Raw genomic sequence first — 144,179 nt, forward strand, 5'->3', positions numbered from 1 at the left:
TTACATTAACAAAATATTAAGAATCATTTTGTATTTTAACTTTTGGTGTTATGTTCTAATATACTTAGGACATAAGATTCCCTTAATAAGTAGATCTGTGTAAAGGTTGATTTTCATTAAAAATAGACAAACATGCAATGTTTCAAATAATTCCTATACCTTACATATTAATTTTAGGATACTCTCTTGTGTTAAATATGACGATGTTAAAATTTTACTTCACAGACCCAATCATTAAAATATTTTATCCCAGAAAGACTGTGTGTGTGTGTGTGTTTGAAATATACCATACAGAGGTGTACAGTGCTGCCATAAGGTCAACCTGCACCTGTGGGGCAAGAACATCAGCCTGATGATGCCTTCAGGCTTCATAATACCCCAAAATTGCTTCTGTGCCTCTAATCAAACACCAATAACTCAAGACCAAGAGTCCCAAGATTTTAAATGCCCAAAAGTTAGGTATGCATGGGAACCGTGCCCACAAACCACTTCCGGCTCAGATATACAAGCTCATTTATCAGCCTTTCTTCAGAGGCCCATAAATAAATCTCAAAAGAGATAAAAATAAATTGCAGATAATCTCGGACTCTCACAAAGCTGAACAGACCTAGATAAATCAGAGGGGGGCGGGTTAGCCTGATTCCCACCCAAGCAGAATCCTAGGCAGTCACTGGCTTCCACAATCCAAAGTTCTGTCACACCCCTGACCTTACCACTGAGATATAATTTGTTAAAAAATCGGGTATGTGGGTTTTGTGACTGAAACCTCCAGGCTTTCTCGGGGTCAGGATGAGTTACCTCCCGTCATCTCCATATACTTCTGGAAGCCTCCACTCCACAGTCACATCCACATGCCAAAGTTAAAAAGCTACTCCAGTTTTATTGCCCTGATAAAAAATACTGAATGTCCTGAACAAATCCAATGACCTCTTACTTACCTAACTTGCAAACCATAAAGCACAAAAGGAAAAGGAAAGAGAGAAAGAATAAAAATGCATGCCATAGAGGAAAGTTGGGAAAGAGGAGTGGGATGTTGGGGGATGGGGGGAAAGTGAGAGGGGGGAAGGAGGACATTAGTTGTGGTAAATGTACACTGGTGGAGGCATCACTCTTGGATCACTGTGTGACTTGAACTCAATATGAACAGCTTTGTAATGGTCTATCTCACCAATATTCAATTAAAAAGATTTTTTAAAGTAATGCTTTCAAAAAGAAGAAGAAATGTACCATAGAAAAGTCCTAATTTTAAGCTAAAATCAGAATCTAAAGGTATAGCTTTGCACATCTTTTTTTGATCCAAAATGGTTATGCATGTGTGATTCATCATTTGCCAAGCTCTCAGTCCATCATGCTCAATTGTACTTAGTTCTAATACTCCAGATAGATAGGCATAGTTATTTAATGCTAGAACACTGTGAATATTCAAACAAATTTCTTTATGTTGTAGTTTTATTATGCTTTTGGCAGTATCTGGAGGTTCTCAGGGTTTACTCTTGGCTCTGTTCTAATGGATGGCTCCTTGTAGTGCTGAGAGACCATATATGATGCTAGGAATCTAAACTGTTGTAGACCAGGTGCAAGGAAGGACCTTACCTCCTATAGTATTTCTCTGGATTCCCTAAAATCAAGTTTTGCCTCTGGGCCATGCCCAGCAGTGCTCAGGGCTCACTCTTCTCAGGAATCATTCCTGGAGAATTAAGGGAACCATATAGGGTCCCGGGTATTGAACCTGAGTCAACTGCTTCCAAGGCAATCACCCTATCCACTGAACTATTGCTCCATCCCCTCAAATAAAATTTTAACTATGTTTGTTAATACTTTGATTTGATATTATTAGTGGTAAGGACAAAGCCTTTTCATATGAAGTACAGTTTCTTTTCAAATATTTTCCAGAGCTCTATTTTCTGGTTTAATTGTACTTTTCAGATTTGATCTTTCAAAACAGATAAACAGTATTTATACTACTGTTACTTTGATCTGTATTGAATTTTTAATTTGAGACTTTCCAAAATTTTTAAACAAAACTGAGAGAACAGTTAATAATTCTAATAGCTTCTTCCATTTATAGTCTGATATAGCTATACATTAGTGTTTATGAATTATAACAATGAAGATAAAGAAAGTAGTTTGCAACATGAGAGGATGGAGATATTGTCAAGAAATTGCTCTTTTCTTTTAGGATTCCTGACAAGAGGATATTATCTACAATTGCTTTATTTAGGCACTATAATATTTTAACTTGATATGATACAAATACACGGCAGTTGGAGGGTGTAATTGTCTAGTACTGACAGGCCCAGTCCCAAACCGTGCAGGCTTGGAGATCTCAGCCCCGGGTCCCACACACCTGGGTTCCTCTGCCAGTTTTGTTATGTCTTAGGCTTATCCAAGTGTGTGGAGAGTGGCCCCAGTAAGGCTTTGGTTGGGGCCTGCAGGTCTTCAGCTGTTGGGCCCTGGCGAGGATAGTCAGACACAGGGTAGGAGACTCTGCCTTGTGCTCTCCCGGGAGCTTGTTGTGATAATCTCTGGATCCTGGCCTTTGTTGGGGTTACACGGCAGTCTGCCTTACTGGGGCCACTCTCCACACACTTGGATAAGCCTCAGACATAACAAAACTGGCAGAGGAACCCAGGTGTGTGGGACCCGGGGCTGAGATCTCCAAGCCTGCACGGTTTGGGACTGGACCTGTCAGTAACTAGACAATTACACCCTCCAACTGCCGTGTAACCCCAACAAAGGCCAGGATCCAGAGATTATCACAACAAGCTCCCGGGAGAGCACAAGGCAGAGTCTCCTACCCTGTGTCTGACTATCCTCGCCAGGGCCCAACAGCTGAAGACCTGCAGGCCCCAACCAAAGCCTTACTGGGGCCACTCTCCACACACTTGGATAAGCCTCAGACATAACAAAACTGGCAGAAGAACCCAGGTGTGTGGGACCCGGGGCTGAGCTCTCCAAGCCTGCACGATTTGGGACTAGACCTGTCAGTAATTAGACAGTTACACCCTCCAACTGCCGTGTAACCCCAACAAAGGCCAGGATCCAGAGATTATCACAACAAGCTCCTGGGAGCGCGCGGCCATAGGCCGCGCGACTATTCATTTACTTTTCTCTAAATTTTCAGGGTACCTTAATATCCTTAAATATTCAACCCGCACGGCAGAGCCTGGCAAGCTATCCGTGGTCTATGCCAAATAGACCAAATTGATATGCCAAATCCAGTAATAAATGGATCTCATTTCCCTAACCCTGAATATGCAGAGTCGAGAAGGATATGGAAGGAGAGGCTGATAAAACACCAAGGCAGACATAGGCTACCAAAACGCAGAAAAACAAAAATGATTGTCTGTACTTTTAATGCTCGTACCCTGGCATCTGCTGCATCCATTGAAGACCTTATGGTACAAGCACAAAAGATCAAGTACGACATCATTGGTCTGACCGAAACGAGAAGACATCAATTCCATCATGCTGTTTTCGACACTGGAGAAGAACTGTTCCTTGGAACATGTGATAAAAGAGGCGTCGGTGGTGTCGGTATCCTTGTCAACACAAACTTAGTCACGAGCATTGATTCATTTGAATGCCTAACAACCCGAATCGGATGATTACACTTGAATAAATGTGGCTCACTACCAGCAGTTTCTATCTTTGTTGTCTATGCACCAACATCCAGTTATGGTGAAAGAGAAACTGAGAAATTCTACATGGAGCTGGAAAAATTCTATAAAGAAGATCACACCTTCTACAAGATCATTGTCGGTGATTTTAATGCCAAGATAGGACCAAGAAGATCAGTCGATGAACTCCACATTGGAACCCATGGCCTGGAATGGAACGAACAGGGTGACAGACTGTCTGAGTTCATCATGTCAACCAAAACCTTCCATGGTAACTCACAATTCCAAAAGGCTGAATCTAAACGTTGGACATGGGAGTCTCCCGATGGACGGTTCCACAATGAAATAGACCACATCATATTCAATCGGCGGTTTTGCCTAACCGATGTTGCTGTTGTCCCAAAATTCCAAACGGGATCAGACCACCGTCTTCTTCGTGCAAAATTCTACCTCACAGAACGAGGAGAAAAGAATGCAAGGTTTAAGAAGAGGACTCCCAGAACAACCACCAACTGGGAACTCTTTGGCTCTGTTGCGGCAACATGGGAAGATGCCGTCATTGACAACATTGATGAGGAATACGATCGAATGATTCAGCACCTCCATGATTGTGCAAGGAATGCCAAGAGAGAGATAACCACAAAAAACCGTCTTTCTTCGAACACTCTTGAACTTATTCGCCAACGTGGCTTGGCACGTGCCTCAGGCAACCACAAGCAAACGTCCGAACTGGCAAAACAGTGCAGAGAAGCCATCAAGGATGACCTCAAAAACAGGAGAGCAGCAGTACTGGTAGATGCAGCAGAAGCTGGAAAAAACATTCGTAATGCCCGCCTGTCCTTCACCAACTACAAAACCAAGATGACTGCCCTCCGACATCATGATGGATCTATCACATCTTCCAGAAGGGCAATGGAGAAGATTATTCATGACTTCTACTCAGATCTCTTTAATAGCCACATCCACTTGCCCACATACCACATACCACATGATGGATATGTCGTTCCCAATGTTCTCCCTTCCGAAATCCAACATGCCATCTCGTCTGTAAAGAAACAAAGAGCACCTGGCCCAGACAAGATCAGACCTGAACACCTGAAGAACTTACCATCAGTACTCATCAATACATTGGCTCGACTCTTCACACGCTACCTGTCTGAATGCAAGGTTCCATCCCAATGGAAAACCAGCAAGAGTGTACTACTATACAAGAAAGGAGACATCCACGACATTGGCAACTATCGCCCAATCTGCCTATTGTCTGTCATCTACAAACTATTCACTCGAGTCATCTTGAATAGGATTAGCAGAACACTAGATGAAGGACAACCATGTGAACAAGCTGGATTCCGAAAAGGATTCAGTACCATCGACCATATCCACACAGTAACCAAGCTCATTGAGGTATCTCGGGAGTTCAAGATGCCACTCTGTCTAACGTTCATTGATTTAAAGAAGGCCTTTGATTCTGTTGAGACGGAAGCAGTCATAGAAGCCCTAGCCAATCAGGGCGTACAAACTCAATACATCAGGATCCTTCATGAGCTCTATTGCGGATTCACTACCAAGATCTCACCATTCTACAAAGAAGTAATCATCCATATCAAGAGAGGGGTTCGGCAGGGTGATACCATTTCACCAAAACTCTTCAGTGCCACCCTTGAGAACATCATGCGACGGCTGGAATGGGAAAACATGGGAGTGAAGATAGATGGTCGGCAACTACACCACCTCCGCTTTGCTGATGACATCGTTCTAATAACACCAAACATCAACCAAGCGGCACAAATGCTGAACGATTTGACCGTGAATGTGGAAAGGTCGGACTACAGCTGAATCTTGCAAAGACAATGTTTATGAGAAACAGCCTTGTTCCTGACGCTCCATTCGCTCTCAACGGAACCACCATCTCCGAATGCAACAGTTATATATACCTAGGTCGAGAAATCAACATGATGAATGACCTGGCACCTGAGTTACGCAGGAGGAAGAGAGCGGCTTGGAATGCCTTCAAGAGCATTGAAGAAATAACTAAAAGGAGAAAGAACCTCCAGCTACGAGCACATCTCTTTGATTCCACTATTCTTCCTGCATTAACATATGCCTCAGAGACCTGGACCCTACGAAAACAGGATGAGAACACTATTCGGGTCTCTCAAAGAGGAATCGAAAAAACTATGCTTGGAATATCACGATTCACTCAAATGAGAGATAGAATCCGGAGTTCTGATCTTCGTCAATGCTCAAGAATCAGGGACGCTGTCTCATTTGATCAAAAATCAGATGGGCTGGACACGTAATGAGGTTTACAGACAACTGCTGGACTAGAGCCATTACTGATTGGATTCCACGAGACATCAAAAGATCACGTGGACGCCCACCTATAAGATGGTCAGACTTCTTCGTCAAGACCCTAAATGATCGGTTTGAGGCTCTACATGTTCCTAAAACGAACAGATACCATTGGGCTACGCTAGCACGCAACCGGGATGAATGGAGACGTTACTGGCACCCGCTCGAATAAATCGATGAATAACGGGGATTAAGTGATTAAGTGATAAGTGATGATACAAATAGCAAAACTTAGAGACATTCCACTTAGAATCCATATAAAAATGAGTTTTATAACCAAACATGTATAGTAACCAAACATACTTGTCACATGTCATCCCATTGCTCATAAATCTGTTCAAGTGGGAACCAGTAATGTCTCCATTCATCCCTGTCTCAAACTAGTGTAGCCCAATGGCATCTGCTCACTCAGAGAACACGAATAGCCTCAAACCATTCATTCAAGGTCTTGATAAAGAAATCTGACCATTTTGTAGGTGGGCAGCCACACATTCTTTTGACGTCCTGTGGAATCCAGTCGGTAACAGCTCTAGTCCAGCAGTCGTCTCTAAATCACATTACATGTCCAGCCCATCTGATTTTCGACGCCTTGGCGTGACACAGTGTCCCTGATTCTCAATTGTTGATGGAGGTCAGAACTCTGTATTCCTTCTCTCACTTGAGTGAATATTGTGATATTGAGATAGCTCTTTCAATTCCTCTTTGGGAGACCTGAATAGCATCCTTATCATGTTTTCGTAAGGCCCAAGTCTCTGAGGCGTATGTTAGTGCAGAAGAAACAGTGGAGTCCAGCACCCAAAAGGAGAGAGAGAACAAAAGGGAATGCCCTGCCACAGAGGCAGGGTGTGATTGGGGGGGAGGGGGGGGAGGGATACTGGGATCAATGGTGGTGGAAAATGGGCACTGGTGGAGGGATGGGTACTCGATCATTGTATAATTGAAACCCAAGCACAAAAATTTGTAAGTCTACAACTGTACCTCATGGTGTTTCACTAATAAAAATTAAAGAAAGAAAGAAAGAAAGAAAGAAAGAAAGAAAGAAAGAAAGAAAGAAAACAGTGGAGTCAAAAAGATGTGCCCAGAGCTGGAGATTCTTCGTCCTCTTAACAACTTCTTTGAGGCTCTTGAAGGCTTTCCATGATGCTCTCTTCCTCCTGCACAGCTCAGGTAACAGGTCATTCATCATCTTGAGTTCTCGACCTAGAACTGCATTCAGAGATGTTTGTTCCACTGAGAGCAAATGGAACATCAGGGACTAGTCTATTTCTCATGAACATTGTCTTTGTGAGATTCAGCTGCAGTCCGACCTTTCCACATTCATGGTAGAAGTCGGCCAGCACTCGTGCCTCTTGGCTAATGTTTGGTGTTATTAGAACGATGTCACCAGTGAAGTGGAGGTGGTGCAGTTGCCGACTGTCTATCTTCACTCCCATTTCTTCCCTCTTCAGATGTCATATGACATTCTCGAGGGTGGCACTGAAGAGTTTCAGTGAATTAGTATCACCCTGCTGAACCTCTCTCTTTATGTTGATGATCAATTCCTTATAGAATGGTGAGATCCTGGTGATGAATCAGTAATACAGCTCATGGAGGATCCTGATGTACTGAGTTTGAATGCCCTGCCTGGCTAGGGCTTCAATGACTGCTTCAGCCTCAGCAGAATCAAAGGCATTTTTTAAATCAATGAGCATTAGACAGAGTGGCATATTAAACTCTCACGAAACCTCAATGTGCTTAGTCGCCATGTGAATATGGTAGATCGTACTGAATCCTTTTCGGAACCCAGCTTGCTCACATGGTTGTCATTCATCTTGTGTTCTGCCAATCCTTTTCAGGATGACTCGAGAATGAACAACTTGTAGATGACAGACAATGGACGACAGACTCGGGATGAATAACTTGTAAATGACAGACAACAGGCAGATTGGGCGATAGTTGCCAATGTCATGGATGTCTCCCTTCTTGTACAACTGAACAGTCCTGCTGGTTTTCCATTGGACAGAACTTTGCATTTAGGCAGGTAGTTTGTGAAGAGTCAAGCCAGTATATTGACGAGTACTGGCAGCAGATTCTTCAGATGTTCGGGTCTGACCTTGTCTGGACCAAGTGCTGTACACTTCTTTACTGATGAAACGGTGTGTCAGATTTCGGAAGGGAGAATGCTGGGAACAGCATATCCATCCTGTGGAATTTGGTATGTGGGCAGGTGGACGTGGCTATCAAAGAGATCTGAGTAGAAGTCATGGATAACCTTTTCCATTGCACTTCTGGAAGATGTGATAGATCCATCAGGATGTTGCAGAGTAGGCACCTTGGTCCTAGAGTTGAAGGATAGGAGGGCGTTGCAAATACTTTGCCTGGCTTCTTCTGTATCAGCCAACACTGCTGCTCTTCTCTCATTGAAATCTTCCTTTATCGCTTCTCTGCACAGCTTTTCAAGCTCAGACGTTAGGTTGTGATTGCCTGAGACTTGCACCAAACCACGTTGGCAAATGAGCTTGAGAGTTTCCAAAGACAGGCATCTTTTTGTGGCTTTCTCTCGGTGTTCCTCGCACAATCATGGAGATGCTGAATCAGTCAATCGTAATCCTTGTCAATGTTGTCAACAATAGCATCTTCCCATGTTGCCGCAATAGTGCCAAAGAGCTCCCAGTTGGTGGTCATTCTGGGAGTTCTCTTAAACTTCGCAGCTCTTTCTCCCGCTCTGTGAAGTAGAATTTCGCACAAATGAGATGGTGGTCTGATCCCATTTGGAATTTTGGGACAACAGCAACATCGGTCAGGCAAAACCATCGATTGAATATGATGTGGTCAATTTCATTGTGGAACTGTCTGCTGGGAGACTCCCATATCCAACGTTTAGATTTGGCCTTCTGGAACTGCGAGTTACCTTGGACGGTCTTGGTCAACATGATGAAATCAGACAGTCTCTCACCCTGTTCGGTTCATCCTAGGCCATGTGTCCTGATGTGGAGTTCTACTGGTGACCTTTTTGGTCCTATCTTAGTGTAAAAATTACCAACAATGACCTTTTAGAAGGTGTGGTCTTCTTTATAGATCTTCTCCAGCTCCATGTAGAGCTCAATTCCTTCTTTGTTGTAGTTGGATGTTGGTACATAGGCGACAAAGATAGAAACTTCTGGCAATGTGCCACATCTATTCAAATGTAAGATCTGCTTTGGGTTGTTAGGTATTCGAACAAATCAATGCTCATGTCGAAGTGCATGTTGACAAGAACACCGACACCACCAATAACTCTTTGTCGCGTGTTCCGAGGAACAGTTCTTCTCCAATGTCAAAAATGGCATGATGCCTTCTCGTTTCGGTCAATCCAATGATGTTGTACTTGCTCTTCTGCTCTTGCACCATCAGGTCTTGGATGGATGCTTCTGTTGCCAGCATAAGTGTGTTAAAATTGCAGACAGTCATTTTAGTCCTCCTTCGTTTTGGAAGCCTAGTTCAGCCCTGAGATTTTAGCAGTCTCTCCTTGCTCATCCCTTTCAATGCTGCCATATTGGGGTCTCTTCCAGGATCAGGGGAAAGAGGCTCATTTTTGTTACTGTTTTTGACATATCGAATACACCACGGGTAGCTTGCCAGGCTCTGCTGTGCAGGTGGCATATTGGCTCATTCTTCACTGGCTGGCACCACTGCCACCCCCTTGCAAACCAAACATACACATCCCCCAAATCCAAAACAAATTAGGTCACCACTGGAATGAGTTACTGTGTATCACTTCAGCATTGTAAGAATTTCTTCCTTCCACAACATTTTTTTTTATTTATTGAATCACTGTGGGAAAGGTTACAAAGCTTTCAGGTTTAGGTCTCAGTCATGCAAATATCAAACACATTTCCCTTTACCAATACTTATTTTTTACCATGAAGAACCCAAATAAAACCCCACCCCCCACCCCTCCCAGTCCCTGTGAGGCAGATGAATTCTAGTTAACACTCTATCTGCTTTGATTAGATTCACTGTTTCAATAAAAGATTCACCACTATTATTTAGAGTTAACCCCCCCCCAAATCAGACATGCTGAAAAAGCATTGTGAAGTGATTTGCTTTCTACAGCTGGGTTCAAGAATTAAATGTTGGTTTTGGATTTCTGCTATTTTACCTATTGACCCTGGAAGTATTTCTACTGAAAGTCAGATAGTTAAGAAATTGGTTTCTGTGTTCTGGAGTCGTGGCCGTGCTGGAGAGCCGCTCGTGGGGGACAACTGGTGGCCTCGGTAGGGCGTGAAGGGCGGACCGAAACGCCCCCCTTCCCATGAAGTTTTAGTCGCCCCCACACCCCGGGCTCATACCTGCTGTCCACAAGGCTCCCATGCAGCCGCCATCCTTCTTTCCAGAGAAGAGAGGGTGAATGGGGCAACACCTTGTTACTGTGTCTGGCATATCGAATACTCTCGGTAGCTTGCCGGGCTCTCCGAGAGGGGCGGAGAAATCGAACTCGGGTAGGCCATGTTGGCCGCTTGTAAGGCAAACGCCCTACCCGCTGTGCTATCACTCCAGTCCAATAAAACTGTATTCTAATGAAAATTGATAGATTGGTTTGTGATTTCCCATCTCAAAATAATCTATATTTCCTTAGGTTTTCATTGGGTTTTTTGTTCTTAGAATTTTATCTCCAAGATGAAGGGGGAAAAAAACATTATAGCAGCAACATTTTTATTTGTCTGAAAAGAATAGAGGGGAAAAAGGAAAAAGAAATAATTGAAATAGTCTAGGTGTGTCTTTTAATGGGTTCTAGGAATAATATGCATACATTAGTTTTTTTACCTCTGATACATAAGTTAACTGAGTAAGATTAAAACCCCAATGTTTCCAAAGTTGTACTATTTTCTAAAACCAGCTCTTAAAAAAAACAAAATGGAAAATATTCTTAGTCATTTTTTCAAATCTTCTAAGAAACCAGTTAATCTTTTAAACTGAGAAATCTTACCAAGTATTTATCCTGATTATGGGCTTGGGGGAATCCAGAAAAGAGAGGGATGGAGAGAGAGAGAGCAATGACAACAGCTTAAGTGAACCAGGAAATTAAATCATTGAAAGACTAAATTTTATCTTTATAGGAATAAAACAACTTCTAACTGAAGGACAAATAATAGAACTTAAATAATCACTATACTGGAACAAGTAAGAATTAATGAAACTAGACAATGATCATTAATAAAAAGCAACGTGGCAGGAATTGAATATTCAGGCCTTTTTATGAAAGTACAAAAAATCATCAATGAAATATAGTCATTTCTTAAAAATCAGTATCTTAGGGGCTGGTGAAATGCTACAATAGCCTACATAGGGCACTTGCATTCAGCTTACCTTGGTTTGATACCAGGAACCCCATATTATGATCAATGATGCTGTCAGGAATGATCCCTGAGTGCAGTCAGTTTTTAACCCGAGCACCATTGGATGTGACCTCAAAAATTAACAAACAAAAAAAATAGGATCTTAATTAGATTTAATTATAAGTAATAAATTATAAGAAATATAGAGATTAGGAGAAAAATTAAATAATGGCATGGTATTTAACTATGAAATAATACTTAAAACAAAAATCTTAAAAGTAAAAATGTTCACAATATCAGGAACATTTCACAGAGCAAGAGTATATTGGGTAGGACGTTTGCCTTGTAAGCAGACGTTGCGGGTTCAATATCTGGCATCCCCAGTGGTCCCCCAAGTCCTGCCAGGAGAGATTTCTGAGTAAAGAACCAGAAATGACCCCTGAGCACCACCAAGTGTGGCCACCAAAAAATCAAACCAAAGCAAAAATATAGAAAATTTTATTTTTTGTATTTTTGTATACAAAAATATTGTTCACAACACAATATGTATCTTGTGATTTAAAAGTATAGTTAAAACTGACATGAGGATCATAGAAAAAATTCCCAATATATCTGTATTTATTTCTTTATTTCAAACATCAGAGTCCAATGCTTCCTGTCACCTACGCAAATTATATATGAAATGTCATGTGGTTTGGGGAACATATTTATTGTGAGGTCAGAGCCATCATGCTCAAAGGCTCAGAGTCTCACTGTGCTAGGATTGAATTTGGAGTCCTGTACATGAATCATACACCAGTTCTGTACCATACACTTTTTTCCAGTTTTCTAGTTTCTAGTTTCAAATAGCTGAGAATAATCCTAGATAGATCTTGATAGACTCAAGATTGTGATATGAACCACTCCATTTTATTCTTAACTTGATCTTTAATATTCTGAAACAGTTATTTGATAAATCAAAATCTAGGAATCTCTAACTGCAGAGCACAAACATCTAAGCATTAATTTAAGGAAAGATATCTAGTAGACAAAAGGAAAAAATACTGTTTTTATAATAAAAATGTTGAAATGTTTTCCATGATATGATGCCATGGATTCAGCAGGAAGGAAGACTTTGTTGAGATGTTCCTCTGTGATCTTAGTATCAGTACTAATTGTGCTTCTAAATAACATGCTTTTTGTTGTCTTTTGGATTTTACATCCTACCATGCTATGCTCAGAGATTACTCCTGGCTCTGTGCTCAGAGAATCATAGATGGTGTTCAGAATCAAACCCAAATTGGCCATGTGCAAAGTAAATGCCCTACCTGCTATCCAGTCTCCCAGTTCCGAATAGCACTATTCTGTCCTCCTGTTGTTCATCGATTTGCTCAAGCGGGCACCAGCAATGTCTCCATTATGAGACTTCTTATTACTGTTTTTGGCATATCGAATATGTCACGGGGAGCTTGCCAGACTTTGCCATGTGGGCAAAATACTCTCGGTAACTTGCCAGGCTCTCCGAGAGGAGCAGAGGAATCGAACCCAGGTTGGTCGCCTGCAAGGCAAACGCCCTACCCGCTATGCTATCGCTCCAGCTCCCTGTCCCTCATATGACATATTTCATGTCGTGGTCACTTTAAGACTCAAACTGCCTCTTTTCCACATTTTAGCATTATGATCTTAAAATCTTAAACCAGTACTCACCATATAGGAGCTATCAGGCAACAGTTTTACATCTTATTTCATAAATACAACTCCATGTTACTTTTCCTACTTTCTTGTCCCTTTGACTCATTTCTTTTATGATTTATCTTCCATCACATTGTTTGCATAACCCTAAATGTCTAAGTAGTTCTATCAAAGTGTTTTAATTTGTCCTACCTTGAATAGATGCAAAGTTTTCTTTCACAATAAAAATCAAACCTCATTGTTGAAGTTTTTCAGTATCCACTTGTATCCACTTGCTTTATAATGGTTCTGGGTTATCAAGGAGGAATGTTTCTTAAAAATATATATACTGAATCAACAGTTACATTTTAATTGAAACCAGCACTTCATAGGTAAACACTGACTTGGTAATTAAAAGTATAGTTGTCTGGAATTTTGGCAAAGCTGCTTCCCCAACACAATCGCACTTTTTCACTCTCTCCGTTCTTTTTCTCCTTTGCCAGGTCTCTAGTTTATAAAAGCAAGAAAAAAAACATTGCAGTATATATTTCTATGTTTTCTAATTCTGCTTACCTGTGAATTTTCTTCCTCTGTCACCTATTTCTTAGGCTTCCTGCATATCTTTTCTTTTCTTCCTCTTCTTTCTTCTATTGGTTTTCTTTGGGTTTTTTTTTTAATACTTTGCTTAGACTGTGTGTTCTGTTCTTTTTTTTTTTTTTTATTGAATCACTGTGGGAAAGGTTACAAAGCTTTCAGGTTTATGTCTCAGTCATGCAAATATCAGACACATTTCCCTTTACCAATACTTATTTTTTACCATGAAGAACCCCAATAAAACCCCAGTGTGTTCTGTTCTTGAGTGGATATTATTTTGTATAGATAGAAGAAGATGCTCTTAAATTTCGAGAGGAAGTTTAGGATTGGTAGGGTGAGGAACCAGGTATTCTTTTGATTTGTATACTATTAACATTGTAAAATACTATCACCAATAACTGCATTAGGTTATTGTGTATAGATAAATTTATAATAAGGAAAACGGCAAGTAGGTAAGTATATCAACAAAATAGTTTTAAAGTATGATTACTATTATCATTACATTGGAGAAAATTAGGTTCTACCTGATGTTAAAAAATTACTATGGCTTAAAAATATAAATTTTCTTTTGATTTTCTATAAATCCAGACTACTGTGATAATTTAATGAAATAACTAGGAATACAAGCTCCTTCAAAACTTAACCTCATATCAGAGAAGATAGTATAAAGGGTAAGGTGCTTGTCTTGCACATGGCTGACCTAAATTCAATACATCACCCAATATGATTTCTGAGCCCCTCAAGGAATGATTCCTAATCATACAGGCAGGAGTAAGCACAGTCTGATGTGACCCAAATCTCCCCTCCCCCAATATTTTTCCGTCAACAAATTTTATGTGCCCTTTACCTGCATGTTTTTAAATATTACTGGTGCTTCTCCAGTATGTCAATGTCTCAGTACTCAGTAAAGAGGGAAATATTATAATGCACAATTACTTCCATATGAACAGCTGCTACTACATTTATTTATACCCTTTGGTCAGGAAGTGACAATGTTGCCAAACTATTCTAAGAAGGTGAAAATAGTCTATAATCTGAGTGACTGAACATTTTTTATGTGAATCAGTTCTCAAGAAACCAATGATTCTTGAGTATTGGCTCAGTGGCAAGTGCCTTCCTTGCAAATTTTATGCTGTGAATTTGATCCCAGGCACTGCCCAACATCACAGACATAGTCTGGGGGCACTGCTGTCATCATCACCTGTATAACAATTGTGCAATTTCCAGTGTACCATAACCAACTGTGTGGTTGAGTGTGCTGCAATCAAACATAGAACCCTATTCAGCACAAAAACAATAACAACAAAGGGAAGGGGGTAATGAAATAAAAATAATACAGTATTTTTCAAATCAGTAATTCTGCATCATGAAATCAGACAGACAAATAATGGAATAAATTTGCAAGCTCAGTCACATTTATTATAGAATTGTTTATCTAGAATATTGTATATACTAAAGGAGAAAATAATACTAGACAGAGGCCGGAGTGATAGCACAGCGGGTAGGGCATTTGCCTTGTACGTAGCCGACCCGCGTTGGATCCCCAGCATCCCATATGGTCCCCCAAGCACCACCAGGAGTAATTTCTGAGTGCAAAGCCAGGAGGAACCCCTGGGCATTGCTGGATGTGACCAAAAAAAAAAAAAAGAAAATGATACTAGACAGAGTAGAAATTAAGATTTTTCTTTAAAAAAGTAATAATGACACCATCTAAACTAAAGATAACATATGAAGGGGCCAAGTGAAAGTAAAAGTAAGTAAAGGCCCTCCCGTTGATCATCGATTTGCTCGAGCGGGCCCAGTACCGTCTCCACTGGAGACCTTGTTATTACTGTGTTTGGCATATTGAATACGTCACGGGGAGCTTGCCAGGCTCTGCCGTGCAGGCGAGATACTCTCGGTAGCTTGCCGGGCTCTCCGAGAGGGGCAGAGGAATTGAACTCGGGTTGGCCATGTTGGCTGCGTGCAAGGCAAACGCCCTACCGCTGTGCTATAACTGAAAGTCCAGTATCTAACTCAATATATGTGAAACCTCTTAAATGCCTTTTTTGGTTAAGATTTGGTCTTTTTAACAGGAGATAAATATAAAGTGGTGAATACCTCAAATTATCATTGACAAACACTTACTTAAAATAGAATATGATTATGATAGGTGGAAACACCTACCTGCAGGAAATAGATATACTGATAGATTTCACCTGCAATTTTCTAAAAAGAAAGATAAATTTGGCTTCAGAAGTGTTTAGGGTTGATGGAAACATGTTGTTCATTGCGAAGATAGTCCTATGGAGGCATCCATTCAATAATTCGACTTGTACACGTGAGGAATATGAGATTCAAGATGATATGACTTACTCAGGGTTGCAAATCTCAGAAGATTTATTGCTAATATTACACATAGAAGGATTCTGGTTCTCATTATATGGCTTCATAAATAATACAGTTTAGAATTCTTTTGGCAGCACCTACTTATTTATCAAAATTCCTCAATCTTACAAGGTCTCATCACATCAACCTAGAGTTCTTGTTTTAGGTCTATGTAGCACCAACTCAAAAAGTCAGTTTAACTAAAAGTTATTTCATAAAATTATCCCAATTCTTCATTATAAATACATTTTTCAATCTGTCTTATGATCACACTGATATAGCTCTTTAGACATCTTCTAATAAGTCTTAAAGAATAAGAAAGTATGACTTTTCCATTTCCTATTCATAATAGTCACAATTTAAGGAATTATTCCATATCTATCACATAAACTTTAGGAAGCAAAATTCACATAGTCATCTATGTTAATATTTTGCATCATCTACTAGATGATAGAGAGTGAGGAAAAATATGTAAGAAATGTTCATAAAGGTAACTACTGACTCTGTTTATACTTGAGGAATGAGACATGCATCAAACAAGTACATTAATGACATATCACTTTGAACTTAAAAACATTCTATGACTCAATGAAAGCACATAATAAAGACTTTCAACAAATATTTCTAAGAGAATTTTATAGGGCCTATTGGAACTAGTGCAAAGATGATAAAATTATGATTTACAAAATTGTCAACAACCCTAAATGGTATACTAACTGTTCATACTTTCATAATAAAATTTATAAAGTGATGCATTATAGGCTGTAAAATAGAAGAATGACCTTATTTTATTATGGTCTGCATGAAATAGATATAGAGTATGACTGAAATTTGCTAAAAAGAAGGAGAAAAGAAGGAGAAACACTTCAGAAGTGTTTAGGATTGACGGGAAATACTTCTGGGAAGATATATTTGAAAATATGAGAGAATGAGATGGTTGGCTATAAAACCACGATCAGAAAAATCAGTTTGCTGGCAATTTCAATGTTTTTAGTAAGATTTAATATGGACCTGAATTTAGGTATAAGACAAGAACAGGAATGCATTTGAAATATGTTCCAAGTATTATAATAGTACCATAATAGAAACTGGTGACTAATAATTCTTTGAAAGTCAGGGATTAAAGTTAACCAAATGTTTGCTATTATTACGACTAAGGTCAGGATACTAAGCAAAAGAGAACAAAAAGAAAATATTACAAAAAAGGTTACAGAAGGGAAAAGCAGCATCTGATATTGGGGACTTATTGTTAACCATGAAAGCAAGCCTCAGTATTTATGTCAGTTTGATGTTCATATTCAGGCATTGTTTTTGCTCCTGGATAAAAACTATCTCATCAAACATCAAAATCAAACAATGCAACTCTGAGACAAAACTAAATTTGACAAAAAGATGATTTTTATGCAACCTACAAAACACCTAACATTCACTTCCCCAAAATGAATAACTTCTTTATTAATTATAGATTTATCTTCACTCCTGTCACACTTATACAAAAAAGTCATTGGCACCTAATCAGAGGTTTTTCCTCTTCTAATAGATCCCAATATAAACCTAACTCTAGCTTCCTTTGATTCTTTACAGAAATGCTCATACTAATCCCAAATCTCAAAAATTCTTTCATTTATTGTGAATAGCAAGGCTCTTTCACTACTAAAACATCCACTTTAGCAAAAAGTTGTTTCTGTTACTTAAAAATGAACAAGGTTCAATATTTGATTTTGTGACTTTTAACTTCTATCTACTTATTAATATAAATAAAAATACCAACCAGTAGTTCAGAATTGGATAATATTCATCCATAAAGTGAAATCATGGTTTGCCCAAGGACAGAAGAGTTCAACCAAAATCAGTGAAAACATTCTGTGAAAATCACCTGACTTTATGACAATACAATTTGACTGAATTAAATATTTTAGTAAATATTAAAATCATGGGCCATAAATTTTCATGTGCTATAATCGTGTGCTATAAATTTTCCATACCAATAAAACTTATAATAAATATATATAAATATGAATATAACACAGTTCTTTTTACAGAGATCAGACTAATAAGAATTTACCAGCATATATTAATACACAATCTCATGAAAAATACTGTTATAAAAATCCATAAGCAAGCATGAGGCTATTCAGTACTGGATTATTTATAATGACAGAGACATTATCAAAAATTCTCTGTCATCAATCATTTCATTTCATTTCATTTCATTTCATTTCATCATCCTGTTATTCGTCGATTGCCTCGAGCAGGCCCCAGTAACGTGTCTTTCATCCTAACCCTGAGATTATATTCAAGGCTCTTTAGGAGAATGAGACCCATCATTGTTACTGGTATTTGGCATATTTGGTATGCCACGGGGAGTTTGCCAGACTCTGCCCTGTGGGCAGGCTACATTCGATAGCCTGCCAGTTTGTCCAAAGTAGGAATGAGATAGTAAGATGTCATAAAAGATGTTCTGAGAAGATGCATTCGCAGACGCGCGGTTCCGGGAGCTGGATTTTATAGTCTCTGAGTCTTGGCCGTTGATGGGATTACATGGCGCCAGGGGGCCAGGTGGTGGGTGTAACCCCCACCTACTGGAATTTGGAGGATCTGGGTGGAGGATGCTCGACTCCAATCCGAGTAGGCTGGGAGATCTCGGCCCCAGAACCCGCGTGGATTTGTCCCTCTGCCAGTACCTTCAGGTGTGCGGAGAGTGGTCTCAGCATGGTGGTGGCTGGTCCTGGAGGTCTTCGGCTGCTGAAGCCCTGGTCGGGGCGGGGAGGAAAGCTCAACCCGCTCCCCTCCAACGGGCTCCGGCGAGGAACAGCCAGGCGCGGGGGCAGACTGCACTGTTCTCGTCCAGGAGCTGGATTTTATAGTCTCTGAGTCTTGGCCGTTGATGGGATTACACGGCGCCAGGGGGCCAGGTATTAGAATAGACATAACTAGACATAAACTAGAACTGCACACTACGCATGAATGATCTTGGTCGACATTGGACATGGAAGTTTTCTGGTGGACATGAAATTGACCACATCATATTCAATCGACAGTTTTGCCTGACCGATGTTGCTATTCATTGGTCTGACCGAGACAAGAAGGCATCAATCACACCGTTTTTGACACAGGGGAAGAACTGTTCCTTGGAACATAGGACAAAAGAGGTGTCGGTGGTGTCAGTGTCCTTGTCAACACGAAAATGGCCATAGGCATTGATTCATTCGAATCCCTAACAACCTGAACCAGACGATCACACTTGAATAGATGTGGCTCACTGCCAGCAGTTTCTATCTTCGTTGTATATGCATCCAATTATGATAAAGGAGAAATTGAGAAGTTCTACATGGAGCTGGAGAAGTACTATAAAGAAGACCACACCTTCTACAAGATCATTGTTGGTGATTTTAATGTCAAGATAGGACCGAGAAGATCAGCCGAAGAACTTGACATCGGAACCCCTTGCCTAAAATGGAATGAACAGGATGAGAGACTGAGTTCATCATGTCGACCAAGATCATTCATGGTAACTCACAGTTCCAGAAGGCTAAATCTAAACGTTGGACATGGGATTCTCCCAGTGGACGGTTTCACAACGAAACTGACCAGATCATATTCAATCGACGGTTTTGCGTAACTGATGTTGCTGTTATCCCAAAATTCCAAACGGGATCAGACCACCATCTCCTTCGTGCAAAATTCTACTTTATGGAGCAGGGAGAAAGGGCTGCAAAGTTTAAGAAGAGAACTCCTAGAACAACCACCAACTGGGAGTTCTTTGGCACAATTGCGGCAACATGGGAAGATGCCGTCATTGACAACATTTACAAGGAATACAATCAATTGGTTCAGAACCTCCATGATTGTGTGAAGAACGCCAAAAGAGAGATAGCCACAAAAAGACACCTGTCTTCAAAAACTTTTGAGCTCATTCACCAACATGCCTTGGCGCAAGCCTCAGGCAACCGCAAGTCCGAGCTCGCAAAGCAGTGCAGAGAAACGATAAAGGAAGATCTCAAAGAGAAAAGAGCAGCAGTGCTGGAAAATGAGGCAGAAGCTGGGAAATGCATTTGCAACGTCTGCCTGTCCTTTGCCAACTACAAGAACAAGAAGACTGCCCTCCGATGTCCTGATGGACCTATCACACCTTCCAGAAGGGCAATGGAGAAGATTATCCATGACTTCTACTCGGATCTCTTCTATAGCCACATCTACCTGCCAACATACCAAATTCCTCAGGATGGATATGTCATTCCCAACATTCTCCCTTCCAAAATCTGACACACTATTTCGTGGGTAAAGAAGCGAACAGCACTCGGCCCAGACAATGTCAGACCCAAACACCTGAAGAACCTGCCGTCAGTACTCATCAATACACTGGTTCAGCTCTTTGCTCGCTCCCTGTCTGAATGCAAGTTTTAGTCCCAATGGAAAACCAGCAGGACTGTACTACTGTACAAAAAGGGAGACATCCACGACATTGGCAAATATTGCCAAATCTGCATGGTGTCTGTCGTCTACAAGCTCTTCACTCAAGTCATCCTGAATAGGATTGGCAGAACACTAGAAGGACAACCATGCGAGCAAACCAGGTTCTACAAAGGATTCAGCATGATCGACCATATGCACACAATAACCAAGCTCATTGAGGTTTCTTGGGAGTTCAAGATACCGCTCTGTCTAACATTCATTGATTTAAAGAAGGCCTTTGATTCTTTTGAGACTGAAGCGGGTCATCAAAGCCCTAGCCAAACAGGGCATTCAAACTCAATACATCAGGATCCTCTGCAAGTTGTATTATGGATCTCACCATTCTACAAGGAAATAATCATCCATGTCAAGAGAGAGGTTTGGCAATGTGATACCATTTCACCAAAACTCTCCAGTGCCACCCTCGAGAATGTCATGTGATGACTGGAATGGGAAGGAATGGGAGTGAAGATAGATGGTCGGCAACTACACCACCCCTGCTTTGCTGATGATATCATTTAAAAATACCAAACATTAACCAAGTGGCACAAATGCTGGCCGACTTCGACCGTGAGTGTGGAAACGTCGGACTCTAGCTGAATCTCATGAAGACAATGTTTCACGGTCACGGTCACGGTCACGGTCCTCCCATTGTTCATCGATTTGCCCTAGCGGGCCCAGTAATGTCTCCATCGTGAGACTTGTTGTTACTGTGTTTGGCATATTGAATACGTCACGGGTAGCTTGCCAGGCTCTGCCGTGCGGGTGAGATACTCTCAGTAGTTTGTTGGGCTCTCCAAGAGGGGCGGAGGAATCGAACTCAGGTCGGCCATATTGGCTACATGCAAGGCAAACGCCCTACTGCTGTGCACGTTTATGAGAAAGGTTCTCATTCCTGATGTTCTATTCGCTCTCAACGGAACGAACATCTCTGAATGCAACAGTTATGTGTGCCTAGGTCAAGAAGTCAACATGATGAATGACCTGGCACCTGAGTTGCACAGGAGGAAGAGAGCAGCCTGGAATGCCTTCAAGAGTGTCGAAGAAATAGCTAAGAGGACAAAAAACCTCCAGCTTCAGGCACATCTCTTCGATTCCACTGTTCTTCCTGCATTAATATACGCCGCTGAGACCTGGGCCCTATGAAAACAAGATGAGAACGCTATCTGGGTCTCCAAAAGAGAAATCGAAAGAGCTATGCTTGGAGTCACTCAAGTGAAAGAATCTGGAGTTCCAACCTCTGTCAACAATCAAGAATCAGGGACACTATCTCGTTTGCCTATGCAACAAAAATCAAATGGGCTGGACACATAATGCGATTTGGAGACAACCACTGGACTAGAGCCATTACTGACTGGATTCCACGGGAAGTCAAAAGGTCACATGGCCACCCACCAATGAGATGGTCAGACTTCTTCGTCAAGACCCTGAACAAGCGGTTTAGGTTCTTTGTGTTCCTAGAACAAGCAAACACCCCTAGGTTACACTAGCACATGACAGGGATGAATGGAGACATAACTAGTGCCCGCTCGAGCAAATCTATGAGTAATGGGATGTCAAGTAATCAAATGATCAAGAAGATGAATATTAAATCAATAAAATAGAATAGCTACCTAATAAGATCCAAAATGGGAAATAGGAGTCAATAGTGGAACTACACTAAAATAAGAAAAGCAAATCTGCACTGACCAATGTGCTATGAAGAGAGGACTTTGATTAACTATACTTTGACACCACCTCAATTTTGTTTGTTTTAGGGCCATACTCAGCTATGATCAAGGGTTACTCCTGACTCTGCACTTAGGAATTATTCCTGGAGGTGCCTGAGGGAACCTTAGGGAATGCCAGGGATCAAATCCCGGTTGGCCATGTGCAAGGAAAATATCCTACCCGATGTACCATCACTCCAGTCCCCAAATTCTAAGGGTAAATATAGCATCTGAGTTAAGTAACCAAAGCTAAGACTAGAAATTAGCATTATGGCACTGTCCTCCCCTTGTTCACTGATTTGCTTGAGCAGGCACTAATAATGTCTCCATTATGAGACTTGCAGCCATGCAACATCTTATTATGACATCTCATTCCTACTTTGACAAACTTGCAGGCTACCGAATGTAGCCTGCCCACACGGCAGAGTCTGGCAAACTCCCCGTGGCGTACCCAATATGCCAAATACCAGTAACAATGATGGGTCTCATTCTCCTAAAGAGCCTTGAATATAACCTCAGGGCCAGGATGAAGGAGACGTTACTGGGGCCTGCTCGAGGCAATCGATGAATAACAGGATGATTTGTGATTTGTGATTGTGATGAGACTTGTTGCTACTGTTTTTGGCATATTGAATACATACGGGGAGCTTGCCAGGCTCTGCAGTGTGGGTGGGATACTGTTGGTAGATTGCCGGGCTCTCCCAGAGGAATGGAGAAAGCAAATCCGGGTCAGCCACGTGCAAGGCCAACACCCTACCCACAGTGCTATCACTACAGCCCATTTATATGGTAAACAGTAAAATAGAAAAAAAATTTTAATTAATGAACATGTGCCAAGTATTGAGAGACACAAATAAGAAAAAGAAATCTTAATAATTTCAAGTTTCTATAACTTAACGTGTCAAAACTAACTTCATGGAAATCCTACTGCCTCAGGATCATAAAGGCCACAATCTACCAGAGAGCTCTTAGTGTATGCAGAAATGGTCCTACTAGGAAGATCCAACCAAACTGTGCAAGAAATCCCCTAACCTTACAATATGATTTAAAGATTTACAAGTCTTACTTTAAAAAAAAATGACATTTATGGTATCAGCACTCTACTGAGATAAAGACTATCTTACTCAAATTGCCATATAGGTTATCACAATCATCTGTGAAAATTTTCAACAAGAGTACTTCCTTTTATGGGGCTGAAGAGATGGCACAGCAGGTAGGGTGTTTGCCTTGCACGCTGCTGACCCGGGTTCAATTTCAGCATCCCATATGGTTCCCTGAGCATCGCCAGGAGTAACTCCTGAGTACAGAGCCAGGAGTAGTAACCCCTGTCCCATCATCAGGTGTGACCCATATAGCAAAGATAGATAAATAAATAAATATTTCCTTTTCTCCAAGGAAAGGAGAAACATTAGTCAACTTCAATTTTCCAAGCTGCTTAAAAAAATGTTAATAAGCATTTTTTTAAAATACAAAGGAAAATTCCCTCCAATAAAGATAGGCTAGAGGTAGAAATTTAAAGCAGCAAACATTGTTTTAGCTCCAACTACTGGGAAACAAAATTGGTGTTAAAATGAAATTAATGGTGCTGCTCACAAAAAGGAAGACATAGATCATGGGTAGTAATTTTTTCCTGAATTTCATGTTCAAAATTTCCCCGCATTAATACTACCATGACTGGTTTTTAATTGTTCTAACAACAACCAAAAAAAAAGTGCTAGCTTTTGTGATTCAGGCAATCTAAGGAAAAGACAACATTGTAAACATCTCACCGACAAACTGTATTAATTGAAATCATACCTTTTCTAAGGGGCAGATTTTATTCTTATTTCCCCAGTTTCCTAGCAGTACCTTTATCAAAGGCTTTTAGAGATTAAAGCTGGTAAACGGATCTCGTGGCAAATGTGAAGCAAAGAGTATTAAATAAGTATTTCATATTAAGAATCCAAAATCATTATGACATATTTAACAGGAAATTTCAAAAGAAAAGCATAATTTCTTTGAGTTTACAAATCATAAGTCATAGCAGGAAGTATACCTAGAGGCATCGGGAGGAACAGATCAGAGTATACTAATCTATTATTAAGGAGTTTGCTGTTTGTCCTGAAAACAATAAAAATCCAGTAGCAGATTTTACCTTAAAATCATCCCTGGCAATTGTAAAGAATAGGTGAACAATACAAAGTGTAAAGACAGAAAGATAATTTGGAAAACTTCTACACAATCCTGGAAAGAACTAAGAGGAGACTTATTGAATGTTGCAATTGTGGGAACAGAAATGTTCATATAATTTTGCTAAAGTGGTTTTAATTAAGTTATTCACGCCCTTAAAAGTATCCCTACATCATAAATTTGATCATAAATTTCTATAATACTGGTAACAATTGTAAAATTTTTCTTCTGCAAAATCAGAGAAAAACAAACAAATGATAATAAATATAAACATTATTTGATGTATATTTTTGAACATCTTTCTTTGTGAAAAAATTATTGAGGCAGACTATCAAAATCATGATCATCCTGTTGTTCGTCGATTGTCTCGAGCAGGCACCAGTAACGTCTCCTTCTACATAGCCCTGAGATTTTAAAAGAGCCATTTCAATGCTCTTGCAGGATTAGGAGGATGAGACCCATCATTGTTACTGGTATTTGGCATATTGAGTACGACACGGGAAGTTTGCCAGACTCTGCCATGAGGGCAGGATACATTTTGTAGCCTGACAGGTTCCACAAAGGAAAGATAATAAGATGTCATGCGACCGAAAATGCGGCCGTGCACTTCCGGGAGCTGGGTTTTATAGTCTCTGCGTCTTGGCCATTGAGGGGACCAACATGGCGCTGTCGGCAGCTCGTGGGTGTGACGCCTACCTACTGGAAGATGGTGGGTCTGGGTGGAGTAGGCTTGGAGACCTCAACCCCGGGACCCGCATGCCTGGGTTCCTCTGCCAGTTCTTTCATGCATGAGTCAGAATATAAATAAATGAAAACAAAAAAAAAAACCCTTAATTTGTGAAGAACTGAATTAATCAGTCCATTAGTCAGGAAGTGGGGTGGCACAGCAAAATTAGAGGTGGGGTTCAATGGACTAAGTGTTCCGGTGGGTCTTCAATTACATCTCATGAAGTGTGAACCTTCACTACAAAACGCATGCAGTGTTGTAAACCAACCTTTCTTCAATAAGAAAAAAAGATGAAGGAAGAAAAGAAGGGAGAGTGGTAAGAAGGAAGAAAAATAAAAGGATACATTCAAATATTGTTTCTGGGTTTTTTTCCCAGTAATGTAATACATAACAGAACTGGCAGAGGAACCCAGGTGTGTGGGACCCGGGGCTGAGATCTCCAAGCCTGCACGGTTTGAGACTGGACCTGTCAGTAGCTAGACAGTTACACCCTCCAACTGCTGTGTAACCCCAACAACGGCCAGGATCCAGAGATTATCACAACAAGCTCCCGGGAGAACACAAGGCAGAGTCTCCTACCCTGTGTCTGACTATCCTCGCCAGGGCCCAACAGCTGAAGACCTCCAGGCCCCAACCAAGGCCTTACTGGGGCCACTCTCCACACACTTGGATAAGCCTCAGACATAACAGAACTGGCAGAGGAACCCAGGTGTGTGGGACCCGGGGCTGAGATCTCCAAGCCTGCACGGTCTGGGACTGGACCTGTCAGTAGCTAGACAATTACACCCTCCAACTGCCGTGTAACCCCAACAACGGCCAGGATCCAGAGATTATCACAACAAGCTCCCGGGAGTGCGCGGCCGCATTTGCGGCCGCGCGACTATTTATTTACTTTTCTCAAAGTTTTCAGGGTACTTAAATATCCAACCCGCACGGCAGAGCCTGGCAAGCTATCCGTGGTCTATGCCAAATAGACCAAATTGATATGCCAAATCCAGTAATAAATGGATCTCATTTCCCTAACCCTGAATATGCAGAGTCGAGAAGGATATGGAAGGAGAAGCTGATAAAACACCAAGGCAGACATAGGCTGCCAAAACGCAGAAAAACAAAAATGATTGTCTGTACTTTTAATGCTCGTACCCTGGCATCTGCTGCATCCATTGAAGACCTTATGGTACAAGCGCGAAAGATCAAGTATGACATCATTGGTCTGACCGAAACGAGAAGACATCAATCCCATCATGCTCTTTTCGACACTGGAGAAGAACTGTTCCTTGGAACATGTGATAAAAGAGGCGTCGGTGGTGTCGGTATCCTTGTCAACACAAACTTAGTCATGAGCATTGATTCATTTGAATGCCTAACAACCCGAATCGGACGATTACACTTGAATAAATGTGGCTCACTACCGGCAGTTTCTATTTTTGTTGTCTATGCACCAACATCCAGTTATGGTGAAAGAGAAACTGAGAAATTCTACACCGAGCTGGAGAAGTTCTATAAAGAAGATCACACCTTCTACAAGATGATTGTCGGTGATTTTAATGCCAAGATAGGACCAAGAAGATCAGTTGATAAACTACACATCGAAACCCATGGCCTGGAATGGAATGAACAGACTGTCTGAGTTCATCATGTCAACCAAAACCTTCCATGGTAACTCACAATTCCAAAAGGCTGAATCTAAACGTTGGACATGGGAGTCTCCCGATGGACGGTTCCACAATGAAATAGACCACATCATATTCAATCGGTGGATTTGCCTAACCGATGTTGCTGTTGTCCCAAAATTCCAAACGGGATCAGACCACCGTCTTCTTCGTGCAAAATTCTACCTCACAGAACGAGGTGAAAAGAATGCAAGGTTTAAGAAGAGGACTCCCAGAACAACCACCAACTGGGAGCTCTTTGGCTCTATTGCGACAACATGGGAAGATGCCGTCATTGACAACATTGATGAGTAATACGATCGAATGATTCAGCACCTCCATGATTGTGCAAGGAATGCCAAGAGAGAGATAACCACAAAAAACCGTCTTTCTTCGAACACTCTTGAACTTATTCGCCAACGTGGCTTGGCACATGCCTCAGGCAACCACAAGCGAACATCTGAACTGGCAAAACAGTGCAGAGAAGCCATCAAGGATGACCTCAAAAACAAGAGAGCAGCAGTACTGGTAGATGCAGCAGAAGCTGGGAAAAACATTCGTAATGCCCGCCTGTCCTTCACCAACTACAAAACCAAGATGACTGCCCTCCGACATCATGATGGATCTATCACATCTTCCAGAAGGGCAATGGAGAAGATTATTCATGACTTCTACTCAGATCTCTTTAATAGCCACATCCACTTGCCCACATACCACATACCACATGATGGATATGTCGTTCCCAATGTTCTCCCTTCTGAAATCCAACATGCCATCTCGTCGGTAAAGAAACAAAGAGCACCTGGCCCAGACAAGATCAGACCTGAACACCTGAAGAACTTACCATCAGTACTCATCAATACATTGGCTCGACTCTTCACACGCTACCTGTCTGAATGCAAGGTTCCATCCCAATGGAAAACCAGCAGGACTGTACTACTATACAAGAAAGGAGACATCCAAGACATTGGCAACTATCGCCCAATCTGCTTATTGTCTGTCATCTACAAACTATTCACTCGAGTCATCCTGAATAGGATTAGCAGAACTCTAGGATGTGAACAAGCTGGATTCCGAAAAGGATTCAGTACCATCGACCATATCCACACAATAACCAAGTTCATTGAGGTATCTCGGGAGTTCAAGATGCCGCTCTGTCTAACGTTCATTGATTTAAAGAAGGCCTTTGATTCTGTTGAGACAGAAGCGGTCATGGAAGCCCTAGCCAATCAGGGTGTACAAACTCAATACATCAGGATCCCTCGTGAGCTCTATTGTGGATTCACTACCAAGATCTCACCATTCTACAAAGAAGTAATCATCCATATAAAGAGAGGGGTTCGACAGGGTGATACCATTTCACCAAAACTCTTCAGTGCCACCCTCGAGAACATCATGCAACGACTGGAATGGGAAAACATGGGAGTGAAGATAGATGGTCGGCAACTACACCACCTCCGCTTTGCTGATGACATCGTTCTAATAACACCAAACATCAGCCAAGCGGCACAAATGCTGAACGACTTTGACCGTGAATGTGGAAAGGTCGGACTACAGCTGAATCTTACGAAGACAATGTTTATGAGAAACAGCCTTGTTCCTGACGCTCCATTCGATCTCAATGGAACCACAATCTCCAAAAGCAACAGTTATATATACCTAGGTCGAGAAATCAACATGATGAATGACCTGACACCTGAGTTGCGCAGGAGGAAGAGAGCAGCTTGGAATGCCGTCAAGAGCATTGAAGAAATAACTAAAAGGACAAAGAACCTCCAGCTACGAGCACATCTCTTTGATTCCACTATTCTTCCTGCATTAACATATGCCTCAGAGACCTGGACCCTACGAAAACAGGATGAGAACGCTATTCGGGTCTCTCAAAGAGGAATCGAAAGAACTATGCTTGGAATATCACGATTCACTCAAATGAGAGATAGAATCCGGAGTTCTGATCTTCGTCAACGCTCAAGAAACAGGGACTCTGTCTCATTTGCCAAGACATCAAAAATCAGATGGGCTGGACACGTAATGAGGTTTACAGACAACCGCTGGACTAGAGCCATTACTGATTGGATTCCACGGGACATCAAAAGATCACGTGGACGCCCACCTATAAGATGGTCAGACTTCTTCGTCAAGACCCTAAATGATCGGTTTGCGGCTCTGCATGTTCCTAGAACGAACAGATACCATTGGGCTATGCTAGCACGCAACCGGGATGAATGGAGATGTTACTGGCACCCGCTCGAATAAATCGATGAATAACGGGGATTAAGTGATTAAGTGATTAAGTGAATGTAATACCAACATCCTCTCTTGTGTCTCTTGGCATTTTTTCCTTGAAATTTTTTGTTGTTGTTGTTTATGTGAATGTTCATTTACTTAATCTATTTTGATGGTTACATAGTTAATACCCTTTACCACATTTACTTTATGCCAGTCTTCAAAATATGATTTTAAAACTTGTTGTTTCAGGACCAAATATACAGTATAAGGGGAAAAGGGGCTTTCCTGGTATGCCAAACCATAGCACTGCCTATGATCGATCCTCCAAGCATCACCACGAATGATCCTTAAGCAAAGAGTCAGAAGTAATCCTAAGCACCTCTGAGTATAGCCCAAAATGGGGGGAAAATACCTTGTTGTCTCAATGTTGAAATTAGGGCTATTTGTAATTTTTGTTTTGCTCTGCTTTAACCACATCTAAAACTTCACACTGGAAAAACAAAACATAATAATCATATATAAATATTGCTTATTTTGTGTCTACTGTTAAATTCAAGAATATGTTCTATCACATAATTAGCAAAATAACATTTCAAAAAGTGAATTCTTTTCACTCTAAACATTTCTCGAGGGATCTGTTAACATTTTAAAATATATGTAAAAATCAGTAAAATTGGGGCTGGAGCAACAGCACAGCGGGTAGGGCATTTGCCTTGCACACAGCCAACCCGGGTTCGATTTCCAGCATCCCATATGGTCCCCAGAGCACCACCAGGAGTAATTTCTGAGTGTAGTGCCAGAAGCAACCCCTGTGCATGGCCGGGTGTGACCCAAATAGCAAAAAAACAAAAATCAGTAAAACTGAGTCAATTATTTAGAACTTAACCTGACAACATGTTTAAGGTCAAGGAGATTTTTGTTGCTGATTTTGAATGACTTTCTAGTTCCTGGTAATAACAAAAGGTAAAAGGTAATGCCATTTAGTCAGGATTATAATTGGTTTTAATTTATATACATATTTATTCTTCTCTCTCATTTCCTGCCTGAAAGCTGGTCAGCCCCAAAGCTTAATTCACAGATTTCAAAGCAATGTAAACTGTTTTGTTACAAAAATAAACATGTCTCATAAATTTTCAATCTCAGATTTATTAACATTTAGACTAGATAATTCTTCGCTGAATCAACAGTGTTTGTGTGACTAGTATCAGTTTTGAAAAAGTCTGGTATAGGGGGTGTGGTGCTGCCAGCTGATAAACTGTAAGCACAGGGAAAGTGCACAGCAGCCTGATGGTGCTTTCAGTCTTCCTGATACCCCAAAACTGCCACTGTGCCTCTGGCTATCCCCAATCACTCAGGATCAAATTTCCTGGAAAATTAAATGGCCAAAAGTTAGGTAGGTGGGAGCCACAGCCACAAACCACTCCAGCTCCGCTATACAATCTCATTTATTAACCTTGTTTCAGAGACCCATAAATAAATCTCCAAAGATATCAAAAGCCACATTCATCTCAGAGCCACACAAGGCTGAACAGATTGAGGTAAATTTGAGGGGGCGGGGGGCAGGTCAGTTTGGTGCCACCCAAAGAGGCCCCTGGCAGCCACTTGCTCCCCCAAACTAAAATCAGATCACCATGCCCCCAGCAGGACTCCACCAGTTTGGGATGGACCTCACAACGATATAATCTGCTGAAAATTTGGGTGTGCGGGTTTTTTGACAAAAATCTTCAAGTTTTCTCTGGATCAGGATGGGCTACCTCCCCCCAACCTCTCTGTACTTCTGGAAGGCTCAGCAGTCACACCAACACCCAAAGCTGCCAAAGCTTGTTAAAAAAGCTACTCCAGCCTTACTTTCTGAATAATAATACTGAATGCCTTGAAAAAAATGAAAAAAAAGAACAAAAAAGAAAAAATCTGGCATAAAGTCATCACTACATATAGAAAATGTATGTGATAAGATATCTGACTGAAAAAATGACACAATAGAGGAGAAAAAAGAGGGGTTTACTGGTGCAATCAACACACCTAGGCAGGTCATTCAGTGCTGACAAAGAAAATGAGTATAATCTTGAACTCACTAAGAATAATCTTGTACTGACAAATGAGTGAGGAACTTGCCTTACACAAGATGAGCCAAGGCTGAATCACAGGCAACTGGGAATGTCCATCCCCACATCCTCTCTAGGAGTGATCCCTGAGCACAGAGCTAAGAGTAAGCCCATTTCTAGTTTCTGCTTCTGTGGACAAATGACCTAAAAGATTTGCTACAAATCCCTTCTGCCTTTATATTTATGTTAAAATATAAATGTTTTCTCTGAACATACTTTTATAACATCTACTCAATTCTATCCCAGTTTTTCATCTTAACACTGAAATATAATTGAAGCAAAATTTTCTTTAAAGATAATTCAGGCTTTTACAAATATGCTCATTCTCAGATATTTCAAAACCTGCTTCTCTCAGTCTAGTAAGATTCATGAAGTTTGAATTTTGCCTCTAGAGACTTTGCTCCACTTTTTAAAAATTAAATAACTCAAGAGAATTATTATTTAAATCTGTAAATATATAAAATTTTACATTTTTTACTTTTACCTAACAATGTTAGAAATGATAAGTCTATTAAAAAATTCCTTAGAATTTTTACTTTGAATATGAGAACAGAGTATATCTTACCATCATGCTTTATTTAACTAATTTCTTCCAGAAATTTGCTCCCTATATCAGAGTTACTTATTGAAGTTCCTTCTTCTAAAATAGAACTCAAAACCTATCTCCTTTCAAATGCTTCCCATTCAAATTGCTCTCCTACTTACATATAATATTATTTTTTATGAAAAAATAATTATGAAACTTAATGTAGTAAGCCTTGACTACTGTGTAAGTTCACGATGACTATGGACAAGTAAAATGTCTTAATCATATTTTTAATCTCCTGCAAATCTTGCTCAAAAATATTTATTAAAATAAAATAAAACACTACTAAAAATGAATCTGAATTGAGTTCTATTCATGCTATATGGACTTCAGTTTTCAATTATTATTGCCTTTGTTGCATAATCTTAAATCTATCTTGGAAAATTTGGGAAGTAATTGAAAGAAATAAATCATATATAAAGGAACTTATGGTTGACAGAGAGCATTACCTCACTAATAACTGAACAATCAATAAATAACTAGGTGAATAATAAAGAATGGCATAATAGTCATAAATTATTAATCTAATTTACATACACATACATAGTGGTTATAAAACTAGTACTAATGATTTTATGTCAAAGAACTTGAATTGACCTCTAATTGTACGTATTATACCAAGCATATTTGTCATTCATAAGATATGAATCCCTCATATTTATCACATACCTATATTACAAAGTCCCTGTTAAGTCAAATGAGATTTTAGAAAGTAATAGAAGATAACTCTAGAAATGTTTAGAATTAAAAGAACTCACTTTTTGAAATGTTATTTTCCTATTCATGATAAACATATTCTTAAATTTAACAGTGAACTCAAAATTAGCAATATTTGTATATGATTATTATGTTATTTTGTTTTACCACTGTGAAGTTTTAGATGTGGTTAATCAGATCAAAACAAAAATTGCAAGTAGCACTGATTATCTTTCAACATTGCATACTGAAACACTATTGAGAAGTAAGTATTCATCAAGAACTCTACTCTGTGTTTTCACTTAATCATCAAAACAACCCTATGAGGTTGATTATCATTGTTTTATAAATGGGCTGGAGCGATAGCACAGCAGGTAGGGCGTTTGCCTTGCATGCAGCCAGCCCAGCCAAGCCGAGTTTGATTCCTCCACCCCTCTCTAAGAGCCCAGCAAGCTACCGAGAGTATCTTGCCCGCACGGCAAAGACTGGCAAGCTATCTGTGACGAATTTGATATGCCAAACACAGTAACAACAAAGTCTTACAATGGAGATGTTACTGGGCCCGCTCGAGCAAATCGATGAACAACGGGAGGACAGTGTTCTATTTTATAAATAAAGAAACCTTTGGGCTATATCATTTACCCAAGGTCATGTAGCTAATAAAGGATAAAATAACAATTTGATGTCCTGAAGCTTGACACCAAAGCCAAAGCTCTTAGACAAGATTCTGAATCCCTAAGTGTCAATTCCATCAGTCTAGATTTTATAAAACTTCACCATGTCACATAGCTATTTCAAATGTTTAAGTTCTAAAATTTCTAGAATATAAACATTTCTTTAGATTTCAGACACAAATCAAGTCAAAACACTACATAAAAATTAAAATGAGGGGCTGGAGCAATAGCACAGTGGGTAGGGTGTTTGCCTTGCACGGCGGCCAACCCGGGTTCAATTCCCAGCATCCCATATGGTCTCCTGAGCGCAGAAGTAACCCCTGTGCATTGCCGAGTGTGACCCAAAAAGAAAAAAAAAGTAAATGAAACTAGGTCAATAAATTATATTTTAGAGGATTGATTTAGCTAATGGTTAATCATGGTCTAATGATTAATATTGTATTCTAGATACAATAACTAGTTAGACTCTTTAGTATAATAAATATGCATGTATGTATCATATACTTAAATCCATTAGTGGCTCACCTAAAAGGTTTATTTTTGTTTAGTAGTTTACCTCAAATTGAAATCTAAGGGCTTAGATATAAAAGAAATGTAAGAACTCATAGAAGTTCCTTCTAATTCACAAAATGCCCCCCATATGCCATACTTTGAGGTTACTTTCTTTACAATTCCAAGTTTCAAATGTAATGTGAAATTTGGAGAACAACACTGCCATCAGGGGACAGAGAGTTGAAACTGCAGAGTCAGAATAACAAAAGCAAATGTAGTGCTTCTCAGCTGGAACTGAAATTGTACTACGATCTGTTATGAAGAACTAATAATAACACCCAAGTTCCACCACAGCTTCTATGTAAGTTCATCTACTTACCCTGCTCCAGAGACACATAATTAAATCTCAAAGAGATCTACTAGCTGCAAAAATTTCTCCTATACCCTGGTCCCTGACTCAGACCTCTCCAGTAATCTCTGGATGGGGTAGGCCAAATTCCTGTCCTGCCAAAGCCCTGACAGCTGCACTCACACTCCAAGGGCTGCCACCATGCCAATGGCCAGTCTACACCGCAACACAGAACCTAGTGTTTGTTGTCAATAGATATTGTCTATATTCTTGTCTAAATAGTACAAATGAGTGAGATCATCTGGTACTTGTCATTCTCTCTGGCATATTTCACTTGGCATTATACCTTCCTGTTCTAAGTTGTAGCAAAACACATGATTTATTCTTTTGTGGCTACATAGTATTGAACATTTAGGTTGTTACTATATTCTGACTATTATACAAAGCACTGCAATGAACACAAGTGTGCAAAAATACTTTTTGGACTTGTGATTTTGTATTTTGAGAATAGATGCCAAAAGTGGAATCACTAGGACAACTAGTCTTAGTTTATTATGAAATATCTGTACTGTTTTCTATAATGAATCAGAATCAAATACTAAGCAATCAACCTAAAAAGCAGTTTTAAAAAAACTATAGTTAAAAAATTACAAATTATTTATGAAAGAAATAGAAAAAGACTCCAGGAAATGGAAAAACATTCCATGTTAATGAATTGGAAGAATTAACACTGTTAAGTGACATTTAATCCACCAGAGTATTATACAAACTCAGTGAAATTCCCATCAAAATTCCAAGGACATTCTTCAAGGAGTCAGAATAAGCACTAATAAAATTTGTATGAAGCAGGAAATTCCCAAAGAGCCAAAGTCATTCTGAGAAAAACATAAATTGAATAGTATTCTATTTCTTGACTCTAAGTTTTATAATAAAATCATAGTAATCAGAACAGTATGGTTTTATTGTAAACAATGCTTCAGTGAACACTGAGAGAAAATATGTCTTCAAGATCCTTATTTCAGTTCCTCAAGCTATATACCAGAAATGGGATTGATAGATCATTTAACATTTTGATATTAGCTTTTGGAAATACTCATACTTTTTCCACTGTGGCTACATCAGTTTAATTATCTACCACGTACAAAATTTCTCTTTATTCCAAATCACCAGCAATATTGTTTATTTTGATTCCAATAATCCTAGTAGATGTAAAGTGGTATTTCATTGAGGTTTTAGATTTGTTTCATGAATGGTTATTGATAAAAATGCATTTTCATATAGCTGCTGGTTATTTGGAGCTATTTCTACTCAGAAATTTTGTTCTTTTTAACTTTGGTTATTTTTCTTTTGCTATTGAATTATGAGCCCTTTATTATATGTATTAACCCTCTTTTAGGTATGGGATTTGGAAATACATATATATATATATATACACATACATACATACATTACCCAGGTTCGATTCCTCTGCCCCTTTCAGAGAGCCCAGCAAGCTATCGAGAGTATCTTGCCCTCACGGTAAAGACTGGCAAACTACCCGTGACGTATTTGATATGCCAAACAAAATAACAAGTCTTATAATGGAGACATTACTGGGCCTGCTCTAGCAAATCAATGAACAACGGGAGGACAGTGACAGTGACAGTGACTTTACATATATATAGAAAGTTTTATATATAAAACTTTTATATATAAAACTATAACTATTCAGTAGGTTGCCATTTCATTTTGTTAATGGCTTCCTGTTTGTATGGAGGAGGGAGAAGCAAAGGGCCAATTTCATTTATTAGTAACACTATATTATCTTTCCTCTGTTGTGTACTTTTTGCATACTTGTAATAAATCAGTTGACTTTCTATTGTGGGTTTACATCTGGACTCTATTCTGTTCCATTGGCATATGTGTCTATTTTCATTCCATTATTACACTACTAGGATTTATGTAGATTTGTCATATATTTGGCAATCAGGATGCTTGTGAATTGCAGTATTGTCTTGTTCAAAATTTTTTTAGTAATTTAGGAGTATTTGAGATTTCAGATATATTTTACAGTTGTTTTTCCTAGTTGAGCTTAAAATGTTATTGAGATTTTGACTAGGACTGTGTTAAATTTGTAAAATGCTTTGGATTTTTAAGGGACATTTTAACAATGTTAATTTTTCTGATTCACAAAATATAGGATGTTGATCTGTTTCTGGTTAAATTTCTTTTGTCAGCATTTTACTCTTGCCAGTGTACAAGCTTTTTATCTCCTTGACTACATTACTTTTAAGCATTTTATTCTCTTTGATGCTATTGTCAATGGATTATCTTCTTTATTTTGGCTAGTTTAAGTGTAAAGAAACAACTAATTTTTGTTTATTGAACAGCGCAGAGTCTCCTGCCCCCGCGCCTGGCTGTCCTCGCTGGGGTCCCTTGGAGGGGAGCAGATTGAGTTTCCCTCCCCGCCCCGACCAGGGTTCCGGCAGCCAAAGACCTCCAGAACCAGCCACCACCATGCTGAGACCACTCTCCACATGCATGAAGGTACCAAGGTACCGGCAGAGGAACAAAGGCATGCGGGTCCCGGGGCTGAGATCTCCAAGCCTGCTCCGATCGGGGCTGAGCATCCTCCACCCAGATCCTCCACCTTCCAGTAGGCAGAGGTCACACCCACCAACTGACCCCCTGGTGCCGTGTAATCCCATCAACAGCCAAGACCCAGAGACTATAAAACCCAGATCCTGAGATCTTATTATCTCATCCTTACTTTGGACAAATTGGCAGGCTACCGAATGTAACCTGCCCACATGGCAGAGTCTGGCAAACTCCCCGTGGTGTACCCAATATGCCAAATACCAGTAACAATGATGGGTCTCATTCTCCTAATCCTGAAAGAGCCTTGAATATGGCACATTTTAAAAAATCTCAGGGCTAGGACGAAGGAGATGTTACTGGGGCCTGCTCGAGGTAATCGACAAACAACAGGATGGTCCTGATCGTGATCGATTTTTTTTTAAATCATTCAACTTGACTGGATTTGTGTATTAGTCCTCACAGTTTTTGTGTGGTCTTTTGAGTTCTTTATATATAGGATCATATCACCACAGAGATAGCTATGCTTCATTTCCAACTTAAATACCTTTTATTTTATTTTCTTGCCAATCACTTTCCCTAGGACTTCAAGAACTATGTTAAATAGAGTGATGAATGAGGGTGTCCTTCTTTCTTTCCTAACACTAAAGAAGGAACTTACAACTTTTTACCACTAAGTATCATGGTAGTCGGCTTGTCATGTCCTTCATTACTTTAAAGGTACATAGTTTCTATGTTAATTTAAGGATTTTTTTAATGATTAAAATGTATTTTTAATTTCTCTTTTTAGTAAGGATTATCTTTCTGATTCCATTAGGCTTTATATTTCTGGCCTTTTATCACTGAGCTTATAAAGATTATTTTTTAAAGTCTCTGTCAGGCAATTCATATTAATTCATTTCTCAAAAGTCACTTACTATAGTGTTTTATTTTGGTCATATACCAGTTTCATATTTTCCTAGGGTTTTTTTTTTCTTTTTTGGTGATCCTACTACTACTGTATTCTATCTGTAAATCCGTGTTATGTCACTGAAGTCCAGTGGGACAATAGAACCTCCGTTAAGATTAGAACCTACATCGAGAAGAGAACCTAAGTCTGGGTCAGTTGTGGGCCTGCCCCCACATCCTCCCCAGCTGGGCTTCTAGCTACCCACCATCTACCCCTGCCACTGCTGTCCTCTTGCGCCAACACATACACCCTTCCCTTAGTCTGGGATGCATGTCCCAGGCTGCTCTGAGAGTCCCTCGTGCTTGAGGGAGCACCATCTAAAACCTCAAGTGAAAAACGTCACGTGGGAGGGTTACCGCGGAATAAAGAAACGTTTTACCGTTTTTCCGAATGTGTGGGAAGGGGGCTTCTAGAATTTTCCTTTTCCTGGGCCCTGCAGCTCGTGGACCAGGTGGGCGAGCCGGGTGGCAATGATAGCCCCCGCTGGGTCAACTCGGGGCAAGACACTTCAGGGTCCACTTCTGGAAAAGAAGGGGAGTTCCTAGTTCGTTGGATTTCTGTGAGGATCCTGGAGATACCTCGCACAAGCGTCAGCTCTGGAAGAGGACGTTCTGTCACCGAGACTCACTTCAGCAGCTCAATGGAACCCTTCCTTCGGGGAGCTGGGAAGTAGGACTAGAAAGAGCGTAGTCGGAATAGAAGCCTGAATCTACAGCGGAGAACTTGCTGGAAACCCAGGAGTCCTTACAAACACCTGATTTAAAAAAAAAAAAATGGAGCAAAAACAGCTCACTCCGGGCGACCTCTCACAAAATACTCTTTCATCAATATTAACACTCTATCGAGAGACACACACACCAAACCTAGGTCCCTAACCCGGTTTATACACTAATGAAAAGAATATGGCAATCTGGCAAAAAAGCGCGCGCGGGGCACTCCGAGGGGGCAGCGCCAGTGCCTGGTTTCCATGGAGACCAGCTGGTGGGGTGCGCTGACTCCGCCCAGCAGCTGTTTTTTTTTTTTTTTTTTCCTCAGCTCCTCTCGGGCCTCTTCGGCACCCCGGGTCGCTTTCATTCGCGCATCTGTGGGCGGGGCGGCGGAAGAAATTTGGCCGGAAGAGGCCACCGTTGGAGGCGTGGCCACGCAGCCGAGCTATGGCGGCAGCTCCTCACGTGCCGGCAGCGGTGGAACCTCTACCTACATCTAACGTGGCTCCTCCGGGGACACTGAACCTCAACAATGAGGTGAGCGCTGAGGTCCGGGGACTGTGGGGCGACGTGGAGGGCCCTCTCACCGGCTCCCCGGCGTCCTTGCGACGGGCCGCGTCTGCCAGCCGCGGTGCGGGTTGGGGAGGGCGCTCTGGAGGAGTGACTTGGACGGTCCCGGCGGGCGCACCGGAAGTTGGACCCGGGCTTTGGGGACTCGGTTTCTCGGTTGTTGGAAGCGGGAGGTGTTTCCAGGCCGCTGGCCCGATGGCTGTCATTGGGATCTAGAGAAGATCATTTCATCTTTTCTTCCGTCCTCAGTCTAGTGAATCTCCCGACAGTCCCTTCTCAATGTTACGAGAAATGAACCGCAACCTGCCTGGTCTTTGCTCCCCCGCCACCCCCACTCCGTCGCCCAGACCTTGCATTTAAAGGGCCGAACGTGACGGCTGTCGCTCAAGGAAGTGGCTGATGCGGCTGTCGCTTCTGAGTGGTCGGCGCTCACAGCCTCATTCCTTCGAGCCAGCCGTCCGTTCCTTTGCCTCCCACGTCCCGCAGACCCCGAGCCAGAGGCTCGTCAGACTTGACTCCTCCAGCCCCATGATTCAGTTTCTCTCGAACCCAGCCAGCCCCTGCCCCGGCTTTGGCCCGCCGCGCCTCCGCCTTGACGTTTTAGCATGACGGCCTCTCTTGCCGGTCGTTCAGGAAAAGTCGTGTCCTCTCGTGACTTCAAGCTGGAAATGGGAGGATCCAGTTAGAGCCCCAGAGCCACGGATTTAAGTTGTTCTTTGTCCTCTGTTCTTTTAGTGGGTCAGTGCAGTGCACAAGGCCCTGTTCATTCATTTCACAGGGCTTTGTGAGACAAACCTGGTTGCAAACACCTTGCACTGGGATGCAAACCACGCCCAGGAAAAACGAGTGCAAGTGAAGGATGCTCGACCTTGGCCAGGAAGTGTTTTTTTTTTTTTTAAAAAAAAAAGGGGGGGGATTGCAACCGTGGTTTGGGGTCAGGGGAGGAAGACTGCAGGTATAAGCAGGGAAAGGCCAGTAGTCCGAAACCCCTGGAATAGTATAGTGACAGTTGGCCCCCATTTAGAGGAGAACTTGTCAATAATGTGTGAAAAGAAAACTTAAATAGATTCTTGTCTTAGTGATGTGCTAAGAAGAAGTCTGGTTCTGGGTTTCACTCACCTGTGAAATACAGGATATGTTAAAGAAGGATTTGAAGTTGCTTTCCGTGAACACACATTAAGCTCGTGCTAGTTCCATTAAACATAGTTTTTTTTTTCTATCATAGTACAGTGATATATATAAAAGGCCCTGATGGCCTTGGGAATTCACCAAAAATACGAGTGAATTTTTATTCTAAAAATTTTGAAGCTACTCTGACTACAGATGACTAATACCACTCTTTAAGGCTCTTTTCTTAGTTCATAGTCACTCCTCTTTACAACAGTTTAAAATTCGACTTCAAGAATTCTTTACTGTTCAGGAGAGAGCACAGATGTTAAGGCTCTTGTCTTGCAAAGTGCCTGATCCAGTTAGATCCCCTAGTCCCCTAAGCACCACTATGAGTGCTCTCTGAACATGGAGCAGAAAGTAAGCCCTGACACAGCTGGAAGTGGCCCCAAAACAAAACCAAATAAGTCTTTATTAACTCACCTCCTCTAGGCTATGGGTTTCTCTTTTGTACTGCCACAGTGCTTTCTATGATCAAAACACTTGTTTGCCCCTTTCTTTTTGTGTGTAATTTCTGTTTGCAACATCTGTGTTCAATGAATGTTTGCTGGGTGACTAAAGGAACTTTCAAATGAGAAAGTAAACACATCCCTACTTACATGTTCCAGTGTGAGGAGGGGAATAGGAGGGGGGGAAATGGGGAAGATGAACTGTCTTAAAATTTAAATTGAATGGGAGGAAATCTACAATGGGAAAAGAAATACAGACCTGTCCACCAAAAAATTGGAAAACAGGACAAAGTTTTAAAAAAGAAGTTAGGGGAAAAGTATATGGAACAAATAGAGGACTAATAGAGGGCTGGAGTGATAGCACAGCGGTCGGGCATTTGCCTTGCACGCAGCCAACATGGCCGACCCAAGTTCGATTCCTCCGCCCCTCCCTGAGAGCCCGGCAAGCTACTGAGAGTATCTCGCCCGCATGGCAGAGCCTGGCAAGCTACCCGTGAAGTATTCAATATGCCAAACACAGTAACAACAAAGTCGCCAATGGAGATGTTACTGGGCCCGCTCGAGCAGATGAACAACGGGAGGACAGTGACAGTGACAGAGGACTAATGTCATTTCCACAAAATAACTTACTGAAACAAAGAAACTGTTTCAGAAAACTGGTGAAAATAACTATTGTTCAGGAAGAAACATACCTTAAGTTCAAATTCATTGTTACCTTGAAATGTTAAATAATTCAGACTAGTCAGTGTTATATGTCCCACCATATCTGCTGTAGGGTCCTCCAGTCTATTTTGTCTATTTTCACTTGATTTCCTGCTGCAGCTCAGTTGTGATATTCAAAATCCTGTGCGCAAACTGTTGCTTTTACCTTTATCTATTTCCCTTTTACACCCATCTCATACTTACTTTATTGTCACATTCTAAAAGAAAAACATTGATTTTCATTTTTCCCTGTGTAAGCTCTTGCAGCACTTTTTTAATCTTTTAAATTTGTAAGAATTGCTTCATGTTCTGTGTGCAAATGTGAGAAACAAAAGATTTTTTATTTCCCCCTTACTTACCTGATGCAAGTTCTGTTCACCACATGTATCCTCAGTACTTACCTGTTGAATCAGAAACTTATGGCATATTTTATGATTCATTATAAGTTATCTCTCAACTGGGATTTAGAAGGGTGTTCCAGGGGCCTGTTATTTTCTAAACTTGTGTTAATTGTTATTTGTATTGCTTTGTTGGGAAAGATCTGTAGGTTTCATAATATTCATAAAAGTTTGTAAATCTGTGGTATTATCTTTGGGATATTGGTTCTCATACCAAATTTGACAAATCCATGCTTCATAAATTTTGATTATTTTTCTTTCAAAAAACAATGCAAGGTTCTAGTGATAGGCCCTAGAGATAGTACAGGGTGTTAGGCACTTACCTTGTGTCCCACTAAACCTGAACCAAATTCAAATTTTTCTTGATGGGCTCCTGAGCACCCTAGGTATACCTCATCCCCCCACCAAAAGTTACATAGCTTTCTAGTTTGTATTATATTTGGTTTCCTAGAATGTCTTTAGGGGGGATGTGGGGGAGATCCTGCCTGCAGCACATTCCATTATATCATGCTAAGTTGCACTGTCTTCTACCCTTAATTATTCTGTGCTTTTCAGTTTTTTCAAGGACAAAAACTGACATTTATGAAAGTTTCCAACTCTAGGTTCTTAAAGTCATTTTTTTCCTTTTGAAGTAATATATAATGTTGTATTTTCTTTCTTACTTATTTAGAGGTCTACCCCCAGCTGTGTTGAGGGTTTCCTTCTGGTGGGGCACAGTATAAGGTGCTTAGGGATCAAACCCAGGTCAGCCACTTGCAACCCCAGCATCTTACTCCCTTATCTATCCCGCCTGCTTTTCCTTTCCTGAAAACTAAACTGTCACATTTTTACTTTATGAAATTCCATTTACTTTTTAAAATTCCGTTTTCACTGAGTTACGAGAACATTTAGTTGGCTTTGATTGATTTCCTATAGCAATATCCATAACCATCGCCATACTTAAATGATAAGTATTTACCAGTAAAGTGTGCATAGTGCAGTTTGAGCACCTAATGTGCAAGTGAGGAAGAAAGATCTTTTAAATGTTGACTCTTTTTCTCCCTTTAAGTTAGAAAAACAAAAACACAGTTGAAAACAGCAGTGCCATAGCCTTTAGTGAGTAAAGAAAAAGAATTTACATGATTGGTACTGGTTTTGCTCTAATCTTCTGTTTTCTTTCCATAGCAATCATAGGTATAATCAAAATCAGGAGGTAAATATGTTCAGATACTTTGATTTCATAACAGGTCCATGACCATAATGTGAAACTGTCATCATTGTATTCTTGGTTGGAAATTACCAACAACATTGCAAAACAGAAAATTGTAAATTTTCCATAGGTTGATAGTTTGGGGACTGAAGTGCCAGAGAACAAAATGATTTGCCTCCATCTTTTGTAAAAGATAAGACTGTCAAAAACTACATGTGGAAACTACAAAAGCTCTACTTTAATAACTGAAGTATGATTTTATAATTATATGAAATTGCATTTTATATAATTTTCTTACTCAAGTAGAAAATCCAAATCCACGTCAGAAAAAACATTTTCTGCTTGGTTGTTAAAATATTCTGGGAAGTTTTGCTAGGTGGCAGCATATGCTCAATAAAGATGAAGTTTTAGATTAATGACTGAACCCTCTGGATTTTTTTTTAATTTTTCATCAGAAATTTTAAAAAGTATAATTCAGCAATAAAAAATCGTCCAAAAGCCAAATTGGAAATCCTTCTTATGAAAACATAATTTTAACTGAAATATTTAAAAAGTGGAAAATCATTTAACAAATGTCCTTAAACACATTATTTAGCAAATCTCGGTATTTGGTCACAGTAATGCTTAGTTTGATTGACCTTCTTTTCCACTGCAGAAATAATTTTTATATGTTAGAAGTATGTTTTTCTCACACTTTTTTATAATTTTTCTGATGTCCCCAGAAGATGGTATACTATTACATGTGTGTTCTATGTTTTAAAACACTACTTATATGGTGCTATGTTATGTAAATGCGATATAATATACTACACACATCCTAAAAATTACTGTTCTTTTACCACACGTTTCCAGGGTAATTCATATTAATGTATTTATATATCTACATGGGTGTAAAATACATTGCTTATGCTTTATATATAATATGTAATATCTATTTCATCTCCCAAGTAGTATTCTGTTCTTAGTGATATTCAGGTAACAAAGCCATGGGTTTAGGACCAGAGGATAATGCATCAGGGATGTCAAGGCCACTGGTGCTCAGGGGTCTCCAAGCCACCCCAGGTGATGCTCAGGAGGCCTTTGTGGTCCAGGGTATTGAACCTGGGTTTGGTGCAGCCAAGACATGCACCCTAACTCTGTACTATTTCCATGGCCCCTTGTAATATATCTCCTAAATAATGTTTTATAAGAATGTTGCCATTATTTTGTATGCCTTTTCTGCTGGAGGTATGTCTCTGAGTAGATTTCTGAAAGTAGGATTTAGTTAGAGCCCAAGTTTTCTCATTAGATACCAGTTTGCACTATGACTTAGCAATGTAGGAGCGTGTCTATTTTTTCTTCTCAGCCTCCCAAGCAGTATTATATATGTGTGTGTATAAAGTATATAAATGTATACATATATATATATACGTATATATGTGTATCACTGTCACTGTCCTCCCGTTGTTCATCGATTTGCTCGAGCAGACCCAGTAACATTGTGAGACTTGTTGTCACTGTTTGGCATATTGAATATGTCACGGGTAGCTTGCCAGGCTTTGCCATGAGGACGAGATACTCTCGGTGACTTGCCGGGCTCTTCGAGAGGGGCAGAGGAATTGAACTCAATTGAACTCAGGTTGGCCTGGTTGGCCACATGTAAGGCAAGCGCCCTACCCCCTGTGCTATTGCTCCAGCCGTGTGTGTGTGTGTGTGTGTGTGTGTGTGTGTATGTATAAGTATAACTGAGAGATGGGTAATGAAAAAGTAGAAGTTTTAGTGTTTTTGTAGAACAGTAACACTAAGATCTTTCTTTGGCATGCAAGAACTACCTTAGATTGATACCAGCTCTTGGAATAACTGACTTCTGAGAAGATTGAGCCTTGCAGGTTAATTAAAATCAATAGCAAACCACCACCATTAAGTTAGAGCTAGTCAATAAACAAACAAGCAAACAAACCTTTACCAGAGGAGGTAGGCAGATTGACTGTCTGGCAGGTAGGCAACTAGGATTTTTTTTCCTGATTTTATTTTAATAAAGTAATTCACAATAATTTACCACAGTCAGTGTTCCAACACCAGTCCCATCACCATAACACCTTTCCACCGCCTTTAGTTACCCCACCACCCCAAGCCTTTATTACTCCCACCACCCAAGCTGTCATGTGGAGTGGAGTGTAAAAACTCACGTTGCCACTTTAGCGGCCATGCACTCCAGGGATTCTGAGATTTTGGATAGGATGATACAACTTGTGGCTCTCTTGTGAGATTTATTTGTTAGTCACTGGATCATGGCCATTAATGAGTTTAAAAGGTGCTGGAGGTGGTTCATGGGTGTGGCCACCCAGCAGCAGAAAAACAGGGTTATGGGGTGGAGGTGGATTCATTCTCATGCATGAGGGGCTTGAGTCATCAAGCTCTAGTCAGCTAAGATTTGTTCTTTCCTTTGGACTGAAGTTTGCTATTAGTTTGTAGATCAGAAACTTACTACTATTCTGACTCCCCCAAAGAAGACTTCTCTTCTCAAAAGAAAATCCATTAATACCATAATTTTATAAAACTGTGTAAATGAAAGTACTAGTTAATTTTATCTAGTGTAAAATAATAGTGATCACATTGAAAAAGTGTTTTCTGACTGCTTAGAACGAGAACCACAGAAAGGTTCTAGTTCTGTGTTGGCTGTGGTTGAGTCATTCCGTTGTAAATTGGATTTCTCAAGTTCATGAACTGGAGAACCATTCTTTTAGGTTTTTTTTTAGATACTGCTCTTCGGCTTTTTGTGATTTCTTTTTGCTGTGATTATGTTGACTCCTCCCCATATACTCATGGTGTCTTCCCAGCAGGTATTTTAGCTTCACTTAGTTTTTTTGAACAATCTATGCAAGAGATACTGTAGTATTGTAAATAGTACTGTCCTCCCATTGTTCATGGAGCAGGCACCAGTAACATCTCCATTGTGAGATTTGTTACTGTTTTTGGCATTTGGAATATGCCTTGGGAAACTTGCCAGGCTCTGCTGTGTTTGCAGAATACTCTCTGTTAGCTTGCCAGGCTCTCTGAGAGGGACTGAGGAATCGAACCCCGGTTGGCTGCGTGCAAGGGAAACACCCCTACCCACTGTGATATCACTCCAGTCCATGCAAGAGATAATTCAGATTATTTTACCATATCTAGGGGTTTTGTTTTGTTTTTTGTTTTCTTTTGGGGACACACCCGGTGGTACTCAGATTACTCCTGACTCTACACTCAGGAATCAATTTGAACAGGTTTGAGACCATTGGGATGCTAGGGATCCAACCCAGATTGGCTGAATGCAAAGCAAGCGCCCTACCCATTGTGTTATCCCTCCAACCCTCCCCATGTTCAGATTTTACCAGGTTCATTGATATCTTCTTATGTAGGGTTAGTTGACTCCTCCATTTACCAGCACATTCATTTTGTGATGTGTGTTTGTGTAAGACACTCATTTCATTTTGGACTAATAGATTATATTAAATTTGGGGGGGTTTTTTGCTGCTTTGAGTATATTTACAATAATAATGCTTATGATCTTGATGTACATAATTACCATACTGCAACATAACAAGTTTATTTTTCTACGTGTGTTCTAATCATTTTATATTTAGTAAGCATGCAAGACTGATTTTGTGGTGATGGATTGCCTTAATTTTGGTATATTTATAAAGCTCTTTGATTTTGGTATATTTTAAAAGCTCTTTGTTCCTTTGGTTTTGAGTGAGAGTTTGGCAGGGCAGACTATTCGAGGTTGCAAGTTGTCTTTTAGCACTTACAGTGTATCATGCCGTTATGTTCTCTCCTGCAAGATTTCTGCTGAAAAGTTGACACATACTTTTACAAAGGTTCCTGTCTAAGTGATTTGTTTTCCCCTAGAAATATCTTTAGTTTATACTGTCTTTATTGTATTGTCTTGGAGTGTATCATTTCCAACTCTTGCATTTGGATATTTAGTTTCTTCCCCAAATTAGAGGGATTTCCCCCCCTTTTTTTTCTCCTTTCTCTCACTTCCCTCTTTGGGACTTTTGTCTTGTGGGTATTGTTCTTCCAGATATTTTCCTATACAGCTCAGCATAGCATTCATATATTATTTTATTCTTTTATTGCTTATGCTGATCTAGTTGGGCGTTTTCCATTGCCATGTGTTCAATTTGGTGATTCTATCAGCTGCTACTACTTTACTGTTGGTCCTTTGTTATTTAGTTCAATATTGTATTCTTTAGCACCATTATTTTTATTTGAAAATTCTCTTTCTTGTTTCATTGTCACTTTCTTTTTGTTAATTTTTTGTTTGGGGGTCATGCCCTGTGGTGCTCGGGATTACTTCTGGCTCTGTGCTCAGGGATCACTCCTGGTGTGGTCAGAGGACCATATGTGGTGCTAGGAATTGTGCCCTTGTTGGCCCAGTGCAAAGCAAGTGTCCTGCCTGCTGTACTATCACTTGAGCCCCTTCATAATCATTAACTCTTCTTCAGATAGCTTACATAGTTTCACTGAATTTGAATTTTCCCCCAAATTTTTGTTTTGCTCTATGATTTTTGTGATATATTTCTCTATTTCTTTGGTTTGAAATCAGATGTTATTTGAGCTAAACACTCTGACTTAACTTGATATGTATGCCTAATAATAAAGTTGCAGGTTGGAAAGTAAAAGCCTGGTCTTTTTACTCAGGATGCTGTTGCTTTATATTTTGCCACCATTTGCTTTTGGAGACTGAAGCACAGGGTTGGGGCCATGGCCACAAGAATTCAGAGGATTCCCTGAATTTGAACTTCCGTAGAGATCTGCTGTTGGCTGAGCTAAGAGTGCAGTCTGCATCCACCTTTTTTTCTAGACAGTTCATGATCAGGGCTTTCCCAGCAACTCCAGCCTGTCACTGACCCCTCGGCTGTGGTCTGTACCTAATCTGTAGGTTCTGCAGCCCACATCTTTCCCAAGAGTGCAGACAGGAAAGCAGTGGTTGGAGCTGTGGGGTTGGAGTGCTGTCAAGACACAGTACAACAGCGATCAGGATGGATAAGGGGTGGGTGTTTCTTAGGGTCTCTCTCCAGGAGCTGCATGTTAAAAACTGCCTGCCTTAAGACTGCTCTCAGTTCTCTTTCTGAAATTTAGTCCTCGGAAGGAGGGTGCAGTTTTGAAGAGGAAGGAGCAATAACATCAGTATATGTCCTATAACTTCATACCAGAACTTTCCCCAAAAGTCCAGGCTTCTGCTGTCAGAAGGTGCTTTAGACTTTGAGTAGAGGCAGTCACAGTTTAGGTGAATGTGATGTCAGCAACGGTGCCAGGCAAGGATAAATTCTTTTGTTACATAACACAAAGCTGATGGAGCATGCAGTCGCTCATGAGGAGGCTTTAGGTGGAGTGCCATCATTTCCTAATTAACTCCTATAACCAGAACAACTCCTGCTGCTAACAGTGGATGAGATTGGGCTTTCAGTGGGCTAAGCTTAAGTTGTTATTCATTCACTAGGATGAACACATGTTCTGTGCCTAATCACAAGAGTGGTCCAGGGGCCTTAGACACCGCTAATGGTGAGGGAGCAGTATTTCACCCTTAAGCCCTAACGCCTCGATTCTTTTCTAATGATTGGACGTCTGTCCTTAGAGCCTTTGTCTGTTCCCCTAGCCCTCAGCCATCACTACCCTCCTGACCCACTGCTTGCTTGGAGGAAAGCCTCTTCATTTTCTGCGCCTGACTGTGTGTGCTTTCTTCACTGATCAAGCCTCTGGGTGTCAGAGTATCAATCTCCAAAGCACCACTGCATATGCACCAGTCGCACCAATCAAGTGCCCATATAAGTCTGTTATTTTGGGTTTGCAGAGGAGGTGACTCTAGTATCTTGACTTCCATCATCTTGTTGAACTGTTTTTAACCTATTTAAATGTATAGCTTATCACTTGCTATTTATTTTATGAATGATCCTTTCAGAGAAGTGTATCATGAAACCATTACATTGTTTATGAATGTACAGTTCCCCCTTTTGCTTAAATCTAGTCTCAACTTTTCATTTCACTCATCTAAGATTTTTTTCCCAAAATTGGTCTAACTTCAGAGCAGTTTCAAAAAGGCTACTATATCTAGTGGAAATGAAACTTGGTCTGTACATGTTAAAATGCATTTAAAATCAAGTGGATGTTGCTACCTTTATTTAACATAATTATGAACATTTATTATTTTATCATTCACTATGTTAAGACTCAGTGTTAGGTAAAATGGGATACTTCTATTTTTTTTATAACCTAGTGGAAGAAAGATACATAGACATAAGTTACAAGTAAAATAACAAACTTCCTATAATTATTGTGGTAAGTTCTAGATGAAGTATAAATACTTATAAGGGGAAATGTTGGTCCTCTGAGGGAATCCAGAAAAGAACTGATTGACAAGCCAAAAATAAGATGGATATATAGTTAACTAGCTAGCATGGGAGAAGAACATTACTGCTAGGAAAAACAGTTGGTATAAAAACTTAGTGATAGAGGCGAGGACAAAACTGAAAGGCCCATTAGACTATCCTAAGAACAATTGTAAAACATTGAAAAGAATTAAGCAGTGCTGTATTCTGATGGTTATGGATTCTTGATTGTAGAAGGACAAGAATGGATAAGAAACCAGTAACTCAGCCAAAAGAGTTAGGTTGGGATAGAAAAAAGGTATCTTTTGACAGGTTGGAGATAAGCTAATAGGACTTAATCTCATGTGAAGGATTTATAAAAGAGTTAACTTATAATAAACACCAGGTGTATAATTAGAACCTTTGTTTGAAATAATGAAATAAGAAAAACTAATCAAAAAGAATACATTTGGGGGGTGGAATGATAGTACTGTGGGTAGGGCATTTGCCTTACACGTGACCAACCTGGGTTCCATCCCTGACTTTTCATTTTGTCCCTGGAGCAACACCAGGAGTAATTCCTGAGTGCAAAGCCAGAAATAATCCCTGAGCATCGCTGGATATGATCCAAACACACACACACACACACACACACACACACACACACAAGAATACATTTGGAGTGAAGAACATGGGTTCTTCACTGGAAAGAACAAACAAGAACATGAAGAATAAGTATGAGTTTGAGCTGAATTTAAGTTCATGCAAAAGATGTCAAATGATATTGGGTGCACTTTGGTCTGAATTAAGGAGATGTCTCAGTTAAAGGTGGAATTTTTTCGTCATCTTTGTTTAGTTAACAAACTTTTATTAACACAGAAGCATATGTCTCATTAATAAACTTGCATTCGTGGCAGTGGAAAAATGATAGTTGCCACCTGATATTTTCTCCATGAAAGTGAAAAGGGGAAAATACAATGATGTTCGGACGAGCTCCACGCATGAAGGAGCCGGCAGAGGAACCCAGGTGTGCGGGACCCAGGGCGTAGATCTCCAAGCCTGCTCGGATTGGGACTGGACCTCCTCCACCCAGATCCCCCATCTTCCAGTATGTAGGCGTTAACACCCACCAACTTCCCCCGGCGCCATGTAATCCCATCAACGGCCAAGACCCAGAGACTATAAAACTCGGCTCCCGGAAGCTACCAAAAGTATACTGTCCACAGGGCAGATTCTGGCAAACTCCCCATGGAGTATTTAATATGCCAAAAACCAGTAACAATGATGAGTTTCATTCTCCTGACCCTGAAAGAGCCTCAAATGTGGTATTTTCTAAAATCCTAGGGCTAGGACGAAGGAGACGTTACTGATGCCTGCTCAAAGAAATTGATGAACAGGATGACAGTGATACAGTGACAGTTTCAGGAAAACTAGTCACTGTCACTGTCCTCCCGTTGTTCATCGATTTGCTCGAGCGGGCCAGTAACATCTCCATTTTGAGACTTGTTGTTACTGTTTGGCATATTGAATACGTCATGGGTAGCTTGCCAGGCTGTGCCGTGCAGTAGCTTGCTGGGCTACTAGTAAAAATTTCAAATAATTTTAGAATAAATTGACTGTGCAAAAATTTTAGGATTATTAGATTAGAAAGTTAGAGGCTCATTTGAGGTTAGAATGAACCTTTATTTAAGCATTTGGACTGCAGTGAGTCCTGAGATAGAACCAAGGTCTGCTGCACATAAGACAATCACCTTAATATCTGTACTATCTCCTTGGCTAAGGATGTATAATAGGTAGAATATCACATGTATTTCTCAGCTATTGGGGTTTTATGATAATTCAAAAAAATTTTTTTCAGGATTAAGATTTTCCTAATCAAAGGGATAAAAGACTTTAAGGTATTGACAGGTTTAATCATTTGCTTAAACTAAATAAGGGGAGTAAAGATAGAAGGGATTAACCTTTTGAGAGGAAGTATAAGTCAGTGGTGCAGATGCTAGTGAGGTCAAAGGTGTTTTAGTGGGTGGAATTGAACAAACAAGCCAATAGAAGTTGTGATCTTATTGGGAAATATTTGAATTCATGGTTTTAAAAATAGACTAGTGACAAGGACTAATAGAGGGACCATGAAAGTGGGTGACTGAGATAGATTAGATTAGGTCATTAGAAAAGATAAAATTAAGAAGAGAGGAAAGATATTAGATCATTCAAGTGGTTATCTACATTAATGTTTCTCAACTGGCTCCACATGGTTCCCTATGTACCTCAGGATATTCCAAGGAGCCACAGGTGAAAATTGTGTAAATAGAGAGGAAGGAAACAAGGTTGAAAATGGACCGTGGTCAGAAAAGATTGAGAAACACTGGTCTACATCACCGGAATGATGGCAACACTTAGGGAGGAAATTGCAAATGGGCTTCTTGAAGAAACAGGGTAATATTCATATTATTTTGGAAAGAATTCAAGGGATTGTGTATGCCAAACAGTCTTGCAAGGCACAGAAAAAATGATATGAAAATTGCAAGGCTTCTGTTCTCTAGAAGCTCAGTTTAAAGTAACGGTTATATAAACAGTTGTGTAATTGCTGATAAAGAGGAAAGGAGATTAATACTACCTACTATAATTAATATTACCCTATAATGGGGACCCGAGACATGGGAGTATTTATCTCTAACTGACACAGTCATTGTAGGTATTATAGAAAAGACTAAATCAGTAAATTTTATCTAGTTCCTAATGTAAAGAATGGGAAGAACAATTCAGGATTGTAAAATGTTTGACTCCTGCCCTGTGTTTGATAAATAAACTCAAAATGATAACATCCTATTAAGTACTAGTAAACATGTAGCTCTTCTTAATAGTATTTTTATTTTTTTAGTCCTTTTAATATTGTTCTCAGAGTTCATCATTATTCTTTAATGGGAAAGTTTAGTATTTGTGTGTTCGTTTATCTAATGTCCCCATGTGTTTGTTGAGTTTACTTTTAAGTTTATACTTGAAAAAAAAAGTTTATACTTGAGTCCGTCTACTACTAAAAGTAAATAGAGTGCTTTGAGTAAGTGATATATGATCATGTTCGTTCATTTGTTTTGTTAAAATACAAACACTTCATAGTAGATTAAATTCTTTCCATTATGGGTGAGACTTTTCTAAAGCTAAAGCATATGACTATGAATATAATGATAGTTGATTTTAGAGCACATTCACAGTTCATTATGTTACAAATCCCGTAAGATTTAGTGTATTAAAATACTAATCACTGGAAATGCTTAATTCTTAAAAAGATCAAAAATTGTTTCTTATAACTTCTCAGAGTTTTAAAATACTGATTTATTCTTTACACTGTTTACGGAAAAGGTTTGAGTTTATTAACTTATAAAATAGTTAATCCCAAAGTTTGGTTAAAGTGGTACACTAGTATACCATTGTTATCTGTAACAATAAGATTCAACTTGAAGTATATTTCTTCTTGATTAAAGATGTTGTTTTTGGCTTTTTTTTCCTCAAAGGTCGTGAAGATGAGAAAAGAAGTGAAGAGAATCCGAGTGTTGGTTATCCGGAAACTTGTTAGGAGTGTTGCCAGACTGAAGTCAAAAAAGTTAGTAATTTAAAGTAATAGTCCTATCACTAGTAACACTGTAGCACTGTCCTCCTGTTGTTCATAGATTTTCTCTGAGCAGGCACCAGTAACATCTCCATTGTGAGACTTGTTACTGTTTTTGGCATATCAAATACGCCATGGGTAGCTTGCCAGGCTGTTACTCATTACTTATAGCACAAAGCATTACTGCCAGCTTGCCATGCGGGCAGGTTACTCATTACTTATAGCACAAAGTTGTTTTTATTCAACATTTACGAAATTTGAGGGTGGGAACAATTAAATATCTTATTACTCATACAGAGCATTGATTCATTTGGAGAAAGGAGCTGGGTAATATAAAATTAAGTTGTGTCAGCATATCTTTATAGAACTTGGACCATATTTATTTAAGATACATGATGAATTTGCCTACTAGTCTTTTTTTAACACTTTTTTTTGGTCTTTTATTTTTTAATTTTTTCTGTTGCTGCAGGTTGAACCCAGGACTTTGTTTAATTATGAGCATGTATTGTTACAGCAGAGCCACATCCCTAGCTCAGAAAAACAGTGGGAGATGCCATGGGTTATAGATTCTGTGGTGTTTCTTTTTCTGTTTGTTTTTGCCTTTTCACTGTGACAGAGATGGAGCACAGGGTCTCATATAAAGTTCTTTACCACTGAGCTGCATCCCTGGGCCTTTTCCTTGTGTAAAGATTAAAAAAATGTTTTACACCGTGGGGGATGGGTGACTGTTAAGCCCTGAGCATCACCAGGTGTGTGGCACCAAAATAAGAAAATTTTTAAAAGGAATGGTGTTTTGTTGAATAAAATTCTTACTTTTCCTAACGGCATATTGAAGTTTTGGTTTTTGTTTTGCAGGGGTTCTGAAGATGCCCTATTAAAAAACCAAAGACGGGCTCAGAGATTACATGAAGAAATCCATGCCATGAAGGTAAGAACAGGGAAGGCAGGATATGCCATGGCTCTTCAGACAGCATTTTTTCCTCTTTTTTTAGTGAAACACCATAAGTTACAGTTGTAGACTAATAAACTTTCGTGCTTGGGTTTCAGTTATACAATGATAGAGTACCCATCCCTCCATTAGTGCCCATTCTCTACCACCAATGATCCCAGTAGCCTTCCCACCTCCTCCCCCTACCCCTCCCTGCCTCTGTGGCAGAGCATTCCCTTTTGCTCTCACTTTCCTTTAGGGTGTTGTGGTTTGCAATAGAGGTATTGAGTGGCCATCGTGTTTGGTAGATAGTCTACTTTCAGCACACATTTCGCATCCCGAGTGAATCCTCCAAACATTCTTTACTTGGTGTTCCCTTCTCTATCTGAGCTGCCTCCGCCCCCCTGCAGTGTGCTGCTGGCTTCCAAGCAGACCTGGTACTCATCTCAACTATTCTTGGGTGTTCATCTCACATTCTGTTACTTTATATTCCCCAGATGAGTGCAGTCTTTCTATGTCTGTCTCTCTCTTTCTGTCTCATTTCACTTAGCAGGATACTTTCCATGTAGAACCACTTGTATGTAAATTTCATGACTTCATCTTTTCTAACAGCTGCATAGTATTCCATTATGTAGATGTACCAAAGTTTCTTTAACCTGTCATCTGTTCTCGGGCACTCGGGTTTTTTCCAAATTTCAGCTGTTGTGAGCAGTAGTTGATACAGTGTCTACCTGATTCTGTTATGGTATGCTTTGTGGCCCAGCACATGGTCTATTCTGGCAAATGTTCCATGTGCACTGGAAAAAAATGTATATTCTTTTTGGGGGGTATATAAAGTCCTGTATAGATTGATTAGCCCTCTCCCATTTTTTCCTTCAGAGCCAGTATTTCCTTGCTGAGTTTTAATCTTCTTGATCTATCCAGAGGTGATAAGGCAGTGTTGAATCTCGAGCTACTATTGTGTTGCTCGCAATGTCCTTCTTAAGGTCTGTTAGCAGTTGTAGGTATTTGACTGGTCCCTCGGTGGGTACATATACGTTTAAGAGTGTGATTTCTTCCTGCTTTACATATCCCTTGATTAATAAAAAATGGCCTTCACCGTCCCTTCTAATCTTTTGCAACCTGAAATCTGTGTTGTCCGATACTAGTAAGGCCACCCCAGCTTTTTTGAGGGGATTGTTTGCTTGCAGGATTGTTTTTGATCCTTTGACTTTGAGTCTGTTTGTTTGTTCAACTGTTGAGATGTGTTTCTTGTAGGCAGCAGAATGTTGGGTTCTGTCTCTGAATCCATTTTGCCACTCTGTGTCTCCCTAATTGGTGAATTTAGACCATTGATGTTGAGCGAGATTATTGTTATGGGGTTTTGTGTCATCTTTCTATAAGGGGTTATTGTGCTTTTCGGGGTTTGTTTTGTCTTACAATAGCCCCTTTAGCCCTTCTTTTAGGTTTGGTTTTGAGTCTATGAAGTTTCTGAGCTTTTGTTTATCCACAAAATAGTGTACTGTTCCTTCAAATTTGAGTAAGTATTTAGCCAGATAGATTATTCTTGGTGAAGCGTTCATTTCAGTGAGATTTTTCACTATATCCCACCATTGCCTTTGGGCTTGGAGGGTTTCCTCTGATAGGTCTACTCTAAATCTAAGGGGTGCTCCTTTGTATGTGATTTCCTTCTTTGCCCTTGCTGCTTGCAGTATTGTGTCTCCATCGGCAGCATCGATCATTCTAACTATGATATGTCTTGGAGTGTTTTTGTTAGGGTCTCTTTTAGCTGGCACCCTCTGGGCTCCTTGAATCTGGATGCCTGCATTCTCCAGCTCTGGGAACTTTTCAGCAATGATTTCTTTAACTGTGGCTTTTCATTGGGATTGCTCCCCTGACCTTCTGGTACTCCAATGATTCTAATGGTGCTCCTCTTGAATTCATCCCCTAAGACTCTGATTCTCTCTAGATCTATTTTGAGGTCTCTTCCTAATTTTTGTTGTTGTCTGTGGGCTTCATGCAGCTCATCTTCCAGCTCACTGATTCTGTCTTCGGCTGTAGCCATTCTCCTTTTGAGGGCACACACTGAGTTTTTTATATCATCTACCGAATCCTTTATTTGTGACACTTCTGTGCATAGCTTTTCTATTTCTTCTCTCATTTCTTCCTGTATTTTCTTGATTGTCCTATCCATAATTTCTTTCATATCCTCCTTTAATTTACTGGAAATCTGTCCCACCATTTCTTTGAGTTCATCGAACATCTTCATTTCTTCATCTCTGAATTCTCTGAATTTATTGGAGAGCTCACATTTGTCAGTAACACCTATTGAGGCTTCTGGACTCTTTTCATCGTCCCCTCCTCATGGTGGGGATTTGCGCTGTTTCTTCATGTTGTTGTGGTGGTATGGAGGCTGAGTTGTGACACCAGCTTGCTGGGTATGGGTAATATAACTGCTGCTACGTGAGCAGCAGCTGGCCCCAAAATAGGCCACGCCCACTGCTGCAGAGGCCAGGACACTACAGGTACCTGGGTGGGAGTGGAGTATACAGACCTGGGAGAGGGAGAAAACTGTGCGCGATATTAGGGACGGACAAACAGGAAGGTGCTTGGGGAGGGGAGGGGAGGCCGCCCAGGGTCCGAGAGGACACCTGGGGCTGGGGAGGTGGCGTCCCAGGTTCGATTATTCACTGACCTGGGAGAGGGAGAAAACTAGGTATGACGTTGGGGACAAACAGCCAAATCGCGTTTTGTATGTGTATATGGTTACTTGAATATTATTGAGAGTTTGAATGAGAGCTTGAATATATTTTGAGAATTGACTAAGACTTTATATTTGTATGGGCCAGTTTGGTGAAAAAATGTAGCACATTTAAAACAAATTTAGATGTTTAAGCTTGTGTTTTTCCTTTTTAAAAAATCTGAATTAAAGTTTTAGACTAATTAAATACTTTGCCAGTCTAAACTCATCTCAGCATGCCTCAATGCCTGTGGTCTTATTTTTACTGCAACTTTAGGTATCAAGAATTAAAGTGTTCATCATATTATTTGGTCATGTGGATGGTAATATTGGTGGCTGACATCATGCTTTTGCCATTGCCAGTGCTATAAATTTTTGCATGGTGGTGTCAGCATTTTATTCAGCTCTGTAGTAACTTGAAATAAAATTAGTATTGAACTAAAATGATGTGTATTTTTGTTTCTTTCAGCCAGACTCTTCACTAGAATAATTTTTAGGTCTCCATTGCAGCTCTTACTTTGTGGAAACTTTCATTTACCAAATGACATAGTATTAAATGTCTAGGAGACTGTTTTATTGCAGAACTTAAATACAACATTTGGTACCAGTAATTATTTTAATTGCAGGGTCATTTTGCAAGTAAGTTTGGCTATACATTTTGGTTTAACTTCAAGTTTTCAGATAGATAAAAGAGCAAGAGACTTCTCTAACAATATCTTAATTGAGTTTGATTATCAGAACTCACCATTTTTTTCCTTTTTAAGAACTGCAAAGCGTTTGGTAGGATAGAACTATCATTGTTCATTTGAATAAAGACAGATATAAAGGTTTATTTGTTTTTTGTGGATTCTTTTTATTTGTCCCCCTTTCCCTCTGCAGGCCTGCAAAATTCATGAAATCTGTTTGATTTTTTTTTCTTTTCGAAGTTTTAATCCCCCCCATACACTATTAATCTATTCAGTCAAAATAGTCTGTCAATTATATTTTGTGTGATAATTATTTGGGGGCTTATATATGAATTAAGTTTTTTCATACATATTTTAATTTTTGTATGAAATGCCTAAGAGGAATAAAACCTCTTGAGATTCTTCTTTTTGAGAATACCACTAGGCTAAAAAGTTATGATTTATTTTTCTTTCCTTTTCCCTTAACTTAGGTCCTTACTAAATTACATTCTGTACCTAAATTTTTCCCTGTAATTTCTTTGAATCGTCATTTTTGGAGTCCTAAATTATTCGGAGGTTTTGAGCTGCCATGAAATTGCTGATTTTATTTTACCATTGAAAGAATGCTTTATATGTAATGTACTTACATGTAGTGTATAAAGACTTTAGAACAAAAGATACTCATTCTAAAACACTTCCCTTATAATGATGATCAATCTACTTCTTTAAAAAGAAAATTTGGCCTGTTTGATCTATATGTGAAGCTCATTTTCTCCTTCAGCAACTTAATTGTTGAACCTTCTTAGCTTCACTAGTTATCTGTGACGTGACCATGGTTTTCTGTTATTCCTTTGATTCTAAAGTTTAAGCTGGATTAAATTTATATATATATATGTATATATATATATATATAAAATAGAACAGAAAGCATTAGAAAAGCTACATGTTTATGTAGCTTTTGTGTCAAATTCCATTTGTAATTCATGGTTCTTTTATAGATTAGTCAATTTTTCTAAAACAAATAGGTATGTAAAGCAGTTTTTTTGACAGATTGACAGATCATTTATAGTTTCCTAAGAAGATGTTTATCATGTACATGGGAGTATCAAAGAAATAGTACAAAATAGAAAACACACGGTCACAATTAAAATATGGGAAAAACCTATACTTAATCTTTTTCCAGATGAATTTTTTTCTTGGTTCATATACCACTTTATTTTTAGTCTTGTTCATGACATCCTCTTCTGTACTTGCTCTCTATGATAATAGGGTATTTTGTTGCAAGATTTTCAGTCCCTCAATAAGAGACCCGGAGATAATTTTTAGCAATGAGAGTTTTGGATTTTTTGGACAAGGGGTAAAAAATCCACAAACCTGATTTTTATTAATCTGTAGGTTTTCAGGTTCTGTTTTATAGTCTGTAATATAAAATACAAAAACTTTACAGCTTTTAATAGTACTCATACTTTTACCTTTTATAGTAATAGGAATACTGGCTTCTGAATCTGTTCCTTTATTTTGAAATATTAAAATAATTTAACAGCTTTTTACAAATTCTGAGCTATGGAACTGAAAAGTGGGTGTTAAAAATTGGGGCTGGAGTGATAGCACCACGGGTAGGGCATTTGCCTTGCACGCGGCAGACCCGGGTTTGATTCCCAGCATCCCACATGGTCCCCTGAGCACCACCAGGAGTAATTCCTGAGCGCAGAGCCAGGAATAACCCCTGTGCATCGCTGGGTGTGACCTAAAAAGCAAAAAAAAAAGTAGGTGTTGTCCTGGTCCGAGTGAGCATGGTTTAAGTGAATGCTCTGGATGGAAGGGCATCCTGTTCACAATGATTCCCTTACTCTGATCAGAGATACCTACAGGCCAGGTGTTGGCCAACCAAGACTCTAACTGGAATAAACCGCTCGGAAGAGAAATGAATTTTTTTTAATGGTTAATCTAAGAAGAGTTTTAAATCTTTATTTAGATGCTTCGTGTTGTCTTTGGAGTCAGAAATATTCTGTGGGCATAAACTCTTGCTTATGTCAATTAGCCTATAGTAAATGTACTTTGATTATAAAAAAAAAAAAAAAAGTAGGTGTTAAAATTTAAGGCATACACTGAAATCCGTCAAGTTCAAGTTGTTATTCTTCAACAAAAAGAATAATAGCTAGGTTTTTTTAGCTATTATGTGCAGGTATTATAATGTTTTATTATATTCATTATAATAAAATGTGAACAAGCCAGATTCTGAAAAAGATTCAGTCCATCGACCGTATCTACACGATTACTAAGCTCATTGAGGTTTCTCAGGAGTTCAAGATGCCGCTCTGTCTAACGTTCATTGATTTAAAGAAGGCCTTTGATTCTGTTGAGACGGAAGCGGTCATTGAAGCCCTAGCGAATCAGCGTGTACAAACTCAATACATCAGGATCCTTCGTGAGCTCTATTGCGGATTCACTACTAGGATCTCACCATTCTGCAAAGAAGTAATTGTTGATGTCAAGAGAGGGGTTCGGCAGGGTGATACCATTTCACCAAAACTCTTCAGTGCCACCCTCGAGAACATCATGCAACGACTGGAATGGGAAGGAATGGGAGTGAAGATAGATGGTCGGCAACTACACCACCTCCGCTTTGCTGATGACATCGTTCTAATAACACCAAACATCAGGCAAGCCCCACAAATGCTGACCAACTACAACCATGAGTGTGGAAAGGTCAGACTGCAGCTGAATCTTATGAAGACAATGTTTATGAGAAACAGCCTCGTTCCTGACGCTCCATTCGCTCTCAACAGAACCACCATCTCTGAATGCAACAGTTATATATACCTAGGTCGAGAAATCAACATGATGAATGACCTGGCACCTGAGTTGCGCAGGAGGAAGAGAGTGGCTTGGAATGCCTTCAAGAGCGTTGAAGAAATAACTAAGAGGACAAAGAACCTCCAGCTACGAGCACATCTCTTCGATTCCACTGTTCTTCCTGCATTAACATATGCCTCAGAGACCTGGGCCCTACGAAACAGGATGAGAACGCTATTCGGGTCTCTCAAAGAGGAATCGAAAGAGTTATGCTTGGAATATCACGATTCACTCAGATGAGAGATAGAATCCGGAGTTCTGATCTCCATCAACACTCAAGAATCAGGGACGCTGTCTCATTTGCCAAGGCATCAAAAATCAGATGGGCTGGACACGTAATGAGGTTTACAGACAACCGCTGGACTAGAGCCATTACTGACTGGATTCCACGGGACATCAAAAGATTGCGTGGACGCCCACCAACAAGATGGTCAAGACCCTGAATGATCGGTTCGAGGCTCTGCATGTTCCTAGAACGAACAGACGCCATTGGGCTACGCTAGCACGCAACAGGGATGAATGGAGACGTTACTGGCGCCCGCTCAAGTAAATCGATGAATAACGGGGGATCAAGTGATCAAGTGATTTTATTCATTATCCCATGAAGTAGAGATTATTATCCCTGATGTGCAGACTGGAAAACTAAGGCATAACAGAGAGAGGCAGCTGCTCAAGGTTAAATAGTTGTTATGTAGTATACTTCATAAATGATGAAAATGCTAATGGTGCAGTTAACCACACCGCTGCAGCGAGATAAGACCTTCCTAAAATTTATCTGGACTTTATTTTAAAGACACGTTTTTTCTGTTTGCAATTATTAAGTGATTTCTGATGTGATAAGTTGAGACTTTGATGATCCTATAATCTTTTACTCAGTAACAAATGTTCAGTAGTTGAATTTTTTGTTTGGTGCTGACCACATCTCTCGGAGCTTAAAGTTTACTCTAGGCTCTGTGCTGAGGGATCATTGCTGGCAATACTTAGGGAACCATATGTGGTGCCAGAGATTCAAACCAAAGTTGACCTTGTGCAGGGAAAGTGCCCCAACAACCCCTGTACTGTCTTTCCAGTCCTAGGAGCTAAAATTTAACTCTTAATGTTACTTACTATACTTTCAATATGAAAAGTCATGGTTTTTACTGAAGGCTATGTCTTAACAATAGACTAAAATACTTTAATTGGGGTGATTTATGAACCTTTGCTTTTTTGTTTGACTTCATTTTTTTTTTCACAAATACAAAGTTGTTCATGATTGTATTTCAGTCATATAATGTTCCAACATTGGTCCCTTCACCTGTGTACATTTCCCATCACCAATGTCCCCAGTTTACTCCACACACACCACCAAGCCATAGCAGGCTCCCTCTCTCTCACTTGCCCTTCACACCCCCCCATCTCTGTCTTCCCCCTCACTCTCTTTTTCTCCCCCCCCCCATTCTTCCCCCCTCCCTTTTTGTGCATTATGCAATATAGGTACTGAAAAGTGATGTATATCCCTTTACCTCCTTTCAGCTCTCAGTTCTTGTCCAAAGTGATCTTTTCCAACTATTATTGTCTGATCTTTTCCAACTATTATTGTCATAGTTGAACTTTTGCTTCTGAACCACCTTATATTTGAACTTGCTTACAGGCTTGTAACAGAAATACTGTTGCCATTTACAGGGCCAGTCTACATTATTGGCTCAAGCAGTTCTCAGAAGGCCCTAGGCCCCCCAATAGATTCTCAGCCCATTCAGACTAGCAGTTTAATACAAGGATTCAAGGCTATAGTGATGCTCAGGCCATCATATACTTGGGATTGCCTAGACCACCCCAGTGGGCTCAGGGAGGCTCCAGGATTTGTGCACTGCATCCATCTTAACTGCTGTCCTATCTCCTGGCCCATGCACATTAATTTTTTTATCTTGTTTCGTTTAGGGAGCCATACCTGTGATGTTCAGGCATTACTCCTGGTTCTGTGCTTGGGAATCATTCCTAGCTCAGGATGTAGATGTAGGATATAGGTTGCCAGGGATCGAACCTGATTCGGCTGTGTGCAGGACAAGCAACTTACCCTGCTGTACTATCTCTCCAGCCCCTTGCACACTAATTTTTATTTTTAATTAAAAAATGTATAATAGCTTCAATGCAGATAAGCATGCTTAAAGGCTGGAGTGTGTAAACAGGATTTAGAGGTAGGCATTAAGAAAAACGTTTCCCCACAGGGGGATTTCTTTTTTTTTGCTTTTTGTTTTGATTTTTGGTTTTTTTTTTTTTCATGTTTTGTAATTTTGGAAATTTGAACTTACAACCTTGGCAGAATATTCTTACTAAAAGTATCCAGTGCTCTTTCAACTTAATTCAAAAATGTGGACAACCAATACTACTACCATAATTCCTGTGAAATAGTGTAATGATTGAGAAAAGAGGCAAATATTATGACATAGTTTGTTGAAAACACATGGTGAAAGACAAAGGGCCCTAGGAAGAAATAGCAATAAGAGTAGTACACAGGTTGGCGTTAGGAAATGGGATTTTCTTTTTATTCTACTGGAGTATTTGAATTCATAACTAGCATTCTATTATAATGAAAACCCATTTCTTTTCTTACTTTCCTTTATGTTAGAATAACATTTATGTCAGGTACTCAAAGAATATCTTATGATAAAATAAGCTAATATTTTTAATAACATGAATCTGTTGAATTTTCTTGAATGTTAAGTATTTTATTTTAACATTATGCCCATTAAATTATGTAAACTGAAGTATTCTAAGAAATCAAAATGATTCAAAATAATATGTAGTTCACTTTCATTCTCCATTTTTATGAAAACTTGTCTTCCCATATGTCATATCAATCATCTATATGGGCCTCTCCACCAGTATTTGGGAACCCCCCAGGCTATACTCAGTTATGCTCTGGGCCTTCTTGGGGGTATCATAGGTGCTCGGGGTTCAACTAGGGTCCACTGCATTCAGGGCATGCGTTCTGTACTATCTCTTTGACTCTCCCTGTTTCTCTCTGAAATGGGTAATATTATATGTCCAGTAGTGTTTATGATTCATTGCTCTCCTTTTTCACACTAAAATTTAGCCAGTAGTATCCTTTCTAAGCTAGCTTTTTGAGACAACCCCTTTAGCCCCTCCTTTTCTGTCATAGGACAGATGTTGCAGGACCTAAAACGCTTTTTTTTTTTTAAGGAAATAAGATTTGATATAAGAATTGATTTTGACTGGGGGAAGAGGGTAGAGATTGAGAAAAGTATGCAACTAGTTAGTGATATACCACAACGCAATCCCATTGTTGGGCAGTCTCCCAACAATGCTGAGCTGGGAGAAATGAAAATGTATTTAGAGCATTAGGTCTAAAACTGAATATGTGGCATGTACTATCATACAGAGCGTAAAGATCAGTGAGAAAGGTAAAAAGTGTCAGGCTATAAGTCTTTGATTTCATTCTGTATTCAGAATAGTGAAGTAAAATGCCTTGAGGCATCAAAAACTAAGTGTACTATCATAATTCATGACACTATGAGTAAGATAATGCTCAAAAGTTCCCAAACTTATCTGGCCTACGGCCCTTTCTCACCCCTGCACACCCTCCAAATACTAATTCTTCCCGCCCCTCAAAAATCTACCTAGTTTAAGCAAGAAAACAAAGTGTTGTCCATTTGCATTACGCCTCAGTCTGTTACCTCTGCGAAAATCAAAGTTAACTAACTACAGCAGATAGAACAAAAGGTTGGTTGGCACTAACAAGCATGTGAAGTGTAAGCTAGGTGAAGGAAGAAGAAAGAGCCATTTTATTTGGAAGAATCCTTTACCAGTATGATGTCAGCAGTAACCTTCTGAGGTTCCATCTGGTAGAACTGTATTAGTAAGTGATTGAGCAATATTTATGAACTAGAGATTTTGTTGTCATTGGACAGTAACATGATTTTGGCTCTAAAATTATGAGTTAATGCATTTTGATCTGCATTTAAAGTTATGGAATTTTTTCTTTTTTTTTTTCAATTTTTATTAGTGAAACACCATGAGGTATAGTTGTAGACTTATAAATTTTTGTGCTTGGGTTTCAATTAGACAATGTTCAAGTACCATCCCTCCACCAGTGCCCGTTTTCCACCACCACGGATCCCAGTATCCCTCCCACCCCCCATCCCCCCCATCCCACCCTTCCTCTGTGCCAGGGCATTCCCTTTTGTTCTCTCTCTCATATTAGGTGTTGTGGTTTGCAAAAGAGGCAATGGGTGACAATCATGTTTGGTCTATAGTCTACTTTCAGCATGCTTCTCCCATCCTGGGAGGATCCTCCTAACACCTAAAGTTATGGAATTTTTGAACTTACTCTTCACTTTGGTTTGTTGGTGGTGGTGGTGCTGTTTATGATTGTTTTTGATGGGACCTTCCCAAGGCGTGCCCAGATGTGCATGGGCCATGCATTGCAGTGCTTGGGGAACCCTGTCATTCCCCGAATCAGATCTGGGTCCTCGTGCCCACCAGATGTTCACTCCAGCCCTTTGAGTATCTTCCTAGCCCTCTGTTTATGTTAGAAAAGACCTGTCTTGAAATTTATCAGTACTTATATTCCTGAAAAAAAAAAAAATTTAAATACCAGAATTAGTTGTTGCTTATAAAGAAAGGTAAGTATTGCTGTTTGTTTAGTCATTTCACAATTGAATCTTATATGGTAGAAAAGGCACAGTATAAAATTACCATATAAGCATTAACTGATACCTTTTCTTGCACATATATTTAATTATGGTATATTCTGAAACCATCCTCATTTCCTTGGTAGAAGACACATCAAATGCGAATTCTTTTAAAGGAATACATAGTTGTACAATATCAGTAAAGCCATGTAACATTTTCAGTCATTTTCTTTATGTTTCTCTCAACCTTCCTGGTTTTTAATTTTCTGAAACTCACTATGGATTCTTTACACAATGAAAAAGTATTTTGTGCTTCAGATTTTTTTAATCAAGTATTTTTCTGTGAACCTCTATAGTTCTCTATAATAAACTGATGAATTTGCCAGTGTCTGCATGTCATTAAAATGATTCTCTAAATTTAAATTGTTAATAATTTTAATAATTTATTTCAATGAAATATTTTCATTATCTTTTCTTGTTTTGGGGGGGCCACACCTGGCAGTGCTCAGGGTTTATTTCTGGCTCTGCACTTAATTAACTGGTCACTCCAGGTGATGCTGACCATCTGGAGTGCCACATGTAAGACAAACACCTTTTCCACTCTACTGTTTTGTTAGCTCCATATATTTTTCTTATTTCTTTATTGCTGGGGTTTTACAGCAAATTTAATTTTTTGCCTTACATAGAATCTGCACGGCAAAGCCTGGCAAGCTACCCGTGGTGTATTCGATATGCCAAAAGCAGTAACAAGTCTCACAATGGAAACACTACTGGTGCCACTTGAGCAAATCAATTAACAACAGGAGGACAGTACTACAGTGCTACATATAGAATCTGAAGATTGTCACAAGAGGATTAACTTGTGAATTTATTTTGTTGTGGCTTTTATTGTAGTGTGATTATTTCTTACTGCAATACGGGTTCTTTCAAAAATTAAGGGGTTTCTCTAAAAATTAAGAACTTAATTTTTATTAAGTTCCAGATTTATTAGGAGCAAAATAAGTGAGAGAATTGAACTAGTCATTATCACCGGTTAAAATTAGACTCATAGGGATAGACATAGAAAGATTGCATTCATCTGGGGGATATAAAGTAACAAAGTATGAGATTAATACCCAAGAATAGCTGAGATCAGCACCAGGAGGATTACTCCATAACTTAGAGGCCAGCCAGGTATCCTAGAGGAAAGGGCAGTTCAGATAGAGAAGGGAGCACCAAATAAAGTATGTTTGGAGGATCCTCCCAGGAGGGGAGATGCATGTTGAAAGTAGACTATGGACTGAACATGTTTGCCACTCAATGCCTCTTTTGCAGACCACAACACCCAAAAGGAGAGAGAGAACACAGGAGATTGCCCTGCCACAGAGACAGGGGGGATGGGGGGATGGGGGTGGGAGGGATATTATCCATGGTGGTGGAAAATGGGCACTGGTGGAGGGATGGGTATCTGATCATTGTATAATTGAAACCAAAGCACAAAATATTGTAAATCTACAACTTTAAAAAAAAAATAAAATAACGGGGAAAAAAAAAAAAAAAAAAAACAAAAAAAAAAAATTAGACTCATAAATAAAATTGTTTTTTATTTATAGGAATTGAAGCCTGATATGGTAACTAGATCTGCGCTTGGTGATGATATCAACTTTGAAAAAATCTGCAAAAAGGTAGATCTACAGTAGATTCTTACGTTTTATTAAAGTTTCTTCCTTATTGTTCACATACATTTGTTTTGAAAAGAAGCTTACTAAGAAACCAGTTTCTTAGTAAATATATACTGATTTTCCTTTTTTGGGCTTTTTAGTTTTAACAGTATTTTTATTGCAATCTCTAAATTTGCTTTGTTATGATATCAGACCTTTGTGGTCGTTAAAAATATGTGGAACTTTGGTATTCATGTGTTGGATAATGATTAGTTTGTCAGTCTTCCTAAATAAAATAAGAATCCTTGTTTTCTGTCAAATAAAATTCTAACTGCATTGGCCTTAATTAGACTTACATCTCCTATTTTTATTTTTAATTTTACAAATGAGGAAGCTGAAACTCAGAAATAACAAAATGAACTAAAGAACTTCTATATTCACTGAGTCCCATTAAAGCTTTCTACCCAGATCCTTTGTTCATTAGATTTGTCCCCTCTGCCCACTCCTTATCACTTTACTTTTTACGTTTTCATCTATTGACCAATTACTGTAAGATAGTTCCACAGTCCATAGGTTCTGAATTAATGAGTTTTCTATTTTTTACTTTCAGTAAAAGTTACTTTTAGACATTCGCCCTAATTTCTGTTTATTCTTACATTTTTGTTTACTTTGTTTTTTCCTGGTTTCTTCATTTAAAAGCATAAATTACTGATTTTGAATTTTTCACATATTTGTGAAACTATATGGTACCCTGGGGGCTACACCTGATGATCTTTGGCTCAGTATTGCCGTATAATCAGTGCTTGAACTTGGACTGTCAATGCCTTGCTGTTGGGGCCTGGTGATACTGGAAACCACTACAAAGGCTACTCAAGTAGAGCTGGGGATGAGGAGGCCATGTTACTCCAAGGATCAAACTCAGGGATGACTTGAGTATGAAAGCCATGTATTCCAACTCTTGAACTATCTCAGCAGTCCAGTTAAATTGTAGCTTTTATACCTTTATTCTAATGTAGACATTTAATGCTGTACATTTCCCTTTAAACCGCATTTTAACTGCATCCTATATGTGTGATATGTTCTCTTTTTTTTTTAGTTACAAACGTTTTAAATTTCACTTCAAGCTTTCTTTGACCTATTGTTTAGGTAGAAGTTTACATTTTTAACAGTTTTTTTTGGGGGGTATATGTCTTTTACTACTATTTTATGGCCATAAACATTTTTAATGATTTTTCTTTTAAACTTTGTTAATATTTGTATTATGATCCAGAATATGGCTTATCTTGAGAAATACTTCATATACACTTAATAACATTTATTGGAATCATTGCCCTGTGTCAGTTAGGACAAAGTGGTTGATGGTGCTGTTCAGGTGATTTATATCTTCACCAATTTTTTGTATGCTTCATTGATAAGTGATGTATGTTAGATTCTTCATCTGTTAATTTCAATTTACCGCCAGCCTTCAGGAAAGCATTGCTCTTATTCTGCATTTATATAGATTAACTTCCACTTGTCCTTAGTTAAATTCTGTGCACTTGTCGGGTAGCGGGAGGCTCACCCACTGGTCTTCAGGGGCTATACCTGTCTCTGTCCTCAGGAGTGACACCTGGCCATGCTTGCAGGATCATACATGGTGTAGGTGGGATCTCACACCAGCATCCGCTGCATTGCCAGACAAGCTCCGTAACTACTGCATTATCTCTGTAGCCCAATACACTTAAATTTTTTTTTTAATTTTTATTAGTGAAACACCATGAAATTTTAAAGCATCTTATTGTTAAAAGACCAGAAGTATGAAAGATTTCTGGTTATTTGGAAGGAGAGGATTTTGGGCTGTCTGTGTTCTAATCAGAAATGTACCATCAATGTCATGAGTATGGATTTATAGCAAACTCTTTATTTTAAGTTTTAAATTTGTGGTTTGGTCTATATCTAAGACAAATGATAGAGTGTTAGACATAATAGCGTTAAGTCTGAAAAAACAATGGCAAGGTATTTTTGTTTTCTCTTGAGAGTTTCAAAAATAAAAAAAAATTGAGATTTTTTTAGAAAAAAATTTTTTACTTTCTGGTTGCTAAATTCGAATGGTATTTCATTAATGTTTAATTTGTGGTGAGGGTAAAAAGTAATTTATTTCCAGTTCCCTAATAATATTATGTTTCCATTTAAATTCTGAGAGTAAGACTTAGAAATATTTATTTCTTAACTTGAAGTTGAAAATGTCCAAAGTAAAACATCACATGTCTAGTTTTCTTGTGTTCTTTTTCAATCCCTTCTCAGCCAGATTGTTTTTAGTTTGGATATTTAGAGTGTGTGTGTGTGTGTGTGTGTGTGTGTATGCCCATGTGCATGCGCATGTGCGCGTGCACACACGTACCATATATACATATATTGTGTAACAGCTGTTTTTAGAAAATCTATTTTGCACTTCTTATAAAACTTCAGTCTGGGAAAATGTCATTTATTCTGAAAAATGGGAATGTAAATGGCTATATTATGTTGTTACCATCGTTATTTTGTAGTCGCATACTCATTTGATTTATGATTAGTAATGCGCTAGATTGTTTAGGATCTTGTTGAAATATTGTCAAGTGAAATCTGATTACTTTGATCTTCCTCCAAATTAAAGGAAGGAAAGGAAGATGGAGAGGGAGGAAAGGAAAACAGTTCTGTTTCATGAAAGTTATTGATGCAACCTTTGGATTTAAAGCCAAGAGAAACTGCCCTTCCTATGAATCATTAAACTCTTCTCAAGCTATTTGATTTCAGCTATGTTATTACTGTTTATTTCATTTATGATAACCGTATTAAGTGTATTAATTAACAAAACCTCTAAAGTAAAAATAAGGAAGACAGCTGACTGTCCTGGGGGAAGAACTGGATATTTTTTAGTTTGTTATTAGTGAGAGCTTTGTGGATGATACCCAGATAGGTAATGCATCAGCTGCATAGAGCTATGAGCAGTTGAGCTCTCTGACTATTGAGAATAGAGCAGAATAAAAAATATTTGTGTATCTTCTGAACTATTGGAGGTAAATTTGTGACCCAGTTTGTAGTCCCTCCCAATCCTTTTTGGAACCAACTTACATAGAAACATTCAAAAGAAGCTTCAAAAATAAGTAGACTCCGTTCAAAACTACAGCAGTGTTTGGTTCTTTCTCATTTTAAGATGTCAGTATTTGCCTAAGACAATGGGCTTAAATTCCTGAGAGTAAGTAGAATGGCCTCTTTTGTAAGGCTTCAGTTCCTTTATTGCTTGCTATTAGTCTCCTGTCCATTTTCTTTCCTCATTTCCTTTCTCTCTAGGTTTACTTAGCCCTCCCTATGCGAAAATATGGATTTTTATACAGGAGGGCTCCAACACAATAACTAAATTCAAGGAAAAATATGATCAACTTTATAGGAGAAAGAAAATATTATAAAGGATTTTATTGATGGAATTTATAGATGGAGTTTATAGGTGGCATTTTAAATACAATCATATCTTAAATGTAAGGAAATTCACTTTGAAGCTTACACGGCTAAGTAGTCTCTAGAAACATGGTTTTCACACCTGCATGAAACTGTCTTCAGAATATTGGGGATAAAAAGGTATCCACCACTTTCCTTATTTAAAGCTGACACAGTGTTTGCCATGGAAAATTCTCAGGAAACTGTGGTTTTCACACACCTCCAGTTTCTTCCATTTCAAATAAATTAAATAAAAAAGGAAAAACACCTCATCTTTTAATGGAAAAAATTTATTTTGGCATATGCGTATTTATTGTGAGCACAAGGCTCTTGGTGTTCAATTTTGAAAAGAATTTTGAGAATGTACATGTGAATATAAACAACAGTCTAAAAATGAAAATGCTCAATTAAATGTGATGTTCATTCCTTTGAAATGCTGCCTAAAATGGGCTCCTATGAACCAGCAGCAGAACGTTAGAAGAAATACTTTGTACTAATTGAACTTCCAATTCTAGGTTTTATGCAAATATAAACACATTCCCATTTAGTATTTATTAAAAACCATGAGATATAGGAAACAGTCCATTTAGCTAGACCAGAAGAACTGAGACTTAGAGACAGCATTTGAGAATAGGGCAGTTCTCTGAATTTATTGAACTCTTAAAATTCTTATGATTGCATGATTCTGAAGTGTAGTCAAGAATACTAGACTTATTTAATAACCCTAAGTATTGGTTCTGACTTTTTCTGTGTAATCTTGAAATCAAGACTCCTAGTCTGATAGTTATATGAACAGATTGGGCTGCATTCCCTGTATCTCTTGTTAAAATTTAAATTTTAAAACTTAAAGATTTCAAATTGCTTTTCAGATTTTAATTGTTTTTAGATAAGTCCTAAGTGCTTTTAAATTTAAAAAGTTTAGTAATTGTTGTAATACATATGTTTTTGTATTTTAAATTTTCTATCAAACATTTCAAGAACATATATTAACACTTGGTGTAGGTCTTTTAAAAATTAAAAATTGGGGTTGGCATGATAGTACAGCTGGTACCAGCTCTTGCCTGACATGAAGCTGACCCAGGTTCAATCTCTGACAGTACGTATGGCTCCCACAAGCCCCACTAGGAATGATCCCAAGAGTGCAGAGTCAGGAATAGGCCCTGAGCACTGCTGGGTATAGCCCAAAAATGAACAAAAAATATATGTTTAGTATTTATACTAAGTAGCTACATCAGTTAATGGGGTCAATCCACAATACCACATGGCCCCTGAGAACCTTAAGTGCAACCCAGATGACCACTGAATTCACTGGATATGGCCCTCATCACTCTATTGATCACTGATCCATCAGACCTACACTTTCTGGGAATGGCCTTGCTTTTCCCTAGCACTAGGGATGTCCCTTTTTTAAAAAGATCAAAACCAAAACCAGTTACTACAGCAGTACTGATAGATTTTTTGAAAATTTATGTATTTACTGTATGTGTATATACATGGACTCAAGAGACTGCTCAGTGACTTGAGTGCTTGCAAAACAGATTTGACATGACACTGCATGGTCCTCTTAAGCACAGAACTGGGAGTATTCTTCATGCATTGCTAAGTATGGCTGAAGTGTGTGTGTGTGTGTGTGTGTGTGTGTGTGTGTGTGTGTGTGTGTGTAGGGGCGGAGGTGGGAGTGTTGGGTTCTAAATGTCTGATAAATTACTTAAAACATGTTGTTGGCAGTCTTAAATTATATCAACAGTTTATTGCTGATATTCCTTCATAGTAATCAAGTCTTCTTAAATCCTTCTTTTAAGGTCTTTGAAAGCAGGAGTTACATTACATTTTTAGTTATCACACATAGTATGTGCCACAATTCAGAAAAGATACTAAGTATCCAAAGAATACTATTTATTAATTGATTAAGTGAAAATTTTAATTGTTTAGGAGCATTATATGTTAACATGATTTTTATTTCTCTTTACCAGCTGAATTATCCAACAAGAATAAATTTCTATCCCTAACTGTAATTTTTTAAAAGTTTAAATACCTCCTTTTACTGACTTTTATGTTAATATTGCCATTTTATTTTTATTCCCATGTGTTGTTTCACTTGCAGCCTGATTCTACTGCAACGGAAAGAGCAATTGCCAGATTAGCAGTGCACCCTCTTCTGAAGAAAAAAATAGATGTGCTAAAAGGTATAAATTCAGTAATTTTTAATTTAACAGAGAATGTTTTTCTTTCTACTTATTTATTTATTTTTGGGTTTCATTTGGGGCCATACTTGGTCATGCTTAGGCACTTTTCCTGGTCTTTGGGCAAGACTGATCAAAATTAAGGTCACCATATGTGATGCCAGGGATCTGAACCAGGATCACAGCCATCACATGCAAAGCAAGCACCTGACCTCGTGTACTCAGTCTCTTCCTGGTCCTGAGTTTTAACATGTACTTACGTACATTTGCATGTTTATAGTTTTTTATGTTTATTCATTTTTTTGTTTGAGTATTATTGAGGATATTTTGTTAGTTAATGTAAATTTGTCTTTCAAATATTTCCAAACATGAGAAGGTGCCTGAAAATGTGGAAGCCATCTGATATCTAGAAAAAGAAAAAAAATAATATTTTTTTCTAAATTTCAGTGTAATCATAGTTAATCCCTGTTTATAGAAACATGGCTATAATTGATTTTCCAGGTATCAGTATATTGCATATTCGTTTTTAATGTCACTTAAAGAGATAATTTTCAATTACATATTTAAAGTGCTTTTTTAAAATTGAACTTTTGTCACAAATTGAAAGATACATATGACTCAAAGAATAATATATAGTTCTCTTTAATTGTTGAAATTCATTATTCCTACAGATAAACTTAAATTTTTTGAGTATGATTTTTTTTGGTGTTCATCACAATTCAAAGACATAAATGAATTACTTTCTTGGGTTTGGGTTGGCTATATGCATTTGCCTAGCATACACCCAACCCGAGTTCCATGTCCAGCATAACATATGGTACCCAAGCCCGACCAGGAGTGATCCCCGAATCCAGATCTAGGAGAAAGCCTTGAGCACTGTCTGGTGTGGTACAGAAACCAAAAGGGGGTGGAAGGGGAAAAAGGGAGATGCGATGGGAAAGGTGGGAATGACTTTCTTTTATTTTGATTATTTATATTGGGTATTAGAGTCAAATGATATGTTTTTTGAAGTCATCAGATCCATTATACATACTTGATATAAATTCAGTTTGTCCTAAGTGTTTCTAAATACTTATAAAAACATTAAAACAGTAATGTTTTATATTATTTATTTTGTTGCTGAAAACAGTCGTGTGTCTTTCTCTTGCAGCTGCTGTAAAAGCCTTTAAAGATGCAAGACATAATGAAGTCAAATCATCAAAGAATGCATCAGAAGAGAATCATTCCAAGGACACTTTGTGTTCAGATAATGCCAGTAAGTTACAGCATGAAGGAACTATTACCAGTGAGCAAAAGGAGAAAGAAGCCAAAATTCTGGCAAAGAAACCATTAAATAATTCAAAAGAAAAAATAGTAGCCAAGATAAAACAGGGACCCAAAGCAATAGACATGCCAAAATCACCATCAAATCCATCTGTAAAGAATTCCGCAGTTCCCTCAGGACACCCAAAGATAACTGCAAACCCCAAAATGAAAACATTAAGTCAAACCCCGAAAAAGAATGAGTCTGATAGCTCACTCGATGGTGACAGTGATGGAGAAGAATTAGATGAAGAAGAGAAAGAATATTTTGATGATAGCACAGAAGAAAGGTTTTATAAACAGTCTTCCATGTCTGAGGATAGTGATTCTGGTGATGACTTCTTCATTGGGAAAGTCAGGCGGACAAGAAAGAAAGAAAGTAATTCTCAGTCATCTGTCAAGGAGCCAAAAACGCACCCCAATTTATTACCTGAAGAAAATATACTTGGTACCCATCAGGATTTTAGAAATGACTTAAACAAGTCAAATACAGAAGTAAGGAAGTTCGAATCAGTGTTTTTCCATTCTTTATCTGGAACTGAAAACTCTCGAAGGTAAGAAATTTTTCTATTCTGAAATAGTTGTTCTGAACTTTTTAAAGATAGGGGAAGTATATACTCTAAAAGAAAAGAGGCTGTTACTCTTGTGTGTTTTCAACATTGTAATACATTATAATGCTTGGCCATCTCCATCTTTACATTGGGATAAAATAAACTAATATATGTATGGCAACAGGCAATGCTTATTCGGCTCCATCAGAAAATGGAGATGTTTAATAAATTTAAGGTCATCTTCAGTTGTCAAATGTTAAAGCTTTGCGTTAGCTTTTGATGAAAAATATTTGGAAATATTTCACATCTTTTGGGGTCTTTTTTTGTTAAATTTTCCTTTCATTTTTGTCATTATAATGACAAAGGGGTTGATTGTGGTTCTCACACACTTAGTTTTGGAGCTCATTTGGGTTGCAGACTTTGCTTGTGGTACTTGCACTCACGTGGCTCCAATGTGCCAGGGATCATATACTTTGTTATAGCACAAGGGATCCCAAATGGCAGTGCTGCAGGAATTGCACCTGGCATGTCGGGTGGGGGATCAACTTGTGGACTCATGCCTGCAGCATAGATGATTAAATGCTGTCACACCCCCACATCCCTGTCTCTTTAAACTGAACTTTCTAAAATGAATAAAATGAGGTGGGTTTTTTTTCTTGATAACCCAGTACTATATTGTAAACATCAGTCAATTACAATATGTTTTCCTGTTTAGGTATAGAAGGCTGCTTGCCTTGCCACTGGGTTTCTCCATGCTGCTTTATATTTGATGGTGGTGCTATCTTTTTCCCTGCTATTAATCACCACTTTCCACAGCTGTTCTAAATTTGAATGTATTTGTAATTCTTGTATAATCGGGAATAATCTTCATGATTTAAGATCTTCCATAACAGCTATTTACTTCATTAAACTTTTTCATTTATAGGTCAGATAGGTTATGAATAAGGGAGAAAAGAAAAATGTGATGTTGAAATTTCCGAAGAAGATATAGGAAAAACAGTCATTTGGGGAACCTTGAAAATAATTTGAGTATTAGCTCTACCTCCCCAACCTGCTGCAAAGGGCTACCCTTGTTCGTACTGAAAAATGGTGATACACTAGTGGGACCAGAGATGTGACTTAAGAGGCCATAAATTCAGTCTCTCTGACACCACATGGTACCCCAAGCCAGGTGACCCTGATAATCTAGGCCTTGTAGCCCCTAAAACAATGTATAAGTACTAACAATCACTATTCTTTCTTTCTCCCAGAAAAATATAAGTTAGTTATTGTTATATTTGGCTTATTTAACTTGTGGTAAGACTTAACATTCTTCAGTAGCTAGATCTTAAAAGTAGATACAAGGTAGCTAAAACAAACTTACGACCAAAACCTTCTAGTGAAATGGAAATTTCCCTGTACATATATTCTGTCATATTACTGGGGTATTTGATATAAAGTTTTGGATTTTCATGTTTTTTTTTTTAATGTGTGTTTTTGCTAGTGGTATGAGAGACTATACTGGTTCTTTCAGTAAGTTTTATTACCAGTTTTGTTGCACTGTTGCTTCTTACGGTTGGAGCAATAGCACAGCAGGTAGAGCGTTTGCCTAACATGTGGCTGGCCCGGGTTCGACTCCTCCACCCCTCTCGGAGAGCCCGGCTAGCTACTGAGAGTATCTCGCCTGCACAGCAAAGCCTGGCAGGCTCCCCGTGACGTATTTGATATGCCAAAAACAGTAACAGCAAGTCTCACAATTTGTTGTGAGACGTTACTGGTGCCCACTCAGTAAAATTGATGAACAGTGGGAGGACAGTGCTGCAGTGCTATATTGCTTCTTACAGCCAGGGGATTTATTTCTCTTTTAAAGGTTCTAATGTTATTTTTCTTTTTTAGAAATCACAGAGAACAGGCTCCCAAAAGCACAGCCCCAGGTATGTATTTATTAGTGGTTGCTGACTTCCATATGCTGAGCAATGATTTGTCAGAGTAAAAGGATTAACACTGCTGATCACTTAATATCTTGAATTAATTATGCATTGAGAAGCAGAAACAGCATCTTTATAATTATCAATATTGTTTTTATTTTAATAATTTCCCTGCCTTCCCAATCGTGCCAGGGGAGAGTTATAACAAAAGGTATCAAGAAAAATTGACTTTACTTGTTTGGAACTAAATCAGTGATCTCTTCATATTTTATTATATCTTAGTTAACTCCATGCCATTAAAAATTCAGTCACAGTATATTGATTTCGGACTTAAAAGTATTTACTTAGATCACTTCATAACAAAATTGAGCTTAGATTAATAGAAAAATGTTTCTTGCTCATACCAAAGTGCACTGGGACTTGACAGAGGGGCTCCATTTCACAGTCACTCAAGGATCATGCTTTATTCATCTGTTGATTCTTTGGTCCTCTGGTTCCCAGATATTCTCCAGAAGGAACTGGAGTATAGTAGTCCCTCTGAACTGTTTTGCTTTCCATATTTCAATTTTCTTTGGTCAACGTGATCCAGAATTATTTTGTACCATTAGACCATTTTCGTAGAGATGTTTACAAAACTTATTGCTATTTGTTTTATTTTCTACTGTCATTTAATATCTTATTGTTTGATTTATAAATTAAACTTCATCCTAAGAACATAAGTGTATACAGAAAAAAATGGGTTAAAACTAAAAGGTTACACTGCTCTCACAGTGATTCAATAAATAAAATTATTTAAAAAATAAAAAAAAAGTAAGATGGAGTTCATGCACAATTCAATCAGCTAATCAGTGGCTGAATAAGTAGCAGTACTCCTACATTTAAAAAAAAAACTAAAAGGTTACAGACAGTTTCAGGTATCCATCGAAGATCCTGACGTGTATACCACTGATCAGGGGAGACAACCATATGTGTATAATTTTGAAAGTGGAAAGAAATGAATATTCATATTTAATGTGTCAGATTTTCATTGTATAATCCCATTTTAGCGCAAGAGAGCTAGAAAATACAATCAGATTGTGTTCTTAGGAGGACAAAGAAAGTACGAAGACACATAACTGCTGTAGACCATCCTTTCAGTTACCAGAGTCTCTTTACACTTTTTCCACACAAGACACCCTTGGTCCTTCCCAAAGTGTCTGGTCACTGAATCCATCTCCAAATCCAAGGTCCCAGATCTTTCCATCAAGTCTCAGAAATGTGATTGCTCAAATTTTAGTGTCCTGCACATACAAAAAAAGACAAAACTGCTGTTCCAAAATCATGCCACGTGTTCAGTGGCAGAGCAGAGACTAAGGAACTCCACTTAAAAAAAACCCTCCATCACATAAGAAAAGTGGAAGCCATACCACATGTCTTCTACAGAAGTAATAATTTGAAAGATCTGAGAGGAACGTCCTTATCCAGTGTTTTCTATAGAACCTGGCTGTGTTCTTGCTTCCATGGCCACATTTGGTAAAAGGTCCTCAGGGTTTGTTCCAACCAATTGGCAAAAATACCAGGTTACGAAAACAGAAGCCATAACAGTCACGTTTTGTTTTCTTAGCCTGAGCTTACAATTTCTTTCACAATACAATTCCTTCAGTAATTTAGTGGATTTCTGAGTCTGTTTTCAATTACTACAGCCTGAAAATTCTCTCCTCCATCCATTCTCATCTTGTCTTATGTATATTTGGGGAATGTATTTAGAACTGATCCTCAATAACCTTTATTATTTCTTAGGGGCTGTGGTATAATACAGTGGATAGGGTGCTTGCCTTACACACAACCTACCAGGTTCAGTTCCTGGCACTGCATGTGGTTCCCTTCCCCCCCCCTTCCTCGCAGGCCCCACCAGGAATGGCCTAAAAACAAAACAGAAATCTTAGTCTTTTATTGTTGTGAGTTCAAAGGCTTTTCTGAACCTTTTGTTGCCCCAAATATCTGAATTCTTAGTTCCCCCAAATATATAAATTCTTTGTGCCCTCTACTTTACTTTATAAGCTAATTAATTAGTAATTTCCAAAATACTTGTTTGCCAGAGAGACATTGTGTTGAGCCATTTTTATTCTTTCCAGCCACTTAACTCTAGTGCAACAGACGCCTTACAAATAACCTGCTTCTCAAATTTTACTGGCAGCAGTGTTACGTATTTTAATTCTTCAACCAATAGGGTGCTCACTTTAGTAGCCTCAGATACCCATTTTCTTAACTACTGCTGAAGTCAGTGACAACTTTTGTCATTTTATTGGTTAAGATCACTACTTCGGAGTACCAGTTTCAGTAGTATCCTTGGTAGACTATCCGTTGTAACAAATAACTACCAGATTTTAATGATTTATTTTGAAGTCTCTCTGCTCCTCAGTCTCCTTCCATCTTCCCTATCTGTCCCAGGCCATGAAGGAATTCCCTTTGCTTACTTGGTGGGAGAGAGAAAGCAAATGATTAAATGTGAGGTTATTTTTTATGGATCAGGCCTTTTTCTCACATTCCATTGGTCTCTCCTGAGTGTGGCAGAATGGGAAATACTGTGTGCACAGGGAAAGAAAACAACTGGGTTTAGCAAAATGTGTGGTAACCTACCTCATTTATTGTATGTTCCCAGTGGCTCTCTGTAAGCTTAAGTTACTCCCAATTTCCCCAGTAAGATAACTAAGGAAAAGATGTTTTAGTTTGTTTTTGCTTAGCTTATATATTACATATATGAAATTATTTTTTAGCTATATGATGTATTTTAGTTTGATATATTATTCAGATCTATTTTCTTGAAGTAGTTACAATCTAAGCTTTAGCACAAAAGTCACTTGTTGAATAGTTAACATAGATTTATCCTAGAACCTTTGTGATTTTTTTTTTAATTTATTTATTGAATCACTGTGGGAAAGGCTACAAAGCTCTCAGGTTTATGTCTCAGTCATGCAAATATCAAACACATTTCCCTTTACCAATACTTATTTTTTACCATGAAGAACCCCAATAAAACCCCACGCCCCACCCCTCCCCGTCCCTGTGAGGCAGATGAATTCTAGTTAACACTCTATCTGCTTTGATTAGATTCATTGTTTCAATAAAAGATTCACCACTATTATTTAGAGTTTACCCCCCCCCCCCCCCCCCACAAATCAGACATGCTGAAAAAGCATTGTGAAGTGATTTGCTTTCTACAGCTGGGTTCAAGGATTAAATGTTGGTTTTGGATTTCTGCTATTTTACCTATTGACCCTGGAAGTGTTTCTACTGAAAGTCAGATAGTTAAGAAATTGGTCTCTGTGCACTGGAGACGTGGCCGTGCTGGAGAGCCGCTTGCGGGGGGCAACCGGTGGCCTCGGTAGGGCGTGAAGGGCGGACCGGAATGCCCCCCGACCCATGAGGTTTTAGTCGCCCCCACTCCCCCGGCTCATACCTGCTGTCCACAAGGCTCCCATGTGGCCGCCATCTTTCTTTCCAGAGGGAGGAGGGCGGAAGGGAGCAACACCCTTTCCCCTCTGGGCAGAAATGATTGCCTGGATTAACGCATAGTCCTTTCACTTTTTTGCTCCAAGCTGCTGGGTTCTGCATTAGGTCATTGTGCTTCTGGGGCTGTGGCCGTGCTGGAGAGCCGCTCGTGGGGGCAACTGGTGGCCTCGGTAGGGCGTGAAGGGCGGACCGAAACGCCCCCCTTCCCATGAGGCCCTAGTCGCCCCCACACTCCCGGCTCATACCTGCTGTCCACAAGGCTCCCATGTGGCCGCCATCTTTCTTTCCAGAGAGGAGAGGGCGAATGGGGCAACACCCTTTCCCCTCCGGCAGACTTGATGGCCTGGATCAATGCATAGTCCGTTCACTTTTCTGCTCCAAGCTGCTGGGCTCTGCATCAAGTCCTTGTGCTTCTGGGGCCGTGGCTGTGCTGGAGAGCCGCTCGTGGGGGGCAACTGGTGACCTCGGTAGGGCGTGAAGGACAGACTGGAACGCCCCCCTTCCCATGAGGTTTTAGTCGCCCCCACACCCCCGGCTCATACCTGCTGTCCACAAGGCTCCCATGTGGCCGCCATCTTTCTTTCCAGAGGGAGGAGGGTGGAAGGGAGCAACACCCTTTCCCCTCTGGGCAGAAATGATTGCCTGGATTAACGCATAGTCCTTTCACTTTTCTGCTCCAAGCTGCTGGGTTCTGCATTAAGCCCTTGTGCTTCTGGGGCTGTGGCCGTGCTGGAGAGCCGCTCGTGGGGGGCAACTGGTGACCTCGGTAGGGCGTGAAGGACGGACCAAAACGCCCCCCTTCCCATGAGGTTTTAGTCGCCCCCACATTCCCGGCTCATACCTGCTGTCCACAAGGCTCCCATGTGGCCGCCATCTTTCTTTCCAGAGAGGAGATGGCGAATGGGGCAACACCCTTTCCCCTCCGGCAGACTTGATGGGCTGGATCAACGCATAGTCCGTTCACTTTTCTGCTCCAAGCTGCTGGGTTCTGCATTAAGTCCTTGTGCTTCTGGGGCCGTGGCTGTGCTGGAGAGCCGCTCGTGGGGGGGTGACTGGTGACCTCGGTAGGGCGTGAAGGACGGACTGGAACGCCCCCCTTCCCATGAGGTTTTAGTCACCCCCACACCCCCGGCTCATACCTGCTGTCCACAAGGCTCCCATGTGGCCGCCATCTTTCTTTCCAGAGGGAGGAGGGCGGAAGGGAGCAACACCCTTTCCCCTCTGGGCAGAAATGATTGCCTGGATTAACGCATAGTCCTTTCACTTTTCTGCTCCAAGCTGCTGGGTTCTGCATTAAGCCCTTGTGCTTCTGGGGCTGTGGCCGTGCTGGAGAGCCGCTCGTGGGGGGCAACTGGCGACCTCGGTAGGGCGTGAAGGTCGGACCGGAACGCCCCCCTTCCCATGAGGTCCTAGTCGCCCCCACACCCCCGGCTCATACCTGCTGTCCACAAGGCTCCCATGCAGCCGCCATCCTTCTTTCCAGAGAAGAGAGGGCGAATGGGGCAACACCCTTTCCCCTCTGGGCAGAAATGATGGCCTGGGTTAACTCATCGTCCGTTCACTTTTCTGCTCTAAGCTGCTGGGTTCTGCATTAAGTCCTTGTGTTTCTGGGGCTGTGGCTGTGCTCCAAACTTAACTCTGATTTTCAGGGAGAAAGGTTGGGTGGTTTACTTCCCATTGATCACTTTGTATATAGAGAGATGTTTTGAGAAAAAGTCCTCGTTCCCGCATACTCGAGCTGTGTTTGTAGAGGCTTCTGGTCACCGGGGTTCCATCTGGGGGAGGCGGGATGCGGCACCTACTCCATCTGGAACTTGCCGGTGATCTCGGCTCTTTTTGGAACCTGTTTTTTCCTTTTTTTTTTTTCCTCCGGGATCCCGCACCCTCCATGTGTTCCTTCTCTTATGCTGAACGCTTCAAAGATGGCCCCTTTGTGATTTTTTAATATATATTTAGTAATTCTTTGGAAACGTTATTCCAAACTGCATATACTTGATTATATTTAACATCATGACATTTGTTTTTAAGGAGATACTTAAAAGGCATTTGACAATAATACCATAGCCATGTGGAATATCTAATCTATATTATTTTTGTTTTCTTATTCCCATTTTATTAGCAGACAATTTATATCTTTACAAGCTACTATCTCTCCCCCAAATATTCTCTAAATAATCTTTTGAAGTATTCAATAATAGGTGTTTGCTGTAAAGACTAGCATACAAATTTCTACACTCATAATTAGTAGATAACTTTAAAACTGGAAATGAATGTTATTTTTGTATAGATTTAGTGATTAACCATAAAACAACTTTCTTTGTTCAGTAAAGAAGGGAGTACAATTAAGTAAATAGCCCTTTTTTGTTTTAAGATAAAATTTTAAAGTAAAATTTTTAAAATAAATCTTACCTATCAAGATTGTTAGATCAGTATGAAAGTTATATTTTGATTTTCTGAATACATCTGCTCCAAATACGACAGCATGTTAATAATATCCCATTGAAAATAAAAGGCACTTTTTTCTTTTTTATTAATTTTTTTAATGGAATCAGTGGTTACAAAGTTGTTCACAATTCTGCTTCAGTTAGAAAATGTTCCACAACCTATTCCTTCACCAGCGTACATTTCCCACTACCAGTGTCCCCAGTTTCCACCACCCCCCTCACCTGCCTCTTTGACAGGCACTTCTTTCTCTCTTCTTTCCCTCTCTCTCTCTCTCTCTCTCTCTCTCTCTCTCTCTCTCTCTCTCTCTCCCCCACCCCCTTTTTGGGGTGATACAGTTTGTAGTACAGATACTGAAAGGTTATCATGTGTATTCCTTTACCTACATTCAACACACACTTGTCTAGAGTAATCATTTCCAGCTCTTACTGTGATACTGGACCTTTCTCTATTCTAAATGCCCTCCACTTCCCACACTTGTGGTAGATTCCAGCCATTAATCAATCCTCCTGTCCCTCGTTTTCCTTGGCCTTGGATATTAGTCTCATACTTTTTTATATGTATACCACAAATAAATTCATTCTTTATCTGTCCCTCTCCTTTTGACTCATTTCACTCATCATGATACTCTCCATTTATTAGCAAATTTCATTACTTCATTTTTCCTAACAACTGTGTAGATGTACCGGTTTCTTTCTCAGGCACTCAGGTTATTTCCAGAATCTGGCTATTGGGAATAGTGCTGCATTGAACATTGAAGTGCAGATGGTGTTTCTGCTGTATGTTTTTGTTCCCCTGCGGTATATTCCCATAAGTGGTATTGCTGGGTCAAATGGGAGCTCAATTTCTAGTTTTTCAGGGAATAGCCATATGGTTTTTCAAAAAGGCTGGACCAGTTGGCATTTCCACCAACAGTGAATTAGAGTCTCTTTTTCCCTGCATCCACACCAGCACTGGTTGTTTTGTTCTTTTGGATGTGTGCCAGTCTCTGTAGTGTGAGATCTCTTTTTGTTTTGATTTGTATCTCCCTGATGATTAGTGATGTAGAGCATTTTTTTCATGTGCCTTTTGGTCATTGGAATTTTTGAATTTCTTTTTTGAGGAAGTTTCTGTTCATTTCTCTTTTTTTTTTATGAGGTTGGATATTTTTTCCTTTTAAAGTTCTGCCAATGCCATATATATCTTTGATATAAACCCTTTATCATATGGGTATTGGGTGAATATTTTTTTCCATTCTGTGGGCTGTCTTTGTATCTTAGACACCATTTCTTTTTGCAATGTAATCCCATTTGTTTCTTCAACAAGTGGTACTTGGGAAACTGGGTAAATAATGAACTCAGACCTCTGTCTAATGCCGTGCACAAAATCAGATCAACATGGATTAAAAACCTGAACATCAGACCTGAATCCATGAGGTTCATGGAAGAAAACATGGGCAAGACCCTCCATGACATTGAAGCTAAAGGCATCTATCTTCAAACACCACTGACCAAGCAAACAGAAACAAAGATAAACAAATGCGACTACATTAAATTTTTGTTTGTTTGTTTGTTTGTTTTTGAGGGGTAGTTTGTCTCCTGGTTATCTGGACTGTTAAATTTATTTTTCACTCTTTGTTATAGCTTCACTAAAATGACTGTGAAAGCATTAACTTTCTTGGTTTTGATTTTAAAGTTACTGCACCTTCACCATCATCAAAGTGTCCAAGATTCTGTATCTTGTATCTAATTTTTTCTTTAGCAAAACACTTGTTACTGAAATAAATTTACCTAAAAAAGTGTAAGAAGAGGGGAGTGGGTGAGGGAAGACGAAGGGCAAGAGGGAAAGAGGAAAAAAGAGAGAGAGATGTTTTTAAGAAAGAATGCAGGTTCTCCTGAGTGAAAAAAAATCTCCCTCAGATTTTTGTTGTTGTTGTTTTGTTTTGGGGCCACACTCAGCAATACTAGGGGCATACTTCTGGCTTTGTTCTGGGATCACCCCCGGTGGTACTCACAGGAACATATGGAATGCTGGGGATTAGACCCAGGTTGGCCAAGTGCCCTACCCACTATACTTTTTCTCTGGCCCCAAAGCCTCTATTAATGTCAGTAAAAACTATGACAGCATAAATTCGGTAGGAATCGCGCACTAAATATCTGTTTACAATAGAAGGCATATATAGGTGTACATGCATACATGTATACACATGCCAATTGAACTTAGATTTTAAGTTGTTAGCTGTTTTTTGTTTTATTTATTTTGTATTTGCTTTTGGACCTCACCCAACCATGCTCAGAGCTTACTTTCTCCTGGCTTTGCACTCAAGGATCGAACCCAGGTAAACTGCATGCAGGACAAACACCTCACCCACTATATTATCTCTCCAGCCACATCTGTTTTTAAAACTGTTTTTAAAAACAATTTTTTTCCCTTAAGTACTGATTTGAGAAGATAAAACAATTTTTCTCTTATTTACAATTTGGTATGTAGTGAGTTTTTATTTTTGCTTTCTCCTAGATTTTCAGCAGAATGAAACTCAGATCAAGAATCAAGTTAGTAAGAATGTACAAAGAGGATTTAAAAACATGAAACAGCAATCACAACTGCCTCTTCATCCTTCCTGGGAAGCAAGCAGGAAAAGAAAAGAACAACAGTCAAAAATTGCTGTGTTTCAGGGGAAAAAAATTACATTTGATGACTGATTAATCATTTTGTGAACTTCTCTGTCAAAAATTTAATTTTTCTACTGACCAGCCTATCATTTAATCATCTCATTATTTAAAATTCTGTTTGAGTAAGGTTTTTTTGAAGGTAATAAATATATTTTTAATAGTATGTTAAGCTATATTTATACAAACCTTCCTCTAATCAAGTACATTCAAAATTTATTTTTAATACAGTACCGCAGGATCTTCTCTAAAATAATTTTGAGATTATAGATATCATATTTTCTCATTTGTGCTTATGAAGTATATCCCACTTGTTCAGTGCTTTCTTTGCCTGGAAAAATACATCGTAAGGTATATTTAAAGTAATAATAATAAAAAGGTATGGGTAAGTGTAGCTGTTTTGAGCAGATCACTTTTGCTTTTAATTTTGAACAGATAAGACAGGAAAGATGAAAAAATATTTTTATGCCTACCAAGGTCTAGTCAAATTGCAAGGGTGAGGGTGCTCTCCTCCAGAGTCTGAAGTCTGCCATGACTTTTTATCCCACCAGCAAAGAGTTCAGGTCCACCGCAGTTACAAGGAAGAGTCCTCCCAAGAGCACCTTTGTCTTCTTGGCACCAATTGCAGGTTTGGCAGGGACATGGGGATGTGAAGTTGGGATCCCTAAGACCCCTCAGGTTTAAAAATTTGTTGAAAAATTTGGAGAAGTCACTAAAGACTTTTGGGCTGGAGCGATAGCAAAGCGGTAGGGCTTTTGCCTTGCACACGGCCAACATGGCCGACCCAAGTTCGATTCCTCCGCCCCTCTCGGAGAGCCCGGCAAGCTACCGAGAGTATCTCGCCTGCACGGCAGAGCCTGGCAAGCTCCCCGTGATGTATTCGATATGCCAAACACAGTAACAACAAAATCTCCAATGGAGACGTTACTGGGCCCACTCGAGCAAATCGATGATCAACGGGAGGGCCTTTACCTTTACCTTTACCACTAAAGACTTTTATATTTATAGTTATTGTTTATTATAAAGAAAAAGATATACATTATAATGGGCCAAAGAAAGAGATGCATCGGCCCAGATCTGTGAGGGGTCTGAAGGCAAAAGTTCACATTACCATCAGTATATATACACAGAGTATCACCAGTCTGAAAAACTCACTCAAGTTTTCTTCTCCACAACCGAACTGGGGAAACTTCATATAGATGTGATTAATAAATGTATCTCCCATATATTGATGATAGTTTGATGCCACGTCACCCAAAGTCACCATCCCAATTTGCAAGACTAATTATTTTTTTTATAGTCATCTCCTGCCCTAAACAGAGTTTCTTCTATCAGTTGCTCCAAGAAGCTAAGGACAGGGACCAGTCACAGTACAGTAGTTAGCAAATACACCCAGCTTGGGTTTGATTCCCAGTACCACATGTTCCCCCAAACACTGTGGAGGTGGCCCTGGTTTTCCTGAAATCAGAGGGCTCGAGTAGCATCATTTTCTTGGCCCTTGATTTGAACTGCTGACCTGACTGCCTGAGAATCACCAATGAGGCTCCCTAGCCTACTAGGCACCACTTGGGAGCCCCCAGACCTTGCGCCTCCCAGAAAAGGGAGGGGAAGAAGCTAAGGGCAAAAAAATTATTTGGTCAAGGTCCTGTTCTTTACTGCATAGTACCCGTCACCCAGATCCCCTAAACATTATTTCACTGCTTTGACTGTGGTTGGGATTCATTCTTCCTCCCCTCTCTCGTTCTTCCTCTTCTTCCCTTCTGTCTCCCTCCCTTCTTTTCGCTCCAGTCTCTTTTCTCCCCCATTTTTTCTCTTCTCCCGTCTGCATTCCATAGTTTCTCTATCTTTTATAATACAATAGTACAGTTATCAGATATTCATGTTTCTGTTTGACCCCATGGGTACTGGTATTATATTTACCTATAAATATATATTATATTTACCTATTACCAATTGTAGGTAATAGCAGTAGGTAATCTAGGGCCATGTCTTACATTCCTTGGTCACATTACCTTCAGTTATTTTGTCATAATGGAGAAAGAGATGCTTTTATATTTTATGACTTTGACACTTTTCAAAAACGTAAGCCAGTTTATGTTCCATTGTTCTTTTATTTGAATTCAAATAATATTCCCATTATTTAACTGGATCTGGGCCCGCTTGAGCAACTCGATGAACAACAGGACAGTGCTACAGTTAGACCCCTGGGTCAAGAAAGTAACAAAAGGAATGTTATATTCATCTCTGATGTCCATGTAGCCTAGCACTGGATATTAACTTTGCTTGCTTATTGCATGCAAGTGGTTCTCGGGTGGAAACTACTCTATTTTTCTCTTTGTGTCAAGTAATTAATCTCTCAGGGAGATGATTTGAAACTATATATATTCTAGTCTAAAACTGATTTTAACTTTCATGATTATTAGTAAAACTGTTATTGCTGCCATAGTTGTAAATGGTAATTTTGAAAAAGTTTCATCTTGTGTCTATATTTATTGCCAGCTCTCTGTTAAGAGCATTTCTTTCTCCTTGTTTATTCCTTTTGTACAGTGTTTTCAGTATGATCTCATTCTCTTTTAATATATTTTTATATTTTTTTCATTACTATAGATTCATTTTATCTGTTACTGACTCAGTATTTACCACACACATCTTTATTATATCGCAGTCTAATTTCAGCAGTATTATATATATCACTTTACATATAGCTTGTCATTGATTTTTAATCTTTACCCTTGAACAACAAAACCTGTCATATATATACATATATATCACTTTACATATAGCTTAAGTCATTGATTTTCAATCTTTACCCTTGAACAACGAAACCTGTCCTTGGACTCTGAGCTGAAAACAACTGGTTTAAGGATTTATTTTCTTTTCCCACTTCCCAGTCTTCATACTTTTACTGTTTCCATTAATTTTACTCCTTACCTGTTCATGCTTTTCTCTGCTTCCTTGAAGATAGAAATATTTCTAGCTATTTTAATTATCTACAGTGTTCTCAAATTGTTGAAAATTTTCTCCTAGGTGACATTTGGCAGCAATCTGAGATAATTTGGGTGTTGACAATTGGGAGAAGATGTTACTTTTCTAGTGGCTATAGTCCATGGGTACTGGTATTATACTTAATACCAATATATGTTATGCTGGTATTATATTTAACAAATGTCAACAAGTACTTAGGTTGAGAAATCTTAATTTGGGATTCACTTGGTCCCAGTAAGGCATTGCCTTTCTAAGAACTCCACTTAATGTTTTGCCTGTTAGGAAGTCTTTGAGTTTTGTCTGGTGAAAACACAAACTAGACCTGGTCTTGTGAGTGCCTGGAATTATTCTTACCCCTTCTTGATAGTTTTTTCTGTTGGCATTTATGGATTCTTTACCGACACAAGAGATGTTGATATATTTCTGGACTGTATATTTCTGTTGATATATATATATGACTATATTTCTGTTGATATATTTTTGGACTGTATATTTCTATACACTTTGCCTCACCAGGTCTTAGCACACTACTCTGACTGTGAATGCTGTCTCTTTTCTTGGAACACTATTCTAGGGTTTCTTACCTGTGCACTACATAATCCTTTGGAAACGCTTGAGACAGGGAATTGGTGAACTTAAAGGACTCACATGTTTTCCTTCTCTTACTACTAGCTTGCGTAGCAATTTTTTCATTGCATAAAAAGCATCATTTTGCACTTTTGACTAGTGGGAGCTTCCTCAAGCTATCACTGGTGTCTTGTTGACATGTAAATCTTGTTGATATGTAAGGTCTTGAGTTCTCACAGATGATTTCTGTTATCCACAATTTACTCAATCCTAGAGATACACAGAAGTTTCAGAACTGCCAAATGATTCCTCTACAAAACAATTCCACTAAACAAAGTTCAGTATATGTTTGGACTTCTTTTTACTTCAGCCTCAGGAATACATGGTCTCAAAAACTGAGTTTGAAACTTAGTTGGGGTGAAGACGGCAAAATAGCGGAGTAAGAGTATCCAGATATTCTTTTCATAAAAAATAAGAAAACTCTAAATTGTCACAGGTCAGTGAAGAATGGTGATCTTTAGGAATCCTCATTTCCTAGTTTTGCCTCCTCCTTCCCAAGAACCAGCATACCTGGTAGCCACTGGATAGGACAAGCAGGGTTGTCAATTGTTCAAAATGCAACCCTGGAGAGTTGAGAATTTTCATTTTTTGACCAGTTTGATAGTTCACTGGAAGTTTCACACACAGCTCCACCCCACCCCAACCGAATCTACTCAAACACATTTTGACTAGGAGCTTTTCCGAGATCACTTTTTAAAGAAAATTAGAAACAATTGTTTGGCATTACTTCTGCGTGGGGTTGCAGCAAAAGTAAGTTAGGCAGAAATATTAAAATCTGGAGAATTTAGCATCCTTAGGACTTTGATAAACTGATAAAGTTCTTGGAATTACGAGAATACTAGGCATGCACAAGCTTTTGTAAATTCAGGAGAGACCCAAGAAGGTCCTAAATTCATTGCAGGGGTTGAAAAGTAATTAATAGAAACTAAAAAATCCATCAGATTGGTCCAGCAACAGATTGAAACAAGCAGAAGAAAGATTTGGTAAGCCTGAAGAAAGGTCAATCAAAAATATCTAGTATGAGGAACAAACAAACAAAAAGCAAGTGAGCAAGCCCAAGTGAGGAGACCTTCAACACTTGAGGTACAAGAAAGTGTGTGGGCCTAAAGAGAGACTCGTGACTCAGCATTTCCACTCATAGTTGAACACCACAAGAGAAATAAAAACGTGCGAACGAAAATGTGAAAATTCAGTATAACTGTAATTTAAAAGCAGAAAGAACCCAAATTTCGTCAGATGAGGACTGGATAAACTATAGTCATCTTGGAAAAGTAGAAAGCAATTGATCTTTAAATTGCAGAGGCTAGGGAATAATCTCCCTTCAGCCCCCTGTTCCCATGTAGTTTTTCCCCTCCCTTTCCCTTTGTTGTTGCTACTGATATTGCTGTATCGGGGTACACGTCTGATTGTGTTATTTTCACACACATTTTATTCCTCTGCAGGGCACACTAGGTTTCAGTAAGCCAAGGTTTGCTCACTTGTAGCAGTTGCCGTGTGCAGGGTTAGATGTGGGATCTGAGGTAGCAGTGTGTGGTAGTGCCAGGGATCAAAATTGTGGCCTTGGGACTGGAAAGCTAATAAATGAGTAGTATTAATTGCCAGGAATAAACCCTGAGCACCACCAGGTGTGACCCAAAAGAACAAAAAAGCAGCAAGAAAAACAACAGAAATCTTGACCTTAGGCTTACATGACTGGTATACTCTCGCTGAGTCCATCCCTAAGCCCCCAAATAATAAGCTTTTACTTTTCCCCCAAGTTTACTTTAGTCTGCTGTTGACAAGCTGATAGCAATTCATGTACATATTCTGTGTGTAATGAATATTATATACTCTTATTTTTTAAAAAACAAGCTAAAGAAAACGCTAAGAAAATTCAAAAAAATGTAAAAGACATTCACAGTACTGAGCTGTCTCAGTATCATGAATTTGTATTGTCAGTTTACAAAATAAGGCTGTCAGTTCAAACCCATCCATATTGAAAATCATACTATAGTTAGAGCCTAACAATATTGCATATGTGTGTATATACTATAAACATATGCACATGTATGAAGCTTTGGCTGCAATCATCTTTCACCAAATCTTGCTCTCATAAAGCTCATCTGATGTTGGACAGATTAGGGGCAATGTATTACATACAGTCATGCAGGAAATAGAATATTTAGCTTTAAAATCTGCCTTGCAAAATTGCCCCGTATGGCAACATCCAACTACACAGATTCACCGTTTTAGGCTTTTGGTCCATATTTGTTACAAATGAAGGAGGTTGTGCAGTCTTTTTGGCTTTTAGTTTCTTGTAAGCCAGCAATTTTAGGAGCCCCAGCATACTTTTGATGATCAAACATCTATTTGAATGCTGCTCAAGTTCAGTCTTAAAGTATCCTTGGCATTAAGTATAAGCTGAGGATTTTGTTTTGAAGGGAAAGATATCTATTCCATTTGATAATTATTGTAGTGTCTCCCAAGGTTCCATCTAGAAACAGTCCTCAAAGTTGCCTTATAATTTGTCTGTTAAAGTTGTTATGACTAGAAACGTCACCCCTGGATAGTTCCTATGGAGCTGATGTTCATCAACCTTAATGCAGACTTTTTCACCATTTACAATTACAGGCAGTAGCTTTCGGAGTTTGTTTTCTTTGGTGGACCCTTCCTAGCTGTGCTCAGAGGCTCAGGGTCTACTCCTGGCAATTCTTGACCCAGTGATACTATTTGGCCTGATGGTGCTGCAGATCACCAAAGCCAGACGTAGCAGTATTGGGTGATAGTGTGCACATGAGAAGCATGTATTTTGGCCCTTTGAGCTGTTTCCCTGGCCTTGATTTTGTTTGCCTGCAAAGATCATTACATCCTTTTTACCTGTCATCTTTTTCTCTCTACTTGAAATTTTTCATATCATCATGAAAATAGTGGTAGGGGCCAGAGCAATAGTACATCTAGTAGGGCTTACACCCATATGATATGGTCTCCCAAGAACTGGCAGAAGTTATTTCTGAGTGCAGATCCAGGAGCGCTCTCTGAGCATTGCTGGCCTATTGTGGCGCCCTCCTCTCCCAGCAAAAAAAAAAAAAAAAAAAAAAAAAAGTTTCTGGTCTTGTTCACTTTTCCACTCACCACTCCACATGCTCAAGAGAAAATACAGGCTTCTCCAGAGAGATGGGGAGCCTCATGAAGTAAATGCAATTTACACAGCCCTTGGTGGGATACAAGTGATTCCAGGGTGTAATATGGATTTTATTTATAAGGGACTGAAGAAATAGCTGAGGGGACTAGAACTCATGCTTTTGTATGTGCTAGTTCAGTCCCAACTTCAACCCTGAACTGGAAGGCTTGCACAGCAGCCAAGCTGAGGGTTAGTTACCAGGAAAGGCCACCACGTCCTGTGAGCACTTGGATGGTCCCACCAAAATGGTTTAGGCTGGGAAGGGATATGGCTCCTGTCTTGAACGCATGAAACTGATTTCTGCTCCTGACACTGCTGTTGTGACCCCCAACATGTTGCTGCCATACGTTGACCCCAGTGAGCACACAATCAAGCGCGCAATCACAGCCAAGTTCATGTGATCTTAACTGAGTGGCCTTGGGCACCACAAAAACAGAAGAGGAGAGGGGAAATTTTGTTGGCAAATTAAATTTGGTTACTCAATTTGTAAGATGGAAATATTTGCATTTCAAACATGTCCTTTTTTCTCTGAATAATTGCATAAAACTATGACTGACTTCCTGAAAGGACTTTTGTAGAAATATAATGTGTTACAGAATTGTAGAAGAAATGATAGCTGCAGGAATATGTTCAGTAGCCTCAGGATGATATCAACATGCAGAAATTAAGTAGCCTTAAGTCAGATACTGGAATGTTGTTTGTACTTTGAACATGTGTTTCTCTTCAAGGAAAAACTTGTTTTGAAAGAATCATTCTCCATGTTGTTTTCAGGATAAAATTAAAAGGATGTTTTTCAGTGAAAACAGCCAAGTTTTAGAGGGTCAATGAAAGGAGGAGGGTTATTTGTGTTTATTTTTAAACTAAACAGTATGAATATTCTGCATTCAGCTTAGGTCTGTCTGTCATGGGCATAAGTTCATAACCTTCACTTGTATGGGCAGTTTAGCTTATCTGAGATAGGTATAGAACATTTCATTTGTATTTTAATCAGAGGCCCCACTTGTGATAAGAGATTTTCAGATCTGCTCAAAATATTTAAATATTTGTTCCTACAATATTATATTGAATAGAAGTGGTAAGAGTGGGCAAACTTGTCTTGTGCCTGATCTTAAAAGGAGGAGCAATAGCACAGCGGTAGGGCGTTTGCCTTGCATGCAGCCAACATGGCCGACCCGAGTTCAATTCCTCCGCCCCTCTCGGAGAGCCCGGCGAGCTACCGAGAGTATCTCGCCCGCACGGCAGAGCCTGGCAAGCTCCCCGTGACGTATTCGATATGCCAGACACAGTAACAACAAAGTCTCCAATGGAGATGTTACTGGGCCCGCTCGAGCAAATCGATGATCAATGGGAGGGCCTTTACAGTAGTTTTTCTCCATTGAGGATAATACTTGCCGTGAGCTTGTGGTAGATGGCTTTGACTGTATTGAGGAAGTTCCTTCAACTCCCATTTTGTTGAAAGGGTTTTTTTGGTTTTTTGGTTTTTTTGTTTGTTTTTCTTATCATGAGTGGGTATTGGGTCTTATCAAATGTTTCTTGGCATCTATAGGTATGATCATACGGTTTTTATTTTTCTTTTATTGATATGGTATATTATGTTGATTGATTTGTGAATGTTAAACCATCCTTGCATCCCTGGGATGAGTCCTGTTTGGTTATGGTGTATGATCTCTTTAATGAGTCATTAGATTCTTTTTGCTAGTATTTTATTTCTTTGCACCTATGTTCATCAGAAATATTGACATGTAATTTTCTTTTTGTGGTGTCTCTGCAAATATCAGGGTGATATTTGCCTGAAAGAAAAACTGTTTGGGAGTGTTTCTGTTTCTTCAGTTTCCTAGAAAAGCTTGAAAAGGATTGGTGGTAGGTCCTCTTTCAAGGTTTGAAATAATTTACTAGTGAATCCACCTAGGTCTGGGCTTTCATTTTGGGGAAGACTTTTGGTTACCATTTCAGTTTTCTCAACAGTGATAGGTCTATTGAGGCATTCTAAATCTTGGTTTAGCCAAGAGGGAGTTCAGGAATTTATCCATTTCTTCAAGGTTCTCTTGTTTCTTGGCATAAAGATTCTCAAAATATTCTCTAGTGATCCTTTGATTTTCTGTGGCTTCTGTTGTGATGTTCCCCCTTGCATTTTTGATTCAATTTATTAGGGTTTTCTATGTTTCTTTGTGAGACTTGCTAGTGGTTTGTCGATCTTATTTAATTCCTCAAAGAACCAGCTCTTGGTCTCATTGATCTTTTGAATTTTTTTTTTTGGAATTCCAGCTTGTTAAATTCTGCTCTAAGTTTTCTTATTTCCTTCCTCCTGGCTGGCTTGGGCTCCTTTTATTGGTCATTTTTCAAGATTTGCGCTGTGAAGTTATTTATGTGGGCCCTTTCTTCCTTCCTGATGAATGTTGCAGAGCTATAAACTTTTCCCTTAACACTGCTTTTGCTGTATCCCACAAGTTCTGGTAAATCGTGTCCTCATCCTCATTTGTTTCCAGGAATCTTTTGATTTTCTTTCTAAGCTACTAGTTGTTTAGTATTGAGCTGTTTAATTTCCAGGTTTAATTTGATTCTCCATTTCTGTGTGTGATAAACTTCTGTTTCCAGTGCATCATGGTCTAAAAAGATAGTTGTTAGAATTTCAATCGTCTTGATTTTATAAGGGTATGTTTTGTGGCCCAGCTTGTTGTCTATCTTGGAGAATGTCCGTGTGCATTGGAGAAGAATGTGTATTCAGCGTTTGGAAATGAAAAGCACTATATATTTCTACTAACTTTCTCTCTTCCATTTCTTCCCTAAAAGTATTTCCTTGTTGAGTGTTAGTCTAGTTGATCTATCAAGAGGTGACAAAGCGATCTTGAAATTTTCAGCTATTATTGTGTTGCCATCAATGTCTATCTTCAAGTCTGTTAGGAATTGTTTAATAAAACAAAATATTGCTGGTCCCTCATTAGGTGCATATACTTTTAGGAGAGTGAGTTCTTCCTAATGTACATAGTACATTCCATTGTTCAGTATGAAATGGCTTTAGCTGTCTCTTATGACCTGCTTCAGCCTGAAGTCTGTGTCATCTGATATTAATATGACCACACCAGCCTTTTATGGAGGGGGTTATTTGCTTGAAGAATTGTTTTGAATTTGTCTTTTCTCTGACTGTTCAGATGGGTTTTGTATAGGCAGCAGAGTGTTGGGTTCAATTTTCTAATCCATCCTATACTCTTTATCTCTTAATGGGTGTGTTTAGCCCATTGACACTGAGAGAGATTATTGTTATAGAGTTTTATGTCATCTTTCTGCAGAAGTTTGGTATGTTTGGGGGCTTTCTTATCTTAAAGTAGCCCATTTGGTTCTTCTTATGAAAGTGGTTTTGAGTCTATGAAGTTCCTGAGTTGTTTGTCTGTGAAGCCGTGTTTTCCTTCAAAAATGAATGAGAGTCTGGCTGGGTAAAGTATTCTTGATGAAGCGTTCATTTCATTGACTTTTTTCACTGTATCCCACCACTGGCTTATAAATCGAAGGGCTTCATCTGATAAGTCTACTGTAAATCTTTTTTTTTCATAATGTAGGAGCACTGCTATTTATTCAGCAGTTGATTAAGCTGATTGAATTGGGCATGAATTCCTCGTTGCTTTTTTTAAAATATTTTAATTTTATATGTTAGTTCACAATGTTTGATTGCATTCAGTATTCAAACACCAATCCCACCACCATTACACCTTTCCACCACCAAATTCGGGATGTTTCCACCCCAAATCCCAATCTCTGTCCCAAAACACAACCGAAATAATATATTTTGTATTGTCTGTTATGAACAACTGCTGAACATGCTTACAAAATAGTGTTCATATAGGTAACAGTGGGAAGATTGTTCTGTTTTGGCAGGAGCCATTGAGACATTCAATAGGATATCACTAACATGTTGTTAAGGATTGGGTGATGTGAGCTTTGGTGTATACATATCTGAAAATATGTGTATGTGCACACACACATATATATTTTGTTTTCCTCTCTGATTTGTTGCCTACTATCTGAACCCCATCAAATGTGTTGTGGTAATTATGGAGAATGTGTAGGGAGTGTTTTATGATGCTGCAAAAGCAGCCGCTCAGGTCCAGGAATATGTTTACTCATATGTGAAGCTTGGTCCGAGCGCATGGGGAGCGGCCTTGAGCATGGTGGTTGAGTTGTGGAGGTTTTTCACTGCCGGAGCTGGGTCCCTTGGGGCAGGGAAGGCTCTCACCCGCCCCTCTCTGGGACGTCCTGTGTGAAACAACCTGGCGCGGAGTCTGGTGGCATGGTTATGGGGGCCTCATGTTATGGTCCCTTTCAGGAGAAGCAGCCATGTGATATGGATGGTGGCCAGTGATGAAAGTATCTGGCGCCTGCAGGAAGTGGTTTATGGGCATGACCCTTGGGTCTCCAGAGACTGGGGTAAGCGGGCAGAGGATCTCTGCTCCAAGTCCCATTGAGCCCGGAGTCCAAGGTCACAAAGTTCTGCATTACCTGGGTTCCATAGGACTTCACTCATGCATGACACTCAGCCAGAGCACATGGGGAGCGGCCTTGAGCATGGAGGTGGTTGGGTTGTGGAGGGTTTTGGCTAGTGGAGGATTTTGGCTGCCGGAGCTTGATCCCATGACGCGAGGAGGGCTCTTACCCACCCCACTCTGGGGAGCCCTGGTGAAGACAGCCCAGTGACAGGACATTCTGCAGCACTCTCAGGAGTTTTTGTTTACAGTCCCTGGATCTTGGCCATTGATGAGATTACATGGCACTGGGGCAGTTTGTGGGTGTGACTGCCAGGCTGCTGGAAAACTGGGGACCTGGGGGAGGAGGCCCAGTCCCGATCCAAGCGGACCTGGAGCTCTCAGTCACAGGTTCCTGCCTACCTCTGCACTACAGGCCCTAACTGCATCTTTTGATCTAGTTTGAGATTTATGGGTCTCTGAAACCACCACTCAGAGGTGATTTGTGGGTATCTCCCACATACCTAACTTTTGGCCATTTAATTTTTTGGTAAACTTGGCCCCAAGTTGTTGGGCCAAAGGCACAGCAGCAGTTTGGGGGTATCTGAAAGTCTAAAGGCATCATCAGGCTGCTGGCAGTACCATAGCCCCTTCTATTGTAAATCTTAAGGATGCGCTTTTCTAAGTAATTTCCTTCTTTGATCTTGCTGCTTTCAGTATCCAGTATCTATTATTGGTTTTCATCATTCAGATTAGGATGTCTTGGGGTATTTTTATACTTTTAGCTGATATACCTTTCTGGCCTCCTGTGTCTGGGTGCAAGTACTCTTCAGCTCTGGGAATTTCTCAACAATAATGGCTTATTTTCAGCTCTTGGATTTTTAGTTACTTATTTCTTTTTAATTTTGACCACTTATTATTTGTAAACTATTTTAATCCAAATTGATTTTGTTATTGATGTTTTTGTTGTTGATTGATCTTCATATGTTCCTAATGAACCCTTTGTCTACCATGATTTGCAAAAATTTTTCAATTTTATTTTGACGCTTTTTCCCCCAAAACAGAATGTTAGCTTTTAGCCTTTGAGGTAGTACCACAGATAGGGCGTTTGCTTTGCATATGGCCGACCTGAGTTTGATCCCTGACATCCCATATGGTCCCTCGAGCACCGCCCAAAAGTAAGTCCTAGCTCAGAGCCAGGAGTAATCCCTGAGTACCACAAAGTATGGCCCCAAAATAACAACAACAAAGAGATTTGGGGAATAACTGAAAGAAAAATATCTACCTTTTTTTTTTTTTTGCTTTTTTGGGTCACACCTGGCAATGCACAGGGGTTACTCCTGGCTGTCCACTCAGGAACAACCCCCGGCGGTGCTCAGGGGACCATATGGGATGCTGGGAATTGAATCCAGGTTAGCCGCATGCAAGGCAAATGCCCTATTCGCTGTGCTATTGCTCCAGCCCCTACCTGGTACGTTTTAACAACTTCTTTTTTTTTTTCCATATTAATTTGCTTAGATTTCCATTTGACTTCAGCTCACTTTTTTTTTCTTAAAAAGTAACACTTCACACTGGTGGAGGGATGGGTATTTGATCATTGTTTAATTGAAACTCAAGCACAAAAATTTGTAAGTCTACAACTGTACCTCATGGTGTCTCTCTAATAAAAATTTTTTTAAAAAAGAATAAAATTAATAGCCAAAATTTGAAAAAAAAGTAATACTTCAGGGACAAGGAAATTGTATAGGATTTAGGGCACATTCTTAGAATGCATCTACTAGGGTTCATTTCCTAGCACTTCATGCCCATCTCAATTCTTTACACCTCTGGTTGTAGCCCTGGAAGCCCCCAAGCAGTACCAGGTATGGCCCTGAAGACCCTTCAACATTGCCACGGTGGCCCTGGTGATACCTGGCTTTGTAGGGCCCAAGCAGCACTGCATCCTCGGGCCCTAGCATCAACTGAACTACAGGGAGTGATCCTCCCATTTCATCCGTGACATCCTTTGCAGATTTAAACAATGCACATGTGATTTGTAAAATCCTTTTGTCTTAGGCACTTACAGGTCTTCTTTAAAAAAGGGACAAGGAAAGGCTTATGGATGGCTCAAGGGGCTCAAAGGAACAAATATTTTACATGTGGGGGCCAGGAATTGGATTCCTGGCATCATACAACCAGATGTTTCAGAGCCCCCTCAAAAAAGAAAAAGGGGGGTGGGTGGGATATGAGAACTTGAATACTTTGTGTTAATATATGGACACTAAAATTAGCTAAAACCTTTACTGTAATTCTCAATGGAAAAATCTCTACAGAGATGGTTTTAGTTTGATTTCTTTCTTTCCAGTTAGCAGTGCCTCTTTTTTGTATGGGCAGTCAGGCCACTCCCAGCAGGGCTCAGTGGTCTGATCCATGTCAAATCCCAAGCCTCCCTCATGCAAGGCATGTGCTCTTATCACTGAAACTGCTTTCCCAACCCCTTTTATTTCTAATTGTAAAGGCTTTAATTTTTAGAACAATGTTAAATGAAAGAGTTTTATAGCACTATAACAAATTTTCTCATTTCCAATATTTTCCTATAGCACAGCGGGTAGGGCATTTGCCTTGCACGCAGCCAACATGGCCGACCTGAGTTCGATTCCTCCACCCCTCTCGGAGAGCCCGGCAAGCTACCGAGAGTATTCGATATGCCAGACACAGTAACAACAAAGTCTCCAATGGAGACGTTACTGGGCCCGCTCGAGCAAATCGATGATCAACGGGAGGGCCTTTACTTTACTTTAAATGAAATATTAACTATTAGTCTGATAATAGAGGCAGAGTCTCCTGTCTCCGCACCTGGCTGTCCTCACCAGGGTCCCTTGGAGGAGAGTGGATTGAGTTTCCCTCCCCACCCCAAGCAGAGCCCCCGCAGCTGAAGACCTCTGGCTCCAGCCACAGCCATGCTTAAGACCACTCTCCACACATTCGGACGAGCCTGACGCATGAAGGAACCGGCTGAGGAACCCAGATGTGTGGGACCCAGGGCGTAGATCTCCAAGCCCACTCGGATTGGGACTGGGCCTTCTCCACCCAGATCCCCCATCTTCCAGTATGTAGGTGTTACACACACCAACTGCCCAGTGCTGTGTAATCCCATCAACGGCCAAGACCCAGAGTCTATAAAACTCTGCTCCTGGAAGCACACAGCCACATTCGCTTCCACGCAATATCTTATCATCTAGTTCTTACTCTGGAGAAACTGGCAGGCTACCAAAAGTATCCTGCCCAAATGGCAGAGTCTGGCAAACTCCCCATGGCATATTTAATATGCCAAAAACCAGTGACAATGATGGGTCTCATTCTCCTGACCCTGAAAGAGCCTTGAATGTGGCACTTTTTAAAATCTCAGGGCTAGGATGAAGGGGACGTTACTGGGGCCTGCTCAAGGCAATCGATGACCAACAGGATGACAGTGACAGTCTGATAATGATTTTCATGTTGAGAAATTATCCATTTCCAGACATTTATGTGTTTTGTTTAGAAATGGATTGATTAATAAATACCTTGGTTTCTTATTGGAATGATAAAAGATTTTTTATCAGCCCTACTGGAATCATGTATTTAATGAAGTTTTACCCAGGGGCATGATAGACAACTTTAAAAATTATAGATTAAATTTGCAGTATTATTTGATGTTTTTATATACACATTTATAAATCTTTCAGCTCCTCTCACTCATCACCATAACCTTTATTAGGTTTATTGCCATGGTGGTACAAATTTCAGAAAAATACATATGATGTGATTGTTTAAACAAACTATGTAAGTTCACATTTTCACTTACCTGTTGTGTAATTTTTTTTAATTGAATCACCGTGATAGCTGATTAAAAAGCTATTCATGATTGCATTTTAGCCATATAGTATTCCAACACCCATCCCTCTACCAGTGTACATTTCCTAGCATTAATAGCCAATGTCCCTCCCATCACCCCCAAGCCTGCCTCTGTGACAGGCACTATCCTTCTCTCTCTCTCTCTCTCTCTCTCTCTCTCTCTCTCTCTCTCTCTCTCTCTCTCTCGCTCTCTCTCTCTCTCTCTCTCTCTCTCTCTCTTCCCTTTTGGGCATTATGGTTTGCAGTGCAGATACCGAAAGGTTATAATGTATATCCCCTTATCTACTTTCAATACTCAATTCTTATCCAGCGTGATTTTTCCAACTATTATTATCATACTGGTCCCTTCTCTGTCTTACCTACCCTCTGCCCCCCACACAGTTGTAGTAGATTCCAGGCCTGTTTTCCTTGGTCTTGGATATTAGTCTCCTACTATTTTTTAAATATATATACCATAAATGAGTGCAGTCATTCTTTATCTGTCCCTCTTCTTACTCATTTCACTCAACATATTTTCTTTTTTTTTTAACATTTAAAAATGCTTTATTTTCAAAAATACTTTTCATAAAACATGGTTTTAAAAGACCATAACCCTTTTTTTTTATTGTTCAAATTATTTTTTTTCTTTCTTTTTTAAACTTATTTATTTATTTATTGAATCACTGTGGGAAAGGTTACAAAGCTATCAGGTTTATGTCTCAGTCATGCAAATATCAAACACATTTCCCTTTACCAATACTTATTTTTTACCATGAAGAACCCCAATAAAACCCCACCCCCCACCCCTCCCCGTCCCTGTGAGGCAGATGAATTCTAGTTAACACTCTATCTGCTTTGATTAGATTCATTGTTTCAATAAAAGATTCACCACTATTATTTAGAGTTTGCCCCCCCCCAAATCAGACATGCTGAAAAAGCATTGTGAAGTGATTTGCTTTCTACAGCTGGGTTCAAGAATTAAATGTTGGTTTTGGATTTCTGCTATTTTACCTATTGACCCTGGAAGTATTTCTACTGAAAGTCAGATAGTTAAGAAATTGGTTTCTGTGTTCTGGAGTCGTGGCCGTGCTGGAGAGCCGCTCGTGGGGGCAACTGGTGACCTCGGTAGGGCGTGAAGGGCGGAGCGAAACGCCCCCCTTCCCATGAGGTTTTAGTCGCCCCCACACTCCCGGCTCATACCTGCTGTCCACAAGGCTCCCATGTGGCCGCCATCTTTCTTTCCAGAGAGGAGAGGGCGAATGGGGCAACACCCTTTCCCCTCCGGCAGACTTGATGGCCTGGATCAATGCATAAGTCCGTTCACTTTTCTGCTCCAAGCTGCTGGGTTCTGCATTAAATCCTTGTGCTTCTGGGGCCCTGGCCGTGCTGGAGAGACGCTCGCGGGGGGCGACTGGTGACCTCGGTAGGGCATGAAGGACGGACCGGAACGTCCCCCGACCCCTGAGGTTTTAGTCGCCCCCACTCCCCCGGCTCATACCTGCTGTCCACAAGGCTCCCATGTGGCCGCCATCTTTCTTTCCAGAGGGAGGAGGGCGGAAGGGAGCAACACCCTTTCCCCTCTGGGCAGAAATGATTGCCTGGATTAATGCATAGTCCTTTCACTTTTCTGCTCCAAGCTGCTGGGTTCTGCATTAAGTCCTTGTGCTTCTGGGGCTGTGGCCGTGCTGGAGAGCCGCTCGTGGGGGGCAACTGGTGACCTCGGTAGGGCGTGAAGGACGGACCGGAACGCCCCCCTTCATGAGGTTTTAGTCGCCCCCACACCCCCGGCTCATACCTGCTGTCCACAAGGCTCCCATGTGGCCGCCATCTTTCTTTCCAGGGGGAGGAGGGCGGAAGGGAGCAACACCCTTTCCCCTCTGGGCAGAAATGATTGCCTGGATTAACGCATAGTCCTTTCACTTTTCTGCTCCAAGCTGCTGGTCAACATGATATTTTCCATGTCCATCCATTTATAGACAAATTTCATGATTTTGTTTTTCTTAACAGCTGCATAGTATTCCACTGTGTAGATGTTCATAATTTCTTTATCCATTCATCTGTTCTCATCACTCCGGTTTCTTCCAGATTCTGGCTATTGTGAATAGTGATACAATGAACATAGGAGGGCAGATAGTATTTCTGCTGTGTGGTTTTGGGCTCCCAGGGTATATTCTCAGAAGTGGAATTGCTGGGTCAAATGGGAGCTTATTTTCTAGTTTTTTGAGGAATGTCTATATTGTTTTTCAAAAAGGCTGAACCAGTTGGCATTCCCACCAACAGTGAGAGTTCCTTTCTTCATGAATACATGCCAGCACTTGTTTTTCTTGTTCTTTTGGATATGTGCCCATCTCTGTGGTGTGAGATGATATCTTATTGTTGTTTTGATTTGCATCTTCCTGATGATTAGTGATGTTGAGCTTTTTTTTCATGTGCCTTTTGGCCATTTGAATTTCTTATTTGATGAAGTTTCTGTTCATTTCTTCTCCCCATTTTTTGAAGGGGTTGAATGTTTTTTTTCTTGTAAAGTTATACCAGTACCTTGTATATCTTTGATGTTATGTGATTTTTGACAGGTCTCCTGGCCCACAAAACTTAAGGTGATATGACAGAATGTAAATGCAGTCAGCCTTCATAAGGTAGAAGTTGCAAAACCTGTTATGAAATAGTGTAGAAGACATTCTTATAGTCATGCTCTATAAGCATACCTATAATGATTTATTTGTCTCACTCTTTACAACTAAGGACTAATTTTTTTCTTTTTTTTTTCCCAGTTCCTAAGTGAAAATGATCTGATTGTACAGGAATGACCAGTTGTGCTTAAGAAAGAAGAAAGGGTGGGACAGATAATACAGTGGTAGGGTGCTTGACTTGCACTACATATGGTCCCCCAAATTCCACCAGGACCGATCCCTGAGCACAGAGCCCAACCTTCCCCTACCCTATCTAAAAAAAGAAAAAAAAGAAAAGGGCAGAAATAAAGAAGAGATTGAGATATATCCAGAAAACAAGTAAATGTTTGATCTAGAGATACCATGGTTGTAAATAGAATTCTATACAGAGTGTATTGGATTCTTTAATTAGTGTAAGTAATAGCCACAAATTCTCTTTTCTACTATTATTTTTAAAAATTTTTTAACATTTTTAACTCATTTTTGATACCAATATAAAAATACAGCTTCGAAAGTTTAGAAATCACAATGACAATATCTAGAAAGAAAATTATGTCATATTGCTTTTGAACTTAAAAACCCACCCCTATAAAAATTAAGACAATATGAGTTTTATCATAGCAATGCAAAGTTTCATTCCAGGTAATCAATGATAAAACAATTATATATAACAAAAAGAGACTTATACATTATATATGTATATATATATATATATATATATATATATATATATACAAAAAGAGCCTTCAACAAAATCAGTATCCCCTTAGGGTGCAAACTTAGCAATTTAGGAAGAACTACTCATCTTCAATCTGACAAAGAGCATCTACAAAAAAATATAATATTAATTCAAGAAAAAGGGCACCAACATAGAATTAAAATTGCCACTTTTCATATTGTGCATTCAAAGGCAATTCATGAATTGGAATTATTTCATTTCAATAATAATTATAGGAATTGCACTGAATTTGTATAGTGTTTTGGGTAGAATTGTTGGTTTTCGTTAACTTTATTTTTAATATATATAGTATAAATTGGGCTGGAGCGATAGCACAGCGGGTAGGGCATTTGCCTTTCACGCAGCCAACATGGCTGACCCAAGTTCAATTCCTCCACCCCTCTTGGAGAGCCCGGCAAGCTACTGAGAGTATCTCGCCCGCACGGCAAAGCCTGGCAAGCTACCCATGACATATTCAATATGTCAAACACAGTAACAGCTAGTCCCATGATGGAGATGTTACTGGGCCAGCTCGACCAAATCAATGAACAACTGGAGGACAGTGACAATGATAGTATAAATCACGCTCGAGGCTGCTTTCTGGATGCTCGGGCCGAGCCTCATACATGAGTGAAGTCCCACAGAACCAGGTAATACGGAACTTTGTGACCTTGGACTCCAGGCTCAATGGGACCCTGAAACAGAGATCCTCTGCCTGCTTCCCCCAGTCTCCCGCGACCCAGGGGTCACACCCATAAGACACACCCTGCCGTGCCAGATAAATTCCTCATCATCCTCAGAGACCTGGGCCCTACGAAAACAGGATGAGAATGCTATTGGGTTACCCAAAGAGGAATCAAAAGAGCTATGGTTGCAGTATCACGCTTCACTCAAGTGACAGAAGGAATGTGGAGTTCCGACCTCCCTCAACGATTGAAGATCAGGGACATCATCTTTTTTGCCAAGGTGTTGAAAATCAGATGGGCCGGACATGTAGTGTGATTTGGAGATGATCGCTGAACTAGAGCCATTACCAACTGGATTCCACGGAACGTCAAAAGAACACCTGGCTGCCCACCTATGAGATGGTCGGACTTCCTCATCAAGACCCTGAACAAACAGTTTGATGTTCTTCGTGTTCCTGGATTGAGCAGACACCAGTGGGCTACATTAGCATGTGACAGGGACAAATGGCGATGTTACTGGCGCCCGCTTGAGCAAATTGATGAACAGCGGGATACAAGTGATTACAAGTGATAGTATAAATAATTTAAAAAGCTATGGTTTCCAAAGTCCCCACAAATTGCCTTTTATTTCCCCCTCTTTTTACTTTTCTAATAGGGTTACTAAAATTCTGTGTGTAGGAAACAGAGAGATAGTTTAGGAGGAAGGGTGCTTGCCTTGCATGTTGTAACCTGGGTTCCAGTACCTCAAGCTTCCAGGAGTGATGCCTGAAGAGTCAGGAGTAAGCCCTGGACACAATTGTATGTAGCCTCAAAACCAAGTACTATAAAATTGTATGTGTACTCTTAATGTATAGTTTAGCATCTTATTGAAGTTTGTTTATATGTGTACACTATTCTATTACATTCACACATATGTAACTATGTGTATATATAAAAATATTTGTTTATATTACATGAGACAAATATCACAGAGGGTTGTTGTCATACAGATGGGAAAATAGGTTATGTACACATTCATTCTCTATCACCAGAAAACCAAATGGCAACCATCATTTGAGAAAACAATGCTGTTTTCTCAACTGTCACAGGGGATGAAACTGAAACAACCAATCATGAAACAAATACTTACAAGAAGATAACAGGTTTTTTTTTTCTGTGTTTGGACGGCTGGCAGTGCTTGAGGGCTACACCCAGTAAAGTGTTCTTGGGTCTTTCTCTGCAGTTCTTAGAGGTTTGTGCAGTACAGGAGATTGATTCCTGGTTTCCTTCAGGCTGAGCATGTAGATGTATATAAGACCCTTGTCACTATTAATTCTAAGACACCTGGCTGCCAATTGTTCCTTAGTTTATTAATCTTTTATTAACTTTGCGTATAGTAAAAATTTTAGGGAGAAATCATCATCTGACTTGAGACCTAGAGCCAACTAATTCTTGCTTGGTGTAGGTCACCATAATTAACTCTGTGTGTGTATATATGTGCGGGGGGCGGGGATGAGGTTGATATTCCCCTCCAAAGAAATTGTAAATTTTTTGCAGTGCAAATCATGGTGTCAACCAAGAAATAGTAACTGTCTATTACATATCTAATAAGAGAACATGTATATATGTGAACTTATTTTTTAAAAAAAAGAAAATAAACACCATGAGAGAAGGAGATAGAGCTGCTGCGTGTCCTTTAACTATCCCTGACTCAAATTTCCTACTTGGTTGGTAAAGCATGACATCCATGAAGTTGAGTGGAACCAGATAAAGGTAGACCTTGAATGTCAGTTAGAGATCTTGAAATGTAATTTACAGGAAATTGAGAAACTAAATTTAAAATTGAAAAATCTGAAGATGAGAGCTAGATATCAAAGTTTGTAATCTGACCACCTTACAAGTGTCCTTAGCTTTCTTGAATTTTCAGTAACTAATCTCTTTGAAAATGTTCTAGGTCAACGTTTTCCCATGATATTTCAACTCAATTTGTGTAAGTTTTAAATTACATTTGACAATAATAGAGGCAAGATACACACATGCACATGATGAAAACAGCCCCAAAAATAACACTTTGGCTTTTCTTATTCAAGATAGCACCTTGATTGTCTTTCATAAGGCTCCAAAACCAGCTCATGTAACTTAAAGAAGAAAGTCACTTATGAAGTTTCAAGTTTCTATTCAATTAAACACAAGGCTAAAAATTAGTTTGGTTCAAATGAAATCCCATTAGTTCTTCAGAATTAAAAAAATAATATTTGAAAGGCCAGAGAGAAAGTTCAGGGGTTATGTTGTCTGCATTTGCATGTGGCTGACCTCAGTTTGATCCCTGGCACCACATGTATTCACCTGAGCATCATTAGCAGTGATTCCTGAATATTATGCCAGGTATAGCTCCAAAATATAAACAAAAAGCTACAATTTTTATTTTTATCTATTTATTTTTTGCTTTGGGGGTCACACCCAGTGACACACAGGGGTTACTCCTGGCTCTGCACTCAGGAATTACTCCTGGCGGTACTCAGGGGACCATATGGGATGCTGGGAATCGAACCCGGGTCAGCCGTGTGCAAAGCAAACGCCCTACCCGCTGTGCTATCTCTCCAGCCCCCAAAATACTATAATTTTTAAAAACAGTGGTAATGGCTACTAAAGTGAGTAGGTAAAAATGTGATGGGGAATTTGAATTTGACTAATACTACTTGATCTAGTCATCATTCTTAGCAAAAAGGAGGAATGACTATATTCCTCATATGATGCAAATATGAAGGACATGCCCCATCCAGCGAGTCTTCCCTCCCCCAAGTCAAACCTGGCTTTTATGGTAGCATCTTTTTTTTTTTTTGCTTTTTGGGTCACATCTGGCATTGTATAGGGGTTACTCCTGGTTCTGCACTCAGGAATTACTCCTGATGGTGCTCAGGGAACCATATGGAATGCTGGGAATCGAACCCAGGTTGGCAGCGTGCAAGGCTAATGCCCTACCCGCTGTGCTATTGCTTCAGCCCCTATGGTAGCATCTTTATATCTGACTTATTACAGTAAATGCAAGGAAGAAAAACATACTGATATGCAAAATCCAGAATTTGGGAAATTCTATAAAATAATAGGTACCTATTATACTTTTACAAATACCCATTTTAACAGATATTAATTACAAAATATGAAAAGTATATAAATTATCTGTATATTATTTACATATACTTTACATTTTTAAAAGTGACTGAAAATCTGTAATTGCTATATTAAATTGTGTGGACCTTGTCTGATTTCCAGTCAAACAAACCAGTTTGAAAACATGAGACATTGGGTGAAATTTGAACATAACATAGACCTTAATAGTTACTTCAATAGAATAAGCATTATTTATTGATAACAACCAATTTTTTTATTTCAGTAGAATAAGGATAAAGGTGTTAGTTTTGAGTTAAGATCCAAGATATCCTGAAAGCACAAAGTCCAGTTCTTGAACATTTTCTTTTTTTTTTCTTTCTTTTTTTGTAGGAGTACTGCTATTTATTCAGCCACTGATTAGCTGATTGAATTGTGTATGAACTCCACCTTACTTTTTTTTTCATTTTTTATAATTTTATTTATTGAATCACCGTGAGAGCAGTAACAAAGCTTTGGGGTCTAAGTCTCGGTCATACAATGAAACACCCATAACCTTCAGCAGTGCCCATTCTCCACCACCAAAAACCCTAGTATACCCCCATCCCACACCCTCCCCCCACCTGTGGGGCAGACGATTTCCACATTACTCTCTCTACTTTGATCACATTCAATATTTCGACACCAGACCCACCATTATTATTTGAGATTTTACCCCATCACTCAGATCTGCTGAAAAGGCAACAATAGACAATTTGTGTTCTATTGCTGGTTATGAATAACATATGACATCGTGTGGCTGCAGTAGTGGCTGCACAATTTTGAAATTCCGAAATTTTAACACTTAAATCTGGAGGGATTTCTGCCAAAAGCCACTGGATTTCGAGATTTGCTCCTGAGTCTCTGGGATCATGGCCGTTAAGCAGCTGGATCAGGAGCCAGAGAGGCCATTCGTGGGCGATGACTTGGGGTCTCGTTGGGGTGGGGAGGACAAGCCCGGCTCCACCCCCATCCTGTGAGGCCCTGTGTGTCTCGTCACTAGGGGCCCAAATGTGACTATCCAGTGGCCTCTGAAGGATGGCAGCCACTGGGCCGCCAGGGGGAACAGGCCAAGACACGAAACCTATTCCCACCTGGGTTGGCCCAGCACCGGTAACCTACTGCAGGGACCGGATGCATTTCTACCTAAAGCTGCTGATTTCCAAGATTCGTTTATGAGTCTCTGGGATCATGGCCATTAAGCAGTTCAATCAGGAACCAGAGAGGCATTGCCTCCAATTATATAACTGAGCTGGAGGTGGTTTGTGGGTGTGTTTCCCACATACCTAACTTTTGGCTGTTTACTTTCTTAGTAAACTTTGCCCCAAGTTTTTGGGGTCTGGCCAAAGGCACAGCAGCAATTTTGGGGTATCTGGAAGTCTGAAGGTGCCATGAGGCTGCTGATGCACTTGCCTCACAGGTACACAGTTCTTGAACATTTTCCCTAGTGGATTCAAATAAGACAAGTGCTTGAAGTTAAAGTACATATAGACTCTATATCATCAAAACAGGAACCTAAAGAATCCTGGAGGACCTGCCATAACTACATTGTGAGATCCTGTATGTGATGAGAGAGAAAAAGAGACCATGTAATTCTTTTCCACTCTCTTACTCAGAAGTTGCCTCCTGAGAAAATTAAAGTGTGAGACTTTCGGGAATTGGTGTGCCCAGTTCCCAGTGAGCCTTCTCAAACTCTCAAAGAATAACAGAATAATTCTCTGTGGGTTGAAAGGCATCTGTGGTCAGGCTGGACCCTGGAGAAAATCTCAGCATGGTAGGTCATTTCCAGAGGACAGGGTGCCGGAATCAGTGAAGAAACCACAGCTTGTGTTTTTCATCCCATCCCTCTGACCTCAGCTTCTTGGATCTCTGATCTGCAAAGCAGATTTAACCGTTTCTGATGCTTATGCAGTCAGTCCAGTTCAGAAACTTCTGAGAATTTTTATATCTTTGTACCACTTCTTTCTCACCCCAGCATCTGGGAACTCACTTCCATCCATGCTCGGGGGAGCAGAGAGTACTGGGGAATCAAATTCAGGGCTTCCAGCCATTTGAGCTATCTCTCTGGCCCCTGTAGCTGACCATGTGTCAGCTTGAGAGTTCACCCTGTTTCTCATTGAATTTGTTTCGAAACACTGATAAATTGCTCTGACATTTTTTCAGGATTTTCCTCCCTGCTTACCCAGCTATTGAACTGTATTCACTCCTGAGAGAATTCCAAATTTGTTAAAGGTTCAGTGTAACTAGTTGAAACAAAGAGAACTGTTCCCCTTCCTTAAAGTATTCCTTCAGAGGGAACCTCTCATTGCTGATCAGTGGGGCAGAGGGTTGTGGTTTTTTTTGTTTTGTTTTGTTTGTTTTTTTTTTAATTAGTGAAATACCATGGGGGCTGGAGCGATAGCACAACGGGAGGGCGTTTGCCTTGCACGCAGCCAACATGGCCAACCCGAGTTCAATTCCTCCGCCCCTCTCGGAGAGCCTAGCAAGCTACCGAGAGTATCTCGCCCGCACGGCAGAGCCTGGCAAGCTCCCCGTGACGTATTCGATATGCCAGACACAGTAACAACAAAGTCTCCAATGGAGACGTTACTGGGCCTGCTCGAGCAAATCGACGAACAATGGGAGGGCCTTTACATTTACCTTTACCTTTATTAGTGAAATATCATGAGGTACAGTTGTAGACTTACAAATTTTTGTGCTTGGGTTTCAGTTATACAATGATCGAGTACCCATCCCACCACCAGTGCCCATTCTCCACCCCACCAATCCCAGTATCCCTCCCACCCACCCCCCATCCCCCATCCCACCCTGCCTCTGTGGTAGGGCACTCCCTTTTGTTCTATCTCTCCTTTTGGGTGCTGTGGTCTGCAGAAGAGACATTGGGTGGCAATCATGTTCTGTCTATAGACTACTTTCAGCATGCATCTCCCATCCTGGGCGGATCTTCCCAGCACCCTTTATTTGGTGCTCTCTTCTCTATCTGGGCTGCCTTTGCCCCTACAGTGTGCAGCTGGCTTCTAAGCCATGGAATGAACAACCTGGTATTTATCACAGCTGCTCTTGGGTGTTATTCTCTTATTTTGTTACTTTATGTTACCCAGATGAATGCACTCTTTCTGTTTCTGTCCCTCTCTTTCTGACTCATTTCGCTTAGCATGATATTTTCCATGTAGTACCACTTGTATGTAAATTTCATGACTTCATTTTTTCTAACTGCTACATAGTACTCCATTGTATAGATGTAACAAAGTTTCTTTAACCAGTCATCTGTTCTGGGGCACTCAGGTTTTTTTCCATATTCTAGCTATTGTAAATAGTGCTTCAATGAACAAACAAGTGCAGATGTCACTTGGACTATATTTTTTAGCCTCTCTGGGGTATATTCCCAGGAGTAGTATTGCTGGGTCAAATGGGAGCTCAATTTCTAATTTTTTGAGAATCTTCCATACTGTTTTCCAAAAGGGTTGAACCAGTCGGCATTCCCACCAGCAGTGAAGGAGGGTCCCTTTCTCGCCACATCCACGCCAACACAGGTTGCTTTTGTTCTTTTGAATGTGGGCCAGTTTCTGTGGTGTGAAATGATATCTCGTTGTGGTTTTGATCTGCATCTCCCTGATGATTAATGATGTAGAGCATTTTCTCATGTGCCTTTTAGCCATTCAAATTTCTTCTTTGAGAAAGTCTCTGTTCGTTTCGTTGCCCCACTTTTTGATGGGGTTGGATATTTTCTTCTTGTGGAGTTCAACCAGTACTTTGTATATCCTTGATATCAACCCCTTCTCGGATGTGTATTTGGAGAATATCCTTTCCCATTCTGTAGACTGTCTTTGTATTTTGGTCACTGTTTCTTTTGAGGTGCAGAAGCTTCTTAGTTTAAGATAGTCCCATTTGTCTATCTCTGTTTTCACTTGCTTGGCCAGTGGCATGACATCTTTGAAGATACCGTTAGCTTCAATGTCATGGAGGGTTTTCCAACTTTGTCTTCACTGTACCTTATAGATTCCGGTCTGATGTTGAGGTCTTTGATCCATTTTGAGCTTACTTTTGTACATGGTGTTAGGCAGAGATCTAAGCCCAGTTTTTTGCATGTAGTCATCCAGTTTTGCCAGCACCATTTGTTAAAAAGGGCTTTCCTTACTCCACTTCGCATTTCTTGCTCCTTTATCAAAGATTAGATGATCATATTTTTGAGGGGAGATTTCAGTATATTCAACCCTGTTCCATAGGTCTAGACGCAGCTCGGGGCAGAGGGTTTTAATTGTCAAGTTGTCTGTAGGAATTTAAGGAGCAAAAGAGTGAAAGCTTAAGAGTGACTTTTTGGAGACTGGAGCGATAGCACAGCAGGTAGGGTGTTTGCTTTGCACATGGCCGACTCGGGTTCAATTCCCAGCATCCCATATGGTCCTCTGAGCACCGCCAGGAGTAATTCCTGGGTGCAGAGCCAGGAGTAACTCCTGTGCATTGCTGGGTGTGACCCAAAAAACAAAACAAAACAAAAAGACTCTTTTTCTTTTCCCCTTGGATTGACCTCTGTGCAACTCCAATATAACTGAATAAAGAAATAGAAAACAATCCTAGGTAAAAAAAATGTTGTTCTGGGATTTGGGATCACCTGTGTCTCACTATATCCTCTCCTTAACTTTGATAACTGTGTAAGGCAAAAGGACTTCACTCAATAGCCAGGTTTGAGATTAAACCATGCCCTTGTCTGAGCACTGAAATATCCCCAAGATTACCAACAACATGTTAATAACCATTTTCTCTCTGGTTCACAAGCTGTGAAGATGCGGACCAGATCTGCAAGCAACAAAGCTACCATCCCTAGGAAGAAACTGATTCTACAGTATGAAATGGGCACACAAATGGAAGTCATTTAGAGGATAGTGTTAGATTTGGGGGTTTGACCTGCTTCTAAAGTAAAATCTACCTTTAACCTTCCTTTCTTTGCTTACATGAGACTCAAATTCCATATCATATTTGGAATTTCAGCCTCTCCTTCCTCATTCTTCTTAACGCTGCCATATTGCTGACCTCTTTCAACGTCAGACAAATGAGACCCGTTGTGTTTACTGGTTTTGGCATATAGAGTATGCCACGGATAGCTTGCCAGGCTCTGCCATGTGGGCAGGATATTCTCAGTAGCTTCCACAGGATAGATATGTCGTTCCCAACGTTCTCCCTTCAAAAATCCAACATGCCATTTTGTCAGTAAAGAAGTGAACAGCACCCAGCATAGACAAGGTCAGACCCAAAAACCTGAAGAACCTGCCATCAGTACTCACCAATACACTGGCTTGGCTCTTCACACGCTACCTGTCTGAATGCAAGTTTCCATCCCAATGGAAAGCCAGTAGGACTGTACTACTGTACAAGAAGGGAGATATCCATGACATTGGCAACTTCACCCAATCTGCATGTTATCTGTCGTCTACTAGCTGTTCACTCGAGTCATCCTGAATAGGATTTGTAGAACACTAGATGAAGGGCAACCATGCGAGCAAGCCAGGTTCTGAAAAGGATTCAGCCCGATTGACCATATCCACACAATAACCAAGCTCATTGAGGTTTCTCAGGAGTTCAAGATGTCGCTCTGTCTAACGTTCATTGATTTAAAGAAGGCCTTTGATTCTGTCAAGACTGAAGTGGTGATCAAAGCCCTAGCTAAACAGGGTATTCAAACGCAATACATCAGGATCCTCTGTGAACTGTACTATGGATTCACTACCAGGATCTCACCATTCTACAAGGAAGTGATCATCCATGTCAAGAGAGGGGTTCGGCAGGATAATACCATCCCACCAAAACTCTTCAGTGCCACCCTCAAAAACATCATGCGATAACTGGAATGGGAAGGAATGGGAGTGAAGATAGACAGTCAGCAACTACACCACCTCCACTTCACTGATGACATTGTTCTAATAACACCAAACATCAGTCAAGCGGCACAAATGCTGGCCGACTTCGGCCATGAGTGTGGAAAGGTTGGACTACAGCTGAATCTCATGAAGACAATGTTTATGAGAAACAGTCTCATTCCTGACGTTCTATTCACTCTCAATGGAATGAACGTCTCTGAATGCAACAGTTATGTGTACCTAGGTCAAGAAGTCAACGTGATGAATGACCTGGCACCTGATTTGTGCAGTAGGAAGATAGCATCTTGGAACACCTTCAAAAGTATCGAAGAAATAGCTAGGAGGACAAAGAACCACTGATTCCGGGCACATCTCTTCAATTCCATTGTTTTTCCTGCATTAACATATGCTTCGGAGACCTGGGCCGAATGAAAATAGGATGAAAACGCTATTTGGGTCTCCAAAAGAGGAATCAAAAGAGCTATGCTTGGAATATCATGCTTCATTCAAGTGAGAGAAAGAATCTGGAGTACCAACCTCTGTCGACGGTCAAGAATCAGGGACGCTGTCTCGTTTGCCAAGGCATCGAAAATCAGATGGGCTGGACACATAATGAGATTTGAAGATGACCGCTGAACTAGAGCCATTACTGACTGGATTCCATGGAATGTCAAAAGATTGCATGGCCGCCCACCTACAAGATGGGCAGACTTTTTAGTCAAGACCCTGAACTATCGGTTTGAGACTCTTCGTGTTCCTGGAGCGAGCAGACGGCATTGGGCTACACTAGCACGCGACAGGGGTGAATGGAGCTGTTACTGGAGCCTTCTCCAGCAAATCGATGAGTAACAGGATATCAAGTGATCAAGTGATTTGGAATATATTCCTGTACTAAAAAGAAAGCAAAAAACCTTAATCACAGCTGCCATATATCTTAGACCCTGCAGCATTCCTACTATAAATTGTTATAGTTTATTTTCTCCTTACTATCTTTTTAAAAAATTATGATCATTGAGACGAGTTGGCTCTAATGTTTGCTGAGTGGCATTGCTAAAGTTCACTTATTGAAAACGAATGTTTTGTAATACTCCAAGTTTGTTCACTAGTTCAGTAAAGATGTGTGCAAAAAACATGAAATGTTTTTGACTCATTAGAAGACAAAGGAATTAATTATCTGTTAGGCTCTATCATTTCTCCCACCCCGCCCTGACTCGTGTTATGTACTATTGTGTATTCTGATTTTCCTGAATATGTAAAGAATTTGGAAAATTGAGAAATATTGCCAGTATTTCCCACAGTGGCATTTGCCTTTTCTTGGTCATTGTTTTTGTGCATGTTTGGTTTTTGGTGGGGGGGGGGGGCACACCCAGCAACACTCAGGGATCACTCCTCAAGGGCTCAGGGCACCAGGGATTGAAACTGGTTCAGCCATGTGCAAGGCAAACACCCTACCCACTGTACTATCACTTTGGTCATGGTTCACGTTTTATTTTTTTGACTCTTATCTTTTCTTTCTACAAAGTTGTTACCTATTACACAGAGTTAAACTGTACATTATTGACAGTAAATTGTAAATACTTGTACTCGTCCTTTCAAGTTAATCATATTCAAACTTGGTAGGTTTTTTTTTTTTTGCCTACTATGAGAAGTACAAAGTTTATTTGAAATATGCTGTAATTATGTTATTTTGTATAACATGAAAGTTTTAAACATACTAAGTTATTTAACCATGAAGAAAATTATTGGTAAACTCTTAAATGTTATAATCATTACTTGGGAGTGGAGATTTTTTGTTATTTTTTAGGGGACCACACTAGGCATTTTCAGGGTTTATTCCTAGCTCTGTACTCAGGGATCATTCCTGGTAGGGTTCAAGGGACTTCATATGACGCCAAGGATTGAACCTGAGTCAGATACTTGAAAAGGCAAGCACCCTACCCACTGTACTATTTCTCCGGCCCAATATAATTTTTATAACACCTAATCAAAGTAAAATGTGACTGTTCTCACAATGTCTGCTTTATATTCTTACAAGTGGTAGATAGTGGTGACAAAAGGCAGGAACCCTTCGTGTATGATCATTTACTTTAAAATATTAGGTAGTTTTTAATCAACTGTTGACAGGAACCCAGTCATGTAATCTTACTAAGCAACAACAGCAACAATAACAAAAAAAAAAACCCTTTTTTTGAGGGGAGTTCTCCCAAGTGCTACTCAGGAGTTCAGGGACCCCTCCTGACAATACTCAACTTAGCCAGATTGGTGCGTACTACAAGGGCCTATAGTTCTGGAAATTATTTGAGCACCCTGGTAGTGCACAGGGGGCCTCCAGGATTGCGTCTAGCAGTGCACATGCATGGGATTTAACCCCTGTCCTATCTCTCTGGTCCTAAACATTTTAATACAAAATGCAGTTGTGCAAAAAAAAAAAAAAGACCAACAACCATACAGATAACCTTAAGATCTTAAGATGTTAGTAGTAATGAATGACAACTCTCAGATACTTGAAATGGTTTATTTGAGGCATTTTTACGTAATCTTGCAATCATAGTAGAGGCATATAATAAAGAATGTTAGAGTATAAAGAAAACAAAGCCAGTGTCTGGGCATTTCAAATGATCTCTTCCCAAAAGTTACAAATGTTTTTTACAAATAGGATTTCTGGAAAATGGAGATACTAAAGCTTCCTTAAAAACAGTACTACAATATCAAATGAATCATAACAATCAGTTACATTATTAAAGTAAACGTTCATATCCTGTGATTGAACAGCTAACACAATTTACATTCAAGTTGAAATAAATCAGCACCATTTTGACTTGAAGGGTAAATGAAATGCTTGAAATGTTTGAAAGTGGCCCAGGACTTTTGGTAGGTGAGAATCAAATATAGTTACTCACTGGCTATATTGATTGTGAATATTAATTCTAAACATAAAACATAGGGGAAAGGTCATGTTTGCTTACTACTTATTATACTGTTAGTATTAAATAAGTCCTTTTTAAAGAGAAATCTCTTGACAAGAAATTCAGTATTTTCATGAAGTTTAATAAAAGATGAATTCCAAGTACCATTGTTATTTCAATGAACAGCATTTCTTCTAATGTCTGCATTTGTGAATGTTTATTAGTGTGATAAATCTCAGGTTTCTAGAGAAAAAAAAGTTACCACAAATGTCTAGTGAAAAGTAGATGGCAGAATTATGAGTAAAATAACTATGTATAAATACAAGTATTTCCTGGAAAGTTGTTGAATTGTATGTCATGGTACTGTTGAGGGAGGTCAATCAAGATATCTTTTATCAAGATTGGTCTGAATAATTATAAGACCAACTGATAAAGTGTGGAACACTCACTAAATGATTTCTTATTTATCCACTTTTTCAATCTTCATTAGTTTAAAAGCCAATCTTGAACAGTCAACATTCTTTGCCTCACTTCTCCTTATTTTTAAAAAGTGTATTTAGAATTTAGCAATATTGGATTATGTTTCTTCTTTCATCAATAAATTTTTACTAACTAATCATGATCTATATGTTGGGGCTATTTTTCAGAGAAGAGATGTGTTGAGGATCAAAAATATTGATTGTTAAGTGAATACCTGTGAGTTATTTAGGACTGTTTAGTGTTGGCTATGGTTAAAGGGGTTAGGAATGTTTTCATATGGAATAAAGGAAACTCTTTAGTCTCCTAATTCCAAGAATTTTTAAAATCAACCAAATGTTATATTTAAAAGGCAGAAATTTTAGGAATTAAAACTATATCTTAATAGTAATATGCATGCATATAGTTTTTAACTTATTTTTCAAGATAAAATATAGCCTTGAAATGTAATAAGCTTAAAATAGAAATATTTTAGATCTGTACTTAGAGTTGTTATAATGAGTAAGATGAGCCTAATGGGTAGTAATGACTTTTGTTGTTTTAAAGGGGCATACCTGGAGATGGTCAGGGCTTATTTCAGGCTTTCTGCTCAGGGATCACTTCTGACAGTGCCCAGGGGATCATATATGATCCAGGAATTGAACCCAGGTTGGCCATATCCCAGGCAAGCACCCTACCTGCTGTTTCTATTTCTACAGCCCAGTAATGACATTTTAAATACTTATCATCAATAAGTATTTATTGATGATAAATATTTAAAATTTAAACAGTATAGGTGCAATTATTTTAATAGCTCAGTGCCTAACATATAAGTGTTCGGCATATCTTGGACCTACAATAAATGATGGAGGAGAAAATGATTATAAATATATTTCTCCTATGTGTCCAAAAGCCATGGTATTGACTATTTTTAATAATGGGATGGATAAAAATTATAATGAAATGATAGCTCTTAAACTTATAGATGCCATTCTGGCTCAGTATTAATACTGACAGTAGTTTTTGTTTTAAAAAGCATTTTTAAAAGCAAGTATATTAAAATATCTCTATTAGAAAATAATAAAACTTGAAAGGATCAATCTACAACCTTAAAACTAAAAGGTAATTTGAGGCAAAGAAGTACAACAAAGAAGTTATTCCATAGCTCAATAGGAATTCAGTGAAAGGTCTGGGTCTCTATCAAGCTGTCTGCATTCTCTGTTGATAAGCCTGGGCCCTCGCTGATGTAAAACATTTGGTCATCTCTCTGCCCCTAGGTGACTGATCACCTCTAGTCCCTACAGTGGGATGCACCAGGCAGTGCAAAGTATAGCTATTGGTTTTACAACTCTATGGCATCTAATTCAAGGATTCCAGGTCACTTTTAAGGTTCTACCTAACAGATCCTGGCACTGGAAATACCTTGCTTGAGATAATAATACTGGTTAAAGTAGAAAAACTTCTGCTTAAGCACCACTCACTTAAAAGTATAATCTGATTTCTTTCTGCACCTTTTGAATCTAGGAAAAAGAAATTCTCCAAATTCTGTACCATGTACAAATGTACATAGCTTCACAGTTTAAAATAAATCACAGCTATCTAATTATACAGACCAGTCCTTGGTTTTGCAGAAAGTATTTTTCTTCTTTACTCACCAACCTCTCAAGTAGGCTGTCTTATGTGCTTTTGTTGTTAATCTGATATTTCAGGCACATAAAAAAAAAGATTCCTGGTTAAACTTGTATAATTTCCCTTTATCCACATGTATTGTATCATCTGTTCTGGAAATTTAATTAATTTTATCATTTATCTGTATTAACATGAAATTAGAAAAATGTGGAAAAGTTTAATTATAAGCTATTTTTCTCCTAGTTCTTACGTATTTGAAAGACAATTGTGGTTTAAGGGATTTGTTTCTATCATTTTTATATCAGCAAGGAGATGCATAATGCATATTATCTCTGATCTGTAACATCTGTCATCAGAATGACTTCCCACTGACATAGTCATCCCATGGACAGTTGTCCCCAAAATGGTAGTTTTAAGAATGCCACCTAAAGAGTTTCTGCCCGCGGAAGAAACGAATAAAGGGTAGCATCAGGAATTAGACAGCTCAGTTACTTAATGAGTTCCAAAACAAAAGCTTACTTAAGTCACATGAAGTTGTACAATTGCCAGGAAAAAAAAAGGAGTTTGCCTACTAATTTAAAATGTAAACATACATTTTATCTAGGGATATTATTATCTTAATACATATATCGCCTTTTCTCTGCTATGCAATAATATTTATTGCTGTCAATGATAATATATCTGTTCCTTTCTCAGCACCAAGTTGTGTCTATGTCAAAACAGTAAGAGCCTCATTTCTAAATTAATCTGTGCTAGGATATCTATGCTGGTTATCATAGTTTACTGAAGTTTCAGCACTTAAGAATATTCTCGGTTCAGTTAATTTAGGCTCATTCGTTGAAATATTTTCTCTTTTGCATAATATCATCAAAGCATAAGAAATTTAAATTTTTTTGAAAGCCAAGTGTGCAGCTACAGAAATGAAACAATGTGTTCATTCACAAAGCAAAGTGAACTATGATATTAAAACGTTCTCCATTACTGTCAATTTAAATGCTCCAAATCCAGTTATGTGCTGCTATAAAAGAGTCCAAACAGAATCTCCTTTTTTTTCTGTTCTCTTTCAAAATACATATATCCTACTGAAGGTAACTTTTTCCCCATTTCATAATACCAGACACTAGTTCATCCATTGGGATGTTTCTTCCATGGCTTGCTTCTAATACCTAGATGAAGAAAACAGAGTAACTTATTAGCCTGGTACTATGTGATGAATAAGTATAAAGTTAGTCTTTAAAAAAAAAATTAGGTAGCAATTTCCCTCCACCAAAGCCAAGTGATTTATCCATTGATATGGATTTAAAGAAAGTGACTTTGTCTACAGCAGAAAGAGTATGCCTGGTGCTTACCAACTTGATGTGAGTGGCTAAAAGAAACACCTTCTCAAATAATCAAAAGTAAAGCAGAACTCAGAGGTTCAGCTGCCATGCCCTGGCCAAACTGCTCCACTCCAAAGCAGAGTCCTGACCCCTGTACTGTCTTGCATTTGTCCTCTCCCAGCATGAATTTCAAAGGAGAATGTGGCATTAAGCTACATGGACTGGGATAAAACCAATATTGCAAATATTGTTTTTACACTGATCACAGAACCCTTAAAGGGCAATAACTACACTTAGGCTTTGTTTGGTTTGGGACATTTTGTTTGGCTTCTGTTTCTTTGTTTATGTGTTTTGGACCATAACTGATGGTGTTCAGGCTTACTCCTGGTTAAGAACCAGGGGTCTTAACCTGCTCAGGGGTCACTCCTGGTGATCAAACAGGGTCAGTTGTGTGCTGGGGATTGAACAGGGTCTTTTAAGTGCAAGGCTACACCCTACCTGCTGAATTATCTTTCTGTACCTGAACATTTTTGGGGGGTGGTGGTGGTGGAGAGGGGTAGTAAGGTAGGAGGGGCACACTCAGCAGTGCTCAGGAGTTACTCTAGGCACTGCATTCAGAAATTATTTCTGGCAGGGTTAGAGGACCATATGGGACTGAACCCAGGTTGGGCAAGTGCCCTATCCACTGTACTATCTCTCTGGCCCCCACCTGCACCTATTTCTGAGGGCAGAGCAAGAAATAAGCCCTGGGTACAGCTGGGTATGATCCAGAAACCAAAAGAAAAAAAATAACAATATACTTAGTCCAAATCCTAAGTCATCAATTCCCAAACACTTATTTCTGTGAGTAAAAATTAATAGTAGAATCAGACCTGAACTGGGCCAAAGTCCTCTAGTCCATACATTTTGTTTGCCATGAGGAAAATTCAGGATAAAGGATATCTCAGAGGCACACATTGGATTGATTTTACACACCAATGAACAGCTCTCATATTCTTTTATTTTTATTTTTTTATAAATTCATTTAATGAATCACTGTGAGAGCAGCTACAAAGCTTTTAGGTTTAAGTCTCAGTCATACAATAATAAAACACCTGTCCCTTCACCAGTGCCCATTTTCCACCACCAAAAACCCCGGTATACCCCACATCCCACACCCTCCCCCTCCCTGTGGGGCAAATGAATTCCACATTACTCTCTCTCTCTACTTTGATTTCATTCAATATTTTGGCCCCAGACCCACCATTATTATTTGGGATTTTACCCCAACACTCAGATCTGCTGAAAAGGCAACCGTAGACAATTTGTTTCTATTCTCATATTCAGTTGGCATGAAGGGCATGAACTGAGGTGATTGGTCTTCATGAAGCTCAATAATTTATAAAGCAAAGTAATGTTGCTAAGGGAATCACACATGTGCCCCACCCCCACCAGTCACCTAACTGAGCACTTTATTTGAGACAAGTTAGACTTTATGACCCATGAAATCTGAACCTGTCAGCTTGCTTTGCCATGTTCTCTTTCATCTAATCCTAACTTTTCCATCTTTTTTTGTTTTTAAGTCTTTGAAACTTGTGCTTTAGCCAAAAGAGAAGAGTTGTTTGTTGATATTGTTTTTGTGCCACAAAAACAACTTGTGCTCTGGGCTTACTCCAGGCAGTGCCCAGGGGACCATAATGCAGTGCCCGGGATGAAACTGGATTCTGCCATGAGCAAGTCAAGTATCTTAACCCTTGTAGTATCTCTCTGGCCCAAGACTTGTATTTTTGAAATATCCTGCAAGTCTGGGCTGGAGCGATAGCACAGCGGTATGGCGTTTGCCTTGCACGCAGCCAACATGGCCGATCCGAGTTCGATTCCTCCGCCCCTCTCGGAGATCCCTGCAAGCTGCCAAGAGTATTTCGCCCTCACGGCAAAGCCTGACAAGCTCCTTGTGATATATTCAATATGCCAAACACAGTAACAAGTGTCACAATGGAGACGTTACTGGGCCCGCTCGAGAAAATTGATGAACAACGGGAGGACTGTGAACATGACCTGTAAGTCTTCCTGCCCTGTAACAACTGGTGATGTTGACTCTTTACAAAGTGCCCTCCCTCTCCCCCTCCAGTCCTTTGCCTTCAAGGCCGAGTTCCACTGTCATCCTAAGAAAACTCCTGCATTTCAGCTAGAAAAAAACTTAATTTCTCTGAACTCTGATGCCTAATAAGGGAAGCCAGAAGTCAAAGATAAGAGGCAAGCAAGCTTCTGGTACCCCAGATGGGCTCCTGAGCACCACCAGGTGTAATTCCTGGTGAGAGCAGAGTCAGGAGTTAATCCTGAGTGACGCTGTGTGTGTCACCCTAAAACCAAACAAAAATCAAAAACAAAATAAAAAAGAAAGAGGCATGCAAACATCTTTTCATTTAAGATGAGGGTATTTTTTTTAGTTTCTGTTCTTCTTTTTCATAATAAGAATGCAATCTCATTCTATTATAAATCACTATCTGTGTATCATATCTTCATATTTCCATCTAATCTGTGGCATATTAAAATTCTACCCTAACCATCCTTGTCATAGTCACATTCAGTAGCAATTGTGTTTTTTTAAAAAAACACCTCGTCTGAATGCTGAAGCAAAATGATAATTTTTATTTGCTTTAAGTATCTAGTCATCATTAGTTAAATGGATTCTATGTAATAAATAATATGTGATAACTATCTCTGGAACTAGTCCTAATTGGATGGAGGCTGGAAGAGCAGCAGTTGCACCTGAAGGTCATCTGACACCACAAAGAGTTTTCTGCATTTTATTTTTGGAATACTTACATTGTATATTGCAGTTTTGTGTATATTTCTTTCATCTTCTCCATTCTAAGTTCTAAATCTCTGAAGGAAATGCTACATTTATCTGCACTGTAGCACTGTCCTCCCATTGTTCATCTATTTGCTCCAGCAGGCCCAGTAGCACCTCCATTGTGAGACTTGTTGTTACTGTGTTTGGCACATTGAATACATCACTGGGTAACTTTCCAGGCTTTGCTGTGCGGGAGAGATACTCTCGGTAACTTGCCAGGCTCTCTGAGAGGGGCGGAGGAATCGAACTCGGGTCTGCCTAGTTGGTCTCATGCAAGGCAAACACCCTACCCGCTGTGCTATGGCTAGTTTATCTATCAATAAAGTATTGGATAAAAGGCTACAAAGTGGCCATGGATGTACTTGGGTACATGGGATTGTAATAGAGTAGAAAGATGAATATTAAACACAGAGTTTCACTTTAACTAACTGGAATTACTGCAGTAATAATGCTACAAGGGAAAGTGCAGCATGAGGAATCATGTTGTTGCTCACTAATCCTTACTTTAGGATCTCAAATACAGAGTGACAGTGAACATGGTAAATAAGGAATCAAAAAACATTTTTAATCCATTTCAGTTACTTTTGCTTAAATTACACTGGTGTTTAGGGGGATTTGTAGTGAAACTACAAATCAGCACACAAATTGGACCTTAAACCTCAGAAGTTTTGTGTTTGGTGCAGAGAAACGTATCTGATTATCTCTCCTCAGTTCTGTTCCTCAGAACCTGCACATTTTCTCCCTCTTTCTTATGGAGATATCTGTAAGGCACTCTGCTTCTTAGCGGGAATGAGGAAAGGTGCCCCTCTATGGTGAACACAGCCAGAATTGCACACATGGCTCTGTGAATGGAGTGTGGACTATTTTAAGTGCACTCCAATCTCTTTCACACAACCCAGGTCAGCAAGCCCTGAGTCTGAGCACTCCCTGCTCAGTAGATCTGATGGAACCTGGAAGAGCCCCAAACTACAGATTCTTGTGCATCTAACCTCAGTTTTGGTTTGTGAATCGGGGAGAAATTTCTTCTGAAAGGATGTTTCTAATGTAACTTGTCTATCCCATTCTGCATACCCAATAGTACTAGCACCTCTCCAACATCTAAGCAAAAAGGATTTATGTTTAGTATGATTCTAACAGTGATGTCACTTCCAGATCTCACTCCTGGGTGCCCTGTGAAATCAGCATCTGTAACCCAGCAACACGAGACCAGCTGTGCTTCAGAGTGCTCGACAAACCTGCCCAACATACTTTACTTTCATCACAGCCCCACTCCTGTTCACATTTCCATGCTAGGATCTTCCAAAGATTTCATTAGAACAAGAGCTTCAATGTAAGGAAGATAATGAAGTAATTTCCACACCCCTACGATCTATGTACTTCCTGTGGTTCTAGAATGTATGAAATCTTGATCTTTAAAGAAAAGGAGGCCTTGGTTGATTCTTCCAAACGTACTTGGAAATTGTAGGAATTTCTCTAGATTCTGTCCTGGTCTGTGGGGGAGTCCAGTCCTTTGACTCACCTATTGAGCATCTTACATACAAACTTAGCCACAACACAGGCTTTTTGATTAAACAGAGTGTTCTGTGTCTGTGTTCTGTCTCGAATATCAAGCTTTAGGCTGATAAAAACCTGAGAACATTTCTCCAATCCCTTTACTTTCTCTAGCATTAATCAACATAAAAATAGCTCTTGGGGCTGGAATGATAGAACAGGGGTTAAGTTTGCTTTGTGTGCTGGCAGCCCAGTTCCATTCCAGCACTTTCCAGCACTGCATAGTTCCCTGAGTACTACTTGGAGTGACCCTTCCCAGCTCTCCCCTAAGCACAGAGCCTGCAGCAGTTGCTGAATAAATGAATTTTAAAAAGTAAATAAAGCTCTGCTGATAGCACCGCTCTGTACCATTTGCTTTCCTTGGTCTGTTTTACACGGATGCTGCTTGGTAGGAGTAGAAATAAACATGTGATGCAGAATGTCTGTTGCTATGCTAAAATGCTCTGTGAAGAGAATTGGGCAGTCAGACTTACGGTGAAATGGTGCAGCCGGAGGCATATGCATGATGTCCTGTGTAGCGAATGTCACAGCGTACAACATTGTTGGAATAGTCTGATTCAGGCACCAGATAGCTGGGGTTCACACTGACCTAGACAATATAAACATCATCTCTGTTTTAGATTGCATCAACAGTATTTACTGACTAATGTCTCCCTTTCCACAGGCTCCAACTAGGGAAGATGCTTCCACTCAGTCCAGTGAGGAAGGGTTTTAAGTTCACCAACTCTAAGGAACTGGCAGGAATCTGTATTTTTTTCCCTTCAAGTTCAAGATTGGTTTAAAACAGTTCTAGAAGACAGCTGTTCCCAGGATTAGGATTATTTCACAATTTTTCTCTAGAGAAAGAGACCTATTTGAGCTGCAGTGGAAATAAATCAGAGGTACATATTTTCAAAAGTCTGTACCTTGAGAATGTAGTTTCCAGGTTGAAGATCTGTAATATCAATCCACTGGCAGTCTATGTCTGCATTGTAAGTATCATAGCATCCAGGACTCAACCCCTAAAACAAATTAAAAATTTAAGATAGCATAAGATAATGCAAATGATTATTCTTTCATTCAAGTGAAATTTTTTTCCATTTATTTTATTTTATTTTTTTTTACAGTTGTAGATTTACAATATTTTTGTGCTTTGGTTTCAATTATACAATGATCAGATACCCATCCCTCCACCAGTGCCCATTTTCCACCACCATGGATAATATCCCTCCCACCCCCATCCCCCCATCCCCCCTGTCTCTGTGGCAGGGCAATTCCCTGTGTTCTCTCTCTCCTTTTGGGTGTTGTGGTCTGCAAAAGAGGCATTGAGTGGCAATCATGTTCAGTTCACAGTCTACTTTCAACATGCATCTCCCCTCCTGGGAGGATCCTCCAAACATCCTTTATTTGGTGCTCCCTTCTCTATCTGAACTGCCCTTTCCTCTAGGATACCCGGCTGGCCTCTAAGTTATGGAGTAATCCTCCTGGTGCTGATCTCAGCTATTCTTGGGTATTAATCTCATACTTTGTTACTTTATATCCCCCAGATGAATGCAATCTTTCTATGTCTATCCCTCTCTTTCTGACTCATTTCGCTTAGCATGATACTTTCCATATTGTACCACTTGTATGTAAATTTCATGACTTCATCTTTTCTAAGAGCTACATAGTACTCCATTGTGTAGATGTACCAAAGTTTCTTTAACCAGTCATCTGTTCTTGGGCATTCAGGTTTCTTCCAGTTTCTGGCTATTGTAAAGAGTGCTGCAATGAACAAACAAGTGCAGATGTCACTTAGACTATACATTTTTGCCTCTCTGGGATATATTCCCAGGAGTGGTATTGCTGGGTCAAATGGGAGCTCAATTTCTAATTTTTTGAGAATCGTCCATACTGTTTTCCAGAAGGGCTGAACCAGTGGACATTCCCACCAACAGTGAAGGAGTGTCCCTTTCTCGCCTCAAGTGAAATTTTAAGTGCTTAGAAGAAATTGCCATGAACCTATAAATTGTTTATGATTTTCACATAAATATCTAGTTTAAAATAAGCTGTATGTGTCTTCAGCAGTATATTATTACTCAGCTTTATAGAACCTCCAGGTAAGGGGCCAGAAGATAGTGCAGGGGTCAGGGCACATACCTAACATGCACCTAACTCAGGTCCCGCACCACCTGGTCCCCCAAGCATCACTGGATGCAGTCCTGGAGGCCCCTGAGCACTGCTCAGTGTAGGCCTGGGGGCATCCTGTGTTTCCAGGCTAGTCCTGATAACCCAACACCACAGGAACCATGCACCATCTTATCCATGGGCCCTTTCCTGAACCACAGGCCTGGCTGCTAGTAGGACCCCTGAACCTTCTGACCACTGTTCCACTGACCACTCCTCCCTAATAATTTGTCCTCCCGTTGTTCATCGATTTGCTCGAGCAGGCCCAGTAACATCTCCATTGGAGACTTTGTTGTTACTGTGTTTGGCATATCGAAGACGTCACGGGGAGCTTGCCAGGCTCTGCCATGCGGGCGAGATACTCTCGGTAGCTTGCCAGGCTCTCTGAGAGGGGCGGAAGAATCGAACTCGGGTTGGCCATGTTGGCCGCATGCAAGGCAAATGCCCTCCCACTGTGCTATCGCTCCAGCAACATGGCCGACCTTAATAATTAAGATAAAATAATCTTTTCTCAAAAGAAACTCCAGTTTCAAAAAAATACTGAACTAATTTAAGAAGCAAAACATCTAGCTTCTTTAACATGTCATAAATCCTCTATGATACATATACTCCTACACAGCAGAATAAACCGTCAAAATTCAGATCTTACCAATGTGGGAAGAGAAATGTAATAATCACCTTCACCAAATGCCCTCTGTCATTACACCCATCCCTCCATTTCCTAATTTCTCTCCTAGGAAATCATCTTCCTGTATAGTAACTAATGCCAGTTAAATATGTTTTCATTCTTGCCAGTGATATGTTTAGACAGTTTATGGTGCTTATCCTTTTTTGCTCTGTATTATAATCCTACTCTTACGATTTAATCTAATTCAAAGTTATAAGCAAAGTTATAAGGGTGGAGTCTGTTTTGGTGGGGCTGGGAAGGGAGGATTGGGTCACATCACAAGGGGTATTCATGGCACCCAAAATTGCTTTGATTTTAAAGATCACCTTGATTATCAATGATACTGCATAATGTTAAAGCCTATTCAAACACAGCAGGTTTGGGTGTAGTTTGATTTAGAAAGTCTGGGGGACAAAACAGCATCTCATGTCATAGCAGTGAGTACCATATTCCTTTGTTGGTCCACATTATTTGTGATTGTTCATCCACAAAATACCAAGTAGTGAATCACACATTTGAGGGTCCAAATTCTTGTAATTCTGATTCTGATACATAATGGTCAGGCACAAATACTATTTGCTTTTATTAGCCAACAGCTCTCCTAACACTAAGCCAACACATGATTTAGGTATCTTACTTAAGACAGCTGGAAATGGTGCTACACCTATCTTTACCTCCAAAGACTAAACAAGCTTTAAAATATGCTGAAACTGGTGCTCTGAGACTGAACACCAGTACAGTTAGTACAAGTGAGCACAGATGGCAGAATTTAAGGATAAGCTCCAATTATTTGAACCAACAAAGGGAGGTTTTGAAATGATAAGGTCATAGGTGTTCGTGTATTATTTGAAGTCAGACTTTAAAAAACAAGCTAAAAGCAGAACCTTAGCCAAGATCTTATATTAGCAATTTTCTTTTCACAAACGATAATTTCTTTGCATTAAATTAATGAGATAAAGGTCATTGTTTCTAGTCTGTATATATTTAATGTGTAAATTTCTTGCCTAAGAATTGAAGAGTTATAGGAAACTAGAAATAAAAGTAAACTATATCTAGTTTTATGTTTGGGTACATTGAGGCAGTAATATACAACTAATCTGAGTTAACAAGTTTGGGTTTTCTGAGAATTTCTTCTTCTTTAAGTGAAATCCATGTTTAAGAGACAGTCGTATACGGAAAAACAAAAACAAATGCACAGATCATGAGGAATGCAAGTCATGGCAAACAACAGTTAAATAGGACATGAAGGGAAGAAAAGTAGGATTAACAGAGGATACTTTATAATACAAAGTGGGGTCATCCCAAGGTACAAGGGAATTTGATGAACTGAACAAATCAAACATCTACAGCACAGCCTTCAGTTATTTCAGCAGGTGACTTGTCTGGGTGCTGCTCTTTCTAACTGAAGACAGTCCCATCCCCTGTGCTGGAGGGTGCTCTGGTAGTTGGGTGTCATTGAATCAAAGGGAGTGTGCATATACATATGGGTAATGTGGGGAGTTGCAGTTCCTCTGGTTTAAAGAATAAGGGCTGCCCTGGGACATGTGAATCAAATCCTTTCCTCTTCAAACTGCTCTGATGTTGGAAGCTCAGAGAAAGCACTAATGGTAACATTTAGGTCACCAAGGAGCTTCACAGTCCAGGAATCTGCTTCCCAAGATGCCTGCTGCTGATCCCTCTGTGCCTGAGTTATGTACATTTACCCTCTGTGCCAAGAATCTGGCTGGAGTAAAATTACAACGTCCTTTTACAAATTAGGGTTTCTTATGGAAACACTGGCACAGCTTTTAACTGACACACATTTTCCCATTACAAAACATACAGAGTGCTTAGTTCAGCACTATTTAAAAAAAATCCATCCAAAGGCCATCTGACATCAATTATACTGTAGGTTAAAATATATATGCAATGGGGGTCGGGGGTCAGAATGTCTACCTATTCTTGCATGAGGAAATGCAACAGTTTTTTTCAAGTGCCCCTTAAGAAATGTTTTCACTGTTTTGGCAAAGCTCAACCACCTTCTATTTTTAGCTTACTAGGTAGAGGGAGGAATGGTTTTGCCGGTGAGAAAAACAGAGATTATCTTTTCTACAGTTCCTTACTAAGCCAGTTAATACAGAATGAATGCAGCGATTGGAAACTACTCTTTTGTTTGTTTTTGTCAGAGAGTAAACTGCTTTTCATTGTGAAATGTAACAAGTATGCACATTGACCTTCTTGATGATGAAATACTTCCTAAGAAATTTGGATCATCACATAGTCGCCCTGTTATTTCTCATCTTGACTTGCTGGCCCCTGGGAGAGTTGACAAAAGATGAGCAAGGAGAAAGAACTTGGAGGCCACTTTGGCTCCACTCTGAAGCCTGCGGGTCCTAATTTCAAGGTGCCAACTCACCTGAGTGTGAGCAGTGCAGGCAAATCGCCTGTGGTAGCCATAATCGCAGGATGTGTCCTCAAGACAGAAACTGGCTTTGTGGCCTTCAGCCACTCTTCTCTGGGTACTGGCATCAAGGAGGTCATAGTGACTGAATTCATCCATGCTGTGGTAATGTCTGATGTCCCCCAAAACACAGAGACAGTGATCAGTTACAAAAAGAACGCAACTAGGATATACGGTGACTTTACTGCCACCTCCCTCTTCTTCTTTCCCATTTACAGTGAAATCAAATTTATCTTCCCAAAGACAGATTTATACTGCAGCCTTTAGCCAGGGTCATCAGTCTCTATACATTGTCATTAGGGCAGACATACTTTTCTTATTTTGCTTTTCTGTTACACCCAGTGTTATCCCTTAGTATTAAACAGAAATAGGTACAAATCGGTGCATTTTTCAGTGAAACCGGCCCTATATTGACTTGTGTACACTGCCCCTACTGGTGCTTCATTTCAATTAAGAACAACTCTTGGGAGGTTTCTGAGAGGTTTCACATATTTAAAATGATTATTTAAATGCAGGGCTGGAGCGATAGCACAGCGGGTAAGGCGTTTGCCTTGCACGCGGCCAACCCAGGTTCGATTCCTCTGCCTGTCTCAGAGAGTCCGGCAAGCTACCAAGAGTATCTCGTCTGTACAACAAAGCCTGGCAAGCTCCTCGTGATGTATTTGATATGCCAAAAACAGTAACAACAAGTCTCACAATTTGTTGTGAGATGTTACTGGTGCCCGCTTAAGCAAATTGATGAACAATGGGAGGACAGTGCTACAGTGCATTTAAATGCAAAGGAGGAGTCAGAAAGATATATATGGCAGCAATAAGGTACTGACCTTGCTTGCAACCAACCCATATTTGATACCTGGAGTCATTAGGAATAATCCCTGAACACAAAACTTCTCTAACAAAGTTATTAGAATCTAAGCCCTGAGCACCGCCAGGTATAGCCCCACTTCACCCCAAATATATAAATACATAGAGGGGTATATGTATACATATATATGTGTATATATTATATGCAAAGGTAAATGAAGGCATGTGTCTAAACACTGTTGTTTAAAACTCACATAAACTTTGTTTTAAGATACTGAGAAATTTATCATCTCATATAAAGATCTAGAAATGGTGGGGCTTGCAGTTTAAGGGAACACATCAGGAATTTCTGACAGCACATACCTGGGTAAGTTACCAAAGTACATTTTAGATCTATATTATTTGAAAATAATTAATTTTAGAAGAGAACAGATAACCACCCTGTCTTAGACTCAGACCTTTTAAATTAAAGATGGAGCAGGGTCTTCCCAGCTCATGAAGTATGTAAGCTGTGTCTTTCTTTGAATGAATCACAAATTTGATAATAATGTGTTGGCTCTAATAAATGATCTGAAAATATGCTAAATGCTAGGTAATCTTTACTAGTGGAGGAAAATTCCAGAGAATCCAAGTGCTGTATCCTACAAACTGTTTCCATTTTAAAAGATCTAGTAGTTGATGTATTAAAGATAGATTCCCTTTGATCATATTAGAAAACATAACAGAACATTCTGTTCTATAAACAACAGGGATTTTCTCTCTCGGGTAAGAAATAGGACTAACAGAGCTACAGAGATGGCTCAGCAGTCAGGAGCACATGACTGGCATGTGCTGGGACCCAAGCTTGAATCCTGGTACCGCATGGACCCCCAAATACCACCAAGTGTAGCTCTGAAGGCCCCCAGTACCACCAGCCTGCGGAGTACTGCATCTCTATGCAAGCAGTAAACTATCAGGCCCAGTTGTCCAGCATTGTTTTGAGAGGCACCAAGATTCAAGGCTACTTGATAACTGCTTCTGGTCACGGGGTGGGTGGGGTGGGGTGAAGGGAGGGTGAGGGAGGCAACAGAAATGAGATTTATAACCTGTCAGACCAAAAAAATACTTGAAAAATTAAAACACAACTGAAAAGTTTGTAGAAAGTCCATTACTTACTGGTGACAGCTATGCCATTCCCAGGAATATCTTGGCCTACTTGGTAAGAAATCTGATGTCCCTTGGTTTTTCACTCTTTGGGGAAATCTTAGTAGCACCCTGTGATCATAATCTCTGACATCTGCCCGGTAGGCTGAGCTGTGATTTGGTTTGAAAAGAAGGAAACATTATTTTTACAGAAAAATGAAACTCTAGGAAAAAGCTTTCCACAATACAACTGATGATCACCCATTTCCCCCCAACTGGATCACCAGTTTTCTTAGTTATATATTTTCTTTTTACATTGCTGGATCGCCAGTTCCCAGCGCAGTTCTGAGTCTTCAGAACTCAGGAGTGAATAACAATTGGGAGTGAGTGAGGATTTCAAAATATACAGTTTAAAAGTTAAAAAAACACATTTAAAAGGAAAAGGTCAGCTGTTTAAAATCAAATTTAGCCATATGAATTAGTAAATCTCTGGTGTAAATTACCCATTTTTTAAAAAAAATCATCCACATATACTTAAGAATGTTGAATGAACCAATACATTCCTTCTTTAATAGCTATAGTATAAAGTGGGGGAAATAAGAGTCCCTCAGATTAGATACCTAACTGCATCTTCAAAACAGACATTAATACTATCATGGGTTCAAGGGTGACAAGGGTATGTCGGTGATTCAAGAATGAAAATTATTACCTTGGAGTCTCTGCATCTTGACTGTTGTAAAGGGTCAACACAGAAGAAATACACAAATAAACACTATGTTCTTTCTAATATTTTGTGTGTGGACATACAGTTAAAAACCTTATGCTGACCTTATTTCACACTTTGAAATCTTCTGAGATGGACAAAATGTCTTAGGCTCCCTCTGCTGGTTTCCCAACTAAGAGCTCCAGTCCCCAAATTGCTGCTTTTATTTTAGGACTGATGGAAAAACAAAGCTCTTATTCTGGCTGAAGTAACAGAAAACAACTTAAGTTCACTCTAGCTTCAAACAAAAGAACACTTAACCTTTGCCAGTTTGTTCTGCAACACTGCCAAATTATCCGCCAGTCTTTTAAGGGGCAATTACTAAGGGTTTCTCCCTCTACTCCCTACCACTATTGTAGAGATCTCTAACAAAATTATTGGAAACGGTGGGCTCCAAAACTTAAGACTTTTTGTTCTGTTTGGGGGACACACCTGGGCGGTACTCGGGGCTTATTTTTCTGGCTCTGCACTCTGTGATCATTCCTGATCATGCTCAGGGGACCATCACCCGGGGTGCTAGAGATCTAACTCTGGTCTGCCGCGTGTGAGGCCAGCGCCGAGAACAATTCTCTTCCCACAGCCCCCAAAGCTCTCCAGAATAAGAGTTTGATCTGGCTCCCTGGTTTGTGTTGTAGTTTGAAAGACATAACCCACAGAAATCTTCAACTATGTCTTTCTCCATCCAGATCGGCATGCCAGGAACATCACGCCGACTCCTGTTTGCCCGGAACCCGGCACCTGAGTAGCAGCCTGGGAGTCCAGGCTGGGGAGGCTGGCCGCGCGTATCCCAGCTCCTCCCTCTGTACCTGGCCAAACAGTTCTCCTCCGCCGCGCATCTCAGGTTGTACATGGACATCCTTTGCACGTACGTGGACGCCTGGATGTAGTAGGGGTCGGGTACCAGGTCCGGAAGACCTACACAGCAGCAGGTGGTGATGGACTTAGCAAGAGACACCCCAGAGTCTCCCCCACTCCTGTCCCTCTTAGTTCTTAACCCTTTGGCCTTGTCCTCCTCCCACCCCAACCCCCCAACCCCTCCACCCGACCCCCAACACGACTGCCTTGTCGGTGTAGGGCTGCTGGTTAGCCTAAGGAGCGGGGTGAGCCTGGAGCTGCAGAGCAAAGCGGGAAATGAACTGGAGGGGCCGGGCCCGGAGCGCACGCGGTTTGCACCAGATTCCGCAGCTGCCTCTGCAGGCACGGGGGCGGGGGATCGGAGCTGCGGGGGTTAGAGCCTGCCGCGCCCAGGCGGCCACGTCGGGGAACCCCACAGCGTTCGGGGAAGCGTCTCGCGGCTGCTTACCGTACTGGAAGTAGCCGGTGCCGTATCCCGGCCGGTTCCTGCTCCCGGGCCGGGGTCTTTCGTACGTGTCGTAGTAGTTGTAGTAGGGGTTGTCGTCCGAGTACTTGTAAGGATTGTACGGATCGTCGCCAACCATGCCGTCCACGCGGCTGGGCGGCCGCAGGTTACTGAGCGCCGGGCGCTCCCCGGGCGTCGTGCGGTTCCCAGCGCGCGAGTCGCCGGCGTCGCGGGCCCCGCTGGCCGAGTAGCCGGCCTGGAACCAGTGACGCGCGGAGGGCCGGGGCCGGCCGGCCGCGGCTCCCGAGGCTCCGGCCGCTCGCGCCCGTGCCGCCGCCGCGGTGCGGTTGTCGCGGAGCAGCAGGATCGGGGTGCGCGACTGCGTGGCCGCGGCGGTGCCCGGCTCCCGGCGGCGCTGTGGCTGGTACTGGGAGCCCAGGCTCAGCAAGCTGAACACCTGTCCGTTGTTCTCCCATTGGATCCGCTGGCGCCAGGGGCCCGGAGCGGCGGGCGCCTCGCGCGCGGGCTGTGGCTGGCCGGCGGCGGGCGGGGCGCTGCGCACCAGCGCGCACAGCTGCAGCGGCCCCAGCAGGAGCGCGGTCCAGGCGAAGCGCATCGTTCCCTCGGCCCCGCTGTCCCCGGCCCGCGAGGACTTGCCAGACAAGATGCAAAACCGGGCTTGAGTCGTGGGAGGGAGGGGGCAAAAATCGGACGGGGCGCGGGTCTCAGAGCCCACACCGGGCAGCACGGAGGTGGGGGGCTGCGGACCCTCCCCGGGAAGGGCGGCTGCTGGAACGTGGCACCCGTTCCAGCTCTTAGCTCCCCTCTCGCGGTCCTTGTGGAAAAGCCACAGGGAGCGGCGCGGCGGTACGGGCGAGCCGGCAGTGTCTGGAGTGAGGGAAGGAGGAGAGATTTTAAACTTTCTGGCACGTTTGCAAAGTTACACAAGCCGTTCTGGCTCGGCCGGCCCCTCGGCTATTTGTTCACGTAATGCGATTGGAAACGTGCGGGGAGGACAGCTCCTCGCCTCTGCCCCTCCCTCCCCTCGCCGGCCTCTCCTCCTCCCTCCCCCATTACCCCCAGACACGTTGCACGGGGAGCGTTAAGGGGAAAGAACAGAACGGAACTCACATCCTGAGACACACACACGGCTTAATCTGGGGCGAACATGCAGGAATTTCAAAAGACTCAGACAGGCGAAGGCAGCCAGGCCATGGGGCGAAGCCAAAATATGCACGAAGAAAAATGCTATTAGGTCACCCGTCCTGGAGAGGCGGGAAGTCGGGAGGTGGGGTGGGCGCTGGGGGCGAGCGTGGGGGAAGGGGCGGAGGCAAGATTATTGTGACTAAGGTTTGTCCATCAGGAGGCAACCAATTTCCCAGCGCACACTCCCTAGCAGTTATGGGAAGTGCCCTCCGTCCATAATCCCCAGGGTATCGAATTTTGTTTTTCTGGGGGTAGGTAATATGAGAAATGGGTTACAAATTTGTTTCCTACCGTGACTGTTTTAATGACTGAAAGTGGGATTTTACCGGGAATAAAGCCTGCTAACTCAGAGCAGAGGCACAGACCTGGGTTTTTCTAAATGTTGGCTTGGACTGTGCCTTTAAGAGAAACCCCACCTTTCAGCTTCAATGTCTCGAGGAAGCTGCGGTGTGGAGGGTCTGGCTGGAGGGGCAGGGCTGCAGCCTGTCAGACCTCAGTGCACTCCCACGCAGCTTCCAATCACTCTTTCTCTTGTTTGACTTTAGATTTTTAAGAACTTATATCACTATTTGTTAAATGCTAAAAGTCAGCCAAGGACCCCCAAGGAATGTGACTGATCTTGTTATCTCAACAAAGAAGATGCTAAAAAACAGCCTGGGGATCTGATTTTGGTTCAAATAAAAGAGGAGGAATGGCCAGAGCTGATGGGGGGGCGGGGGGAGAGGACTGCAAAGAGATGCTTAATTATTCACATTATTCATATGCCTTTGGGTCTGGGTAAAGCATCTTAGACAAATTGCTACTAAATGGCATGATTATAAAATTGAGACTTGAAACCAGGCTCCAGGTTTGAATATAATTTTTGCTGATCAGGTCAATGTGCTATTTAATGTCTTGATTGATGCTGGTGTTTCTTTTAGTCTCTGCCTCTCCACATTTTTGTGACATAAACACCTACTGATTTGCCTTCCTACTCTCTCTTCCCCCACACCCCTGCTTTTCTAAGAACTGTATTTTCCTTTGGGCCATCCGCCTCCTTCCTTCTCAAGGTGGGAGAGGTCATGCAGTTCAAGGCCTGCTAAGCAAGCCCTCTCCCTGGGATTCAAATCTTGAACTTGCCACAAAGGTGAGACATCTTGGAGTCTGACAAGGCTAAACTCAGTATCTCAAAAATCTTGCTGCACCCATTACCCTGAGATGTTTTAATTCAGCAGTGTCTTCCAGAACCAGGTTCTTCAGATTTTCCATCCTCTTTCTGACCATATTCACCCCTCTGTGGTTTATCTTGGTGAGAATTCGTTTCTGTTGCTCACAGTCAAAGAACTCATGACACTAACGTGGTTGTGGCTTCTCTCAGTTAATCAGATCCCACTGTTTGGAGTCCAAGTTGGTGTGAGTTCAGTTAAATGTGTTCTGTTTGTGAGCACACAGCATCCAGGGACGCAAAGAAGCGTCCCATAGAAGCTTGTCAATGGATTGGCCAACTCTAGCCTATACAATAGAAGTTCACATGCAAGCAAAGATGGAGCTCAAGGGTAGGACACTGACGTTGAATGTAGGAGGCGTTGGGTTCCATCCCAGGCACCACAAGAAACAGAAAGTAAAAAAAGATCCGAGTGCAAAGCCCACTGCTGGCATACAGCAATGTCCATATGGAGGTCAGCGACATCTCCAGTTGTCATTTGGTAGACCTGCTGCCATACTTAAAATTAAACTCCTCAATTGCTTCAAACCCACTAAAAGAAGATGGAATAAAAAGAAGTAGGTGCATGTAATTTGAAAGGACAGCCCAAATTATAGGAGAAGCAGGAAGGGAGAGAGTATAATTATCTCTCATCTGAGAATGGCTCGGCATGCGCCCCTTAACTGCCTCTTCCCAGCTGAGAGAAGCCTGTGACTGCCCTGTGAGAGCTTGACCACATGTTCAAGGGGAGATCTCTGCTGAGGCGAGCTGCCAAAGTGGCAGGGCAGAGCAATCCCTTGTGGGAGGGCAGGGAAACAGTGCTGGGGTTCACACCAGATGCCCTTATTTCAATCCTGGAAGGTGCTTAAGGAAGATGTGGATTTGGATAGTGGGTTTACTTTCTCCCAGAACCTTAGAGGTTCTCTGTAGAATTTGACGATTACCCCAGGACCAGGGAGATAAGGCCAGAGATGCACGCTTTGCATGTCAAAGGCTTAGGTTCTATTCCTGGCACTGCATGGTGCACAAAGCACTTCTGGGAGCAAAGCCTCCTCCGCCCTGTTCCTCCACCCCTTAACCCTACTTCCCGCTCTGAGCTGAGAGTAGCCTCTGAACACCATCCAACAACCAGGCAGCCAAACAACCAGCCCAAACAAATAAATAGGGAACAGAGAGAGAGTACAGGGAGTAAGGTTGCTTGCCTTGCACGTGGCAGCCTTGCTACACCCCAGCACACATGGTCTCCCCAAGCACTGCTATGGTTTACTCGAGCAGAAAATCAAAAATAGGCCCTGAATGCTACAAGATGTGACACCCCCAAATTGTTTAAATCAGAATCAAATAAGACTGAGCAAAATATTTTCTAAACTATTTTTCTAGTTTTAAAACTTCTGATTTTTTGAGTTCCCAAATAACTTTAGCTACTTTCATTTCAATCACTATAATATTTCATTATAACTATTACTATGTAATATGTAAGTTACTGGGACTTAAAATGTTCCATGTAGTTGATGTGTGAGTTAGACTAGACTAGCTACCATTTTATCCTTTGCCTGCCATATCAGTGAAATTCAGTGTGTATTTGTTTGGTCTACAAGCGTTTCTTGAAGACACATAAACTCTAAAACTCTGAATACTGTCCTGTGATTTACAAAGAGGAACAATCAATAAATATTAACTCTCAAAATGTATATCTGAATGAGATTCATAACATTTTTCATATTTCTTTTAGCATATTACAAAATTCCTGAAAGTAAAAGTAGCTAGGACAACAATGGTGTTTGACATTTGTTTTTTATTGTTTTCAACACACTCATACTGCTTGAGGGGAATAAATGTCAATTCAGCTTCCCTGTTCAGCTTCCCTGTCCTGGAATCCTAAAAGTTACTTAATTTAGTAAAATTGGGGTATAATGCTTTGATATGGTAGGATACAGTCAGGAAGATATTTATGGAGCTGGAGCAATAGTACAGTGATAGTATGGCAAGTAGAGTGTTTGCCTTGCACGCGGCCAACCTAGGGTTTGATTCCCAGCATCTTGTATAGTCCCCCCAGCACTGCCAGAAGTAATTTATGAGTGCAAAGCCAGGAGTAACCCCTGTGCATCGGCAGGTGTGACCCAAAAAGCAAAAAAGAAAAAGTGACCCAAAAAGAAAAAAAAAGATATTTATGCTTAGCTAAGGCATTCTCCTTTGTAATACTTCTGAAGAGTTTTAGCAATCTATAAGATTGTCCATTCAGTTTTCTCCGTGAGAAAGTGGCATTCCATTTTCTCTCAATTCTAGCTTAAGAACCAGCTAACCGAACACTAATATATGGCAAACACACAGGAAACAGCTAAATGCATTTTTCAAGCTGTGGACTGGAGAGATTCTAAACACATACTATGTTCTTCATTCTATGAGAGTTAATACACTAAACATGATAAAATTATCAATACTGGGGCTGGAGTGATAATACAGTGGGTCAAGGCACTTGTCTTATATGCAGTCAACCCAGGTTTGATTCCCGGCATTCCAGATGGTCCCCTGAGCACTGCCAGGAGTGATTCCTGAGTGTAAAGGCAGGACTAATCCCTGAGTATCATCAGGTGTTGCCCCAAAATAAAAACAACAAAAAGATCAAACACTAAAATAATAGCAACCACAATAGCTGTAAAACATCAGAGCACCTTGAGCTTTGATAAGATTCACAGCTAGTTCCACATTAATTCTAAGATTTTCTTTTGTTGTGTACTTCTATATTTTTCTACTGTTAGAAAGATATGGACTAGTGCTATTTTTTAAGCTTCTAGGCTATCAATATTAAGAACATAAATTTCAGTTATTGGGCCCATTTGCCTTATAGTGAACTTTGTCATAAGGCTAGGTTCCTCGTAAACTGTGTTTGTAAACTTTATTTATGGGATAATTCATACAAGTGGAAAAAGTAGAGTTAAGCAGAAAACTCATCCATAGAGTAGTGACACTGAACAATTAAAGGAAAACACTAATGGCATAGTCCTGGTCTGGGTTCAACATAAATTCTTGCACTTGGAGCTCAGGAAGTTTATATTAAGCTCACTCAACTAGAAGCATTGATATTCCTGTGTGCTATGGTGCCAGGTGATTTGAAAACATGACAAAGAATAAAATAAGTTGGGAAGTTGGAGATGTGTCAAGGTTGGAGATGTGTCAAGGAAATGATGGAGAAGAAAGGTAAATGAGGCAAGTGAGGAAGCCCATAGGGGTGAGGATTGAGACATGAATGAGTACTGGAGCCATTTTTGTATCATGATTATTGTTATGGGAGAGGAATATAAGGTAGTACAGGGATGGGGTCATCAGGGAAACAAGCTTTGGGGCACTTTTAAAAAAGTAATTCTGGTGAGATAGTACAGGAGGTTAGACACTCACCTTGCATGTAGCTGACCCCAGTTTGATCCCAGCAGCACATATGGTTCATCCCAAGGTTCTACCGGGGATCACTCCTGAGCATAGGGCCAGAAGCAATCCCCTGTGTGTTGCCCAGTATAACTACCACCCCCTCCCAACTAAACAGACAAGTAAATAAAGTAATTCTAAAAGCACTGTAGAACTGTCCTCCCATTGCTCATCGATTTGTTCGAGCAGGCCCAGTAATGTCTCCATTGTGAGACTTGTTGTTACTGTGTTTGGCATAGTGAATACATCACGGGTAGCTTGCCAGGCTTGGCCATGCAGGCGAGATACTCTCGGTAGCTTGCCGGGCTCTCCAAGAGGGGCAGAGGAATCGAACCAGGCTCGGCAGGGCTGGCTGTGTGCAAGGCAAATGCCCTACCGCTGTGCTATTGCTTCAGCCCAATTCTAAAGGAATAACAGAATATTTTTGAAAACAGGTTTGGAAAGAGTGGGAGAGTCTGTAATATGGAGACAAGAAGTAAGTTCATCATAAAGCAAATAGTGTGCTTTTATTCCCTTGTCCTCGTCCTCATCTTCTGCCACACACCACTTCTAGATACTTGCCCAAATATTAAAGTAGACAGTTAGTACACACTTGTCTGTGTCAAGACTGAGCTGAGAAAAAAAAATCTGTAAACATACTGGGTAGAAGAATTCCAGAAATAATGAATTTTAAATATAGCTCGATTGGTTGCCCATCCCTTTGGGCCACCTAGGGAATGGAAAAGTGGAACTTTACCGTGAAAGCTTTTAGTTCTGGTGTCTTTAATGCATCTTCAGATGTGATTAGGAAAGTAATGTGAGTCACTATAATAAAACTGAAATAATGGATCTTTGAAATGTAGTGAATCAAGAGTCAAAGAAACTGTGGTTATCCTAACCACAAAAATGAGCAGCCAGCCAATTGGTCAGCTGCCTGCAAGTGGAATATAGGTGATTTCATTGGGCATCATGGACTGTCCAGTAACAAAGAGGTAACTGTTCTTCATGCGCTGGGGTATTCTAAGGGCTTTTTGGTAGAATGTGATCCAGGTCAGCATCTTGCCTTATTTGCTGCTCCTCTGCTCTTCACAATTCAGCTTCTCTGTCCTGGAATCCTAAAAGTTACTTAATTTAGAAAAACCAGGGTGTGATGCTTTGATATGATGGGATATAGTCAGGAGGATATTTATGCGTAGCTAAACCACATCCTTCATATGCTCATCACACATGGGATGATTGCTCTTTCCCATATCACACCCTGCCTCGCACTTTAGTCAAGGGGCACTACTATGGGGAGCAGGAGGGGTGAGTCAAGAATGACTAATGGCCAAATGTAATGACATTAACTGTTCCCCTCCCCATCTCTCTCTTAACAAAGAATAGCTATCACAACGTTTGAATATTGTTGATTATTGTGGCATAGTGGGAAAAGATTCTGAGGGGGCTATGAAGTGAAAACCGGCTTCCTAATTGAGATCACATTTCTTTCTGTTTTGTTTCTAATGAAATGAATTACAAATAATTTTACTGTCTTGCCTCCTCTTAATCATATAGCACCTTAAGCATAGAATCAAAACTTTTTATGTTGTGACTTTAAAACTATGAGTCTTTGAAATCAGGATTAGTAAGTCCTAGTTAGTGCATTGTAAACGTGCGGTTTTGCTACTTTTCTTTCTTTATCTCCTCTAAATTTTTTGGTGGGGGGAAGCACACCCAGCGGTGCTTAGAGGTTACTTCTGGCTTTGCATTCAGGAATTACTCCTGGTGGTATATTGGGGACCATATTGGATGCCGGGTATTGTTCCCTGGAAACAACCCAGGTGCCCTAGAACAGATGACTGGTTAAATAAACTTTGGTACAGCAACACAATGGAAAGTATGCAACTGTTAGGAGAGATGAAGTCATGAAATTTGCTTATAAGTGGATAGACATGGACAGTATCATTCTAAGTGAAATAAGTCAGAAAGAGAGGGACAGAGATAGAAGGACTGCAATCATTTGTGGAGTATAAAATAGCATAATATGAGACTGACACCCAAGGACAGTAGATACAAGGGCCAGAAAGAGTGCTCCATCATTGGAAGCCTGCCTCATGAGCAGAGGGGAGAAGGCAGCTGGAATAGAGAAGATATCACTAAGAAAATGGTGGCCGGAGGAATCAGTCGGGATGGGAGTTGTGTGCTGAAAGTAGATAATGGACCAGACACGATAACCTCTCAGTATCTGTATTGCAAACCATAATACCTCAAAGTAGAGAGAGAGTATGGGGAATATTGTCTGCTATGGAGGCAGTGGGAGGGTGGAAGGGAGGGGGTATACTGGGAATATTGGTGGTGGGAATGTGCACTGGTGGAGGGATGGGTGTTTGATCATTGTGTGATTGTAACTCAGACATGAAATCCTGTAACTATCTCACAGTGATTCAATTAAAATAAAAAAAGAAAGAAAAAAAAAGAAACAATGATGAACTTGAAATGCTTTAATGAAGCCACAGCAATGAAATGTAATGGGGGGAAAAAAACAACCTCTCTATCAAAGTGATATCTGTCTACTCATTAACAACCAGCAATTCTTTCTGATTTTCTGTACTCCTAACACAATAAAAAGTACTTAAATGTATTGCCTCATATTATCCTCACAATCACCATGTTTAGATGGTTGTTAATTCTTTCGTTTTTATGGATAAGAAACTTAAGCTGAGAGAGATTAAATAATGTGCTCAGTTTAAATTTTGACAGAATTAGATCTTGAACATAGTTCTGTCCTGATGTAAACATCATGCAACTCCTGCCACAAGATACACATGGGTCTCATTTTCTACTTTGGTTCAAATTATTGGGAAAAATTAAGCTGATTGTCTCATTAAAAGTTCCATGACCGTAGCCACTTCAGCTAAAGAGTAGACTATAATAACTATTTAAATCATGGTAAATGACTTTGAAATAAGAGGATATACAAACTGAAATATGGCAAGTAGTACAAAAAACTTGGGTAATAGAGATAGATAGTGCTTGGATAACTGTTTTCTCCACTATTTACCAACAGCAAGCTCTTAGATGAATTATTTAACTATTCTGAGATGTGGGTTTCTTAACCAGAAATAAGGATAATAAGATCTCTTATTATCTAGCTCATTCATCATAAGAATGAAATGTCTGCAAGTGTATGGCAGAAAATATAGTTTGTATTAGGCCCTGAATAGCTCTTCACAAAAATCTACTTGAATATTAGATTTAAGTCAACCTAGATTATTTAGCTAGCTAGCTAGATAACATCTAGAAAAGCATCTTTCTATATAATCATCTTTTTTTTTTTTAAATTTTGGGTTAGAGGACATTGGGCCACATTTGCTGTGCTCATGGCTTACTTCTTGGTCAGTGCTGGTGATCATTCCTGGTGGTGCTCAGGAGACTGTGTTGCCAGAGACCAAACCTGGGTTGGCCTTAATATGGGGAAGCACTTTTCCTGTTATACTCACTATCTTTGGGCTGGAGCAATAACGCAGCGGGTAAGGCGTTTGCCTTGCCAGTGGCCAACATGGCCGATCCAAGTTTGATTTTTCCGCCCCTCTCAGAGAGCCCGGCAAGCTACCGAGAGTATCTCACCCACACGGCAAAGCCTGGCAAGCTCCCTGTGAGGTATTCAATAAGCCAAACACAGTAAAAACAATATGCCAAACACAGTAAAAACAAGTCTCATGATGGAGATGTTACTGGGCCCGCTCGAGCAAATTGATGAATAACAGGAGGACCGTGACCGTGACTCACTAACTGTACAGACATAAGGCATTTTCTTACCTTTCCTTTCTAAAGAGCCTACTTTGTTACTTTGAAAATGCTTTTCAAAATAAATCAATTTTATTGATATATTGTTTACATAAAATAGAATGAACACCTTTCAAGTGTACAATGTAATGAATTTTAACAAATGATATGCATTTGTACCTGTCATCACAATCAAGATATTTCTATCATTCTAAAGTCCCCAAAAGTCCAGCTCCACCCCTCCCCTAGAAACCATAGAGTTGATCCCCCGACTACTAAATTAGTTTTACTTGCCCTAGAATTTTATGTAAGAACAAATAACACTATTGTGTCTGTCCTGCTGCTCAAGATGTCTGTGAGAGTCATCATGTGTTGCTCAGTGATTGATTCATTTGTTCTTGAGTAGTATTTCAAGTTCTGAATATACCATAATTTGCTTTTTTCTTTCACTTGTTTTCCTAATTGGGGCTGTCATGAATAAAATTTCTATGAACACTCATCCAAAATTATGCTATAGATATGCGCTTTTATTTCCTTTTCTGTTGCTTGAGGGACATTTAGATTTTATTTCATTTTAAAAATTAGGTGTGAGATAGGAGCTAATTGTTTTTTGACTTGATTTTGTGTGCTCATTTTAATTATGCCACATTTTTCTCAAATATTCAAACCGCGTCTAATTTTGTTTTTTGCTATAATTTTATGCATTTTGGATAAAAGACATGGGAAATTTATATTTTACAAAGATTTTTCTCCCGGTTTATGGGCTTATGTTTACATTCTCTTAATGCATTTTGAAGAGAAGAAATTTGATTTTGACAAAAATCCAAGTTTATCATTTTAAAAACATAGTTTGTTCTTTTGATTTTTTTTGTTCAAGAAATCTTTTTCTACTCCTACATCAATCACAAAGATTTTCTTCTCTTTTTTTTCTAGAAACTTTATATTTTTATATTTGCTTTTAGAGTAATGATCCAGTTAAAATTACGTTTAGGTAACACTGTAGCACTGTTCTCCCCTTGTTCATGATTTGCTTGAGCGGACCCAGTAATGTCTCCATTATGAGACTTGTTGTTACTGTATTTGGCATATTGAATACTTCACGGTAGCTTGCCAGGTTTTGCCGAGTGGTCGAGATACTCTCAGTAGCTTGCCGGGCTCTCCGAGATGGGTGGAGGAATCGAACCCGGCTCGGCTGGCTGGCTGCGCGCAAGGCAAACGCCCTACAGCTGTACTATGGCTCCAGCCCTAAAGAAAAAATTGAGGTTTGTTTTTTCACATTGATAGCCAACTGATCCAGCAATTGTTATAAATGCTGTTTTTTCTTCAAACAGACCCTTGTGAACCTTATGAAAAAATCAGTTTACTGGGTGGGAAAGGTAGTACAACAGACATGGCACTTGCCTTGCATTTGGCCAACCCAGGTTCAATCCCTGTACCCCCTAAAAGTGATGTCTGGGCTCCACCAGGAGTGATGTCTGAGAGCAGAGGCAGAAATAAGTCCTGAGCACCACCAGATGTGGCTCAAAAACAAATAAACAAAAAAAAAATCAATCTATCTTGTAAGCATCTATTTACAAACTTTCTGTTTCTTTCACTAATCAGCTTACCTGACTTTATGCAAACACCATATTCTTTTTTTTTTAATTGCTTTAATTGTTGCTCTATTGCAGGATGGTGGAGAATGCAGGTTGTGTTCTTACCCCATGGTGTTTGGGGGTCTATTCATTTGCTGGGGCTAGAACCAGGGTTAAATACCAAACACTTGATGATTGTAGCTTTATAGTAAATCTTGAAATTAGTTTGTGAAAGTTTTAACAGTTTTATAATTTTTTTCTAAAAGTATTCTGTTGGGCTTTTTACATTTCCACATAGTTTAGAAACAGGCTGTCAATTTTTATTTAGAAGACTTATATTCATAAATGGGGTTATTTTAAATCTTTAGATAAATTTGGCTGGAGCGATAACACAGCAGGTAGGGCGTTTGCCTTGCAGGCGGCCGACCAGGGCTACCTGGGTTCAATTCCTCCACCCCTCTCAGAGAGCCCCGCAAGCTACTGAAGAGTATCTCGCCCACACGGCAAAACCTGGCAAGCTACCCATGACGTATTCGATATGCCAAACACAGTAACAACAGGTCTCACAATGGAGACGTTATTGGGCCCACTCGAGCAAATCGATGAACAACTGGGGGACAGTGTTTGTGTTTGTGTAAATGAAAATATTTAAATTTAATTTTTGTTTGGTTACTAGTTTATGGAGCGATAGCACAGCGGTAGGGCATTTGCCTTGCACGCAGCCAACATGGCCGAGCCAAGTTCGATTCCTCCGCCCCTCTCGGAGAGCCCGGCAAGCTACCAAGAGTATTCGATATGCCAGACACAGTAACAACAACTGATTTTATATATTTTTACTTCCTCTTAGAACTGTTCTAGTAGGAGAATTATAATGTGCCACGGAGACTTGGTAGCTGTAAATAAGAAAAGGAAAGGATCAACACACACAAAGAGTTATTCTATGAGCAGTTTTAGGGAGGAGATATAAAAGGGAAGTGCCATGCTAGGAACAGAGTGATAACACAGAAGAGAGTGCTCTTATGCAGTAGGTAGCAGATCCCAGTTCAATCTCTGCCACTGCATACAGTACCCAGAGTACCATCAGAGTCACAGATGAGCATTGAGTCAGGAACAGAGCTGCTGAGCTCTGGATGTGGTCCAGCCCTCCCCCTGCAAAAATGTACCATATCAGTTAATTATTGCTGTGTATCAAACCATC

The 144,179-nt window shown here is 40.1% G+C and overlaps 2 protein-coding genes across 2 annotated transcripts; one reads left to right on the forward strand and one right to left on the reverse strand.

Annotated features, from left to right (window-relative positions):
- Positions 1-38,386: 38,386 nt before the first annotated feature.
- On the forward strand, positions 38,387-83,865 carry SRFBP1 (serum response factor binding protein 1). Its single transcript, XM_056124530.1, has 8 exons — positions 38,387-38,490; positions 52,270-52,358; positions 53,220-53,292; positions 65,756-65,827; positions 71,361-71,442; positions 72,590-73,295; positions 75,168-75,205; positions 83,630-83,865. Exons 1-8 carry the CDS (start codon positions 38,401-38,403, stop codon positions 83,812-83,814), a joined length of 1,335 nt encoding a protein of 444 aa, XP_055980505.1. The 5' UTR covers positions 38,387-38,400; the 3' UTR covers positions 83,815-83,865.
- A 39,214-nt stretch (positions 83,866-123,079) lies between these two features.
- Positions 123,080-132,467, reverse strand: LOX (lysyl oxidase). Its single transcript, XM_056124835.1, has 6 exons — positions 131,855-132,467; positions 131,358-131,466; positions 129,822-129,959; positions 127,818-127,974; positions 123,516-123,611; positions 123,080-123,199 (listed from the first exon to the last, which is right to left on the reverse strand). The coding sequence occupies exons 1-6, from the start codon at positions 132,465-132,467 to the stop codon at positions 123,080-123,082; spliced, it is 1,233 nt and encodes a 410-aa protein (XP_055980810.1).
- Positions 132,468-144,179: the final 11,712 nt, after the last annotated feature.

Source organism: Sorex fumeus, unplaced genomic scaffold (genome assembly GCF_029834395.1).
Source record: "Sorex fumeus unplaced genomic scaffold, SorFum_2.1 ptg000051l, whole genome shotgun sequence".
Lineage (NCBI taxonomy): Eukaryota > Metazoa > Chordata > Mammalia > Eulipotyphla > Soricidae > Sorex > Sorex fumeus.

What these genes read in the sequence shown, in the direction of transcription:
- SRFBP1 (XM_056124530.1), top strand. Translation starts at nt 38,401, where the DNA reads ATGGCGGCAGCTCCTCACGTGCCGGCAGCGGTGGAACCTCTACCTACA. An exon ending in AAGAAATCCATGCCATGAAG is followed by an intron (nt 53,293 to 65,755) that starts GTAAGAACAGGG and finishes TTTTATTTATAG; the next exon opens with GAATTGAAGCCTGATATGGT. An exon ending in TTGAAAAAATCTGCAAAAAG is followed by an intron (nt 65,828 to 71,360) that starts GTAGATCTACAG and finishes TTTCACTTGCAG; the next exon opens with CCTGATTCTACTGCAACGGA.
- LOX (XM_056124835.1), bottom strand. Translation starts at nt 132,467, where the DNA reads ATGCGCTTCGCCTGGACCGCGCTCCTGCTGGGGCCGCTGCAGCTGTGC. An exon ending in GAGGAGAACTGTTTGGCCAG is followed by an intron (nt 129,960 to 131,357) that starts GTACAGAGGGAG and finishes ACCAAATCACAG; the next exon opens with CTCAGCCTACCGGGCAGATG. An exon ending in CCTGCACTGCTCACACTCAG is followed by an intron (nt 123,612 to 127,817) that starts GTGAGTTGGCAC and finishes AATTTGTTTTAG; the next exon opens with GGGTTGAGTCCTGGATGCTA.